Source organism: Ovis aries, chromosome 2, assembly GCF_016772045.2.
Source record: "Ovis aries strain OAR_USU_Benz2616 breed Rambouillet chromosome 2, ARS-UI_Ramb_v3.0, whole genome shotgun sequence".
Taxonomy (NCBI): Eukaryota; Metazoa; Chordata; class Mammalia; order Artiodactyla; family Bovidae; genus Ovis; species Ovis aries.
Genome location: NC_056055.1, coordinates 137,338,197 through 137,482,375, shown reverse-complemented (window position 1 = coordinate 137,482,375; position 144,179 = coordinate 137,338,197). Strand labels below are relative to the sequence as shown.

The 144,179-nt window shown below is 42.8% G+C and overlaps 1 protein-coding gene across 2 annotated transcripts; it reads left to right on the top strand.

The window, feature by feature from the left end:
- The first annotated feature begins 54,769 nt into the window (after positions 1 to 54,769).
- On the top strand, positions 54,770 to 142,098 carry ITGA6 (integrin subunit alpha 6). 2 transcript variants are annotated; one of them, XM_027964851.3, is made up of 25 exons: positions 54,770 to 55,153; positions 93,707 to 93,831; positions 95,237 to 95,316; positions 96,994 to 97,249; positions 98,876 to 99,007; positions 102,105 to 102,315; positions 103,019 to 103,212; positions 103,355 to 103,443; positions 104,148 to 104,266; positions 109,160 to 109,258; positions 109,520 to 109,581; positions 116,362 to 116,522; positions 116,696 to 116,839; positions 119,208 to 119,323; positions 119,440 to 119,629; positions 119,722 to 119,805; positions 119,893 to 119,972; positions 120,126 to 120,203; positions 120,291 to 120,393; positions 121,794 to 121,967; positions 123,772 to 123,870; positions 123,969 to 124,079; positions 124,179 to 124,277; positions 135,078 to 135,203; positions 139,936 to 142,098. In XM_027964851.3, the coding sequence occupies exons 1-25, from the start codon at positions 54,972 to 54,974 to the stop codon at positions 140,095 to 140,097; spliced, it is 3,276 nt and encodes a 1,091-aa protein (XP_027820652.1). In that variant the 5' UTR covers positions 54,770 to 54,971; the 3' UTR covers positions 140,098 to 142,098. The 2 variants fall into 2 exon arrangements, with proteins under 2 accessions (XP_027820652.1, XP_042099653.1); XM_042243719.2 differs by having other exon boundaries at positions 137,624 to 142,098.
- The last annotated feature ends 2,081 nt before the right edge of the window (positions 142,099 to 144,179 follow it).

Here is a 144,179-nt window from a genome sequence, read left to right as displayed (position 1 = left end):
ATTTCCATTTAGGATGATAGTTCCTTTAGTAATACAAAAGGGAATGAATAAAGGAGACATCAGAACCCAGAGAACAGAGAGAAGACTATGACCACAGTCTAGGCAGGAAATAAAGAGGAGTCAACTCAAGGTCATGGCAAATGATGGGAGGGAGATGAAAGCAGAATTAAGAGATATTTAGATGGGTACTCTTCTCTAGTCTCTGCACAAAATCACTATGGACAAGTCATTTCTTCTGCTCCTGGTTCCTTACATGCAAAACTTGTGTTAAGAAAGGATTTATGAAAAAATATCTGGAAAGGTTGAGTGTTTCAGATGAATATTTGTAATGATTTTTGGAGGGGTAAGGATTCATAAAGATTTAGTAGCAAATATATTGCCAAGAGGGCTTCCTCAGTGACTCAGCAGTAAAGAATCCACCTGCAATGCAGGAGCCACAAGAACTGCAGGTTTGACCCCTGAATTGGGAAGATTCCCCTGGAGGAGGGCATGGCAACCCACTCCAGTATTCTTGGGCTTGGAGAATCCCATGGACAGAGGAGCCTGGCGGACCACAGTCCATAGGGTCGAAAAGAGTTGAACACGACTGAAACAACTTAGAACGCAAGCAGCACATACTACTGAGAATCTGTTAGGCAGATCTTCCAACTACCTCCCACACATGAATATTTTATTTAAATTTGATTCTCCCTTGTTTATCTTTTTGTTGTTTTCCCCCCTCTTTCCTCTTTCCTTTCTTTCCTTTCTCCTTTTCTTCCTTCCTTCTATCCATCCTCAATCTCAGTAACTTTAAATAGAGCGTTTCTTGGCCTGTTCCAGTCTCTTTATTAGTTAGGATTCCTGGTTGCAAGTGACAGAAACCAACCAGCATAAGTAAGAAGGATGAGGAAGAGGGGGGAAAGAAATTGACTAGCTTGTGTAGCTGGGACTGAGAAGACCAGGGACTAAGCTAGTCTCAGCTAGATTCAGGTAGTCAAACACAGATGCCATGGACCAACTATTGTTTCCAAAGTGATGGAATACTCTAACTTGGCAGACCTGGGTCATAAACCCATGTCTGTGGTCAGGAGGACTGGATCAGTTACCAAAACAAGGGTGTGTGTGAAGGTTTTACAACAAAAGAAAAATATGTGACTGTAGTCTGCTACATGAAAGAACCAGCCAATGAGAATGAGAGCAGCCCTTGTTCTGTGCTCTTTGATACACAATAAAAGTTATGACCAACCTAGATAGTATATTCAAAAGCAGAGACATTACTTTGCCGACTAAGGTCTGTCTAGTCAAGGCTATGGTTTTTCCTGTGGTCATGTATGGATGTGAGAGTTGGACTATGAAGAAAGCTGAACACCGAAGAATTGATGCTTTTGAACTGTGGTGTTGGAGAAGACTCTTGAGAGTCCCTTGGAATGCAAGGAGATCCAACCAGTCCATTCTGAAGGAGATCAGCCCTGGGATTTCTTTGGAAGGAATGATGCTAAAGCTGAAACTCCAGTACTTTGGCCACCTCATGCGAAGAGTTGACTCACTGGAAAAGACTCTGATGCTGGGAGGGATTGTGGGCAGGAGGAGAAGGGGACGACAGAGGATGAGATGGCTGGATGGCATCACTGACTCGATGGACATGAGTCTGACTGAACTCCGGGAGTTGGTGATGGACAGGGAGGCCTGGCGTGCTGTGATGCATGGGGTCGCAAAGAGTCGGACACGACTGAGCGACTGAATTGAACTGAACTGAACTGAACTGAAGGGTATTTACAGAAATACATTTTCTTTGCTAAAAATCCAGATACTGTAAAGATAAACAGTGTTCTCTGAGTAATTAGTTGAAAAGATTGTACTAAAATCCTGTGCTGTGAGGTGACATCAGCCAAAGTGAACCCATATTTTCATTTTCGGCTTGCCATTAATGTCACCCAAACTCTTGGGGAGTCTATGATTCATACTCTGGCTAATAAATACTCAAAAGTCTGTCACTTCCTGATTATATGTGATATCTGTGTCAAGTGACAGTGAAGTTCTGGGGATCTACAGAGTGAGCCATCTCCACATGGAATTATCCAGACAAGAACACTAGAGTGGGTTGCCATTTCCTCTTCCAGGGAATCTTCCTGATCCAGAGATCGACCTCTCACCTCCAGACCCCCTGTTCTTGCCAGGAAAATCCCATGGACAGAGGAGGTTGGCGGGCTACAGTCCATAGGGCCACAAAGAGCTGGACATGACTGAGCACGCACACATGCACACACACACACACACACGATGTCTGAGTGCTGGGAATATTATATAATAGTGTGCTTCTGTGCACTTCCCAGCTGTGTTCAGTGAAGTCTTATTGGGAACTTGAAATCAGCTGTGGTGGGAGTATTTACATCATGGAAATAGGCAAATGCTACACACTAGGGCTTTTTATTTTTATTTCAGAGGGATGGTTGTTAAACCTTTACCAGCATACTAGTGTGTACATGTGTGCACACACATACATACACATGCACCCTCTCGCAGTGTGGAGTTTTCGTATGCTTTTTAGCACAGATAACATCTCCTATGTCTCAGCATCACGTGTCAAGGAAAACCTTGTCATGCATCAAGATATTGTGGTATATGCATCATTCACAATTGAAGTTTCTTATCAAGATACTTATCAGCTTACTGAGGCAAGTAGAGAAACTACTAGACATCACAGTGTTTAGATTTCTTCCTCAACTTCCTTTTAGGGATTCCACTGAAGGTTTGTTCTTAGTAGCTCAGTCATTTCTGACTCTTTGTGACCCCATGGACTATAGCCCGCCAGGCTTCTCTGTCCATGGAATCCTCCAGGCAAGAATACTGGAGTGGGTTGCCATGCTCTCCTTCAGGGATCTTCCTAACCCAGGGATCGAACCCAGGTCTTCCGCATTGCAGGCAGATTCTTAACCATCTGAGCCAATAAAGAAACCCTTCATTGAGAGAGGCCTCACCCAAATAAGATTCCTGCGTCTACTCTCTTAAGTGTAGCATTTCTTTTTTCTGTTATAAAACCACATTTAAGAACATTGTTGGCACAGAACCAGAAGTCTTGCCAATTTCCCAAGTCCTTGAAAGAGTAATCACTCAGTAGCCAAGGATAAATTTACATTGGATGACTTTTTTGGCCTTTCTTGCTGACAGAAATGTATTTATGAATTCAGTACCTTCACTGTCCTATTATTTCCTTGCTTTGTAAAATTAAGCCAAGCATCTGCTCAAAATAGAACCAAATCCTGAATAAGTACTGTCTTAAGGCTGATGTAATTTCTCGCTTTTTTTGCAAGCTGCAGTTGAACGTGCATATCTAACAGACCAGCTCTATACAGGAGGCTAGCCAATGCTTTAGACTTTTAATCTACTTAATGAGATAAAGGTTGAAGTGAAGTGAAGTCGCTCAGTCGTGTCCGACTCTTTGCGACCCCATGGACTGTAGCCTATCAGACTCCTCAGTCCATGGGATTTTCCAGGCAAGAGTGCTGGAGTGGATTGCCATTTCCTTCTCCAGGGGATCTTCCCAACCCAGGAATCGAACCCGGGTCTCCCACATTGCAGGCAGACGCTTTACCGTCTGAGCCACCAGGGAAGTGAGATAAAGCTTAGGCATAATTAAATATCTTTGCCATTGAATCTCTCAATGCAATAAGCAAATGACTGAATTAAATCCATCCAGGGGATAAAATAAAAGTATTTATCAAAGCAGTGATTTTGAGGGAATAGCTCTCCTTCCAGTCAAACTCAAAATGGCTTGGTGCTTTGGCCAAATACCTGAAAAATACATAACAATTTTAGCATATCCTTAGTAACAGCAGTCATAAAGAGTAAATGGAAAGATGAATTCCCTCATCTCAGTCTTCTGCGAGCCCCAGGATTTTCCTTTTTTAAAAAATTTTCATATTGTCCTATATGCTTTCTGGAAGAATGTTGGGAGGCCTGAAGCAGTACATATCTTGGAACAGCAAGGGTCAAGCATTCTAACTTTGACACACTGAAGATTTTCCTCCATCTGATAAACTAAAAGCACCGCTGAGGACAAAGATTATTGCTCCCAGAAGAAGAAAGTGCTCAGCTCCAGATGACAGGGATCCCCATGGTCAGTGAAAGAGTTCTGCTGCCTTAAATCCTAGCCAGAACCTCCGCTCCAATGTCCTGGCTCCAGTTCAACACGGGATTTTCAGTGTTGGTGACGGCTTACATCACCTGTTGCTCTTTACCTGGAAAGAAAGGTGGGAACAGCTGCCTGAGCAAACATACCTTTGCATCCGGGCTCACTGCTGTTCTCTTCTGCCTGTTGACCAGAAAATAATTCATCTACCTGCTATCCAGTACAATAAACCAGACTGACAGGATTCCATGCAGATAATTCCCTAAGATAGTCCGTACTATGTCTGAGATCAGGGACATGAAACCGAAAGGAAGGGAGTGAGTGAAGGCACAGGAGCGGAAAGGGGCTGGTAACCAGAGCCCTGTGTAAGTAAGGTGAATCACATGGTGTCATGTGATGGTAAAAGCAATTCCCATTAGCTGCTCTGATGCCCTCATTCTAATGTCCCAGAGATTTCCTCTAACCTAAAACTTTAGTCCTAAGGGCAAATTTGTTTGCTGCTTAGAAATAGAAAATGGAAGTGAGAATGGTGGTCAAGAGATCTTTCCTCATCTCCACCACTCTCTCTTTATACATGTAAATGTATGTATGTGTGTTCACATGTATGTGTGTGCCTATAAATGCACATGCATGTACACAAATACACATGTACACACAAACCTACACTTGTATGTCTATATGTGTAAGTCCTGATATCAGCATGTTTCTGACCATGTTTTGCTTTCAACAGACATTTTTCTGGATCTCTGCTTTCAGAACATGGTATTATGTGTTTGAATTGTGACCTATGTTCTGTGATCTTTCACCTCCATGTTTATTTTGAGGCATTAATCCTTGGCATTAAGTTTTAAATCTTCTACATGTTAAATTCCATCAGTATGTTCCATGTAACAGAACTTGTATGGGTCCAATATCCATAAAGACAGTGTTTGCTTAAGAATAGATTCTGTTTCCTTGTTGACTCACTTTGAGCCCTGGAGTGGAATGTCTTGCTCTCAGAGGCTTCGTGATAAGCATCAGAGTTGCCCTGTTTGACTAGAAGGATGGGGAGTGGACACAGGAAGACTATAGTACTTAAGCTGTGACAACCAAGTCAAGCCCTTTCCTTGGCTCAAACCAAGAGACAGTCCTCTGTGAGAAAATGCGAGCATAGAAATTTTCAGTAAGACCAAGAGGAAGCGGAGGCAAGTCCGTGAACCATAGATGCTAGGGAGGGCCAGGCAGAACTGCAGTTTGAAGGAGCTGGGCCTGAGACCACGGGCTCCTTGGGTGAGAGCCAGTGGAAATCTGTGTGGCTGACATGGGCCCGGAGGGTCTCCATGGCTATGAGCTCCTTTGTCTAGACCAGTGGACATCGCTGCCCCTCTCCTGAGTCCTGAGATGCTCATGAACTCCAGATGGATGGGCCTGTAAGAGACAGATCTGGGGGCTGAGCTGCTTAGGAGAATCCAGACACCACAATGAGCACAGACCTTGAGTCTGTTAAGAGCCTGTGAGGTAAAGGCTACTCATTCCCAGCTACAACTTTCCCATATCCACTGACCTTGAAAAAATAGCAGATGGAACACGAACAGCTGGGCTCTTTCATGCCACAGCCCCCAAAACCCGTGAAAGTCTTCCGTGCAGTTTTCCCCACTGGCGGGTTTTGTGCCTAGAGGTGATGCCCCTGAGCTTGCATCATCTGTGATTTCTATTTAAAGGCAAATCCCAGACAGAGAAATGTTTGTCGTAAATTATTACAGCAATGTGACACACGGCTTTTCTGCCACTGAGGTCACTCTGCCATAGGCCTCTAGCTTCCTCCTCAATTGCTGTTCATTCCAGGAGGCTTCCTCAATTTCAGCAATTCCTGTGCACAACTGCCCGCCCAGCCATTTATCACTGCTAACAGCCCAGAGAGCTGTGATCTTTTACATCTCCACACAATGGTCTGAGTCTTGGAAGCCTTCCTGAACACCCCGACCCCCTCTGCCTGGCCAGGGCCTCTCTTCCTTTCCGAGTGCCACACATCCCTCTGCTAGAGTCCTGAGGTTGACCATCCAACAGATTCATTAACATAGCAATCGCAGGAAAGAAAAGAAGACTGAGTTGTCCTGGTGAATGCTGAGCCTTGTTCTGAATCCTCACAGAGAATCTTTTTTTGTTGTCTGTTTTTACCATTGCAATTTATTTATTTACTTATTTTGAAATATAGTTGATTTACACTGTTGTGTTCATTTCAGGTGTACAGTGAACTATGTAAGTAAAATGTATATACTTCAGATTCTTTTCCCATATAGGTTATTATAACATTTTGAGAATAGTTCCCTATGCTATACTGTAGGTCCTTGTTGATTATCTATTTTGTTTATGATAATGTATATATGTTACTCTCAAATTCCTAATTTATCCCACTCCCCTTCCTTTCCCCTTTGGGAACCATAGGTTTGTTTTCCATGTTTGTGAGTCTGTTTCTGTTTTGTAAATAAGTTCATTTGTATTATTTTTTAAGATTCCACATGTAAGGGATATCATATCATATTGATCTTTCTCTGTCTGACTTATTCCACTTAGTATGATCATCTCACATAGAATCTTGATAGACCCACGAGCAAGAGATTGGAGACACTGTTTTGTAAAAGAATTTCAGAAAGTCAGAAGCACGGAAGGGAACCATCTGGACAGAAAGTCATGCGTTGCAAAGCCCTACTAGAATAAGCTCCGCTCTAGGGAGAGGTCTTAACTGAAAAAAATAGCACACAGCTGTCAGTCATTCCAGCCCCACTCCAGCTGGTGAAAGCATTTGAAGATTTTGAGTGGGACTTCCCTGGTGGTCCAGTAGCTAAGAATGTGCTCCCAATGCAAGGTGCTGGGGTTCAATCCCCAGTCAGGGAACTAGATCCCACGTGCCACAACTAAGACCTAGGGCATCCAAATAAATAAATAAAAGTAAATATTTAAAAAATAAATAAAAAATAAAAATTTTGAACGAAGGCAAGAATTTTTTCTTCCTGTCTGCGGTGCCCATTACTTATTCTCTCAGGACTCAAAGCTTTTCTTTAGATCTAACTTTCGGAGCCAGAGGATCCTCTTGCATCTTGTAGACATTTCCCTAGTTTTTGATGGACCCACCCTGGATTTGAGGGTGGGAAGCAGGGTGTGTTAGTTAAATACAAAGTCCCAGGGGATGCATTTCTTGAGGAAACAGGCTTGCATGTGCCTGCCTCTATCCCAGTTTTTTCCACGGATGTGTCCCGCCTGAGTGGCCCTCCAGGCCGACACACCGGCCAGCTTGTACAATGGCCTGTGAGGTGTTTCTGGCCAGATCCAGGACTCCACAGGAGTCCACAGCAAACAGAAAGGTCTGAGCATGTGGGATCTGGACAATGGACCGTCCTGAACTTAAAATTACGTGTTGGGAACAAAGACTATATTATATAGAGATTTAAGGAATTCAGTATTAAGATAAAAGACCAACAGTACTATGAGGGGAAAGCTGATTTTTGCCCCACCTACTTTTTTGGGCCACAAATTCCAGAAAACTTCTGGAATTGCTTATTCTAAAAATCTTAATCAGAAAAAAATCTAAAACACATTTCCCCTTCCCAACCACTTACAAGCACTAGATCTGGAACATAAATCCCAATAAGCCAGTCGCCTCTTCCTCCTTTGCTGCTGCTGCTAAATCACTTTGCTTGTGTCCGACTCTGTGCGACCCCATAGACGGCAGCCCACCAGGCTCCCCCGTCCCCAGGATTCTCCAGGCAAACACACTAATAAGGTGCATTTTTGCTTCACAAAATGCAGTCACAAGAGTTTCTTTCTCTTTACAATTTATTTTGGTAACGAGTTGCTGCAGAGAAGTTTAGTGATAGATGTGCTTGCTCTGCACTGATCCTCCTCCTTTAGCAGCCCAGTTTCTTCTGATCAGAGAGCAAACCAGGTGCCTACATAGGAGAGGAGCACCTGAGATCACAGGCTCCTTACTTAGAGGGAGGAAGAGTTGCCATTTCTTAGTGGTCAAAAGTCATGGTCAGCTCATGCTATTGGTCTGGGTCCCTCACATCACAGTAACAGGGGTTGTCATGGGAGCAGACTCATTGGAAAAGACCCTGATGCTGGTTAAGATTGAGGGCAGGAGGAGAAGGGGGCGACAGAGAATGAGATGGCTGGATGGCATCACCAACTCAATGGATATGAGTTCAAGCAAACTCCAGGAGATAGTGAAGACAGGAAAACTTGGCTGCTGCAGTCCATGAGGTCACAAAGAGTCTGACATGACTTAGTGACTGAAAGACAACCACAGCATGGGAGCAGGGAAAGGGGGACTGAGCCAGGTGACTTTGGGGTTTGAAAGTTGGAAGCACAATGAGATAGCACAGGTTAGAGGTACAGGGATGGGGAAGGGTGGGCTCAGGGTCTGCAGATGCTGAGGGAACCAGCTTTCCTACTTCTGGCCCCTAAGTGCTACCAGGCAGCTGACCTGTACAATTCGGGGGGCCCCATTCACCCTGGCTCCTGGGTCTGTGTCTTCCCAGCCCTGCTGCCTGAGGGGAAGAGGTGCTGAGGACTGGCCAGATCTATGACTCTGCCCCACCTCCACCTGCTGTTCCAGTGTGCTTCCATTCAGAGTTGTGTGGCAGATTGTGCCAGAGTCCATCTCTGAATGCCCCACGTGGGCGAGAGTCTCTTTCTGGTTTGGAGATGCTCTCAGGCTGCCCCAGGTAATGGGGGATGTTGTAAGGACACACCAGCGATGGGGGTCCTGCAGGAACCCAGGCTAGAGGACAGAGGGTCCTCATGGAAGAGGGGATAGAGTTCGGGAACTGGAAAGAGCTAAGATTTCTCTGGGGTCTGTTCTGCTGCTCCCTCAGGATGACAGTTTGAATCCACAAGGAATCACAGTGGTGGCACTCTTCCTGTCTTTCCTTGGATTTTCCCAGCGTCTACCTACCACCTGTATCATGTTGCACCCTCTACATCTTTTTTCTACCTTAGGGACTTCAGTTCAGTTCAGTTCAGTTCAGTTCAGTCGCTCAGTCGTGTCCAACTCTTTGTGACCCCATGAATCGCAGCATGCCAGGCCTCCCTGTCCATCACCAGCTCCCGGAGTCCACCCAAACCCATGTCCATCGAGTTGGTGATGCCATCCAGTCATCTCATCCTCTGTCGTTCCCTTCTCCTCCTGCCCCCAATCCCTCCCGGCATCAGAGTCTTTTCCAATGAGTCACCTCTTAGGGACTTCTACTAGTCTCAATTCAGGGGTACTCATGACTTCGCTTAACCCCTAACTTTGCTTAATTTGTGGACTCTCACTGCCCACTGCCAACCAGTGCTCTTATGTCTCATTGTCAAGATGCTCCAAGAGACAGACTCTAACTGGCCCCGGGTGTGTCACCAACAATCCTTTGGGCAGAGGCTTTCATTCCGGGCCATGCAATGAACCTTCTGTGACTTACCTGTTCCTTAGCAAGGAGGGGTGGGGGTGAGGAGGGGATGTCAGTGAGAGATTCCCAGTGAAAAACTGGCTTGCAGTAGTTGACAGTTCCCTCCAGAATGTAGGACAAAATGTGAAAAGCCTGAAAATGAGATTTTCTCTGATTCCAAAACAACCCGAAAGTACCCCTGATACTGAGGCATTGTGGGAGCCTGCTTTTAGCAGAGAGGTTCCGAGAACATCCCTGGCATTTCTGCCAACAGCAGAGCCTGTAGATTGCTGGCCTGAAAGCAGCTCGCCGTTTTCTAAAAGCAAAAGAAAAAAAAACCCAAAAGCCAAACAAAAACGCCCTCCCAAACCTTTGCTCAAGGCTATGAATACTAAAATTTGCCAAAGGAAGTGGTGGCAACTGCATTACTTAAATCCTTTCAAAATTGCCTGAATAAAGCACTTCACTCAGACATAAGGAGAATAGACTGGCACTAACCCTGCAGGGCATCCATAAGATGACCTCAGAGGGTTTTTCTTTTTCTTTTTTTCCTGCGTCTGGTTTCTGTGAAGGAGAAAGAGTAGAGCTGAACCAATGAAACAAAGAAGTAAGTTTATACCCCGTCCCGCCCCCAAGCCCTTTCATCTTCAGCTGGGTTCTGATTGCAGATTGTCTTCACCAAAGAAGTTTTAAAAGCGTCCACACATCATGTCATCCTAAAATACTGTAAGATCATCCTTTCCACTTTGCAGACAGAATTCATTTCCAAGAGCTGTTCGTGTTTCCATTGCTCCTTCCATAATTACTTCAAATGTCATGGTGAGTGGACTCTGAATAATGCTCCAGATTCCCTCTGGTGCCTCGACAGGCCCTCCACGTTATAGCCGCCAAATGGAGCAAAATGCGCCTTGCACGGTTTTACTGTGTCTGTTATGAAATAATGGTGGTTTGCTCTTTGAGATCCAAATTATCACAGGGCAGCATCTCAGGCAACAGCTAGAATTCTGAAAAGGAAAAGTAGAAGAAAATAGGCATCTTTTGCAGAAGATATGGCTTTGCTTTCCTTTCTTCTTCTTTCATTCATTCTTCAGTTAGAAAGCAGATAAGGAGGTATTATTTATTGAGAAGGAAGTGTATGTATTCGCTACCATGGTAACTTATGTTACTGTTGGCACTATCCAGGCCAATTAAGGGCCTTTCATAATGCTCATTTTCTTTCTAGGGGCTGGAAAGCCACTCAAGTCAAGATAGATAAGTATCTTACAAGCCCTGAACATCAGGTTTTGAATGTCCCTCTGGTGACTTTGCTGAAAATCTTACTGTGCACAACAGAGTCCAATTTACTCCCAGCCTGTGCCCTGGATGGCACCCAGCTCGGGCTGGGCGGGGAAACAGCATTTAGTAGGGTCAGTCTTACCATCATACCCTTCTGCAGCTGCTGCCCAGCACTCTGCAGTTAGATTTTAAGTCTCACTTTTTTGATTCTGTGAGATTTTCCTTTCCTGGCTCTTTGCCCTTGATCCCTGGGTCAGACCTCTTTGGTGCTAAAACTGCTGGTCTGATGATAACTGCGAGTTTATCCATCTGCTCATCTACACAGTCACCTACGCATCCATCTGTCCATTTATTGCCTTCCTACTACACACTGCATGCTATATTTGGTGCCACAGATATGGAGGTGAGTAGGGCATAGTTTCTTCCTTCAAGGGACTCATCGTTTCATGGACCAGGCAGACAAATGAAAAGGCCAGTGATTTTATATGTGGACATACAAAAGTCACATTATATGAAAGACTTACAGTGAAACATTTCATGCCCACTCCTGCAGTTCAGAGCCCCAGTTCCCTTCCTCACTAACTTCAACCAATTAGTTAGCATCCTTCCAGGGCTGCCGTGCACACCCAGGTGTCATGGTGAGGCGGGCATATGCCTTCTGGACATGGGGCCTCTGGCTGAAGCAGGTAGGGTACAGTCACACTAGCTGGGCCCACGGGGCTCCGTCCCACTCCTGGCACACTGGCAAACACACTCGTTCTTTCAACTCTCATTCTTACAGCTGTGGGTTATTCCTCCCAGGCTACCATATTGTGTATGATGTGCACCAGTCCCTAACTGTCTGCTCATCTGGATACTTCCTTGTTTCCACAACCACTTCTTTGGAGGTGACATGAGGCACCCCGAAACTTGCATTCCAGATCCTACGTGCATCATTCCCGTTGCCTCTTTGGAGGCCCGACCCCTTCATTTCACACTTCATTATCCATGAGGGGTGTTCACCATCATGCAAAATGATGGGTAGGAAGGAAGGTCACACAATCAGGTTAAAAAGTGATTGTTTAGCTCAGGGGAGCATAGCTGAGTGCTTGTGACTCATAGTCTGGAGAATATACACACTAATGGAGGATTTCTAGTGGAAGGATTTTGTAGGTGTTCAGCACTTACATTCATCTAGTATGCAGTGGGACAGCTACATGTTGGCTAATAGCTGGTATATTTCTGATTAGCTGGTGTCCATGCCATACAGAGTGGAACCATTTCAGTGATTAATAGTGTTAATATAAATAAGTACTTCACTGGATAGTTTTAAATGAATAATGCATGTATTTTATGTATAATCAATTGTCTAAATTAGTTCTGGGATTTGAAAAGCATTTTCTGAATCCCTTTAGCCTTCCCCTGGAAATTTCTCACGGGTGACCTCCTTGAGTAAGCAGTGGGGCCAGGCAGTCCGGCCTTGGGTCTCCCTCCTTCTCCTGCCTCCATTTCCTCAGACATCTGCTCTGAGGTTTTGCCTTAGGTTCTGAGTTAAGATTTCTTCTGAAGAAATTAGAAATAAGACTGAAACCCTTTGAAACATACAATCCCCATCCTCTGGTGGTATTTCTAAGAGGGCCATGGGGGTGCATGGGGAAGGACCCCTAATCCAGTCTTAGGGTATGACATGGATCAGGGAAGGCTTTCCATGAAAAGTGATTCCTGAGTGTGTGTAGGGTGTGGTCAGGTGATTATGTATCTTCTGGGCAGAGGTAGCAACACATGTGAAGTCCCAGAAGCAAGGCAAAGAAAGTTTAGCTTCTTCAGAAAAATTGCAAGGTGTTCAATGTGGCTGGAGCATTTGGTTTAAGATGAGAGTGAAGGGCTGCCTCCTGCCTACTCCTCCTTGACAGTTTCACATCCTCAACCAGTGCTCTGGCCATGGGCAGTACCTCCCAAACTCTGAACTTCAAGCCTGTGAGGGCACCAACTATCCCTGCCTGTCTTCTCAGTGCTGCTGAACTTTGACCCAACCACATTCACTGCTTCCAACCTGACTCAGTCTGAAAGACCAGACATTGAATCCAATTAGCTCACCTGTGCATTTGCTTGTTTTGGAAGTCTGTGTATACTCGTCAACTTTCCTGATTCCTGAGCCCTGGCGCCTGATTTGTTTAAATTGAGTGCTGAACATCCACTGGCCACGACCTAGTTTTCTGACTCTCATTTGGTTTCTTAGTTGAGTCTTTGGACAAGAATGTTGCAATGGACTAATGCAGCAATCTTCTAAATGCTCAGCACCTTACAGCAAGAAGGGGCAGCCCGCTTAGGAAGACAGATTTTGGTTTCAGTCTGAAGTGAAGTGAAGTGAAATGAAGTCGCTCAGTCATGTCTGACTCTTTCTGACCCCATGAACTGTAACCTGTCAGGTTCCTCTGTCCATGGGATTTTCCACGCAAGAAGACTGGAGTGGGTTGCCATTTCTTTCTCCAGGGGATCTTCCCAACCCAGGGATCGAACCTGGGTCCTCTGCATTGCAGGAAGACTTCTCACTGGCTGAGCCACAAGGAAAGTCTAGCCAACCCTTAACAATTATGGTGCTTGCTTCTGAAGAACCAACAATTCACAGAAGAAATAAAAAAAGGAATAAAAATATTCATAGAAACAAATGAAAATGAAAACACACCAAAACCTATGGGATTCAGTAAAAAGCAGTGCTAAGGGGAAGGTTCACAGCAATTCAAGCTTACCTCAAGAAACAAGAGAAAAATCAAATAAATGAACTAACCCTACACTTAAAGCAACTAGAAAAAGAAGAACCCCAGGGTTAATAAAAGGAAAGAAATCATAAAAATTAGGGAAGAAATAAATGGAAAAGAAACAAAGGAGACCATAGCAAAAATCAACAAAGCTAAAAGCTGGTTCTTTGAGAAGATAAATGAAATAGATAAACCATTAGCTAGACTCATCAAGAAAAAAAGGGAGAAGAATCAAATCAACAAAATTAGAAATGAAAATGGGGAGATCACAACAGACAACACAGAAATACAAAGGATCATAAGGGACTACTATCAGCAACTATATGCCAATAAAATGGACAGCTTGGGAGAAATGGACAAATTCTTAGAAAAATATAACTTTCCAAAACTGTACCGGAAGAAATAGAAAATCTTAACAGACCCATCGCAAGCACAGAAATCGAAACTGTAATCAGAAATCTTCCAGCAAACAAAAGCCCAGGTCCAGACGGCTTCACAGCTGAAATCTACCAAAAACTTAGAGAAGGGCTAACACCTATCCAACTCAAACTCTTCCAGAAAATTGCAGAGGAAGGTAAACTTCCAAACTCATTCTATGAGGCCACCATCACCCTAATACCAAAACCTGACAAAGATGCCACAAAAAAAGAAAACTACAGGCCAATATCACTGATGAACATAGATGCAAAAATCCTCAACAAAATTCTAGCAATCAGAATCCAACAACATATTAAAAAGATCATACACCATGACCAAGTGGGCTTTATCCCAGGGATGCAAGTATTCTTCAATATTCACAAATCAATCAATGTGATACACCACATTAACAAATTGAAAGATAAAAACCAAATGATTATCTCAATAGATGCAGAGTAAGCCTTTGACAAAATTCAACATCCATTTATGATAAAAAAAAAAAAAAAACCCAGAGTGCAGGCATAGAAGGAACATACCTCAACATAATAAAAGCCATATATGATAAACCCACAGCAAACATTATCCTCACTGGCAAAAAATTGAAAGCATTTCCCCTAAAGTCAGGAACAAGACAAGGGTGCCCACTCTCACCACTACTATTCAACATAGTTTTGGAAGTTTTAGCCACGGCAATCAGAGAAGAAAAAGAAATAAAAGGAATCCATACTGGAAAAGAAGAAGTAAAACTCTCACTGTTTGCAGATGACATGATCCTCTACAGAGAAAAGCCTACAGACTCCACCAGAAAATTACTAGAGCTAATTAATGACGATAGTAAAGTTGCAGGATATAAAATTTACACACAGAAATCCCTTTAATTCCTATACACTAACAATGAGAAAGAGAGAAGGCAATGGCACCCCACTCCAGTACTCTTGCCAGGAAAATCCCATGGATGGAGGAGCCTGGTGGGCTGCAGTCCATGGGGTTGCGACTGAACGACTTCACTTTCACTTTTCACTTTCATGCACTGGAGAGGGAAATGGCAACCCACTCCAGTGTTCTTGCCTGGAGAATCCCAGGGACAGCAGAGCCTGGTGGGCTGCCATATATGGGGTTGCACAGAGTCAGGCGCCGACTGAAGCGACTTAGCAGCAGCAGCAGCAGCAACAATAAGAAAACAGAAAGAGAAATTAAAAAAATAATTCCATTCACCATTGCAATGAAAAGAATAAAATACTTAGAAATAAATCTACCTAAAGAAACAAAAGACCTATATATAGAAAACTATAAAACACTGATGAAAGAAATCAAAGATGACACAAATAGATGGAGAAATATACCACGTTCATGGATCAGAAGAATCAATATGGTGAAAATGAGTATACTACCCAAAGCAATCTATAGATTCAATGCAATCCCTATCAAGCTACCAATGGTATTTTTCAGAGAACTAGAAGAAATCATTTCACAATTTGTATGGAAATACAAAAAACCTTGAATAGCCAAAGCAATCTTGAGAAAGAAGAATGGAACTGGAAGAATTAACCTGCCTGACTTCAGACTATACTACAAAGCCACAGTCATCCAGACAGTATGGTACTGGCACAAAGACAGAAACATAGATCAATGGAACAAACTAGAAAACCCAGAGATAAATCCATGCACCTATGGAAACTTTATCTTTTACATAGGAGGTAAGAATATACAGTGGAGAAAAGACAATCTCTTCAACAAGTGGTGCTGGGAAAACTGGTCAACCACTGGTAAAAGAATGAAACTAGAACACTTTCTAACACCATACACAAAAAAACTCAAAATGGATTAAAGATCTAAATGTAAGACCAGAAACTATAAAACTCCTAGAGGAAAACATAGGCAAAACACTCTCTGACATAAATCACAGCAGGATCCTCTATGACCCACCTCCCAGAGTAATGGAAATAAAAGCAAAAATAAGCAAATGGGACCTAATTAAAATTAAAAGCTTTTTCACAACGAAGGAAACTATAAGCAAGGTGAAAGACAGCCTTCAGAATGGGAGAAAATAATAGCAAATGAAGCAACTGACAAAGAATTAATCTCAAAAATATACAAGCAGCTCCTGCAACTCAATTCCCCAAAAATAAACAACCCAATCAAAAAATGGGCCAAAGAACTAAACAGACATTTCTCCAAAGAAGACATACAGATGGCTAACAAACACATGAAAAGATGCTCAACATTACTCATGATAAAAGAAATGCAAATCAAAACTACAATGAGGTACCATCTCACACCAGTCAGAATGGCTGCTATCAAAAAGTCTACAAACAATAAATGCTGGAGAGGGTGCAGAGAAAAAGGGAACCCTCTTACACTGTTGGTGGGAATGCAAACTAGTACAGCCACTATGGAGAACAGTGTGGAGATTCCTTAAAAAACTGGAAATATAACTGCCATGCGACCCAGCAATCCCACTGCTGGGCATACACACCGAGGAAACCAGACTTGAAAGAGACATGTGTACCCCAGTGTTCATCACAGCACTGTTTACAATAGCCAGGACATGGAAGCAACCTAGATGTCCATCGTCAGATGAATGGATAAGAAAGCTGTGGTACATATACACAATGCAATATTACTCAGCCATTAAAAAGAATGCATTTGAATCAGTTCAAATGAGGTGGATGAAACTGGAGCCTATTATACAGAGTGAAGTAAGTCAGAAAGAAAAACACCAATACAGTATACTAACGCATATATATGGAATTTAGAAAGATGGTAACAATGACCCTATATGCGAGACAGTAAAAGAGACACAGATGTAAATAACAGTTTTTTGGACTCTGTGGGGAGAAGGCTAGGGTGAGATGATTTGAGAGAATAGCATTGAAACATGTATATTATCATACGTAAAATAGATCACCAGTCCAGGTTCGATGCATGAGACAGGGTGTTCAGGGCTGGTGCACTGGGATGACCCTGAGGGATGGGATGGGGAGGGAGGTGGGAGGGGGGTTCAGGATGGGGAACACATGTACACCCATGGCTGATTCATGTCAATGTATGGCAAAACCCACTACAACATTGTAAAGTAATTAGCCTCCAATTAAAATAAATAAGTAAATTTAAAAAAAAAAGTTACGGTGCTCTCTCTCCAGTTTGCTAAGATGTCTTTGGTACCAAATTGTAGTCTAGCCTATGACATTTTAGGTTAAAGTCTAGTCTTTCATTTGTAGGAAATGTTCTATCCTCTTTTCTTCACATCGAACATAGTCAAAGGGGATCTCCAGGTTGTGAGAATTTGCAAATGCCAGCAATTTCTTCCCTTTGTGCAGTGTTGAGCATCATGGTGGGTGCCAGCAAGGGAACTTCGGGCTTGTCAAGATCAAAGAGCTCAGTCCAGAGTCTTTCAGGAGCACTTTCTAATGAAGAAACCATCAGGTCCTACACTGCTTATTATGGTCTCCAAATTGTTGATTGTGACAAAGCAAATTTTGTGTACAGGAAACAACCACTTCCCTTCTCCCTTAGGAGAACCTAAAAAAAATTTGATCTTAGATAAGAAGCCATAAATAATTAGATAAACAATTACTCAGCCTTTGCCTTTTTTCTTTTAATCCTATAATGGTACTTTAGCAAAAACATCAAATACCACTCTTCCTCTTCAGTTTTCAGAGTGGATAAAAATAGGAAGAGAATTCAAATATTATAAGTGCTTGGTCTTTAAGACTTTCATTAGTTGTGAAAAGACGCTATTATGGATGCATTTCTGTCTCCTGAATTGCTAACCCTGCATGACTGCACAACTGAATGCAGATTTTCCCTAAGCAGAGAATAAGACCATTTTTACAGTATGCCATTGGAAACATAAATTTCCAAATATATGAAGTGCTTAGATTAAAATGATGCTTTTAGATGTAAACCCTAGCTCTGATATTTAGTTTTAATTTTCTAAACTTTAACTTCTCCCAAGCCCTGAAGAAGTTAAAAGCCAGGTCACTCTCTAAACAGAGGTTGAGCTTTCTAATATACTGTAATCTTTAATGGGAAGAAAAGTATTGGCAAGGCTCCATACACGTTAAGCTGAATTATCCTATATAGCTTTCTAGGGGAAGTCAGGAATAAAAATATGACCTGTCAATGTGGACAATAAATATTTGCCATGTACTTAGTGATAGATTAGGCATTTACTATTTGGAAACATTCTTGAAAAGAAAGTAGAAGTCATTTGACCATGGAGAATATGACTATCCATTGACAAGTGAAAAGAATTTCCAGGATTTGAAGTTACTTGGAACAAGACTTAATATTTAACATTAGTATTGTATACATTTTAATATTTTATAGCCATGACAATACCTGCTTGTGATTTGAAGGTAAAATATTGGATAATGTGCTCTGCCTAGTAAACCCTATTTCATGAAAAGTATCAAGTCGGAAGCTCCGTTTAATGCTCTAAAGTAGTTGTGTAATTGTACCTTCTATTTTATTAAGCCTGTTGGTGGTAGTAGAGTTGATTGCATAAACACCCTCCTCTGTGCCTTCCTGTGGTGCTTTTGTCATTCATTTATTCACTCTATTTAAGTCATTCATTATTCATTCATTCTACTTAACACCTGTTGAGCACCTAGAGCTGCCAAGCTACTCAGTAAGGTACAAGGACACAAAGTGAGTAGGCCTGGGTCTTCACTCTCCAGGAATAAAAAACAATTGGAACCAGAGTGTTTGACCTGCTCTGACTCAAGTGTGAACAGACTGCAGAGGAACACTGGGTCTTGGGTCTTGATGGGGGCCTGGTCTACATAGTCCTACTTGATGCAGGATTTACCACAAAATGCAGACGAGAGGTTATCATGAAAGAGTCCTGCCCTGGGCATTGGGAAACTTAGGTCTACTGGCTCCATGTCCAGCTACTTAACTAGATTTGTGACCCTGAGCAATTCAACTCCTGGAGTTTTCTAACCTGCAAAGCAGAAACAATAATAGTGCTTTACTCATCACACAGAATGGTGGTTTAGAGGCTCAAATGAGCTAATGCATATGATTGTATTATGTAATATTATTTGCACTATAAATACATATATAATATTATTTACATTGCATAATTATATATACTTACCGAGCGCCGAAGAATTGATGCTTTTGAACTGTGGTGTTGGAGAAGACTCTTGAGAGTCCCTTGGACTGCAAGGAGACCCAACCAGTCCATCCTAAAGGAGATCAGTCCTGGGCGATCATTGGAAGGACTGATGTTGAAGCTGAAACTCCAATACTTTGGCCACCTGATGCAAAGAGCTGACTCGTTTGAAAAGACCCTGATGCTGGGAAAGATTGAGGGCAGGAGGAGAAGAGAACAACAGAGGATGAGATGGTTGGATGGCATCACCAACTCGATGGATGTGGGTTTGGGTAAACTCCGGGAGTTGTGATGGACAGGGAGGCCTGGCGTGCTGCTGTTCATGGGGTCTCAAATAGTCGGACACGACTGAGCAACTGAACTGAACTGAACTGAACTGAACACACACACACACACACACACACACACTCACACATATATATATACACATATCTTTCCTACATGGGGACTACATATTATTATAACCACTTCTCTTCCATAATAGAAAAGGGGGATAAAGAATTTGCAGAGGACCCAGAAGAGGTGGATAAGAAGGTAAAAAAAGAATAAAATGGGAAACTTGAGACAGTTGTGCAGTAAACACAGGAGGGGCTCCAGGTGTTTCCTATATTTACCAAGGCCAAATAAGAAGAAATGGATTTAAATTGCAGCGTGAGGGGTTTAGGTTGGGAATAAGGATGATTTGATTTTCTCTAAAGAGCTGTTAAAATACTAAAATGGCCAATGAAAGAAGGTTCTGCTGCTTCTCCTCCGGGAGTTTTTAAAAATAGAAAAAAAAAAAAGAAAAAAAAATTGAAAAAAAAAAAGAAGAAAGAGAGCCATCTTACATTGGGTCAGTGGTCAGTGTAGAGGATCCAAGCAGAGTTCAGGAACAAGGAATGTCCAGGTGATGCTTGGAACATGTACAACTTTATAGTATTCCTCTGAAGGAGAACCAGAATGTGGAGAAGTGCATCAGGGCCCCAGTTACCTTCTGGACGAAGTGGATGGAAAAGAGACACTTTCTCTTCTGCAGACCTGTTTCTGTTATTCTTTTTTCCTTACTTGGTATAATTTCAGATGTTTCACACCTATACAGCCTGAGGGCCATGAAAGATTTGCTTTAGGACCAACCAAACACACAACTGTTTTCTCTGAAGCACTTGAATGGATCCTCAGTTTTTGGTGGGATTCTCTATTTTCTTCCTAATACTATGTGGAGTGCTGCACAGGCCTAGCAGACACTGGGTTAACCTAAGTCACCAAATTATAGCTCTCACCTTACTGGAGTGTATTTCAGGGACTCCTGGTATGTGGCTGGCAGGAAACCAGGTACACTTGGACCTAAAGACCGTACTTAACTTGGCTATTTTCCAGGCTCTGTAAAGTGACTAAAATGAAACAGAACCTTTAAAACATCCAGGTACAGACCTAGACCAGGCACAAAGCAAAAGACAGTCCGTATAACCAGCCCCAATTTACTTCAGAGAAGCCAATTGTCCTATTGGAGATCTTCTGAAATGTTCTTGAACCCATATCATGATTAAACTTGGCTTTCATCCTCCAAAGAAATGAGAGCCTGCAAACGAGCTGTGGCCTATGCTAGGTTTGTCCCTCTGGCTGTGGGTTTGTCTTGCCACTCATTCCTTGGCTATGGGAGGAAGAGTTCAGCACCCGATGATGACCCAGTGGGTCCTCTATTCTCCAGGTATGTTATTTGTCATTCCTGAAATGGCACTGTTCTTTCTAAAACTTATTTTCGCTCAGATTATACCATAGCTTGGAGCTATAGTGATGCTTTTTTCTACCTCTCATGGCTAGAGTCTGCCTCTGTATTTGTGTAGCCAACAGGGAAAATGGCAGAAGTCGGAGGGAGTTTCTGTTGTAACTGTCTATTTTTAGTGGCTCATAAACTTCCCAATATTCCTTTGGCCTGAAGCTACACATGCTTGGTGTCAGCCCAAAGGGAAGTTATCTTGGAAAGTTTGAGCAATGTACTCTCCATTGCTGCTTAGACTGGGTAAGGGAGAGAGAGAGAAAAAAAAAAAAAAGAGCTTTTGCAACATCAGATCAGTAACTTTGGGGCTGGTGTGGAAATGGCCACTGGAATTCTGCGTGGTCCATCCTCCCCTAGCCCCCCATTAGAGGTGGAGCTGCTGGACTGAACACTTGGGGGCCCTTTCATAGGCTGCTTCTTGTCAGAGGAAAGTGGCCACACCATTGCCCCTGAGTTAAGGGCAAATACTAGGGCAGTCAATAGGCTGCACTGTGGAATTAAAGAAAAAACTAGATCAGAACTCAGGAGACTCCCAGTTTGCCTCTTACTATGAATAGCTGTGGGGTCTTGGACACATCCAGTTCCTCCCTGAAGTTCAGTTGCCTCCTCTACAAGATAAAGTAGTTAGGCCGGCTCTCAGTGCTAAGTGGGCTCTGGAGTAAGTGGATAGAAATGTATTTCTGCTCAGGATGAAAATACTCAAATAATTGTGGGGAAATTATCTTCATCCTTTAGGGGCATTGCTCATAAGAAAACATTGAGACCAAAGGTAGGCTTTTCCTGTAAGGAGAATAAAAATTTGAGGCTCTAGAATACAAATATATAGCAGATTTCTTGTTTTGGGGGGTGGAGATGTAGGAAAGATATTAACAAAAATGAAGTGATGATATTTTTATATGGTCATTCTATGTAGTTTCCCAGAAGTAAAGCTATTTATCCGTCAAAGCAGATGAAAGCCAAGGTCAACTCCCTTTGCTCAAAAAATATGAAAACGTTCATTTGTTTATTTATTCATCTATTTATTTCTTCAACTAATATTTACTGAATGCCCACTAATTTTTACCCTTTCCTCTTGGAGTGGGAAAGGAAATGGATAGGGGGAGGGAAAGGTAAGGGGAAAAATCTGGCTGACCTTCAAGTCACAGAAGGTGGGCTTGAGGCCTCTGGAGTGCCCTGAACGTGAGAATGGTATCCTCCAGCGGGGCTTAAAGCATCGCTGAGCAAACAGAGTGACCGAATGCCTAAACTGTGTGTTTGTGCTTCCTATGGGCTTCCGGGTTTCAGAGGCAAACCCCCTTGCTGACTGGCCGAGATGATACCAGGGCTTTGCACTCAGAAGCAATGGGCAGGATGCCATCACACCTCCATCAACCTTCTCGCTTCCTTGCTCTGTCATCCATGCCCATGGGAAGCTCTGAGTTCCCACATGTCCTTGGCCAGGAAGGTCAGCATGGACACATCTGTGTGTGTCGTGGGGTGGGACTGATAAGCGCCAGCTGCTGGATCCTATTTGGCCCAGAGTGCCACATCCTCTTCCATATCAGCTACTGCAACAAAACCACAGATCTCAGTCTGCTGATCAGAGCCGGCTTTTAAGAAGGAGAAAGAGACAGCGCCAGGAGCTTCATTGATTTTCTTACCAACCAGGTGAGACCAGGTGTTGGTACTGCTGCTGGCAGGAGCGGCAGAGGGGAAATGGTGACATCTTTTTTCTGAGGCTTTGACATAAAACCAAGAGAAAGGAATACCTATATTCTCACTAACCTGAGAAACTGATAGCAGAGCATAGAGTCGTCCTTCTCAAGCTTTAATGTGCATACAAGTCACCTGGGGATCTTGCTAGAAGGCAGGTTCCAAGTCAGCACAGCAGGTCTGAGATGGGGCCTGAGAATTTGCATGAGTAACAAGCTCATGGGTGAAAGCTACATGGCTGGTCCATGGACTACACTTTGAACAGCAAGGCTTTATTTTAGCCTCCCCAGGAATCCTCCTCAGAGGGAACCACATGAACATGAACCAAGCTAGACCAATGATAATATCTCAACACAGGTCAAGAGGTAGCACACGAGCCAATCAGAGTTTTGCCTTTTTTAAAAAATTGAAGTTTGGGGATTCAACATAGACCCAAGGAAAGGAAGCCCTATCCTGTCTATTTGCTAAAGCATGAGCGAGAGCTGCTACTGGCAGTGAGTCCCACCTCATAGAGGCAGTGCCCTGAGAAGACGCAGCAGACAGGTGGGAAAGTGAGCAGGCGAGAAGGTTGATGTAGGTATGATGGCATCCTGCCCATTGCTTCTGAGTGCAAAGCCCTGGTATCATCTCGGCCAGTCAGCAAGGGGGTTTGCCTCTGAAACCCGGAAGCCCATAGGAAGCACAAGTTCAGTGTCCTGGTTCCAGCTGTGTCTATGGGCAGCTCCTCCAGGCCTTTCCTGCGGTTTCCTCGGCGAGCCTGCAAATTACTGTCTGTCTCTTAAACCAGTGGTTCTCCAGCTGGCTGCACGTTGGAATCTGATGTTGGGCCCCTCACCTGGGATGGAACTTGGGCAAAGGTCATTTCTAAAGGTCCCCAAGTGATTCTGATGTGCTGCCAGGTTGGAGACCCAGTGTTCTTTTTTTTTTTTACTTTTTAAAGTGTAGTTGATTTATATTATTGTGTTAATTTCTGCTGTACAACAAAGTGATTCAGTGAGACATATACATTCTTCATGTATGTTTGTACACACGTCAGTTCAGTCGCTCAGTCGTGTCTGACTCTTTGTGACCCCATGAACTGTAGCACGCCAGGCCTCCCTGTCCATCAGCAACTCCCGGAGTTTACCCAAATTCATGTCCATTGAGTCGGTGATGCCATCCAACCATCTCATCCTCTGTACACACATACACACAATATATGTATATATTCTTTTCCATTATGGTTAATCACATATTGAGCATAGTTCTCTGTGTTGTGCAATAGGACCTCAGTGTTATCCACTCTGTATATAATAGTTTGCATCTGTTAGCCCCAAACTCCTACTCCATCCTTCTGCTTTTCCCACATCTCCCTTGACAGCCACAAATATGTTCTCTATGAAACCCACTCTCTTAATACTCATCCAGGTTGTGTACGTGTCAGTAGCACCTGGGAGAGTCCTAAACTGGGTTCTTAGGAGCCACTGAAGCCGAAGAGTCAGACTGAGCAAGAGGGTTGGGATAGACTCCCTGGGAGGACAGCATCTACAGAGGGCCTGGAGAAGGGGAGACTTAGGACCGCTCTCCACCCTCTGGTGATCTCTCTGCTTCCTAAGCTCTCTGAGTGCCATGGGACACCATCTCTGAATTACGTGTACTACTGAGTCTTATTTTGGTCTCTGAATCCATGGGGTTAGCCCTCATTCCAGATTGTATGCTCCTCTAGGGCAGGGGCTGCATCTCATGCCTCCTTTGTTTCTTTCAAAATACCAGTCACTGTACATGTACTTGCTAACATTCCCAAATACAAGGTGATAAATGGATATCCAAGCATGCGCCATAAATGACTGGCCACATCTTTCAAACCCAAGTCTCCCTGCCTTCTTCCTTGATTGTGAAGAATTCCTAAGGCAGTTCACCATGTTCTCAGCATGTGTTTTGGAGGCAGCCAGGGGAAGTGCTTATTTTATAGTCCAGACCCACATCTTAGCCCAGAGTGGCTGGAACGTGCCAGAAGTGGGAGATCAAGGGGATGGCAAACTCTCTTGCCACTTCAGGTTCAACAACTTGTTCTCTTGAAATAGAAAGAGCTGCTCGGTTTGTGGGTTGTTTTTTTTTGCCCCCTAAGTTCACATCCTTTTCTCAGAAATGCAGTTGCCTGTGGAAAACTGACACTCCCTAATGAGCCCTTAACAGCTGTTAGCCCCACAGCAATAGTAATTATTCTGCAGGCTTCTTGCTAAATTCCAGTGATGGCTTCTGCCAGAACTGGGGAGCACATGCGCACTGGAGGTGGCGGGAGATCCCTGAGCTCTTCGGGTGGGATCCTCTGCCTTCCCTAGGGAGGATTTGGCCTGGGCGGCTTCCAGGCAAACCTTCTGTAATGGAGGTGAGGAGACCAGGGAGTGTATGCAAGGTTCTCAGGCTGCGCCTTAAGCCTGCTCTCCCAGAGTCAAAGAACCTGAGGCACAGTCAGAGACTGGGCGGATGACCCCAGCCTTGCCAAGGGGAAAAAAAAAAAGGTACGTGAAACCTGTTAATATATAGAAAACCTTTCACAGATTAAACCCTAACATTCTTTCTCCTTCAGTATTTTGTAACTTTTGACCAAAGCCCTTGCAGAGGAGTCCAGCACTAGGCTGTGGTCTTCTAGGCCTTCTACCACCAACTTCCTGTGTGACAATTCAGCTGATTGGCCTGGGCCTCTTATTTGTTACATCTGGATATCCACCTGCTCTAGCAACAAGATTTTTACAATTAGGCACAATGTTCATTGGATAAGGCATGGACGGTCAACAGTCCTCAAATCATGTGTGGGAAAATAATTCCCTGGTGGCTCAGATGGTAAAGCGTCTGCCTGCAATGCGGGAGACCCGGATTCGATCCCTGGGTCAGGAAGATCCTCTGGAGAAGGAAATGGCAACCCACTCCAGTATTCTTGCCTGGAAAATCTCATGGATGGAGCCTGGTACGCTACAGTCCATGGGGTCACAAAGAGTCGGACACAACTGAGCGGCTTCACTTCACTTCATTGGCAAGAATAGGAAGGGGCTATTTCCAAGTGACTTGAATGGTTTGGGTGTTATTTATTTTGTGGAGCCAAGGCCAAAATAAAGGGCTAATTGGGGAGGACTTGTAGCTCCCTGGTTGTTGCCTTAATGTTTCAAATGGATCCCTGTGGCTTAGTAAACTAGAGAATTCATTTTTCTAACTCACTTGAGGGTTTCCTCTGGGCTCTGTTTCTCTCTCCTTTCTCCTTTCCCCAGTCTTTACCAGAACACCTGGGAAAGGCACAGGGGCGGGGATGTCCTAGATGGGTCAGCTGCTGCCCACAGCACATGCTGTAAGGGCTTTAAGCAAACAGTGCAGGATGCCTATCCAGGGGGCTGCCCCTCCCAGGCCATTCCATAGGGCTGGAGTCCAGCCAGCTCTTTCCAGCTGGCTCCGAAATCCAACGCTTCAGTGATTGATCTCACCATCTGACTCCAAAAGCCTTGCATGCTGGCGTGAGAGGGACATCTCTCAAGAGTGTGTTAATCCACACTTCCTGATGAGGTTTCCAAACACCAACCTCAGTTTTTTTCTCACTTGGTTGTAGATCTTTCTCTTGATCATCTGGAAACATCATTTGGTGTTACAAAATAAGTTTTGTACTCTTTTTCCCTAGAATGTAAAGAATTCAGAATCTGTAGTTTGGATCCTTCATGCCCATTCCTCTCTGTTGCCATATATCAGTTCAGTTCAGTCGTTCAGTCATGTCCGACTCTTTGCGACCCCATGTATTGCAGCACACCAGGCCTCCCTGTCCATCACCAACTCCCTGAGTTCACTCAGACTCCCGTCCATCGAGTCAGTGATACTATCCAGCCATCTCAACCTCTGTCGTCCCCTTCTTCTCATGCCCACAATCCCTCCCAGCATCAAAGTCTTTTCCACTGAGTCACATATCAGAAGGAGTTGTAATTGTTTGTGGTGTTGTTTAGTCGCTGAGATGTGTCCGGCTCTTTTGCCACCCGCCAGGCTCCTCTGTTCATGGGATTTCGCAGGCAAGAATACTGGAGTGGGTTGCCATTTCCTTCTCCAGGGGATCTTCCTGACTCAAGGATCCAACCTGCGTCTCCTGCATTGGCAGACGGATTCTTTACCACTGAGCCACCTGGGAAGCCCAATTGTTGTGTGTCTTCATTTGACAATGATCTCTTCATAGACAAAAGCTGGGCTATATTTATTCCCACTGATTCAGCAACTAGCAACACAAGGTTCTTAGAACACAGTAGGTGTTAACCAAATGTTTTTGAATGGCTGCTTTGCATGAACTACATGAGGGTATTATGATGATTTCCAGAAGAGTGGAGACCATCAAAAGTCAAAATGTAAAAAACTGCATGGGGTTTTAAGGTATTAGTAGGGGAAATAACATTTGACTCTTGAGTTCAGAGCCTGAGATAACTTTTGGCGTCAGTATAATCCAACTTTTGGTTAAACTGTTTTTTTCATAAATGACTCCAAAATCTTTTAAGATAACATAAAATCCCATGAGGCCTTAAACATGTAGATATAAAGAGACCGTATCTTCATTTATCCATTCATAAGTTTTTGTCAAATGAATGAATGAGTCTCTTAATAAACAGAAGATACATAAATTCCCTTTAATTATCTTTGAACTCCATTATTTTTTTAAAAAAGCCTACCTTTAAATGAGATAATATACACAAACCTACTATGATGTGTGGCACATAATGTCATGTATTTTGGTTATTTTATTGTGGATAATGAAGTGTCATGCTTCCCCATTCAGTACAAATCACAGCTAATGCCAAGAACTTCCCCACCCTTATGTTTTATTAAAAGCAAGTTAAAAATAACTTTTGGAAAATTCTGTAGCAAAATATACAGAATAATTTCTTATATCTGAAGCACTTTCTGTTTTGTAGCCCTTTTTTCTTTAGGAACAGTTTGATATAGCAAGGCAACAAATACTATCTTCAATTTGTAGATGAAAAAAAAAAAAAGGATGGTTTAGGAGAAGAATTTGGCTAGATCTCAGGTCCCAATCTCTCTCCAGGGACCTCTGAGTTGGTAGCTTATTGTTGTTATTCAGTCACTAAGTCGCGTCTGACTCTTTGTGACCCCATGAACTGTGTAGCACACCAGGCTTCACTATATTCTGAAGTTTACGCAAATTCACGTTCATTGAGTCAGTGATGCCATCCAACCATCTCATCCTCTGTTCTGCCTCATTCCCTTGGCTTTACATGGAACCTGGTGAGGACAATTCTGTTCATGGCGTTCTTGGCCCCAAAGGCTCCTAGAAAATGGGGCTGGAGTAAAGGACTGAGGAGAGAGGAGAAATGGAGGGAATTGGGGAATTTCATTACTTACTGGTGTCTTCAAAACTCCTGAGAGGTTTCGGCTAATCCCATCAGGGAACTATAGAGGGTCATCACCGCTCAAGAGGGTCTAGTGTTGTTTTTATTTTTACTTATTAAAAGAAGTATTTGTTTATTTGGCTGCATCAGGCCTTAGTTGCAGCATACCGGGTCTTTATTGGGTCATGCAGGAATCTTTCATTGTGGCGCCAGGGCTTACTTATCCCAAGGCATGTGAGAGTCCCTGCTGGCTCAGATGGTAAAGACTCTGCCTGCAATGCAGTAGACCTGGTTCAGTCCCTGGGTCAGAAAGATCCCCTGGAGAAAGAAATAGCAAACCAGTCTGGTACTCTTGCCTGGAGAATTCCATGGACAGAGGAGCTCAGCAGGCTACAGTCCACAGGGTCACAAAGAGTTGGACCTGACTGAGAGACTCACACACACACACACACACACACACACACACACACACACTTGGGATCCCAGTTTCCTGACCAGGTATGGAACCCATGTCCCCTGCATTGCAAGGCAGACTTCCCACCAGGGAAGTCCCTGGTGTCGTTTTTAATAATCCTGGTGAGGGAGATCTTCTCACAGGACACACAGTCTCCTCACCCTCCACCCAAGCCTTCTCTATATCTCATTAGTAAGACTGGGTTCCATCCTCTGTGCCAGCCCCCATGGGTGCAGGGGGAGCCTCCCTTCTTGCCTCCCTCTCTCCATAGGAGGCACAGGAGGCAATTTCTGACTTCACATGATCCTGTTGTCCCCAAATATGGGCACATGAGTCACACCCATTTTGAAGACCATTTTGCTATTTGGGACAGGAAGACAGACAGGAGATGACGAAGCTTACAAGATGCACAGAACCCCCATCTCCGGAGCAAGGCTGGAGTTAGAGGGAGGTGAGTGAGGCTGAGTCATTCAAGTGCAGGGTCTGATCTCATCTTTATTTAAATGTGGATATTTTGTTTATTCTGGATTTTTTTTGCATTAAAATTATAATTGCCTTGATTACTGGCTTCTTTGCCCCCCACCCTCCTTACATTTTGACTGAGTCAGTAGTATTTAAATCACCAGGACTGTCAGACTGGTTAGCTGTTTTTTCTTGAGGATCTCAGAGCATGTCAAGGCCCTGGTACTTCCATCATGTCACAGAGCACCTTGTCACCTGAGTTAACACAGAGGCGCAGGGTGGGAACTTGACAAGTACAGCTTCCCCTTCTTCCACTGAGGGTGGAAGCGTCTCAAAGCCTGAGCCATAACTAACACGCTTCAAGTGAATGTGGTGGTTGAGCATGTCTGGGATCTATTCTCCACTGAAACGGAAGGGTTGTCTTTACTTCGGAGGGAAGGAAGCTGTTTGCTTCTTCCTTTGAGCTCCCAAAGCACTTTGTTTTCCCTAAATGACAGCTCCGCCTGCTCGTGTTCACATGTCTGTCTCTCTAGACTGTGCTTCTCTCTACGTGTGGATGCTGTTTCCTCCCAGCACCCAGCACAGTGCTGGCCCTGGACTTGCTCAGTAAGTGTTTGCGGTGTGAAGGCATCAATTGGCTGTGTTTCTGTATTTGTATTATTGTTGTCCAGTTTGCAGGTCACCCACCCGATGGGTGTGGGATTTGATTTTATCATGATTGTGCCCCTCCTACTGTCTTTCTGCAGCTTCTTTGTCTTTGGACGTGTGGTAGCTCTCTTTGGTGGGTTCCAGTGTTCTGTTGACGGTTGTTCAACAGCTAGTTGCAGTTTTGGTGCTCTCGCAGGAGGAGATGCGCGCACATCCTTCCACTCTGCCATCCTGAACTGGAAAAAAAATTTGGCCATGTTTCTGACTCAGAAGTTTTTGAGTAAGTTTTGTATAAATTTTTGGTTCCAAAAATTCTATAACAAATCAGAACTGAGTGCTTTCTGTGAATGCTCTCTATGTCTCTCACTTTCAGTATTGCCATTTGGGAGAGTTCAGTTCTTAGGAATTGTCCAGAATGCCTGTCACTGAAGACCATTATTTTAGCAGCTGAAAATTTTTTTGAGTTAATTGGGAACTTTTCAGTTGCAAGCAACAGACTCCAGTTGAAATTACCTAAAACAGGAATTAGTACAAATAACAGGGGTGCAGAATCTAAAATGATGTAATTAAAACCCCATCCCTCATTGATGAAGATGGTTTTCAGCATCTCGAGGTTCACTTGCAACCTACTTTCAACTTCCCTTGAGCTCTACCAGGAAAGTGCTGGCAGAGACTCAGCCAGGCAGTCTCTGCCATGCTGAGATCACATGCTCAGGATCACATGCTCACCAGAGAACCCATCCCTGAGGCCCAAGGGATGGGCTACCTTGGACAGGCTTGGGTCATATTCCCACACCTGTGGCTAAGGGTGGGCCTGGCAATCAGGTCCACTTGAACTGCATGGCCTGGGAGGCAATGGGGGTGGCTCTGGGCTGGCAGAAGCAACAGATGCTTGCTACACTTGTTACACTGGGCATGCGCATTTTCCATTTATTTTTCCATGTTTGCATTCAGTCTTATTATCTTATCTTTATTTAAGTTGTGAATTCAATTATAATTGGATCCTTTTCATGGTTCAGTCTTTACCTTTTTTTTTTTCCTTTGGTAAATGTTTTCAGGCCTCTCCTGAGGTAGCCTGTTTTCTTGTTTCCCACTCTCTGTCCTTGGTCTGCTTCCCTTTATTTACCGATATCTCCCCCATTTGAGTCCTCAGTTCAGGGTTGGTCTTCATTATCCAGGGTGTATCTTGGGCCTCTGGTTATAAACAGCAGTACCGTGTGTGCGTGTTTTGTTTCCAGTCCTGATTATCTTCAGATGTCACTTCTGATGTCTTCTAGATGGTTTCTGTCTGATTTCACAGAGCCTGCTTCTGATAAGCCCCCCGGGACGCTAAGTTACGCCCCTTCGCCTGGATATGCAGCACGCTCTCACTCCACCAAGCATACGTGCTGTCATCTCTGTCTGAAATGACCTTGCCTGGCTAATTTCTCCTTGTCCTTCAAGTGTGTAAGCAGGCATCACCTCCTTCAGGGAGCCCCCTGTCCATCCAGACTGGGCTAGGGACAAAGTTCTCTCCTCATCAGCTGGGATAGCCATTTATGGAGCCAATAGTTTATGACTGGAGTCAGTTTGGATTGGTCAGTTATATATCTTGAACCCCCCATCATGTTGTGTATTTTGCTGTTCTGTATTCATCTGTTTATCTTGCTCTCCTGGTAGACAGTGAGCAACTTGAAAACCAGGACTGTCTTTTAACTCTATTCCTAGTGTTGGGAACAAACTAGGCCCTTTGATAAATTTCTGGAGAATGACCTAACCCCTCCACTAAGGATCTCTTAAGCTCTGCCTTAGGTCCCCACTGTCCTCAGGCCTCACACTTGTTATAGCATCACTGCTATTTGTTTATGCATCTCATTTCCGCTGAGACATTGTGAAGTTCCTGGGCTAACCAACTATGTCTTCATTCAAATTTGTTATCTGCCACTGAGTCTGCCACCGGCCATGTATATAACAGGTGCTAAAAAAGTGTTGTAAAAATATTTTAAACTCTAAAAAGTTTCAAAGTGGCAGTTTACTACATATCCTTTCATTTTTAGATCTACTGAAGTGCTTGGCTAGTTTCATATGAGGTGAACCATGTGATTTTTGTCAGCACTTGGTTTGGATGTTCCTTAGATGCTCTCAGATACCAGACGGCTGAGCAGCATGACTAGGCTTCGGATCCTCTTGATACTCTGATGACAACAACCTCTGAGAGACAGTGAGCACAGTCTGGACATTCTGTGCATCTCATAGCCTGAAATGTGTCTTTATTAGGCATCTTGCAGATGGGACTTAAGTCTTTGAACTGGATTCCAAGACCTCAGGTTGGTACTGGATGTAAACGGACTGGAATTTGTATCCAAAACTGAAGGTGGGGTGGGATCAAGTACACGTGGGTAGAAGGAGAACAAGAACTGGTTTGCAAGTAGAGGATTCAAAGGGAGCCGAAGCTAGAGAGACGCCGAAAGGAAGTACTGGAAAGACTGCAGAGGCAATGAAATGCAGCAAGGACCTTGTCTCTGCAAACCTACAGTTGGGTTTGTGGGTGGAGAGGGATTGTTTGGGGGCCATGGGTGAGCTCTGAAAGAGCCAGAAGAAGTTGACCTCTTGGCTTTATGCAGCAGCACGCTTGAGGGCCACCTCAAACATACCATGTATGTCAAAGGACATGGTATAGATGGAATGACGAGTTTCCCTGAATTGGTCTTAGCCTGGTGGCCTTTGGGGCACGATGTGGTGGAGGAAAGATGGGTTTGTTGTTCTCTTCTGTGTTCTGAGCAGCCCAGTCTCTGACAGCCAATAACTCTTCCTTGTCCCAGAATGAGGCTGAACTAGCTTATATAAATATGATAAATAATGTGTCAGAAGGGTCCAGATAAAGGAGCTCAGACCCAGCCCTGGTTACCCAGCCCGTGATTCACACTGGCTCAATAGCTGTGGGCTCACAGCCTGTGCTGGATAAATGAAGGGAGACTGGGATGAAACTCCAGGGGAGAGAAGATGGGAAACCTCGATTCTGCATTTTTATAATACCCATCACGGGGAGCAGGATTAGATATGGAGAAAACAGACTCGATCCACTTTCCTCTCGGGAAGGAGACACTTTATTTCCTAGCCAGCTTACGTCAGAGTAAAAGAAGAGAATTTGATAAAAACAATGTCTTTATTTCCTATGTATATTTCTTTGTTCCAAAAAGAGCTCTAACGTGTTTTCATGTTAGGTTCAAAGAAGGGACTGTCCTGGAAAATCTCAGCTCTTTTGGAAGGGCAACTGGGATGTGAAAGCCCTGCTTCTAAATCTTCACCCTGTTAAGCTGAGCTCTCTGGCTCAGGTGGTTTTTAATTAGAGCAATTTATATTCAAAGAATGTGCACGCATGCAGGCTCACACAAAATCAATGAAGTCAAGAGAGGAAAAACAACTGATGTAACCAAGAAGTACCTACAGAGAAGGGCAAAAGAAAATTTTTTTGGTTTAATTTCTGTTTAAAGTATTTGTACACATTGCTTTATTTCAGCCAAAATCCTAGCAGTGTTGCATACTGTTTACTATTCTCCCCCTCCCTCACTGTTCTCCCTTACAGTATAAGGCTGAGTTCATCCTAGATTCTCCACGGCTTCTTGCTTTTCTTACATTTAAGAAAGCACACAGTTTGGGTGCTTAGTAGAGCACATGGAATCATTTGCTGCCGCTCTCCTTCCACCAGCTCAGTGGGAGTGAGGTGTTAATGAGAGTGTCCCCTTAAACAAGCTGCACAGTTTTGTCATTTCCATGAGGTTTGCTGGCATATGAATATATCCCCACATTCTTTTATGAAATACATAAATGTAATCAAATAGTTGCTTTGGTTCTTTTCTGGAGGCAGAAGGAGAAAAATGTCAAACTCTCATTGTTCAGTGTTTCTAACAGACCCCTTTTGTATAACTGCTGACTTTCCAGCACAAAGTTCCAAACTGCAGATAATAGCTTAAAAGACTATCTGAACCCATTCTGTTATGTAGATGAAAGGAAGTCTTTACAATTAATCTATGGCATCTCTGAATAAAAAAGAAGGGCACTCATCCAAGTCATTTCCTTGGGCCAAGGCAGTGAGTGAACAAAACGAAAATGCCAAATTCTGCTGCTTGAAACCAGAGTTTGACATGGCACAAGGGCAGCCGATAGCAACCAGATTTTTGCTTTTGACCTGTCACTGTTTGGAAATCTGAAACAGTGTGTTATTATTCAGTGTTGTCAGTAAATTTAATATAAGGCATCTGACTAAAGAAAGTGTAGCATAAATATTTAGAACCTGTTACATTGCTGGTTTACAATAAAATATGAGACTTACATATTTAAAAGGAAATGAAATAATTCTAATTTAAAAATTAGAAGATTATCTTAGAAGTTCCCTGGTGGGCCAGTGGTTAGGACTCAGCACTTCACTTCTATGGCTCAGGTTCAGTCCCTGGTCAGGGAACTAAGATCCTGTAAGCTGCATGGCATGGCCAAAGTAAATAATTCAGACGACTGTCTAAAAAGCAAGGGAAGCAACTAGAAACCTGTGTTTGTCAAATTGGAATGAACATACTGGGAAATACGAAGGACATGTCATCCTAGAAAATAAATCTTATAATAAAATTGTGTCTCCAAATTGTATATTACAACAAATACAATATTAAGAAATCAAATGAAAGTTATGATAGAATAAAAGAGATTTTTAAAAATTTCAGTTAATAACATCAGTTAAAATGGTATCTGCCATTCAGGGCATTTGGGTCAAATGATTTAGGATTACTCAATTATCAGAACTAACAAGCATTTAGGGGGATCAGCTATAAATAATTATGCAGATCAATACTGTTCTGTATACAGGCAATTAATGGAAAATGTAATAAAAAAACAGATCCTGTTCACAGTAAGACAGACATACACAAAATATATAATACATGAGAATAGAAATATTCTAGACCTATATTTAGGAAAAAACCTATTTCCTTTTGACATACGGAAAGGAGGATTTGAATACATGGAGAAACATGTTCTAGATTTCTACCACTAAAGACACAATATTATTAATAAGTCAGCCTCCTCAGTTAAGCTTTAATTACTAACACATTCCTAATGAAAATTGCCAGTGAAATTTTAAGGAGAACTTGACAAAAATGTTCTTTTTAGTTTTTATGACTGGGATCCTATCCATTGATCCTTATACTGGTTGTCCAATCTGTTTAGTACATTGCCTTGTATACAATGTGTGTCCAGCGTTGTATATAGCTCTGTTTAGTGCTGGGTCTCTTGGAAGCACAAATGCAGATGTCGAACTCTAGACAGTATTCGGTCACAAGGTGGTCATCCCAATAGTGCAGAACATTCTTATATTATTTTTTTTAGATCATAATCTTAAGAAAAACTCCAAATCAAAAAATTCTTTCATAACTTGTGAATCTCAGTTTGAGAAATATTGCCCAAATGTATTTCAAGTTGTAACTGATTTTTTAAAAAAATTCAGGATAACAGAAGGCATTGGGCAATCTTTTGTGATTGCTGTAGTGAGATTCTGTGACCATTGATCCATATTTTCGACACCCATCTTGGGCTTGAACCAACTGTTCCTCCTTTGGAGATGGGCACTGAGAACCCTATTCTCCAGATGAAGAAAGTCAGGCAGCAAACAGCATTGCAAGGCTACAGAGACCATCGTGGGGAAATTTAGATTAGAGGTCAGAGTTGTGTCCAATTGAGAGGAAAAATGAAGGGTAATCACACAATTGCTCAGCCTTGCCAGGCGCTGACAATCACTTAAGCTGTACCCATCTCCTTGTGCCTAGAAAGGACTCATCGGTATCTTAAACCACAGTGCACAGAGCCTCATCTAGTGCTTGTGCTAAATACAGACTCCCTGGGTCTCGTGCCCTTGTGTCCTATTCAGTTACAAGGGACTGAATGAAAGCTAATTGCTTGTCTGAGACCTAGTTACAGGTCCCGAGTTTAACAGGAGCTGCTAGTCCTTCCCAAGTACAGGCGTTCCTTCTTGAGCAGCTGCCAGGAGCTCAGCGGCTTGGGAGCCCTTCAGATAAATAGCACCTGAGGTTATGTTGCCTCAATCACAGCATGTATGGGCACAACCCTCAGGTATTTGGGCTTGGACTTGCCTTATAGTCAGACTGGAGAGAATGTTTCTTCAAATTAGACCAAGTTATAACCACTTCTCCAGATATCAGGGTCACATCACCCTAGCCATGTGTGCTAAAATTTTGCCTTATCATTGCTTCTCTCTCTCTCCATCTCTCTCTCCATCTTTGTATACATATTTTTTTTTTTTCTGAATCATTTGAGGGTAAGTTGGTGATGATTCCCATAATGTTTATTGTTGTGTCCTTAGTCATTCAGTCATGTCCGACTCTTTGCAACCCCATGAACTGTAGCCTGCCAGGCTCCTCTGTCCATGGGATTCTCTAGGCAAGAATCCTGGAGGGGGTTGCCCTCCTCCAGGGGATCTTCCCGACCCAGGGACTGAGCCCACGTCTCTTATATCTCCTGCATTGGCAGGTGGGTTCTTCTTTACCATTCTCGCCACTTGGGAAGTCACCCTAGCCACAGATACTCTTTTAACCAAAAGAAATCAGCAGAGAACACAGAACATCAGAGAGACTGTGCCAAGTAGATTCTCAATGAGTGTTAAAGAAGATACCATTTAGTATAAAATAAAGCTTTCTTCTGTAGAAACCTATCTGCAATTCAGCAGAATAGTATTAGAAAATAATTTCAGTTCCACAGTTCTTATTCTTAATTCTAATAAGAGCTGGAGTCCTATTTTTAAATTACCAGATTTGACTAATTTTCATGTTTGGGGTATCCTTCTGAAGCTTGTCACAGCAAGGCAGGAAGGTTACCCTCTTCCATATTACGTTATTTTGTTTGTCTTTAGTATCCCCACAGTAGGCTTAATACATTAATTAGAGGGATTTGACCTACAGTCTTTAACAGGGAGCTTCTTAAGTTAGTCAAAGTTTGAAAGACAAATATTTATAAACATGTTCCTACATGTTTAAAAGGGAGGATGTAAACCAAACTGTTAACAATGATTGTCTCAGGGGAGTGGTATTGGACAGGGTGGAAAATGTCACTTTCTGTTTCTTACATTGCTATTGTCCAAGTGTCTTTGTTTAATAATGACTCATTTTAACTTTTTAAAAACATTGTTTTTATTTAGCATAACTTCTTCATTCAGTTGTGAAAAATTAAACTGGCTTCACACTCATGCCAGGAACAAGTATGATTCAAGGTGTATTGGAGTAAGTTGATTTGAACTGATTGACTTTAGGAGGAACTGATATACCCCAGGGTAGAGTCTCTGCTGTGAACAGGAGGCTTGTTTTCACCCAGTGTTTTTCTAATCTAAACCTCTGGATTAGAAGTAGTATGAAACCAGGAAGACTGCAAGCCCTTATGTGGACCCTGGGTGGCAGTGACTGGTGGTCACCATGTCCTGTTGAAAGTTAGACAGGACCCAGCCCCAGTGGAACATGATGTCAGGACATAGTCACAGAATCTCCTCAGCCTCTACCACTTTAGGATTTCTGGGCAAAGAGAACCTCCATGGTTGTGTTCTACTACACAACCCGCTGAATTGTAGTATGTTGGGTTGCTTTTGAGAAAAAGAACATGCACTGATCTGGTCTGCTGGGAAAAATACTGGGTGAGATTTGGGGGACTCCTGATCCCATCCATCCTCTGCTGCTCCTAATCCTTTACGGGCCTCAGTTTTCTCAGCTCTACACACATGAGAAGATTGAATTTTACATGCTGCCCAAGGTAAATTTTTGCATAAAAACTTTATGGCCTCCATAGTGGTCCATAAACCAAGAATTCTGAGTAGTGAGTACCACATAGTTCCTCTCTTATCCTTTTTTATTTTAAGCCCAACTTTTTTTTTTTTTTTTTTGCTGTGTTGGGTCTTTGTTGCTGTGCAGGCCTTTCTCTAGCTGTGGCAAGCAGGGGCTATGCTTCATTGTTGTGTAGATTCTCATTACGGTGGTTTCTGTTGTTGCAGAGTACAGGTTTTAGGCACGTGGGCTCAGTAGTTGCGGCCCGTGGGCTCTAGGGCATGAGGGCTCAGCAGCTGTAGTGCATCGGCTTAGTTGCTCCACAGCATGTGTGATCTTCTGGGATTAGAAGTTGACTCATGTCTCCTACACTGGCAGGCGCATTCCTAACCACTGGACCACCAGGGAAGCCCCTAAACCCAACTTCAACAAAACACAGCAACTCAGTCAGATATGTCTGTTACATGTCCTAGGTAGGATGTCATGTCAGAGGAAGGTCAGTCTAATCTGCTTTGTAGGAATGGCAGTGGGAGAACTGAGAGGGGTATTGAGTGCAAGCTTTCTCATGCAATACACACGGATTCGAAATTAGGATGTAGCCCTCCATACTCCAGCCTGGAGACAAGGCTGCCTTCAAGTCGGTCTTCAACAGCGCAGTTTCTTAGAAATAGGGACCACATCTCCCATTTTCCTTCAAGCTCCAAGAATAGGGATGTATGTAGCACAGTCAGGGCAAGGCGGCGCCATAATTGATATTCTTCTGGCCAGGCATTCCCACCCTGGTGGGGGCCACTCTCAGATGGGTTCCTGAAGTGAGTTGGTGAATCAGTCTTGGCCTGTCCCTTGTGGTATTTGAGCCGTCCCCAAGGAGCTCTTGTGGAGAGTTGGGGAGCGATACTGCATCCAGAGTGAGTGCATGAAACTTTGGCTATCTGTCATGCTCAACTTGGGTCACTTCTAAACAAGCATGGCATTTCATGACGACAACTCTATTACACTCTATATTGTACAAAGTAACAGAGGTCAGAGTGAGCTTCAGCAGCATCTGATGGGTGAATGCTAACGTGACCACTTCCTCAGATGTACATTCATGTTTATTTCTTCTTCTTCCTCTGTTTCTCTTCTGTACTCTTTCTATTTCTTCCTTCTTATCTGACTGACGGCTTCCCATGGTACTCATGGACAGGCATTGTGTGTCTCTGTTGGCAGCTCAGATTCAGAGATGCTACTGAGCTCTATTTGTCAACCATCTATGACTTCCAGGTATTGCCTAAATTTCTTGTTGAACATCTCTAGAACTAAACAGTCCTTGGCCTTCTTCTGTAACTGGCCAACAGACTCTTCCCTTGTGTTCATTAGAAAAGCTTTGACTGAAGGTCATTTCTGTTTCTCTGAGTACAAGACATAACCGACTGAAAACCTTCCATATTCCTTACAACAATAAAAAGTCATTCTTAGCTTTCTATTTTCAAAGCCAAATATCCCCAATTTCTTGTTACTTCTCTTGTAAGTCATACTTTAATAATTTTAGTTATTCTTGGAACCCTTGCTAGGATCTCTGTATCTCTTTCTTTTCTTAAAGGGTGCTAAAATGACCATGTATACGAAGAAAAATTTGATTAAAATAACCAAAAAGTTTTTTCTTAAACCTACCTCTTTAAAAAATCACAATTTATATAATACATTCCTTTTCATTTAGACCTAATCATTGGATTTTTAAACGATGGTTTCACAGAGGTAAATTATACTTAATTATACATAATTTTTCTTATCAATATTTCCATAATCTAGTTTAAAGTAGAAGGCTTTTGTCTAAAAGCAAACTACTTTTCACCCATATGCTTTTCAGATTAGGTTTTTCCGTTTGCAAGGAACAGACTGCCCTGAGTTCTGTAAGTCCATGGGGTATGTCCAGGTCCCTGCAGGCCACAGTGGAGCCTGACAGCACCAGCAAGCACAGCCACTATCTTGCCTGCTTTTCGTGTTCACCCGTGTATACATCCTCTCTCCCTTTTATTTCTGCCTCGTTCTCCCCTCTAAACTGCCTGCCTTGCCGTGCTCACTCAAAGAGTCTGCTTCCATGTGCAAGCAGCTGTGACTGTGCCCATGGCCACAGTGGTCCTTTCTTTCCCTACATCACAACTTTTCACCTTGACTTACTGTTGCCACTGGGTCATTCTGTATTCCAAAGCAAATTCCCAGGAGTGGGAATCCGATAAGCTCAGCTCATCTTTTCACTCCAGCCTGTGGACTCACTGTGACCCAAGGGTGACCCGACACCCTGGATCGGGTACTCACCCATGTCTAGTCATCTGTGCTGGGCGTGGGAGCTGGTAATTCAAGGAGCACAGTGGGGAGCAGATATCTGGCACTGCGATTGATAAACGCCTGGCACATCTAAACTGAATGATCCTTATAGAACTACTTCCCCCATTTTCTGAGTGTTAGTTTGAATTTCTATTGTTTTCCCTGATATTAATTTCACTAAAGTCATTATCATATAAAAATTGAGGGCATATATTCTGACTTTTTCCTACCAAATACTGATATCCAATGAAATAGATTCTAAGAATGAACCCCGTGAGATTTTCTCCACACCATCACAGGTGGACACTGTTCTGCTGAACACTACTACCTTCTGAGTTCAATCTGTAAGCCCCTACTCTAGCTCAGACCAAAATAAAATCAGAAGATAACACTTTTTCTTGATTGATAAATAGTCATGTTACTGGTCAAGCAGGTGGGTGCATGCTGGCTTTGGAGCCAGCCCACCTGGGATCAAAATCTGGCTCCAACACTTCTGATTTATGTAACCTGGGGGACTTATGTGACCCTGCTGCTCATGACTTTTCTCATGTATTAAACGGGATTACTGAGGATATTAATGACAGGTTTTTGCAAAGATTAAATGAATGAATCAGTGAAAATGTTTGCTGGAAATGGTACCTACTACAGGGCAAACATCCCATGAAGGTTAGTTATTATTGTCACAACTAGTTCCATAAACTTTGTTGAATACTAATTGTGTAGCTTAAGCTAGTTTCAGGTGGGAGATTGTGAATTTTACAACTCTGGTGGTCTTAAGAAAATGCACCTAGACTTCTTGTCACTTTCTGCTAGTTTATGAGCCTATAATTTTATTATAGAAAGAAATTAGACTGATTGGTTATGCAAAGCATTTTACGGAATCATCTGTCATCTTCATACATATTATGTCATGAACTTTCTGTTATGAATCTTTTCAAATGCCTGGGATCAAATTGAGAGCAACCGCATGATTTTTTGTTGCCTTCCAAAATAGTAGGTATGTAATTTATTCCAATTTAAATTTCCTTATTTTAATATGAAGTGTTTTACAAAACTAATTCTTTGAATCCTATAGAGACACTGCTGTTTGCATCATCTCCCCCCACCCCTCACCCCCGCCTCATATTACCTCTGGGTATAGTAATTTGAAGCTGAGAGTATATTGGTGTGAAAGTCTACACTGAAATAGACACAAGAGTCACTCTTGAATCCAAGTTCATGAACTGTGAGAAGCCTAATAAGCAAAGAACTGCTATATTGCTCGTGTTAATCTTGAGCTAAGCTGCACAAGTTCTGCTCCAAGGTTCTGTCACAGTAAATACACTCGTCTTGTTAAATTACACATCCCAGGTTCACTGCCTCTAAACAGGGAGCCTCTTCTAACCTCATGGTAAACATTTTGATTAGTGAGAAGTGTTTTCACATCTGCTTGTTTCAAGCATAAGTGTTTTTTCTCCTTTTCACAGAAAAACGGGGATAAGGCAATTTCCCCCCATTCATTTCCATTGCAGTTTCAGCTAGTATGTAAATACAAGGCTTGGAGGAGCAGAAAATGTCTTAAATTAACACAGTGCTTAAACTGCACTGCCCAGCGCTGGGGAGTGATGGGAAATTGGCATTCCTGATGGAGCTGTGGTGAATATTCATTTTTCCATCTGGAAGTGAAGCCCATGCCATTTAGCAGATTGAAAACTGGTGTGACTTCGGCCCTGTAACTACGTCAGCTTCACAATCGTGAGAATGTAATGCACATTACAGGACGAGTGTGTTGATGTAAACGTATACAGACGAGGAACAGAACTGAGTTGGTTGCTGACGCTAATTAAGTCCATTTTTCAGAGGTCACCACCACACCACTCTGATCATTATTCTAAGGAGCCAGAGGAACTTGGAAACCTTCTCTGCTCATTTCTCCACAGGATGCCAGTTTCTATACGAATTGCCAGGATCTTCTTAGAAACATAGAATATTGAGGAAATGGAAAGAAATTGAGTCAGTCAAAGACATACCTTATGCCATAAATAAAATCCTGTAGTTAGACCTTGGATTGAAATCCTCCTGGGGACTGACAGCTCGTTCCTCTGTTAGAACTGCTCTCTGGAAATTAATGGGCTTGGCTTTGTATCTCCAACTGTTCTGCACAAATGAACCAAACTGGGAATCAGTTGGAGTCACTGAAGCTTAACACAACTCCAGCTATTGTTTACATGGCTCCCATGAAACCCCCGATGCCAAACTGATTAGATTTACAGTTCATTCGATAAGCTTGTCTGCTCATGGCACATAAGGCAGTGAACCTTTTCACAAAATGAAACTAGAGCTGGAGAGAGAGAGAAAAAACAAAGCCTTTAATGAAGAGGGAGGTTGGGAGACTTTGGTGGGAGAGCTTTTAAGTTTCTAGGAGGGCTCCTTTGTGCTGAGATTGTTGTACTTGGTGTTGGAATGACACTCTGCAATTTGCCCTCCTGCTTAACAGAAAGTCTCTGCTGCCATTTGCAAATTCATTGTGATGATGGATACGTATAATGCTGAAGGGAACTGTCAAAGACTCTTTAAGAAGAAGTGGGTCAGGGAGCATCATGTGGATCCACGGAAGCCATCTCCAACCACACAATGGCAGACAGAGCTGCTTTTTGTTCTTCCCTTCTCCCCATACTGGAGGCTGTGAGAACCATAGAAAGCCCACTGTATTTGCAAATGCTTTGGACCTATTATTGAGTGATTGGGAATTAGTCATGGAGCGATGAAATCATCACTCCCAAATTCTTTCTAATCACCTTTTCAGCAAGTATAACTGATCTCATTTCTTTAAGCGCATGACTCAGTAGGTTAGTCAACCACATCCTGGCAGTGTGGACTTGCTTCCACTGAGAAAGACGGCAGAGGACAGGTCAGCTGAGTGGAAGTTAACTCCCACCTTCAGAGGAATCCCACACAGGAACTTTATACTACATCTGTTTAGATTATCTATTGCTTCATCACAAACCACCCTGAAACACAGTGGCCTGAAACAATCACCGCTTCATTAATATCTATGTGTCTGGAACTCAGGTAGGGCTTAGATGGGTGATTCTTCTGTTTCATATGGCCTCAGTAGGGATTACTTGGTTTCCAGCTGGTGGCTGGATAGGTTTGTAGGGCCAAAGATAGTTGTAGGGCCCACTCCCACACCTGGCACTTTGGCACAGATGGGTAAAACACTGAGCTCACCCAGCCACCCCTCCTCTGCCCTGCTCCGTGTTCTTCTGTGGCTGTTCCATCATGAAAGGTGGACTTCTTATATGGTAGCTCAGGGTCCAAGAATGCGTGTTTCAAGAGTCCCAGGAATGAACGAGCTCTATGGTTCATTATGCTTTAGCCTGGAAAGTCCCAGAATGTCGTATCTGCTTTCTTGACCAATGTTTATTGGCCAAAAAAGTAACAGAGGCCAATTCAGATTCAAAGGTAAGTGAAACAGACCCTACCTGTCAATGAGAGGAACGTCAAAAATTTCTATGGTCATCTCAAGTTTGCCTTAAACACTTTCTTGTGATGATATAGAAAGAATTCAGTATTATAAGTCATTTCTCAAATCCTTTACTCAATAAGGGGGAAAAAGTAAAGGAAAATTCTTAAGAAACTCTTACACACATACTGAGTACGCACTGAGTGCTTACTATTTAGTAAACCCTCATATTCATTGAGTGCTTAATAATATTCAGTAACAATTGAGAGATCTGTACAATGAAATATATGACTGAGAGTAACTGTACAGATTTCAGGTAGATAGCACTTGGCTGACAATTTTACTATCAACCTTGAATAAATCACAGAGAACTGATAAAACAATATAGTCTGTATGTATTAAACTGGGACTTACACATTGGATGGCATTTCCTCTTGTTTGCCTTGTAGGTCTTTTATCTTATTGCTATAACCGTATTCCCTCACACACTACCCATGTCTCCAGAATTCTACGTAAGCTATAATTGCACCTTGAAACCATATCATATCATCTCTACAGGTGCAAACAGAAATCCATTTCCTTCAGTGTTTTAATTTTCATTACAGTAAAAAATATCACATCTGTAGCATGGCTTCAAGTTCAGAAACCTCAGCTCTATCTGCTAGGATACTCCATGCATGCTTGTCTCAGAAACCTTGTCCTGAGAGGGCCTAGCTGGCATTAGGCATCCTCCCACGTAGGCATGTCCAGGTGTCATGGGAAGAGGGCAGGGGGCAGAGCTGGCCCAGTCATGTACTGTTGTGTACTACTGGGTGGGTCAGGTGGTGGAGGGGGAGGTTACAGAAAGCTACCACCGGAATCTTTCCTATTTCGGGCCACCATGTCTTTGCTTTGTTTGGTGACTAAAGGACAAGGTAGACTGAAGGTGATAACATTGTTAGCACTTTGGGACAGTAAACCAAAGAGTGAAGCAAACATAGTTTCCAATTGTGGGAACCTAGCCTGTTTAGAACCTGGCTGCTTTCTTTGTTCAACAGAGTTCTGGATTTGCAGCCATCATGCTCTCCTCTCTAATCCACCCTCCTCCTCTCCCCTCTCCCTCTAGTCCCCCCCACATCTTTTGATCAGAATGTCCACTCCAGATTAGGCAATCCACCTTCACTTTTTCTAGCTATCTTCGAATTGTTGGCAGGTTTATAGCATTAAAGAGCTTGAGTCTAAAATGGCACCTTGTTAAGTGGCTGACTTGATGCAGGGGTTTTCTATTTCCATGAGAATTACTGATCGGAGGAATCTGGGTGGAGAGGATATGCCCTTTGAATAATGTGCATTATTGGGTATGCTCCTTTTTAAAACGGTGCTTCCTTTAAAGAAAATATGACACACTTTCTTTAAAACCCCTTCAACTTCAAAGAAATCTTCTGGCATAAAAGTTACGATTGGTAAAAACCCTTAGGTACCCTGGTGGTTTAGTCGCCAAGTCATGTCTGATTCTTGTGACCCCATGGACTGTAGCCTGCCTGGCTCCTCTGTCCATGGGATTCTCCAGGCAAGAATACTGGAGTGGGTTGCCATTTCCTTCTCCAGGGGATCTTCCCAACCCAGGAATTGAACCCAGGTCTCCTGCATTGTAGGCATTCTTTACCAACTGAGTTATAAGTCAGTTGTTTTTTAGTAGCTTCCATGTTCCAGGCTTGTACTGAGGATACAAAGATGAATAAAGCATGGAACCTACTGTGAAGGAAATAACAGTTTAACAGATAGTTGTATAAGCAGATAAATCATAATATTACTCAATATGAAGTAGAAGAGAGGTATATGCCGAGTGTTGATAGAGTCTGAAAAGGGAGTGCCTGGGCAGATGGATAGGTTGTCCACTTAATGCTACTATTCTCTTTGAATATTTATCCTAAGTGGCTGATGACTGGAATATATACATATATATATGTAATTTTCAATTAATATTTGAAAATATTTCAACATTGGAATATATTTAAAAAATACACATAACCCTGAAACTATTTTTCCTGCGTTTGAATCATTAAAGAAATGCAGATTGAAAACTGTTTATAACCCCTAAAGACATTGCTAGATGACTGCGGTCAACACATAAAGAAAGTCTCAGAGAAATAGATGTACGAATTTTGGTTATTTACAGAGTGTAAATTAGGGAATTCTAATAGGCCTTCAAAATCAAAGAGCTGACTGTCTCCCATACTCTCTTACCTCCTTCTCAACCAATGTGGCGTTTACCTGAAGGTTTCTGTAACCAACAGCAACTAGGGTTGGGCTGGCTACTTGGGGAAAGCAAACTCTTTCTGGAGCAATGGGGTGGAGACTCTATTTCCTACTAGGATCCAAGGCTGAAAAATTCACCGTGGCTCATTGCACTTGGTAGAGCACGAATCCCCCTGGTTAGCCTTTCTATACTTCCATCCTCCTATGAGCAACAGGAATAAGAAGCCCATGTGTTCATGTATGGACACAACAGCCTATCTGATAAAGTGTGACTGCTAGTCTTTTCCTGCCAGAGAACAGCTTTGATTGAGATTATGTTTCATGAGCTGCTATAATTCCTTGTTTGGGAGGCAGGAAATTTGGTCTCAGTGGACTGTTCGTCAGCCAAGGCTGAAAAAAGGTATGAAGGTGTGGTCTCAGTTATGAAGTCAGAAGTCGGGATATCCTGAATTTGGTGGAGATCCTGACGTTCTCTCTAACGAAAAGTCCTTGCTTAGATGTCTCCAGACATGAAATAGAACAATGCCTTTTGTTTTGTGGAGATGCGCTGATCTTCTACAGGTTTTGAAAATGAAATGTGGTGTAAGTATCAGTGAGTCCACTCTTCTGCCTTTCACCAGGGAGTATCTGGAAATAACTTGTATAATGCAGGACTGGTTAGCCTCTTAGTTTGGATCATGTAATCTAGGACAGCAAAGTTATTGTTATAGACACATTCTTGGCTGTTAGGTGGTCCAAATTTCTGCATGCTTTTTCTCATTTCCTTGTTATTTGTTCTTTATAGTGGTTCTTTTTTTTGTATTTGTTCGTTATTCTTAGGGCAGAATGTATCACATTGCCTTCAAGTGTGCTGTCGAATGTAGTAAGTACTAAATTATTTGTATGCAAATGGCTTGCTTTCCAGATTCAAACATTTTGAAGAAATTTTGAAGTTCAGGATCTGATTTCCCTCTGAAGTGTCTGATGATTCATTTTAAGTGGTAGAAGCTGCTTTAATATAAGCAGCAAGATATGTTTGATAAGATAAAGCTAAAACAAAATAACAATGATTTTTACATTGGCTATGACTTTTGATAATCCTTAGCACTAACTTCCCCTGGTCAATCAGATTGTGGAAATAAGAAGATAAGGATATGTTTGGAAATGTCCAGCTTTCATCTCTTTCTACGACCGGGATTCCTGGCTGGCTAGAGAAAAAGTCCTGTGAACTTTTTCTCTTTCAAACTTACGATATTAAGTTTAGAACCCACTGTTGCTCCTGCAAAGACTGGTAGGAGATGGAAGTGGTCCAGAGTCAGGGTTAAGCACAAACTTGCTTCTACCCAAACCTCAGGCACTGAGAAACTATGATATGACAGAGATCATTTGCCAAACTATAATAAAAAGGAATGGCTTATCGTGACCACTTACATCAAGTGAATGTGGGGTACAGGTGACCTCATTCACGTGCCTCCTCTTCCTAAGTATCTCTGACCTGGAGCCCTCTCTTTTTTTATATTCTAGTATATTTCCTTCTTCATTTTCACAGCTACTATTCTATTCAGCCCATATTTAATAGCAGACATTGCGCTCTCACAATGTCTCACACAGGTAATCTCATTTAACTCTTACCACAATCTAGTGAAATAAGATTTCTGACCATTTTACAGATTAGACAATTGAGTCCTAGTGAAGTAAAGGGACCTGCTCCAGGCCCTCTCCTGGGAAGTGGGTGAGGCTAAGCTGCTTCTCTTGAGTGCTTGCGCTGACCTGAATTAATACACTCCAGAGAACACTGGGTTAAGTTCTAACTCAGAATCAGCTTGTCTTCCCCCTCCCCTCCCCACCCCTCGCCTAGTGAAGATATTTTTATAGAAAGCTAGAAAAAATTTTAAAAATGTCTCCTCTAAGTTCAGCCTGTCAAGACTGCATTTGTGTGGCATGAGATACACACAGCTTCATGTTTGTTTCTGAAGATGGTAGGGATGGAAAGCCAAATTTTCCAGTGGGGTTTTCACCTCAGCTTTGGGAGCTCAACTTTAAATTTAACTTGATTCATTTAAAGTCTGAGTTTATTTCTGGTTGGCTAGCAAAATGTGGCTTCTTGGCTTAGAAAAATTCCCTCAAAACAAATTTGAAAAAAGAATCCCACATAAAGTGGCAACGTGAAATACTGTATAACATTTAATGAGTTAATAATAAGGGAATGAGAAACATTCAACTTAAATGTACTTTAAAATAGATCTGGTGAACTTAAGGGTCTATTGATGGATGAATGTGTAAAGAAAATGTGATATATATTTCATATATATATATATATATATATATATATATATATATCACAATGGAATATTAACCAGTTATAAAAAAGAAAGAAATGCTGCTGTTTGAGACAACATGAATGGACTTTGAGGGCATTGTGCTAAGTGAAATAAATCAGACAAAGACAAATACTGTAGGATGTCACCTATATGTGGAACCTGAAAAAAAACCCAAAAACTCAGAGAAACAAAGAACAGATTGAAGATAGCCACAGGTGGGTGGTGAGGGAAATGGGTGAAAGTGGTCAACAGAAACAAACTTCCAGTTCATAAGATAAATATGTTGTGAGCTTGTAACGCACAGCATGGTGACAATAGTTAACTATACTGTATTGGATATCTGAAAGTTGCTAAGATAATAAATCTTTAAGCTCTCCTCACAAGGAAAGAAACTAACTCTGTAAGGTAATGCATGTTAACTAAACTTATTGTGATCATTTCATAATATATACATATACTAAATCATTATATTGTATACCTTAAATGTATACAATGTTCTATGCCAATTGATGCAAAGAAATAGAGGAAAACGATAGAATGGGAAAGACTAAAGATCTTGTCAAGAAAATTAGAGATACCAAGGGAACATTTCATGCAAAGATGGGCTCAATAAAGGACAGAAATGGTATGGACCTAACAGAAGCAGAAGATATTAAGAAGAGATGGCAAGAATACACAGAAGAACTGTACAAAAAGATCTTCACGACCCAGATAATCATGATGTGTGATCACTCACCTAGAGCCAGACATCCTGGAGTGTGAGGTCAAGTGGGCCTTAGAAAGCATCACTACGAACAAAGCTAGCGGAGGTGATGGGATTCCAGTCGAGCTATTTCAAATCCTGAAAGATGATGCTGTGAAAGTGCTGCACTCAAATTTGCCAGCAAATTTGGAAAACTCAGAAGGACTGGAAAAGGTCAGTTTTCATTCCAATCCCAAAGAAAGGCAATGCTAAAGAATGCTCAAACTACCGCACAATTGCACTCATCTCACATACTAGCAAAGTAATGCTCAAAATTCTCCAAGCCAGGCTTCAGCAATACGTGAATTGTGAACTGTCAGATGTTCAAACTGGTTTTAGAAAGGGCAGAGGAACCAGAGATCAAATTGCCAACATCCACTGGATCATTGAAAAAGCAAGAGAGTTCCGGAAAAACATCTATTTCTGCTTTATTGACTATGCCAAAGCCTTTGACTGTGTGGATTGCAACAAACTGTGGAAAATTCTGAAAGAGATGAGAATACCAGACCACCTGACCTGCCCCTTGAGAAACCTATATGCAGGTCAGAAAGCAACAGTTAGAACTGGACATGGAACAACGAGCTGGTTCCAAATAGGAAAAGGAGTACGTCAAGGCTGTATATTGTCACCCTGTTTATTTAACTTATATGCAGAGTACATCATGAGAAACGCTGGGCTGCAAGAAGCACAAGCTGGAATGAAGATTGCCGGGAGAAATATCAATAACCTCAGATATGCAGATAACACCACCCTTATGCCGGAAAGTGAAGAAGAATTAAAGAGCCTCTTGATGAAAGTGAAAGTGGAGAGTGAAAAAGTTGGCTTAAAGCTCAACATTCAGAAAATGAAGATAATGGTATCTGGTCCCATCACTTCATGGGAAATAGATGGGGAAACAGTGGAAACAGTGTCAGACTTTATTTTGGGGGGCTCCAAAATCACTGCAGATGGTGATTGCAGCCAGGAAATTAAAAGACGCTTACTCCTTGGAAGGAAAGTTATGACCAACCTAGACAGCATATTAAAAAGCAGAGATATTACTTTGCCAACAAAGGTCCATCTAGTCAAGGCTATGGTTTTTCCAGTAGTCATGTATGGATGTGAGAGTTGGACTGTGAAGAAAGCTGAACACCGAAGAATTGATGCTTTTGAACTGTGGTGTTGGAGAAGACTCTTGAGAGTCACTTGGACTGCAAGGAGGTCCAACCAGTCCATCCTAAAGGAGATCAGTCCTGGGTGTTCATTGGAAAGCCTGAGGCTAAAGCTGAAACTCCAATACTTTGGCCACCTCATGCGAAGAGTTGACTCACTGGAAAAGACCCTGATGCTGGGAGGGGTTGGGGGCAGGAGGAGAAGGGGACGACAGAGGATGAGACGGCTGGATGGCATCACTGACTCGATGGACGTGAGTTTGAGTAAACTCTGGGAGTTGGTGATAGACAGGGAGGCCTGACGTGCCACAATTCATGGGGTCGCAAAGAGTCAGACACGACTTTGCGACTGAACTGAACTGAAAACTGGAAAAATAAATAAAATGGATCTAGGTGTTAAAATAAAGTAGAGCTGGCAATTTGGATTCTCTTGATCCCAACCAAAGGCAGATTGGTTCTTATAAAATGTGCTGTGACTTAGACCAAAAAAAAGCCAAAACAAAAAGCATTAAGGTTCAGTGTAGAAGGAAAACCCCTGAATACATATATAGAGACAAAGCAACTGAGGAAAAACTTTTTTTTTTCTGAAACAAAAATCTACCACTGAACAGTTAAAATCCAAGTTTGGAACAGTTTGCAATATATATATATATTTATATTTATAAATATAATTTATATTTTAAATAAATATAAAGTATATATTTATATATAAACAAATAACATATAAATACATTTATTTTCATATATAATATACAAAATATATGAATATATTGTTTATAAGTATATACTAAATACACATTTATTATATTTATATATAACTAAATATAAATTATATATTAAATATAAACTAGTTTTCAAAACTAAAGGTATACCACGAGTCAGTGCCTAACTTGTAAAAGCCAAATTTTTAAAGCTCATACAAGGGTGAAAGTTCTGGTTTGGACACAACACTCTTTTCCTAATATTTATTTTTATCTATTTATTTGGCTGCACTGGATCTTGTGGCATGCTAACTTTATTCATCCCCAAGGCAAGGCATTACTTTACCAACAAAAGTCTGTCTAGTCAAAGCTATGGTTTTTTCAGTAGTCATGTATGGATGTGAGGGTTGGGCTATAAAGAAAGCTGAGTGCTGAAGAATTGATGCTTTTGAAGTGTAGTGTTGGAGAAGACTCTTGAGAGTCCTTTGGCCTGCAAGGAGATCTAACCAGTCAATCCTAAAGGAGACCAGTCCCTGAATATTCATTGGAAGGACTGATGTTGAAGCTGAAACTCCAGTACTTTGGCCACCTAATGCGAAGAACTGACTCATTAGAAAAGACCCTGATGCTGGGAAAGATTGAAGGCAGGAAGAAAAGGGGACGACAGAGGATGAGATGGTTGGATGGCATCACCAACGTGATAGACATGAGTTTGCGTAAACTCTGGGAGTTGGTGATGGACAGGGAGGCCTGATGTGCTGCAGTCCATGGGGTCACAAAGAGTCAGACACACCTGAGCAACTAAACTGAACTGAAGGTGAGGCGACTCTGTGTTGGGGGAGGGTTGCTATCATCACTACTTCGTAGCTGGGGAAGCTGAAGTGGAGAGAGACTGAATGATTTGTTTAAGGTCACCTGACTGGTGTGGAGCAGAGATGGAATTTGAAGGACTTGGGTTCCACAGGCCACGTGCTAATCACTCTGACAAATGGCCTTCATTAAAGGGCTGCAGGGAATATGTGAAGCTGTTGATACAGAACACAACCACAGAAGAATAAAGAGATACTTTAATAGTTTCCATGTTGCCTAAATGCAGCAAATATGATATCCTTGCTATTGGTGATGATGAAGTCAGTAGAACAGGGAACCTGAGAGCAAGACTGATTAAAGTAGGTCCCAGGAAATGGAAAATATATCAGGCATGATGTGAGTTTCTCAGAATCTACAAGGGTAACCCATAGTTTAAAATTATTGCAAGCTCTTCAACCAAAAGTGGGATATAGAACAACAAAATTTCTTTTGTAAAGTGTATTGGTAAAATACAAGAATTCGAAAGCTGTCAATTGAGCAAATGCCTCTGTTCATTGCTTTCACTGTTTTTTTTTTTTTTTTTTAAGTTTTCAGTTTGTAAAATTTCTTCTATGGTATCATCACAAAAGGCCTATGACACAATTTTGTCATAACCGGATTTGTGCCCTTTGGATTTCTTATCCATAAGTGTGTATAATGCCATCTGATGGTCAGCATACCTTTATTATCAAGCTATCTTTCTCCCTTTGGTCCCAGACAAGTTTCCTTTTTTTCCAGATTCTTTTTCCTTATAACTATGTACCTCCCTCCTCAGATCTTTCCTTCATAATTTCTAGATTTCTTGATTCTTTCATTCCTTTGGCCCTATAGGCTGACAGCATTCTCAGCAGATCCTGAAGGACTTCTAAGTTTCCCTTTTCTAAGACACTTCTTATTTCACTCTTACCTCTATTTACCACAGAATTGACAACTAATTCACAAAACACGATTGTTACAGTTAATCAAGAAGAGGGGACAATCTTCAAAGGGATTATTACTAAAACTCAACTTCAAGTATGTGTGGCATCACAGCCAGAGGTAGGTGGAAGGCAGGAGCAAAAGTCATACATGATGGGCATGTGGCACACTCCAGAACAAGACTCTCATCCTTGTTTTCCTTTATCCCTCACTTCTCCTACACAAGCATTGTTCATTAGTAGCACTATGTTTTTGGCTTCCCAGGTGGCTCAGTGGTAAAGAATCGCCTGCAGTGCAGGAGATACAGGAGATGTGGGTTCGATCTCTAGGTCGGGAAGATCCCCTGGAGAAGGGAATGGCAACCCACTCCAGTATTCTTGCCTGGAACACTCCATGGACAGAGGAGCCTGGAGGGCTGCAGTCCATGGATCACAGAATCAGACATGACTGAGCAACCGAGCACACAGCACTATATTTAAATTTAACATTATATAAAATTTCAGTTTGAGCTCAGTTGATATTTGAGATCAATTAGCTAACTCCGGCTATTCAAACATCATCCACTAAATGCATCTTGGGGAGGAAGCAAGATTACTCTTGAAAGCAGGGTGTGATATTCGGTACAGTTAACAGCTGTTATGACATGGGCACACCCAATTGGAAGATGCCCTTGTAGTGCCAGGCAGGGCTTGAGGGCTCAAACCTATTAGTTGCTGAATTGTGGGAAAGTTGGCAGGTCACAGGAAAGTGCCAGGGTGGGGCCGATTGAATTTGGGGAGCTCATGGCATGGCTTTTATCTACCAGTTCAGGAGTATTTCAGCAACCATTACAGCCCCATCAGTGCTCCTGCTGAGTACCAGCCTACACTGAGGTTGTGCTCTAGCTATAATAGCTGGGACCTGTCCCTCTGGAATAGTATGTGTTTAACATGAAAAAGAGGTTAATTTGCATGAAAAATCATATTGCAGGTGTTTCTTAGCTTGCTAGATTATAATCTACAATAGTTTCTCAATCTTATCACAGTTACCACGTACAGGTTAAAACAGTATGACCTTCAAGACTGTCTACTGAACTTGACTATATTTGACTGAAGGTATTGATTGGAAGAAGAATTGATGCTTTTGAATTGTGGTGCTGGAAAAGACTCTTGAGAGTCCCTTGGACTGCAAGGAGATCAAACCGGTTGATCCTAAAGGAAATCAACCATAAATATTCATTGGAAGGATTGTTGCTGAAGCTGAAGCTCCAATGATTTGGCCTTCTGATGCAAAGAGCTGACTCATTGGAAAAGACCCTAATGCTGGGAAAGATTGAGGGCAGGAGAAGTGGGCAGAAGAGGATGGGATGGTTAGACAGCATCACTGACTCAATGGACATGAATCTGAGCAAACTCTGGGAAATAGTGGAGGACAGAGGAGCCTGGTGTGCTATTGTCCATGGGGTCCCAAAGGGTTGGACACAACTTAACCAAATAACGATTGGGAGAGAAGTGGGACATACCCCACTTCTAGCAGCTGTTACCACCTGCGGACCCTTGTCATGTTCCGGTGGCTTTTCTGTGTGGTACAGGCTGCTCCCTTGGTACAAATACCCCTTGAGGCCACGTGACACGTGACACTGCCTCCCTTCTCCCCACATGCATATTCAGAGCTCCACCTCTTCCCTGGGACTCACTCAGCTTCTATTTCCAAAGTAGGGATGTAAGATCAAGGCAGGCTCCCCAAGGCATTCCAGGAATCTTTGAGCTAGCACTTCCCGAAGACTGCTGAAGGCCATGGACCCCTAGAACAATGTTTTTAAATGCATAAAATACATAGAAATATAAAGGAAACCAATGCTAAATATTAGGAAGGAAATACTAAATATTAAAGGATTAGTGAAAATAAAAATGTAAATTTTGTTGTCATCCAAATTCAGAGTAACCTGAATTCTCTCTCCTCCTGGGTTAAGAACCTCTGCAGGATAAAAACACCCCAGGGGTCAACACCTCGCTAGAGGCCCCACCCCTTGTGCTGGAGGCTGGAGGGTTTAGGCCACCCACGCTGATCTCGGAGAAGTCTCTAGGCAGGGAAATTCTCCTCCCAACTAGTTCTGGGAATTTGGGGCAGGAATGAAGGGCTCCTGAGCGCCTGGGTGCCACTTTAAATAACTTTTCCTTCACTGATGAGGACCTTCTCAGCCTGGGAATACCTGGAAATCAAGTTTTAAGTTGCCTACACTAGTGTGACTTTTCCCACAAACTCTCCTTTCCACCTGGACGCAGATCCCTGGAGACACTGGGGCAAGGCTGAGCTTCAGTTTTCTCATCTGCAAAAAGAAAATACCCACGTTATAGAATTGTTAGGAGCAAGAAATGAGATAATAGCTGTGCGTTTGCAATTGCGCAACCCTCTTAAAATCTGTGCTGTTATCGTTTTTGACGTTAGGTCTATGAGGACAGAGGACAATCTATACAGCTCCAGTCCCCAAGTACCGGGCCCGCGTTAAGCGCTCCATAAACACTTGTGGAATGAATGAACGCAGCCTTTGCACGTGGGTCGGCGAGCACCAGGGGCTCCCGGCCTGCCGGCGCATCACCACCACTTGTTTTTAGAACAGGTAGTAAACGCCTTTCCGGCTCTGTGCCGCACGGCAACCACAATTCAAGCGCTTTGCTCCAGGAGGACCCGCAGGCTGGGACTGCCCGGCCCGCAGCTCGCCTCCGGGTCTCCCCCGCGGCTTCCCGACCAGGTGTGGGGGTGGCGGGGGCGGCGCAGAGGGGCAGCGCAGGGTCGCACCGCAGCCGGGCGGGCCGCAAAGGTGCCGGCGGCGGGCGCGCGAGGAGGGGCCAGGGGATGGGGAGGGCCGGGGCGGGGCCGGCGTCCTCGTCACTTGATAAAACGCCTGCGAGTCTCCAGAGAACAACGGGCTCATTCAGTGGTCGGGAGCTGCCCGCGAGGGGGAGCGGCCGGGCGGAGAGCGCGACTCGTCCCGGGGGTGGGGCCGGGCGCGGCGGCGAGAGGAGACCGAGGTGGCCGCGGCGGCAGCGGCGCTGTAGCCCCGAATCCGGCCCGAAGCGCGGGGCGGCCGCGCAGTTTCCCGCTCCCCTCTCGGTGCGCCGGCCCATGGCGGCCGCGGGGCGGCTGTGGCTGCTTTACCTGTCAGTGGGGCTCCTGCCGCGGCTCGGCACCGCCTTCAACTTGGACACCCGCGAGGACAATGTGATCGAGAAAACCGGGGACTCCGGGAGCCTCTTCGGCTTCTCGCTGGCGATGCACTGGCAGCTGCAGCCTGAGGACAAGCGGCTGTGAGTTCCCGACTCTGTCCACCCCACCCGGGCCCCGGCCCACGCGCGAACCAGGTCGAAGGCTCTCCGCATTCCCGCCGGCCGGCCCTGCCCGGTCCGGCACTCAGCAGGCTCCGGGGGAGCGGGGCCCGGCGCCCCGCGCGCTCCCCTCCGGCCCCGCCTGGCGCGGCGCCTTCCCCAGTTCAGCCCCGGAAAGAGAACCCGGGGGCCGACTCTGCACACCGCGGCCCCGGTGCCAGGCGGGGCTGTCCTCGGACCCGGGAGAGTTTACTTTTTTTTTTTTTAAACAAAGTGCTTTCCGGCGATCCTTCCCTCCGGGCATGTTTGCTGGGAACCCGGCAGGTGGCACGCTTTGCTGAGCTTCACGTGTGTTGAGTGGGGGATGACTTGGGGTGTAGGGGGGTCGCTGTTTTCGCTGCGGTGAGATGACTGAGAGGGTCGTTAGGGAGATCCAGGCCTTTCGCAAACTCACAGAGAACACCCCGCCCCACCCCGCCCGCTCCCCAGCAGACTCGCGCGCCTCGCAGAACTTGGAAAGCCACCTTTCATCACGTCCTGCGAGGCTTTCCCCTAAGGGCAGGTTCCCCGGTAGGCGAGACTTTTACACGCCTCCCCGGCTTTTAAAAAGATGGACCCAACCAAGCACCTGTTCCGCAGAACTAGATCAGCTGAGAAAATAAGACCCGCTTAGTGGTTTGGCCGACCCCCCACCCCCACCCCGCACAAGCCACAAAGCGTCCGGCGCCACCCGAGACCCGGTGGGCCCCAGCCCTGGGAGGCCCTGCCGAGGGGTTAAAGCAAAATGTCCGATCTAGGTTGGGGGCTTTGCAAATGAGGTCTGGAAGTGACAACCCCCGACCCCCCCCCAACACCATGGCACAGCGGTGCTCCTCCAGGGAGAGAGTGGAGACCGGCACTCGTAGCTTCTCCTTTTCCTTCTTAGACAGTGTTTGGTTCCCACATGATCAAACTGTTTAGGCAGGAGAGGGTATTTGGGAGCTTAGTGGCTTTAATCGCTGTGGGGCCGCATTCTTGATCTGGGCTACCGAAAAATAAACTCACAAAAGGTCTCGCACCCCCCACCCCCAGCCCTTTGGTTGAGCTGAGGTCCTTCCAGGACCAACAGACCGAAGAATGCAAAGTACAGCCACACAGGAGAGGACTTTATGAGAGGGGGATGGGGTTTCAGGGCTGCAGAGAAAAATCTTGATTTCAGTAATTAAGAACTTCGGAATTGGTGAAGGTTGTAGGTGCCTGAATCTTAAAGTCAGATTTTTCTAGTAACACCTACCAGTGAAGCAAAGAAATCAGTACAGGGTGGGAAGGCCGGGGGAGTGGTCTGCAGGCCTGAGCAGCTGCTTATACTCTATTTTCTCTCAGCAGAAATAATTGTGATGCTGTAAATTTGAAATGAAAGGTGATTTCTGTTAACTCAGTTAATGGATGATGTTTGCTGTCTCTGAGTACTTGAATGTGTTGATGAGCATTCACCCATATGGAGAATGAACTTGTTAGTGCAGAAATGACCACGGGCCAGCAGAGGGAATATATTCTCCTTGGCATTCTCTGCACTAGTCCTCTACTGAAGCTGGTGGTTTCCTTGAAATACTGGTTCAAGCAAACATTGCGAAGGGGAAGTAGTGGGGCAGAAAGTTATCTGTGGGGGTGGAGATTTGCAAAAGGTAGTTTCAGCCAGGATCTCCGTTGTCACCAAGGTTAGTGGTGTGCTTGCTCAAACTTGTTCTTGCTGGTGGGCTTCTTTGCTGTTAGACCTGCTGGAGGTATGTAAGAAGCAGCCTGTGTTTAGGGACTGATGCCTTCTAGAAATGCTCTTAGGGACTGACGGAGAGGAGTGGCCCACTTTAAGGAAACTGTATCTTTCTCTGGACCTGGGAGTGTGGCAACAGCCCACTCTAGGGGGGCTGTGATTTATGTCAGGTGCCACGCCCCCACCTTCTTTTGGTAAAGTAATCTGGCAGCACTAGCCTCACCCAGGAGAACCAGTACACACAGGCCATACCCATATTAGTTGTCACCTTTGTCAGTAAAGGATGTGGGTGTAAAGTAACAGCCGGTAAGGTTGAGACCCCACAGCTTATGGGCCAGCCTCCTAAACTCTGCGCTTATTGGGAGTATTTCAGGGCACTGGTGAGAGAGACCTAAGCTCAAAATTCCTTCTTGGTATTTCGCAGCTGTTACTTTGAGCCTTAGTGTTTTTTATCTGTAAAATGGAGCTATTACTACTGCTCAATAGGCTTGTTGTAAGGATTAAGAGATAACATGCAAAGTGCCTAATTCCTGCCTGGCATGGGTATTTGCTGACTAAATGGTAGTTGTTAATGGTGATGCATTTAGAAACAGTAACTGAATTCCTCCTGTGTGCCTGTGACTCTGCAGGTGTTAAACATCATATGAGTCTCACTCTGCCAAAGAGTGAAATCGAAGGTTATTGGCATTGGGTAAGTTAAGCTTAATCACATTTATGAACCCCATTTTCAAAGCATTTTAACTTTAATCAATCTTAGATTTACAGCAAAAGTAAATGTCTCAAACAAGGGACTTCATTGAGGCGGAAGAAGTAAAATATCAAAGATGTGTGAGCATGACAGATGAATGCAGCGTTGTGGGAACAACCATAGATTTTTGTGGGTTAAACTTTCTATGATGCTGTTTAAATATTTCATATCTTAAACTCTAAGATTTTGTAACAGAATAATATTGTATCTGAGAGCCTTAAAACATGTTTGTTGTTGTTGTTTAGTTACTAAGTCGTATCTGACTCTCTTTCCTTAAGATTTTCCAGGTTAGAATACTGGAGTGGGTTGCCATTTCCTTCTCCAGGGGATCTTCCTGACCCAGGGATCGAACCCATGTCTCCTGCTTGGCAGGCAGATTCTTTACATCTGAGCCACTGGCTATTCCTAAAACTTTGGGAACTGTAAAACTGAAATAGAGATATAAAACTTCACTGGGCTTTTTAGGCTAGATATTAAAGAAGTTTGGCTGAGTTACTGAGGTCAGGATCTAAGGTTGAGTCACCCCAACTAGGTAGAAAGTATGGGATGGCATCTTGTGGGTATGTCCATCCTGTGAGTCAGCCCTTTTTACTCTTCTGGGAAGACCTGAGTCTGTGTGTGATTGCAGGACAGAATCCAGAAGGAATAGATCTTTAAGTTATATCTTCGATGCTGGGAGTGATGCTGGGTTTATCCCAAATGACATTTTCTTTTTGGGAACTTCCTGATCGCCACTGTCTTCCTAAGGCCCACCAGGCCCACTGTTGCTTCTGTTTTGACTCTATAATGTTTACTCTTGGTTTTTCTCGCACCTGTGATGCTCTTGCTCTTAAAATCAATTTTACTGAACTAGAGATCGTCTAGTCTAGCTAGATAAAGAAACTTTATAGGTGAAGAAACTAAAGCTGAAAGTTAAATATCTATAGTCTCATGAGTGCTTAAGCAGAATCTTAACAGAATCTGGATTTGAACTTGGCATTTCTGACTCATGCTCATTTCACCTCTAAAAGGAAAAGTCAGACGTGTCCTTCAGACCTGGAGAAATTGAGTTTTGGAAATGTGCTATGTTAGGTTGATTTATTAAACCACTCGCCACGTGGGTCAGGGCTGTCTAAATATCTGTGCCTGGTCTCTCTTCCTGTGGACACTTACTCCAGCTGGCCTTGGATCAGCTTCTGGGTCCTTCCTTCTTTGCCTGTCATTCCTTCCCCTTCTGAAAAAGCCCAGTGAGAAGCCAGCTGGGGATCAGAACTATGTCCAGGATGTGTACCTAAGCACTTGCTTCCTTGCATTCATTCAGAGTGCCATATGGCCCAGGGCCATCATCCAGGGACTGTCTCGGTCACCTTGAGTCCTGAGAGTGGAGAAAGAGCCAAAATGGGCAGGGAGACTTAGAGGAGATCTTAGGACTCTGCAAGAAGGCAGAAATAGACAAGTTTAATTTTAACACAGGCTGGTCTCGTGAGTCCATCAAGTCATGACTTAGGGTTTACAAAAAAAAGTATTTTTGTGATATGAATAATGTCAGGAAAGTCAGGTGAAATGCTCATGTAAAAAAGCTTTATATTAAAGAACAGTTACTATGTTCTTAGTTGTATAATTCCCTATTTTAGCATAGCAATATTGTTGTTCAGTGGCTCTAAGTCTTATCAACTCTGTGACTCTATGCACTACAGCACGCCAGGCTCCTCTGTTCTCACCTATTGGAATTTGCTCAAATTCGTGTCCATTGAGTTGATGGTGCTATCAGTAGTATCAGGATTTAAGCTTTGTCACCAAGTAATACTAGAACTGTGATGCATGGATTCCCTTAGACCTTGACTCAGCATAGGGACAGAGTGACAGGTGAATGCCCTGGCACTTTCAAGATAGATACTGGAGACGTAATAGAACATACTATCCTGTGCTCAGATAACAGGGTCAGTTTTCCCTGGAACGCTGGGTAGTTCCAAGTCGGTCCATCCTGAAGAACATCATCATGTTGTAAGAACCAGTTTGCCTTTCTCCATGAAAGCCTTTTGAGCCCAATCCATACTATATCACGTTCTCTTCCTTTGAATGTCTGTAGTCCTTCCTGTCATGTGCCTGACAGCTCTGATGGTTTTGTATAATTTAATTATGTAATATTTAACTGTTGTCTGCCATTTTCAGGGTATGGGCTAATCCCGCCCAGGTGGATAATAGGTTATGTGAGAGCAGGGGTCTTAATGTTCCTTTCTTTGCCTGATAGCACCTTGAATATGCCTAGCAAATAAAATGGAGTCATAGCATACGCTCAATTTAACTTGTGCAGTCAACTTCTCTGGCTCAGGGCAGAGAGGGAGAAATCCCTTTATTTAATGGTTTGCACTTCTTGAACTTACTGTAGATGTTGCTCTCTGCTGCCTCCAGGGAAAGGGGAGCTGGAGTGGTTAGGCAAAGAGACGTCAAAGAGGTTCAGTTCAGTTTAGTCGCTCAGTCGCATCCGACTGTTTGCTCAAAGAGGTTGACTCTTGGATTTTTGAGTTCTCAAGGGCCCAAAGCCCTGCTAAGGGATTTTTATGAGTGATTGCTAATTACACTTGACTTTTGCCTTAAAGGCACACTTTATAACTTAACCCCAGAAATACAGGCTGACCTATACTGCACTGGGTGCTGGGATCTGCTAGTTGTTAAATCAAGACTACATAGAGAGGGTGGCTGTAGACTAAGGTCCTGAAGCTACTTGACAAGGGTGTGGGGGTCAAATGGAAGTAAGCATGTGAGGGCATGTGTGAAGTGATGGCTAAGTGTTAGTTACTCATGGTCAGTAAGGGGGTTTTGGATACATGTAGCTCTTTAAGTGCGGTGGTGGGGTAGCTGCTAACCCCCTCCAGTGAGAGCTGTATGTAGAATGGTGATCCAGGTGGGCAATGGGTCAGAACCAGAGTTCTAATGGCCTTTTGAGAGAGTGGTCAAGGTTGAGCCCTCACAGTAATGGGTCCTGGGAGCAGGGCCAGCCCCCTCCTGTGTTTGGGTATAAGTTTAGAATCAAATGATTTTGTCTACAAGGAACTTTCTGGGTTCTCAAACCTGGCTGGTCATCAAGGTAACATGGAGAATCTCTTTGTAAAAATATAATTTGAGGCTCACTAAGTTGTGTCCAACTCTTGTGACCCCATGGACTGTAGCCTTTCAGGCTCCTCTGTCCCTGGGATTCTCCAGGCAAGAATACTAGAGTGGGTTGCCATTTCCTTCTCCAAATTTGAGCTCAGGCCAGATCTATTATACCAGTTTCTATAGGTGTGATCTGAGAATCTGTTCATAACATTTTCTAAGTTTGAGCCGGATGAGCTTTCTGTTTTTACCCAGAAGGAACATAATATAATGCATCAGAACAGATTCTAGAGCTGGAGTCTGGATCCCAGTGGATGGGATTGAGTCCTTCTCTACCATTTCCTGCTGTACATTGTGCAGAATACTTAGCATTCTGTTCCCCATGCCAGTGTGTAGGGGTTTTCCCCACACACCATCAAACCATCCTCAGATACCAGTCAGCTCAGTTCTGTCAGTCTCCCTGGAGATAGCAACAGATCTCACAGATTAAGGGGCTCAGTGCTACATGGCTGCCTCCCCCACTTCAGATGCCCAGGCCAAGTCCAAGGTGTCCCCTGGGCTTCTGACAGACTGGCTATAGATTGGAATTTCCCACGATCCCTGCCTTGGGTTTGATTAGTTTGCTGTAGTGGCTCACAGAACTTGGAGAAGCTTTTTTTTTTAAACTAGATTACTAGTGTATTATATAAAGATATAACTCAGGAACAGCCAGATGGAAGAGATGTGTAGGGCAAGGTATGGAGGAAGGGTTTAGAGTTTGCATGCTCTGTTCCAGCATGCCGCCACCACCCCCCTCCCCCACAAATCTCCATGTGGTTTCCAACCCCAAAGTTCCCCAAACTCCATCCTTTTGAGTTTTTATGGAGGCTTTGATACATTAGGCACAATTGATTAAAACATTAGCCATTGCCAAGTGAACTCAACCTCCAGCCCTTCCTCCTCCCTGGAGATCAGGAGGGTGGGGCTGAAAGTTCCAACCCCCTAATAAAGTGCCCCCCTCCTTAGGTGCAGGCGGAGCTACCTCATTAACATAACAAAAGACACCTTTGTCGCTCTCCTTACTTGGCAAATTCCTAGGGTTTTAGGAGCTCTGTGCCAGGAACAGTAGATGAAAACCAAACATATATTATTATAAATCACAACACCTCATCCCTCTAGGTCTCTTTCCTCAGCCGTAAAATGAGGGTAATTGTACCTTAGACTAGTCCTGACTCAGAGTAAGCACTTTGCGAATGTTAAATAAATGTGGAAACCAAGACAGTGAGCGGTGAAGTACCCATGACATGTTGGGCGAGTTGGTTCTCAGTACGCAGCCTCCACGCTGCCTGGTTTGTGTGGGTGCACTTTCTCTTTGGGGCATCGATTGCGATGATGTTCAAGTGTCCATCCTCTCTCTGCCTTCATTCTACAGTTACCATGTTGGGAAAGTACATATCAGGAGAACCGTACCTTGTGGTCTTTTCCTTGTGGTCTTTTGCTAGCCATGGCATTAGATGAACAGCAGCAGGGTTTCCACAAGCAGTGGAGATGAATGGGCAGACTGGTGCAGGAAGGATGGGCAGGGACTTTGGGCATAGAGTACCTACAGAGGGTGGCTTGTGCACATTCAGGCTGGCATTATTCATAAGGAATACCCAATGTCTGGTTTCCAGATCTTCTCAGACCTCTGTGACTTGGAAAGTCGCAGCCCTCCACTCCCATTCCTGGCAGGCTGGGTAGTGTACACTCCGCCCAGGGCTGGGCTGGTGATGATTTATTTTTCTTAGTCCTTTGTTTGGCATTAATGTATGCTAGGAAGGAGCCTGTGCAAAGCTGGATCTGATTTGTCAATGATGAAGCTGCCTAAAGTTGAGAGATGCATGGACAACGTGTGGAAGTCATGTTTTAGCAAATTCTTGTTAAACTGGTATTTAGAATTGCACACAGAATTCTTGGAACTAAATTAAGAGACTAATTGTTAACTAGTTGTGAACTTCACCAGTGTTGGTCCCTGTTAGTCTAGTAACAGGGTGGAATGATCACCATCTAAATGGATGCTGTCTGGCTTTCCTATTCCAATCAGCAGGGCGAGAGAATTCTGAATCAGCTCACCTGTTGCATGGTTGGTGTGTTGGCAGAATGACGCCTTCCTTAGGCCACAGTGTAGCCGCCGCTCTTCCCCACACTGCACCTCCACATCTACACGTGCTGGATTCTACTGTTGGGTACCGCTGTCACTTCATCTAATCCCAAATTGGCGAAAAGACTGGAGGAAACTTTTAAGTCTTGAAAACCAATTAAGTGGTAAGGACAACTGTTCTGAATTAGCGGGAATGGGGAAAGTACCATGAAAGAAAGTGCGGACGGCCAAAACAAGGGACATGAAGCCATGGTTGTCTCCTCGCATGTTTATTTGCCAACCAGCTGGATATGTTTTGCATGTCATACAATCCGAAGATTACTTTTTTTGAAAAGCCTTTCAGATATGAGAAAAACCTTTTAGAGAAATAGGCTTTATAAGCTTGGCAATATAGAAATAAAAATAAACCTTGGTGTAGTTTGCAAGGGGCATACTGGTGATATGTAGACTAAACAGAGCACAGGGTAATGCCTCTTTACCCTTGGTCTGTGCTTGCTCTGCTTGGTGATATCAGTGTTGCTGCAGTTTCTTCATTCTGAAAAGGACATTCATTTGTACTGAGGTTATTTTAATCATGTGTGTGTGTCTAAGAGAGAGAGCGAGAGATACACATGATGATAAATGTTTCAGACCCAGAGAGTAGAATGTCACTGAGCTGTACGTCTCCTGAACCAAATAACCTCTTCTGTTTGCAGAATCAGAGTCCTTGTCTTCAGGGTATACTGCTATCGATCAAGGGGTCAGTCCTCCGTGCTCCTGATAAAGCAACATGATATAAAGTGAACTGGAGGATCCCATCCGTGGGAGCTGTGGTGTATGTGTAGAGTGGTAGTTCCTTAGTGTGAATGGCCCACTGGGTAGCACAGGGAATTTGAAGTTTTGTATTCCCTCTCTGCTGAGGAAAGTGAAAAAAAATTTTTTTCCTGGGTTCCCTTCCCACTGATATGACCCCTCCTTTCCACCCCACTTCCCGACAATGTAGTTCCATCTGTCCCTTGAGTACAAGGGAAATGGAAATATTTAGAATTGTACAAGGCCCAGAGAGATTGGAGATGGATAGGAGAAGATATTTAAAATACCTGGAGGAAATGTGCCGTGTTGAAAACCTGTTGTTTGGGCTTCAGGAATCCAGAGGCCTTGTGGTGGCTAGTGAGAGTAGGCCCACAGACCAACTTAGAACAGTACTCAGGAAAGTTGAGAGCTGGCTTTCAGATCTGGTGATAGAGAGTCTTATGGAAACCCGCAAGTGCAAAAGGAGGTGGATCTGCACTCTGCTGGATCTTCTAGAGGCTAAAGGGTAGAGTCCTGGGGAGAACCGAAGGAGAAGCCCCAGAATTAGATGGTCCAAACCTCAAGGGAGGACTTCCAGGGGCCAGCTGGAGAAGTGTTTAACTACCCACCACATAGTAAAGTCTTTTCAGATTCCATATCAGATCAGCCAGTTCAGAAAGAAAAGTACTTTCTAAGCCTTGTTTTCAGAAAGGGCCCAAGGCTGCAATAGGGCCCAAGCTGAGAAAGAGTTTTAGGGAGTGTAGAAGGGCATCCACGGAAGCCTTGCTCACAGGATAACCCTAAGAGATGAGCCCTGAGACACGAGGGTCCCCTCAGCTTAGCTGGAGTAAGAAATGGTTGGCTGTCAGGCAGCCAGGAAGACTTCATGGAGCAGGCACAAGTCATGTCAGTATTGGGGGGATAGTATTTCTGGCAGTGAGAACAGCAGGTGCAAAGGTCCTGGGGCAGAAGCATGTTCAGGAGCAGCAAAGAAGCCTGTAGTCTCCTTGGAGCCAGATTGTGGAGGGCCTTATAGGTCATTGGAAGGCTGGTTTTCACTCTTGAATGAGATGGGAAGCCATTGGAGGATGCTGAGAAGAGTATGACATGTTCTGACTTAGATTTTGCATGGATTCTCTAGCTACTGTGCTAAGTCACTTCAGTTCTGTCTGACTCTTGGGATTTTCCAGGCAAGAATACTGGAGTGGATTGTCCTGCCCTTCTGTAGCTACTACATTATTGGGAACACACAAGTACAGATGTAGTGATCTTAATGATGAAAGTCCTTTTAAATAATAGGTAAGAGATGATAGTGGTTTGGTCCAAGGTGGTAGTGAGGATAGTGAGAAGTGGATGCATTCTGGCTATGTTTTGAAAATAGAGTGAATAGGATTTCCTGTGAACCAGTTAAAGAGAGAAAAGCTAGAAGGATAAAGTTATCATACAGTGGTTTAGAGTGAACTAAAAAAATAGATTTGAGGAGAAGAGCAGGAGCTTAATTTTGGAGATCATAGTTTTGAGATGTCCAGATATCAAGTGGAGTTGTTGAGTAGGCAGTTGAATGAGCGTGAAGTTTGGATGGAAAGGTTTGGACTGGAGATACAGATAGCGGAGCCATAGCTCTAGGTTGTATGCGGAGCTGTGGACCAATGAATGAGATCACCAAGGAGGAGAGGATAGAGACTAAGGACAGACCTGCAGGGTATTCTCTCATAGAGAGTGAAGATGTGGGACCCAGCACCAGTCATGAAGAGGAATGGGCACTAAAGTAGGGAACTAGGCAACGTGCTGTCCTGGAAGCCACACGATGAAGGTGGTTTAGAGAGGGAGTGATCAATCAGTTGTGTCAAATAGCACTGAGATTTGATCCCTGGCACAGCAATATGGAGGCCATGGCTGACCTTATCAGAGCTCTTGTGGAGTGGAGCAGGAGCCGTGCCTGGTGTGGGCTGGTGAGAGGCTCAGTTCAGTTTAGTTGCTCAGTCGTGTCCAACTCTGTGACCCCATGGACTGCAGCACACCAGGCCTCCCTGTCCATCCCCAACTCCCAGAGTTTACGCAAACTCATGTCCATTGAGTCAGTGATGCCATCCAACCATCTCATCCTCTCTCGTCCCCTTCTCCTCCTGCCCTCAATCTTTCCCACAATCAGGGTCTTTTCCAATGAGTCAGTTCTTCACATCAGGTGGCCAAAGTATTGGAGTTTCAGCTTCAGCATCAGTCCTTCCAGTGAATATTCAGGACTGATCTCCTTTAGGATGGACTGGTTGGATCTCCTTGCAATCTAAGGGACTCTCAAGAGTCTTCTCCAATACCAGGCGAGAGACTAGAAGATGAATCGGAGGTCCTGGAGAAGGGAGCAGAGCAAGAGCTGGAGGGGAAACTGGAGTCGAGAGGGAATTTTATTTTAAATGGGAGAAAGTGACAGTGAGGGGGTTTGTTGACAAGGAGAGTTCAACAGAAAGGGAGAAGTGAACATGGGTGGGGAGACTTGCTGGTGTGATGTCTGTGTGTGGGTGAGAGAGATGCATTGTGGGAAAGGTTACCTGGTTACTGGAGAACCAGTAACTCGTCAACCGCAGAGTAAAGGGGCGCACATGCAGGTCAGTGGGTAGTTATCATGGTGGGAGACTGTAAGTGGTTTTTTGGTTGCTTCTAATTTCTTAGTAAATAATAATATATCATTACGGTGGCTCAGTGATTAAGAATCCACCTGCAACACGGGAGACATGAATTCTATCCCTGGGTCGGGAAGATCCCCTGGAGGAGGGCACAGCAATCTACTCCAGTATTCTTGCCTAGAAAGTCCCATGGACAGAGGAGTCTGGCAGGCTACAGTCCATGGGGTTGCAGAAGAGTCGGAGATGACTTAGTGACTCAACAACAAACATAAGTTACTCAGCATCTGTAGAGACATTTGCCTTATAGGAGTAAGAACTTTGTTCTACAGGTAAAGGAATGTGGGGTTTGAATCTCAGCTGCTTCACACTCTGTTGATTTGATCTTGAGCAAGTTGCTTGCCCTCATCAGTGAAATTGAGGCACTAATGAAAACTGCCTCATAGAATTGTGAAGATGAAATGTAGTTAGTAGGAAGCCCTGAGCATCGTGCCCAATACTTCCAATAAACAGCAGCCTTTAATGTCGCAGGTGCCTTAAAGTAGAGTAGTAGTCGGGATCCCCTCACATGGGGGAGTTCCGTAGCTGTTTTTACAGTCTGGCAGACAGTGGAATTTACCCTTTGGGGGTCAGATCAGAGGTTAAGTTGCCCCCAGAGGTGGGGGGAAGTCCCCAGATGGATGGGAAATACCATATTGCCTTAAAGAGGGGCGCTTGGAAGAAGGAAGAGAACATGACAACAAAAGTAAACTCCGTAAGGATTTCCAGTTTCTTAGGCCATATTTGAGCTACAGAGAACCACAGCTGCTTATTGGGTTGGCCAAAAAGTTCATTTGGTTTTTTTGTCAGATGTTATAAGAAAACCTGAGTGAACTTTCTGGCCAACTGGATATTTTGTTAACCTCTTACAAAACTCACTGTATGTGCTGGATGGAGGTCTCTCATATGGGAGTGTCTGCAGCTCCCGCATCTAGTTCCATCTCAGACAGCGCAGCATCCGTGTGTCCTGTGTGCCGGGTGGACATGCAGGGCGCCAGAGCCCGGCTTCCGGTTCCCTGCTCCCTGCTTGTCGCTGGTCTTCCTGATCGTCCTCAACGAGCACAGTGTTTCACTGTGTGTGTTGAGCAAGGATGACGTATGGCCTTGCTGAGTTGTCAGGGATGGAGAAAACTGAATGGCACCGGGGATTCTAAAGCCCTGTCAATTTCCGGTCCTCTTCTTTCAAGATTAGTGGTATTGGCTAAAGAGGCGACAAGGTAATTCTGAATCTGAAAGGAAAGAAAGTATCTCTGGAGTTATGCAAGAGTGTGACTCACAGGACCTTCGAACCCTTGTCCTGGTGTGTGCCACAGATTCATTAGGGAACATCTTCTGGAGGTGGTGTGGCGGTGAGTTACTTAAAATAAAAAAGTTGTCTCAGTGTAGTGCAGGTTGAAATATGAGTAAGTTTTAAAATGTAAAGCATAAGACTTTTAAAGACAGTTCAAGCGTTTCCTGGCCACCTTGAGCTGTACTCCCAAACTTGGTCATCTCCTCCCTCATTCAGGACTTCCGTGGAAATGATTGACAGGCGGGCTGGCTCAACCCTTTATCTGCAGAAGTATGACTGATCCCCAGGAAAGTTGAGTGACAGCCCGGTAGTGGCAGTGTGAGTCCTGAAACCTACCTGCTCAGTGCCCAGTGCTATGCCATACATGTGAACATCTTGGTAGCCAATTCCTGGAATTAAATCTGTACCGCCTGATCTTGCTCTTAACGGAACAGTATCTTACAGTTTGAAATGTTTTTCTCCCACAGTGGCCTGGTATAGCGATAGCAAATACACAGCCGCTGATGCCCTTCCACCTGCTAACTGGGGACACACACAGCCGCTGATGGGGACTTGCTAACTTCCACCTGCTAACTGGGGACACAGCACTTCTTCAGCTGAGTCTCTGAATTCTCCAGGCCAGCGTTAGTTAACTGATGTAGCTGTGGGTGTTTGCACATAAGACAGCATAGCATCTTCGTTGCCCTCATGGCCTGGCCAAATCCTATACGTGTGGAAGATACTCTCTTCATGTCTGTTGGAGGGACATTATTCCTCCTGGTTTGTGAGCTTATGAGCAAGGCTGACGGCTTGTCCATTTCTGCTTCCAATCTGATAGAAACGGCACCCAAAAGGCATCTGTTAAACTCTTTGAAAGTACATGGAAGTACATGGAAGCCTTGTGGAAAATAGGAAGTAAGATGACAGGTTCTTTAGAATGATCCTTTATATCCTGGCACTAGTGCTAATACTACTGCTACTTAAAAAAACAACAAAAAAACCTGGTGAAATACACATGAAATTTATCATCTTAACCATACGTTAAATATATCCACATGGTTGCAAAATCTAGCACCCCATAGACTACTAGAGTGCTCAGCGATCAGGATGGCCCTGTTATGAGACCATCAAATATTGATAGACCAAACTTACTTAAACAGAGAATTGTGCTTAATTATATCATCTGATGTGATATTCTAAGATAGGTTAGTGGCAGTGGAATTAAAAGTTTAACAAATTTACGGTGTTAAAAATTCCATCTCCTAGCTTAGTATGTGTTTTCCAATCTGGTAAAGGAAGCCTCCTGGTTGATTTCAACCATTGTGCCCCTGAATCCATTTGTGGAGCCCTTGGGTTCCTCATGCATATTCCTTGAGAAGCCCAGGTAATTAAAGTCTTCTGAGTTATGAGAGAATTGCAGCAGATTATTAAAAAACCAAAGAAAACCCCAAACCTGGCTGTTCCTTTTGTCTTGCTACTTTTCCTAACTACCTCTTAGTAGCTTTAAAATGAAACCAGTTTTAGTGGCACGCTGAATTCAGATGGAGCGGAGGTTTGGTGTGTCAGTAGCGCATTCGTGGTTGATGCTCAGGAGGAAGTGTGTGTTCAGGATGTCAGAGCAGACTGGCAGCTGGCCCTGTTGGTCCGGCCAGCTTTGGCTTGTCGTGCACTTTCCTTGTTCATACCACCCTCCCACCCCCACCCACTTCCTCTAGAGCCCTGTTATCTAACACCTGGGAACAGCTTTATCTTTTTTCTCTTTGGTTTTCTAATGATTAATTTCTCTATTGCCTGTTGAATTTAATAGGCTTCCTTTGTTCTTAATGATATTTTCATTATGAAATTTCTGGTAAGCTCTTTGGGAGCTGTCAAAATACGAGTTTACTGACTGTTCTGAATTGTGGGCCCTCTGAAGGTGGCTTGGGTCTGATTTATCTGTTTGCTTAGAGCTTTAACGGGGAGCCTGACGTGTCATTCGTCAAAAATAAAACAAGAATGTGCTTTAGAAAGAAATCTGACCTCCACACGCAAACCCATAGGTATTTTCAGCTGTACAGAGAGTAGTCACATAACCCAGCAATGCTTTTGTGGATTTCTTTACCACTGAAATGACTTACCACTTGCAGAAGTTAGAAAGGAACCCAGGGAGTGATCTAGAAAGGTAGCGCATGTCTTTTTTTCTTACAGATCGAGAATTAGAGGCCTAGGATTTGTTGTCCGTCATGCAGTTAGCTCCTAACAGAGCTGCCCCTCCACCCCTCTTCCACCTTGTGTCCAGAGGTCTCTCCTGACGTGAACCCCTATCTTCTGCTTCCCCTGCCCAGCCCAGCAGGGATTGATCTAGCCAGTATGTCTGTTTTTATAAAAGTGTCACTGGAAAGAAGCTTCAGCTGTTCAAGTTCTACCAAATTTCTTTGAAAATCTGTACTTATCAAAAGGAGTTGCCATCCTGAGTTCCTGAGATAGCCATGTCTCTGTGAGAAACCCAGCCTGGGCTTGCGGCTGAACATGCAGAAGTGCTTGTGTGTTCTCCAAGTGGATCCCCACCCCCTGGCTTTAATGAAAGGTGAGGTGCTGACTCAGGCTGTGACTCACTCCCGCTCCTCCCTGAGACAGGTGACTGCTGCAGGTGGGGTGGGGCAATGTCCACAGCATCTAAGACAAAGCCTTTTACTGGACCCTGCGGCCATTTATAAAAGGTACTCGCTGCACTTGAGCCTTGTGTATCCAGACGCCCCTGAATGGGGCACATTCATTCCCTTCTAACGAGAGATGTGAGGGGTGAGCGTTTTGTATTGTCTCTCCCTAGCTGAGACATCTCCCTGAATGCGTCAGTTTCCTGGACTTTTACAGCCAAGGCGGGAGTTCCCCTCTCTGATGTCACTGCTTTTTATTCTGCACCTCACTTGACTGCGGTGGAAAGCTTGTCCACCCTCTCGGCTGGTTGGATTTCCTCTCTTCGGTATAGTTCTTTTTCTTCTCTTTTTGGAGGAGTAGAAAGGGGTAGCTTTATTATTACTTTGCTCAGCAGAAAGGGAGAACTGTGGGCTCTTGCCTCAAAAAACTGTGTCCCTCCTCAGTATATTTCCACCTCTGTCCATTACAACAAATTTGCACTGTATTGAAATGCCCAGATGGCCAGCACGGTGCCTGGTACACAGTAGGTCTGGGTCTATATGCTTCTTTATTGATGTGTTGTCATGCCTCTGGAATGGGCTGTGAAAGTCAGTGTCTGACTCTTGCTTGCCTGCAGCTGCCTACAGAAAGATAGCACGTGTGAGCTTGTCTTCTGCAATTATGAGGTTTGCCTTTTTTGTGATTTCTGGGCACTGATTTTTGACTTCCATGATCATCTATCTCTGTCATTTTCTCTGCAAGACTTTTAATGACTCAGTGTCCATAAACCAACATCATTTTAAAAATTACATTAAAATTGATCTTTGACTAGTAATACAGTCACGTGGTACAAAGATATGAAAACTAAAAACAATCACCCTTGCACTTTTGGTTTCTTCTCGGAGGCAACTGTTGTTTTGCCAGCTTATTGTATATGTTTGTATTTGTTTATAAATTTGCAGACAGCTGTGAAAGGATTTATATTTTTTTACATGTGATAGTGTGCCACATGTATTCTTCTGAATCTTTTTTTTTCTTGGTGTGTTTTAGAGCTTGTTTGATGTAAGTAAAGAATTTCTTCAGTATTTTCTAAATACAGAATTTCTTCAGTATTCAGTGGAATCATGGTTTCCAAGCCATGATTCACTGAACCAATCTGGATATTCCGGTATATTCTAATCTTTTGCTCTTAAAAGCAGTGCTGCTGTTAAGAATTTTATACCTTCCTCTTTTCTCCTAGGTAGAGGATCAGTCCCTACTGCAGTGGCTTGCCCAGCATTGTTTCAGTGATCATGGCTAATTCTGGAGGCGTGACTGACTGCTCTTCATGACTTTCTATCACAAACTATGTCCTATCATCTGATATTATAGGCTTCTCAGCCGGTCGGTTTGCTGGAATCTTTTCAACAGCTAGAGCTGACCATCGTAAGCCCAAGCTGTTGGATTCCTGGTGGCTTCAGCATTTGTGCCCCACCTGGACCTATGCTTGTTAAAAAGTGCTTGTTAAAATTAGAATGGCTTGTTGGAATGTGTGTTGACCGGATGCTGATAAGAGCACATGCAGTGCTTCATCGCTGCATTCGAGTTTAAAAGGTTATGTGACGTTTCATTTGATCCTTGCAACACCCTGTGAGAAATCTTAAGAGCATTTCACAGATAACCCGTACGGATGACACCCAGCTAATAGGCGATACAGCCAGGACCTGAACCCCCTAGGTCTTCTTGGAACTCCCTCAGTTTTCCGATTATAGTTTTGACTTACCAGTCTGTTACCGGGCAGGCAAGGCCTGGGCTAGCTGGAGGTATCTGCTACAAGCATGTACTATGTTTTCCTGATAATGACAGGCCAAGCCGGACAGATGTTCAGCTCGTGGATGTGGTGCTGGTGGTTTAGTTGCTAAGTTGTGTCTGATTCTTGCAACCCCATGGACTGTAGCCCACTAGGCTCCTCTGTCCATGGGATTCTCCAGGCAGGGATACTGGAGTGGGTTGCCATTTCCTTCTCCAGGGGATCTTCTCGACCCAGGGATCAAACCCAACTCTGCTGCATTGCAGGTGGATTCTTTACCGACTAAGCTGTCATGAAGTAGGGCTAGTTGTTAAACTATCAAAACATTCCTGGTTGGTTAAAAAAAATGGTTAAGAAAAAAGCTTCCCCCCATCCCCTGAGTGTCCCTTGGCACTGCCTTGGCCAGTCTTCCCATAGGACACCCTCCTCCCATGTTTCACCACAATCCAGCAACTAGTGGGGAAATGTCCTAATATGATGGGGCAATCTGGGATGTTGTTCCAGGGCTACAGTACCATCTGTGCTGATAATTGGTTTCCAAGCCATACTGATTGCTAAATATTTTTATTTTTATTTTTTGCTAAATATTTTTAAATGCTATGTTTAAATGCAGGAGTAGGGTGGCAAACAATGTAAATGTTTAGCAATGTAACTTGACGTCTATAAATATATATGTACACTTTTTTTTTTGCCTTTTAAAACTTTATTTCAGCATAACTGTGCTCACAGAAATACACTCATATGGGTTAATAGAATGCAATTTAACTCATCTTAACACAGTTTGTACCAAAAACCTGGTGCATGGTTTGCTTAAAAAGAAAAAAAGGATTTGCAATCTGGTTTTCCATCTATTGAAAGTGTATGTAAAAGATCATCCATAAAATGCTGCTAAAACGAACAGCAAGAACCTTGAGAAAGAAACCTTTTTTTTTAATCTCGGAAAACAGTGTGTATTGCACTGTAAAAGTTTGTAAAACTGGCACAACAGAACATTGTTGTAATGTTTCAATGCCATTTTACCAAGTTTAGTAACTAATGGATGTTGACAAGGATGGAGAAAGCCTATGTATACATGTGAAAATATAAAAGCTATCTGATCTAGTTAATATTATATGTAGATCCCAAATCTACTCAAACCAAGATTCAGATAATTTCTTAAATCTGAATTAACACTTATCAGTACAGTTCATCTGCTGAAGTCAACAAGGAAAAACTCTGCACAATAGCTTGTTTTTTGTGCAAAAAAGAAAATGGAGTTTCTTCCCCAGCTTTTTAGTCTAGAACTACAGCGCAAAGTATTTCTTCCATTATCATGGGGTGAGAAGCAATGAGGTTGCTCAACTCTGAATTAGCACTCAGACACCAGAGTCCCCAGGGTTAAAGACCCTGTGAATTTAGAAGTGACTCTGAAAAATAAAATGGCCCTTTTTGGAGGACTAGAGCAAAACATCCGGCAATAGTTAAAAGCAGTCTTACCCAAAAAAAAAAAAAAAAAAGCCCTTTATGAATTACACCTCAGTTTTTTTTAAAAGCCTCAAAGAAGCAGCTCTGAAAAGAGAAAAAAAAACATAACTTAAAATATCTTGAAAAGCAATGTGAACATAGGTTCAGAAGATAGAGATGTATTTTACAAAGTTGCCTAGGATTAGGCTTATAATGTATTCTAAGTATTTCAACTTTCACTCTAATACTAAACATCAGTTTACAAACAACACATTTACTTTTTATTCCTTTATGAAAAGGGGAAAGTCTAGCTTCAGTCCTATCCAGTGGAAGGGAAACTGAGGAGGGCAGAAAAAAGATTACAATAGTCCCATGCAAATAGCACATTTTTTAAATGGAAGAACTCCAGAAGTTCATATCACTAATGCACTTTTCAATGAAATGATTTTTTAATAAGAACAAATACATAGCATTAAGGTTCAGAACCTAATATAAGCCTGACAGTCAAGTCCTGGTTTTGTGGAGGAAAGGCCTCAAGTTCTTTCAATGTCCAGTAACAATGTTTTCATAGATCACTTTAATAAGAAGGAGTTTTATTTTCTTTCGAATTTTTTTTTTTGGCATTCTAGTCTAAAAATCTAGATAAGAAAATTAGTCCAATTCTCCTGAAGTCAGTTTTTTTTTCTTTTGAAGTATAAAAGAATCTTAATTGATTCCCTGTCTCCAGTTTGTACTTAATATGAATATTTTCATATGTAATATGGAAAGGGTAGTACTCTTGCCTGGCAAATCCCATGAGAGGAGGACCCTGGTAGGCTGCAGTCCATGGGGTCGCTAAGAGTCGGGCATGACTGAGCGACTTCACTTTTACTTTTCACTTTCATGCATTGGAGAAGGAAATGGCAACCCACTCCAGTGTTCTTGCCTGGAGAATCCCAGGGACGGGGAGCCTGGTGGGCTGCCATCTATGGGGTCACACAGAGTCGGACACGACTGAAGCGACTTAGCAGAGCAGAGAGTGTTTTAATATAAGGTGTCTTCATGAACATTAAATCTAGTTGTTAGAAAGGTTTAACTAGCTTTATAATTTAATTTTAAAACATAAAATATTTACAACTTGATATCTTTGTCAGATTGTCAGAACTGAGGATTCACCTAGAATTCAACGTCATTTACAAATACCTGCTATGTATAAAAAATGCACTACAATAATATACAACTTATTCATGTCTTGAGAAAAATCTGCTTTTTTTTAAATCTTCTGCTTGAAATCTTTGGCCTCCTAGTCAATTCCAAGTTCAATATCTTTTACCTTAAATTTCACTCTTCAGATTAACTAGCTTTCCACCCTCACTTTAATACTTTTTCCTAATCTTTCATGTTGCATTGCCAAACCCTGAAACCTGCCTCAAAGATCACCAGAAAAAAAACAAATAAAAGAAATATAAAGCGATTACTTCAGAATAGAACATGGGGGATAAGAATCAAGATTCCCTATTGGAATCATACTTTATTGTACTGTAATGAATAACTTAACAGCGTATATGTACACTTTAAGTGGTGCTTTTGTTGTGGTTCCTGGCATCTTGTTTCTAAATCCTTTTGTCACCTGAAAAATTGGTTTTGGTTTTGGTTTTGTGTAGTTTTTGTTGTTGCTCCTGGATATGGAAGTCTGGGTGGCTGGTCTGAGGTGTCAGGGACCCCAGGACTCATTCTCCTTGCCCCCCCCACCCCGCCCCCAGGCCTCAAGCTCATAGTCCACGATGGTAGCATCTGCACTCTGAGCAGGATGGACAGAGGGACAAAGAAGAGAGCTGGGGCCCATATGTTTGCACTTTCAGAGACAGTTCCTGGAAGCAGCGGTGTGACACTTGGTCAGAGTCCTGGTCAGCAGCACCGAGTTACAGGGCACGGCCAGCAGGGAAGGGAGGCTGGGCCGAGTAGTCTTTCTTCAGGGTGGCCTTATGCCCAGCTACAAATTCTTTTACTATGGATAAAAGGGGAAAACTGGCCCTGGGTACCAGCCAACGGTCTCTGGCATAGCAACTAAGCCTGTTGCTTTAGTTATCTCATTTAAAAAATAAACTATGTGATCATATTCATTTCCTTTTCAAAACATTGAAAAATCTGGATTTCCTAAGCTATTGAAATATTCAAATGGATATGCTGACCTACCAGGTGTTTACTTTTTAAATGTACCTTTTCTTGGTTTTTATTAAAAGTATTTGACTGAAACTTGGTGAAAATGGAAATGTCGCTTTTTCTTTCGCAAATGAGCTGTTTGATAACAGCCTTTAAGAAATGAATCTTTTTTTTTTTTTTTTGAGTTAGCACTGACGATACACTTAGTCTACTGGCATAGAAAAACTGTATAGTAACAACATACTTGCATTTAAAATCATGAAATGCAATGATAATTATAAAATTTCATTTATCAGAAATTAAATTCCTATGTACTGAGTACTGTGTGAAGGTCAAGGATAGAAGGGTGCGCTCACAGTCCAGTTCAGATAGGTCCTTGGACTTGGTTTCTCGAAAGGACAGTTCACTAGAAGGACAAATGTGATTTGGTTTGGCAACTGGAAAGTCAGGTATCTGATGATTCAGAAACACAGAAAGTGAGCCAGTGGTACACTGGACAAGCAGCTGCTTTGTAAAGCTGAAAGAACAGGATTGCTTGGAGATTTTCATTCTTCCTGTTCTTACTACAGTAGATAAAAGCATTTTTATCATAACTCCTTGAGTGATGTCTTACTGGTAATGAGTTGCTTGGTCAGCTAAAAAACTGCTTTGCATCTGATGATTCAATTTTTTAAAATAAGCTGGTTATATGTTTATACTTTATCATTTTCTGTTGAAGTGGAAATCTTGGCCAGTCTCCATATAGGCTAGTATCTATTATGATTTTGTCTTACTGGGTGCTAATTATATTCTTTTTCCTTGAGATTATTTAAATCTTTGTTGTTGGGAGATTAGAAACAAGTGTTGAACCAAGGTTATTCCAAAAATTGATGCCAGGGCTGGAACCGAAATTCCTTCCCCATCCCCTTCTCCATGTTGCTATCTGACTGCTCTTGTTGGCATTCCAGTTAAATAGTTGAAATTGGTGCCGGGATTTCACATTTTTCACCCCTGGTTGATAGTGGAGGTTTCTGAGCCAGAAGAGGAGTTGCATGTTGTGGGTGATAAAAACATGTTCTGCTTCGGGTGTTTCTCCATTGCATGAGCGCTCTTGTTCTTGGTCAGCGACACACCTGTTTGAAACCTACCGAGTTAGGTAAGAACTGGAACCCTCAGGCTCAGGCGTTGCAGGAGATTCATAGTCGCTGAAGACTGAATTTAGTTCCAGCATGTTTCTCCAAGGAGACAAGAAAAACGTCTCAAGAAATGTTGGGAAGGCCAAGAAAGGATGACTGGTTTCAAGATACACATGATGGCTGCAGTATCCTTTGGGCCCCTGTGGCGTAGATCTCAAAACGCTTTCTAGACTTTAATTATAACTCTTGTAAAATGCTTAAAAAAAAAAAAAGATGGATCGATCAAAGTGCTTTTGTGATGTTATCCAAAGAAGCAGAAAGGAGATTTTCGGTATAGTGGTGTAGAGCAAATTCAGGGAGTGCTGGACACAACCCCAGTTTGATTGTGTACCAGTTGTGTGGCACTGGACAAGTTACTTGTCCTCTCTGAACCTGCATCTGCATTTGTAAAATAGGTGGTAGTCACAGTGTCTACTTAAAGAACTCAGAGTGCCTAATGCATTGTAAACAGCATGAGAGATGATGGCGCCAGTGTGTAATTGTGTGTGTGCATGCTCAGTCATGCCAGAGTCTTTGTGGCCCTATGGACTGTAGCCCACCAGGCTGCTCTGTCCATGGGATTTCCCAGGCAAGGATACTGGAGTGAATTGTCATTCTCTTCTCCAGGGGATCTTCCTGACCTAGGGATCAAACCCACGCCATCTGCATTGGCAGGTGGATTCTTTAACCACTGAGCCACCAGAGAAGCCCCCAGTGTACTCTTAATAATCGCTTATTTGCCCTGATTTGTAGTAGGGTGTGTATTTCTCATGAGATTTCTTAGCAGGTTGTTAGAAATCTAAGTCTTTTGAAAGTGAGATTGTAGATCATAGAGAAAAAGGAGCCTTGCCCTTTAAATCACCTTTCTGTGTAAATGTGAAAACCCAAGACTAGGAGGTGAACAGATTTGTTCTACTGTGAATTTTTGCTCATGCTTGCTCTACTGGATCAGCCAGCTAATATAGTTAAATAGGGTTTTGGTGTTTCTTGGCCAAATATCCCTCGAGGTTATGATTTTGATTATTTTTTTAATGGCACCAGATTCTTGCCCTCAAGGAATAGTCGACTTAAATGACATTGGGAGAAATCCTTGTCCAGGCAAGTTTACTTTGGAGAGGTGAAACTTGAGGCAGAGACTTGATGCTTAAAGCCTAGAGCTGGAATTGGAAATAGTTGTTGAGGAGGATTTGGTGAATTGGGGACAGGATGGTGTGAGCCAAGGCACCAAGGCCTTTGTGTGCTGGGCAAGTGAGGGGCACAGGGGCAGCTGGGACAGGCGGCTAGGGTGGGGCCAGACGGCAGGGGCTGGCTGCGATTGCAGTGAGAAGGTAATTGGGCTTGAAGCCCCACCCACATCAGGTTGTATCTGAGCCTCAGTTTTTTCACCTCTGGGATGCAGATACCTACCTCCCAATTGCTGAGACATAGCTGAATCAAGGGAACTTCCTTGGTGGTCCAGGGGTTAACACTCTGCGCTCCCAGTATAGGGGGCACGGATTTGAGCCCTGGTCGGAGAATTAAGATCCCACATGCCACACGGTGTGACCTAAAATAAATAAATAAAACCATAGATATTTCATTTATAAAAAAGCTCATGTTAAGGACTTTGTAATGAGAAAGTGCCGTGCAAAGGTGAGTAGTTTGCTCCCTACTCAGACGTGCTGTCTATTTGCTAAGACAAATCTTGGGATGTGTGAGCGGAATCGACCTGCCAGGTACTGCTCTAGGTGCAAGTTCAGGGAGTGAGAGAAGAGCCCCTGCATCCTTTGAGCCAATAGCATTCCAGTGCGAGGAAGACAAGCAGTTGACACAAAGCGCCGAACATCTTTTTCGGTACTGCTGAGGGTTGTGACAGTCTTTACACAGGGTGAATGTGTAGAGAGTGACTTAGGGGAGAGCTCTTGCTAGTAAGGAGGGTGAGTTGAGAAAGTGACTTTTCAGTTGAGCCCTAAGGGATATAAAGGGTGCAAGCCACAAAGGTCTGTGGCAAGGGTGTTCTCAGTTGGAGGAAGCAGCCGCAGAGACCCTGAGATGGAGACCAGTGGGTGTGTTCAAATGACAGGAGCCAGGCCAGTGTGGCAGGAGTGTTCACCTGGCTGAAGCCGCAGGGAAAGGGCAGTTCCTGTAGGGCCTTGTGGAGCATGGCGGGTGGTTGAATTCCATGCCAGTGGCCCTGTAACCAAGAGAGGGCTAAGAAGAGGGGTGATGTGCTGTGACTTGAGACGTGGAAAGAGCAGAGATTGCTTTGTGGACATGGGCTTGGGTAGGACAAGAGTGGGAGCAGGTGGACCAGTCAGAAGGGTCCTACTGCTCTTGTCCAGGTGCGACCAGATGGAGGCTCATGTCCTGATGGCAGAGTAGCTGCTGAGAAGTGGGTGAGGGTAGAAGAGCGTCAGAAGGGAGTGCATGCTCTGATGCCTTGGATGTGAGAGCTGAGGGAAAGTGAGGAGTCAAGGGTGACACCTGGGTTTCTGGCCAGAGCCGAAATTTGGGTGGACAGTATTTATTTATCAAGAGAGGAAAGGCTTGTGGGGAGCAATGGGCGGAAGGAAGCTGAGTTCAGTGTTAAACACAGTAATTGTGAGACGGTAGGTGTAGACATCCAGTACGCAGCCGGGTGTTGGGGTGTGGTTCTTAGTGGAGAGGCCTGGACAGAAAAGGCACGTTCTGAGAGTCACCTGTTAATTGAAGGTGTTTCTAGCCCCAGGACAAGAGTATAGCCAGAGACGTTGAAAGACTCCCAAGATCTGTTGGAAGGAGAGCTGCTGGCAAGGCAGGAAGATAAACCTGGCAAGTATCAGCAGGCTCACACAGGCCTCCTGCCCTTTCCTCCGGCTGTCCTGTCTTGTTCCTAGTTAGACAAGACTAGAGGGTCAACATGAAGCTAGGCATGGGGTCCCTGAGACTTCTGGGTCCCTCTCCTTCTCCATAAGGGAAGTGAGCCCACAGTTCAAAGCTCTGCATGTGGTGCCCCCCCGCTAGAATTATCACGTAAAATCTAACAGTGAAGCTCCAATACTTTGGCCACCTGATGCGAAGAGCAGCCTTGTTAGAAAAGACCCTTTTGCTCAGAAAGATTGAAGGCAGGAGGAGAACGGGATGACAGAGGGTGAGATGGTTGGATGGCATCACCGACTCGGTGGCATGAGTTTGAGCAAGCTAAGGGAGACGATGAAGGACAGGGAAGCCTGGCATGCTGCAGTCTATGGGGTCACAAAGAGTCGGACATGACTGAGCAACTGAACAACAACAAAGTCTTAACAGAGAAGGGGAGCCCCTAGCGCTCGATCTTAGATTGAGGTAAGATTGTGGAGGAATTTGATATTCTGGGGATTCCTCTCAGTGAATGAAATACGGTTTCAGAATTTGATTAAGAAAGAGGTGGAATGTAGTCCGTTTCCTTGTCCAGTTTCCCTTGATCTTCTAGTTCCTCTTTCCAGGTGATTACTTGTCTTGACTATTAAGGTCTGAAATGTAGGCTGCATAATTGACCAGGGGGCCTGGATAGGTCCTCTTGACCCATGATTCCTGTTCCCCTAAAATTAGGAGCTCAGATGAGATCAAGCTGGGATCTGTGAGTTCCTCCAGGAACCCGGGGCCTGGCGGGGGCTGGTAGACAGGGGATCTGCCCAAAGAGATACCAGGGCTTAGCTGTGGTCCACGTGTGGCCACCAGCACCTGAGGAGGCAGAGAGGGCTGGACGTCGCCGATGGAGATGATGCTGGAGTCGAGCGGAGGTGTTGGGAGGAGCTGGGGACAGGGCAGATGTTCTGCAGGGAGTGGACAGCGTGTGCACAGTGTGGAAGCATGAGCCGAGAGCCTGGGGAAAGGATGCTTTCCGATGGTCAGTCTGGTGGGGGTCTCGCTGGGGCGTGGAGCGGAAGTGACGTGGGACACTAGCAGGGTCACAGGACTGGACGTGGTGACTCCCTGTATAGGAACAGGGCACTTCTGTATTTTCTCATCTGTAAGTAGCCCTGCTGAGAATCCAAAGTGGGTCACGTAGAGGCATTCACGGACGTTAGGGACATAGATTCTATGTGTTTAAAACCAGGAGCAAAACTCAAGCTTCATTTGATAAGTGGTGTTTCTAAGGCTTTCTCTCATAACCCACCGAATGGGCTCATTTTGGTGTGTTGCAGCTGAGTCATGGGTAAGAGCATGGATATGAAGCTACCTTTGAAACCCCTCAGCCCCTCTTTTGGTTCCCAGATGCAGTGTGGCCCGTGGAGGCCAAGTGCTGCCTATGTCAGGTGTTGCTGAATATTCCATGAGGGGAGACTAGTTTCCTTTGAGTCTCCTGGGAATGTGTTCATCGGTAGGAATCCTGGGAGTTGGAACCACTGATGCCTCCCAATAGGTAACTGCGGTAGGGAGGCATGTAGGCAGAGTGGTCCTGAAGTGGGAGTGTGGAGATACTTCCTGAACATGAACAGGTGGGTGATTGAAAGGTCGTGTGCTCAGACTGGCTGCCTGCATTTCACCATCATTTATTCAGATTTGTTGGCAAAACTGTTTTAAAACAATGGTACATTATGCATTATAATTCTAGCTGTGACAGTTTAGACATCACCGTGCGAAACAAAATACAGACTTTTTTTGAAAACCAACTTGAGCCCTCTAGGAATGTCTGACTTGCTGGAATTCGGCCAGGGGGTGGGGGTGTGGTGATGTCAGGCAGTGCCGTTTCCCCGTTTTCCCCTCCTTTGGTTCTCAGTTTAGTTTAAATCTGCTGTGTTGAAATGATTGAAAGTGAACTTTGCTTTTGCCTGTATTACTGTGATAAACTTGGTTCGTTAGAAATACTTGTTGAGTGCCCTTTAAGTGCTGTGCCCTAAGCTAGACACTGGGGGCCCAGTAGTGAGCTGAGCAGACGTGCCACTGGCCCCATGCGGCTGACCTTCTGGTGGGGCAGGTGGTTGGTACGCCTCTCACGTTAGGATCACTGACGTGGTCGCACTGTGGAGGGCAAGTAAAGGAGGACTTCCAAGAGGTGGAACCTGACCTAGGCTGGAAGGTGCAGTAAGGTTTTTAAGCAGAGACCTGAAGAGGCGAGTAGGAGGATTCCAGGGGGTGGTAGAGGAGCGTGCTGAGCCAGGAGAGCATAGTAGTTGAGGGGTTTGAAAGAAGCCTAGTGTAAAAGGGTCAAAAGTGAGGGAGAAGGTAACCCCCGAGTGTGCTCTTCACATAGACTTAGCCTCAGCAAAAGCATTTTAGGATGCTGTTCCAAATTCAAGTTCTTGGTGTGTGTGTACAATTCAGTATGAAAGAGACTGTTTAGATTTCCTGCTCTGATAGGCAGAATAATGCCTACAGAGTCTGTGTCCTCAACAACCCGCACCCCACCCCAACCTGTGAGTGTGTTGTTAAGTGGCAAAGGGGAATTCAAGTTGCAGATGGATTAAAGTTGCTAATCAGCTGATTTAAGATCAGCGAGATTGTTCTGGATTATCCAGGCGGGCCCAGTGTGATCACAGGGATCCTTACAGACGTAGAAGAGGGAGGCAGGAAAGGGATCTGAAGGTGCTTGGCTGCTAACCTCTCAGATGGAAGAAGCTGCGAGCCAAGGAGTACAGGCAACCTTAGAAGCTGGCAGGGCAAGGAAACCTAATTTTCAGAAAGGAGTTGTCAACACCTTGATTTTTTTTTTTTTTCCCCGAGTCCAGTGAGACCCATTCTAGACTCCTGAACTACGGGAACTGTAAGATAAGAAATCTGTTTCAAGCCACTTAAGTTGGTGGTAACTTGTTCTAGCAGCCACAGAAAAATAATACCTCCACTCAAGGTCTTGTTATAGACGGCTGTTGCCACTAGGTCGCTTAGTAGTAATGACCTCTGATACTTTCCCTGCCGTTCAGGGCAGTGGAGAGTGGCTCTTATACATCCCACCTGGAGAGGGTTGGGCTGTGGTCATTTTTCAGTGAATACTTGTGCATCCCCATTGCCAGCAGCTGCTCCAGGAGCTTGGGATAGGTCTCTGGGTCAAAAACAGCAAGATTTGTGCCCTCATGGAGCTGCATTCTAGGTGCCTCATGCCCCTGACCTATGTGAGGGCAGAGACTTTGTGTCCAGACACTCAGCCAGGCAGAGGGTCACTAGTACATGGTTGTGAATAGCAGTGACTTCCCTGGAAAAAGACCGGTTTGTTTCCTATTTGACTACTTGGAAGGCTAGAGTTTTAGCCAACATACTTATACTTAGTTTTCAGGTTGTTTGGAAATGATTCTTTAGGACTAATAGTACATGTTTAATACAATAATATTTGCTAGTGCACAGCTAACTGCTGCTGGATGTCAATTCTTGTGAGTGCAGAATTCTCACATATATTTTTAGATCTCCAAATAACCAGTCATCAAAAAAAGAATAGTTTGTTTTATGACTTTAATAACATATGATATACACTTTGGAAAGCCTAACAAGGGGGTTAGTCTGATTGACTGATTCTCTAGTTGAGACTGATTGACTGATTCCAAAAGAGAGAGAAGCGGGCCCTCTTTCCTCTGGAGGAATTTGTTTCAGAGGCAGAGTTTAGATTAAAGCGTGAGTAAGACTCAGTGCTTCCTGTTCTCTTCACCTGGTGGAGAAGGAAGGAGGGGAGGAGCGAACGGATGAAACTCAAGCAGTCTGGGCAGGTTACCAGGTTTGCTGATGGTGGCCAGGGGTGATGAGTGGGGTGTGGACATTCCCTGTTTACCACTGGTCCTTGGCAGAGGAGGGACGGTGCTTCTGTTGGTGGACACCTGGAGACTGAGCCTGGCCAGAAGAGGGGCTCTCAGAAGGCCAGTGGAGCTTCGGTGACCAGACAAGTTGTTCTTGGGCAGCCTGGTCATGTGGACATTGACTGTAGGGCCTCCCAGGCCAAATTAAACTCCCCGGTAGCTGTGTGACTGTGGCCAAACCCAGCCACACAATTAGACTGTCAGGGATAGCATTATTAAATTCAGGCTTTTGCATCAGTCAGGTTACATTGCTCTTCTTGTATCTGAGGCTGGGAGGACTGTATAATTGTCTACCAAACTGGGACATTTTTGGGAATAAAAGGGGGCCCAGGTGTGAGTCAGGCGTGTACTGGGGAAACCTGCACCTTGGTCAGCCCAGCGAAGGGCAGGAAGCTGTAACCACTCTGTGGACACACTGGCCAAAAATGACTCACTACAGCGTGGCCGTTGTGTGGAAGGGCCTAGACCTTTCAGAGGAGGAGAAGGTATGATCTGGAGCCTTTTGTAAGATGCCTGTCCACCACAGAGAGCTCTCCAACTAGGGGGTTTTAGAGCTGTTTTCTGTAAGGCAAAATCTATTTTTTTATCCCCAAATTATGCCACCTTATATTTGAGCCCTTATAAAATAAGTTCTCTTTTGAGAGCTGCCCTCTTGATTACTTTACTTGAGCAACAAAGTTTTGTTTGCTGTAAACACAGTAGCCTAAAGGGACCTCAATCAGTTATAATTGTGGATGCTGATAGAGGTTAAATTTTTTTTAAATATTTAAGTAAAATATGTTGATTTCAAAAGGCAAATAAATTTAGCTCACATTTAGTGATAATTCTCAGGATTTGACACCATAATTGCAAGTCTTGGATGTGGTTATAAACTTTAAAATGTCCTAGAAATGCTTTGAAAAAACTGGGTTAGACACTGCCTTCAGAAAGTAATGTCAAAGCAGCTTTTGGAGTTTGAATACAATTAATTGCTTCATGAAATAAAACTATTAGATGAATATTAAATAAAATGTTATTCAAAACCTTTGTATAAATGATCGCATGTCAATGGACTGTTTCATCTACATTCATAAAGGCATAAATATACAGATTGATTAAAAAAGGATATTTTCCCCCCATGCATGGAGTCTTATGAGGCGCCCTTGGTATTCGAGGGGTGGCGGTTATAATAGAGATGGTGTGGTAACAGCTGGGAGAAGGACATTATCATCTTCTAACTGCAAGGACTCTGGGCGGGGTGAAAAATCTGATTTCTTCAGATTTCCTTCAAAAATGACTGGATTTTGATTTATGGTTTCAGATGGCTGACTAGGTGTACAGGTTCCCCCGCAGGCTCCTCAAGGCTCCGTGATGGCTGAGAGATTATTACTAAAGGCAGAAAGCAGATTGGGATCTGATTTATGACTTCACAAGGAAGGGAGCCACACTCAGGAGTGTATCCTGCCGGGACCACCCTGTGTCCACCCTGAGACCCCTCAGGTGCGGCAGGGACTGGGAGTGAGGGGTGGATCTGGAGGTGAAGGTCTGAAGGCGACCACAGGTGCCAGGTAACACCTTCATTCCCATCTGGAATGCTGGCGGTTAACACTCTGGCAAAACAAAATGAAACAAGACATAGTACTTTTTTCAAAGGGGAAAGGGGATGGAAATGTTGACAGGTGCATGTTTTACAAAGCTTAAATGATTACATCTCAGAGATAAGAATGGATTCTTGCAGACATAAGTGACGCAGTTATGGTATTTGAGAAATAGCTAGGGAAACCTAGGTTTCCTTAGTGTGAATGCTGGCACCCCAGGAACTCAGCCATCTTCCTCTGGCATTGGGGCCTCCCAGGCGGCACTAGTGGTGAAGAACTTGCCTGCCAGTGCAGGAGACACGTGCTCCATCCCTGGGTTGGGAAGACCCCGTGGAGAAGGGCATGGCAACCCACTCCAGTACTCCTGCCTGGAGAATCCCATGAACAGAGGAGCCTAGCAGGCTACAGTCCATAGGGCTGCAAAGAGTCGGACACGACTTAAGTGACTTAGCGCACCTCTATCGTTGAAGACGGGTTTGCAGTCATGACAGCAGCTCCCTACTCACTCAGCCTAAAGTGACGCCTCTGTTAGCAGGCCCCACCCAGAACTCCCTTTCAGAATTCCTGGTCGAGGTGAGACGGAGCAAAAAAACTGACCTTTTTTAGACAAGAGCAGAGCAAGGGAAACAAGGATTATCAGACATGTGATGAGAGCTGGCAGCATAAAAGGGAATGCCTGAAGTAAACCAGGAGGAAACTTGGAAAAAAACCCAGAAGCAGAAAGAACAGAGGGGGAAAACCCTTCTAGGTAAAATGTTTAGAATTTTGAGGATATGTTAATTCACAAAATAAGAATAGGGTGCATTGTTATGTGAAAGGCACAATCCATCAAAGAGCTTTTGGACACTACAAATTTAGTTGCTGAAACTTAAAAATTAGAAATACTAGAAAATTAAGTCAACTCTCAGAGCTCTCAAGAGGGAAGGAAAAGGTAAAGATTAATCCAGGAGGTCCAACACCTGACTAGCTAACAGAGGTTCCAGAAAGAATAGAAAATGGAATGAGTGACCTGATGGAGGCACCATGAGAATTCTCTGGAACTTGATGTCCTAGCTCTCTAGATTAAAAGAAGCCACACAGCACACAGTGAGTAGTAATGGTTCACACATAGGTACTGTTGTGCTGTTTGGAATCCCTTGGATGAAATGCAGAGCCTAAAAGTCACTTTTAAGAAATGAAAGTAGGACTTAACGTCAGAATTTTCATTGACAACACTGGATTCTAGAATAAATTAGAGCAGTTAATGTCAATGTTCTGAAGAATGTGTTGTCCAACCTAGATCCTACACCCAAGCTCTCAGTCGAGAGCAGAGCAAAATAACATTTTGGTGTTATTTTGAACAATAGAACAAAGAACAATATCACTGTTCTTTAGGATGACATTTAAGAAAATCAAATAAGAGGAAAACATGAGATCCTAGGTCAAAGGAGACCAACTTGAGAGGGCAATGAAAGGAAGGGCTAGGATGACCCCATATAACAGCCAGAGATGACTCTGACCTTGCTTCTAGAACACTCAGGAGCCCCAAGGGCCCTGAGGAGGACATCTGAGCAAAGACAAGCTCCTGACTTCCACCCAAGGTATGATTGGGAGCTTAGAAACCATAGAGGTTGGAATGAAAGCAAACAACAGAAGAGGGGAATAGAGGTAATGAGAACGCCAAGAAAAGCAAAAGTTGTGGTCCAAATGTCAGGCACACCAAACAATTGATAGAATGTAAGGAAAGCAAGTCTGCTTGACCTTGATGCTAGGAACAATGCCCTTGGGGGCCAAGAGCTTTTCTCACATTTTATTTATATTTTATTTTGGCTGCACAGGCACTGTGTCGCAGCGGCACAGGCGTCTCTGGGTGTGTGTGTTCTAGGGCATAGGTTCAAGAGTTGCGGAGTCTTATCCACTGGACCACCAGGGACATCCCCAAGAGCTGCTAATAGTGGTGCCTGATAAAGAGTAATTTCAGTGCTGTTTGGTTCAGCACTGAATATCGTTTACCTGGTCATATAAAAGAACAGGTGACCAAACTGGTTACAACACAAAATGTAAACGGTAATGGTTCTGATAATAGTGTAAAAATAGGATTTAGAGAAACCAAGAGGAAAGTTGGGCAAACAGTGCCGATAGCATCATACTCCTAACTGGGGAATGGAAAAATTTTTGTCAAAAGTTGATGAAGGGAAAGCATAAGTTAAAATATATTACTTAAAACGTAAAGGGTAGCAAATAGAAGAAATAATGTAGTTATTAAACATAGGAGGGAAAGTAGCTGGTAGTTTAAGCTCTTTTTTTTTTTTTTCCTATTGTGGCATCAACAGTTAATTGCCTAAAGCTGGTAAGCTGAGAAATAAATGTATCAGCAAAATATCTAGAGTTACAGAGTAGTAAATTCAGAATTTTTAAAAAAGGACTTTGCCCAGAGAGTAGGGTCTTGAGATGAATGTGGAATCTGTTGCTCTCTCCTGTAAATTCTTTCATTTTTATTTCTTGCCATTTGTCTTTATTACTGTTAAAAATTAAGGAATGAACTCGAAGATGGGCTAAATGTCGAGGTGACAGTTGAATTATTAATGTCATCTTCTAATTTAAGGCTTAATTTGGACAAACTAAGAAGGCTGTGTTTTAAGTTAAGCAATAATAGTGTCCTTGTTCTAGTGAAGCAGTATTTCACATTTCCTGGGACAAAGTTGCATAGCTAGAGACAGAATCTTTAATCCTTGAGGAAATGAATTAGTGCCAAAAACAATGAAGCAAAGCTGCTATTGTCCTTAAGAGTTTTAAAAGTACCCCAGTGTTGAGAACTTTTGGTTGCTGTATTAATAGTTATGCAAAAGTATACTGACTCTGTTTGGGAGAGAACTTGACTATAGGAAACAGGAGTAAGGCTTACTTGAAGTTTGAAATAACTTTGTGATTAAATAGCATGATAGGGTCCTGAATCTTTGTGCCAAGAATTTTGATCTAGACTGCAAAGACCTGAATTTATGTTACCGCCACAGTTGTGTAGTTTGACATCGTATTTCACTATTTCAAATTTTGTTTCTCATCTTTAAAGATGATGTGGTTTTGCACATTTTGAGTTTTGTATCTTACAGGTAGGTTTCCAATATGTTAGAATCCCAAGGCAGTTTTTATGTCAGTACAGCTTGAAAACAGTGGAGGTGATCGTCCACTGGCCCTGTGAAAAGCAATTTGGGAAGTAATTTTTCTTGTTCATTTTGGTGTCTAAAACAATCTAAGTTCAAACTCAGACTCTTGCCCTTCCTTGATTACGGTTTTTCTTTTGACCTGATAAGGGAATAGGTTTCTTGGACCTTGTTCTGTTAATTTCCATCATTTCCCTTTGAAGGCCATAACTTTTAGGTCCCTTGATCCCTGTCACTCTGAATGTGGGTTGCTACCGTACTTCTGAATTCTTCTCATCCTGCGTGGGTCAGTAAGAAGAGCAGCCGCTGCTGCCGCTGCTTAAAGGAAAATGAACTGCCTGGCAGCTGCTGCCTGGGTCCTAGGAGTTGCTGTGGGTATCCAGGCAGTGCCCAGACTGCCTGCTGCTCACTAAAACCAGCTTCACAGGGGGCAAAAAAGTAGGATTTGAGCAGAAAGTGGATTTGTATGTGGCCCGAGTCTCCCCGCCAGATTCAAGCTGCCCTTCCTAGAGCTGCACTCGCTGTGCTGTCCCAGGAGCTGGCTGGTTCCGATTGGCTTAGGCCGGTGCCCAGGTCCTAAAAGACTTAATTAGGAAGTAGAGGGGTTGCACCAGGCCAGTGTCATTGACTGGATACATACAGCTCTGTTTTCATTTCTTTGTCCTTGCTAGGCATAGCCTTAGCGAATGGGTTGTGATCTTTTGTGATGAAGGCTGGTTCTAAACAGAAATCAAAATTTGCTTAGTTCCTGAACAAGCGAGGGCAACTTTACCTTGAGGATTAAGACACCTATCAGTTGTTGACTTTGATGTGAGGGAGGGGGGAGGTACCGGGTTCTTCCATCAAAGTGCTTCCTTGCCTTTTCTATGACCCTGATATTATCTGACTGAGCTCCACCTGCCCTCCCCATTGCTTTCCTGATTTTCCTGTAAGTGTGGGTTTCATGGAATGGGGTGCAGTTAGAGCAGGGACCTGGGAGAAGGGACAGGGCTGGGGACACAGGGGGCAAAGAGACAACTAACACTGTTTTCCAGAGGTATGTTTCTCTCCTTTTGTCCAGTTTTCTTTTCCTTTCGTGTCGTCCCCTCACCCCAAAATCTATAGGAGCTTGGCATTTATAGCACAGGGGGAATTTTTGCTGCCACAGCTCCTTTAACCAGCCAGCAAACTGGAGTTGAAGGGCCAGTCTGTCTTGCTTGTGTGGAAATCTGCTGGCTCCCTAGAGGCAGAAGTCCTCCCAGGTAGCTGGGGGCGGGGGTGGGGCTGGGGTCGTGGCCGGAAGGACCTGGAGGGAGCAGCTTGACCTGAAGGATTGTCTATGTAAATGGAACAATCTCCGCAGCATTGTCGACAACAGGAAACCCGGAAGCACCGGTTGGGCTAAAGGGTTGGCGGAAGCCAGCCTGCTTGGCAGGTGCGCCTCTGTGGCCCTTGGCACCAGAACCTGGAGCTCCGCAGACCAGGTTGCCCATCCCCAAACCCCGTCTTGTTGCATCGCCGATTCTTATGCCTCCATTTACTCTGGCTCCTTCCCTGTCAGCCTTTGCACGTGCTCTGCCCCTCACCGGGCCACCTCCAGCTCCTGACATCTCTAGGTGACACTTCTTGGGGCAGATTTAGTGCCCTCTGGACCAGGCACAGCACTCTGCCCCACCCTGGCATGGCTGCTGCTGCTAAGTCTCTGCAGGGTCATGGCTTCTGCCTCCCTGCAATTTAAAGATAATGGATCTGGCTTCCTCAGGGCCAGGGTTGGGCAGGGAGAGGGGGCAATTCTTACTCATCCTAGGAGGCTCTTAAATGCTTGTGAAATGAATAAATGAACCAACGAGCAAGGGTCAACGGGAAATAACAAGCCCAATGCCTGCCTTTGGGGTAGCTTGCCAGGCTCCTTGGGAGGGGATGAGGACAGGAAGTGGTCAGAGAAGATACACTGTAATAACCTTGGAACTCCTGGCCTGCTCTTTCCAGCCTTTCCCTTGGAGTCATCATTACCTTTATAGGAAATCTCCTCCCGACCTTCACCCCATCCAGCTGCAAAAATGCTCCGCCTTCCCTCACCCTTTCTGAATTGGTCTTAAATCTGCCAGGAAAGGAAACCGGTCTTGTTTCAATATTTCACTTGTGTAGGTTTTGCCCTTCCAGCTAGACTGTAAACAACTGAAAAATCCTGGATTTTATTTCCTAGGAAGCAATTTAAAGGAATGGAGAGAACATGGCTCCAAAGTAGTTTTTTTCCTGACTCTCAGCTACCTATGAGACCTTACGGGCAGAGTACTTGCCCTCCTCCCAAAAGCCTCTGTTGGCTCATCTGTAGAGTTAGAGGCTGAACACATTTTCCAGTGCTTCCGGTGCCCACATCCTGTGCTTCTGACCCCAGCAGTTTGCTTATCCCTCCCAGTACCTGGACAGGGTTCCATCTTCACCCTTGCTGAATCATTGAACTTGTCCACTCACAGGGTCTAGGCTAGTTCACCTTGCAGCTCTTGGTCTGAACCCCTGGGATCAGGCAAGGATGATGTTAACAAAATAGGTGTGGGATAGGAGCCCTTGGCCTTGCTCTGCCCAGAAGTCCTGCCCAGTGTCTGTTCCAGTTCTGTACCTTGGAGAGTGCTCCTTCGTCCTGTAAATGCTGGGCGGATTGGAGGTAGCGGCTGATGGTGCTGCCATCCGAGGGGCTGGGGGGAAGGATGGTGCTAGGGCCCCATGTTCACGTGTGAGTGAGTCTGCCAGTGTTTTGTAAGGCCCGCTTCACTGGCTCTCCCTGGCAGAGTCTGGCACCCCTCTCTGTTTTCTCTGCATTTTTATTCCGTTGCATCCACTGCACTGCATTGGTTTTAAAAGAAAATGTGTTAAATCCTTTATTGGGATCATAGCAAAGACAAAGCTGTAAGGCCTGTTGTTGAGCCCGGAGAGGGTGGTGTTATTATTTGTCTTAGTTTTTGTTATTTGCATCTGAGAGTTACGAGTTTCCTGAAGGCCAGGATTGGCTTTTCTGTTTTGGGAGTTGGCTGTTGGTTTACATTTGCGTTCCCAGCCGTTTTTCCCAGCTCTAGCCTGGTTGCTCTTTCAGCTCTGTTTCTCTCTGTCCAGGTCCGGTGTACGTCCTTTTCTCTTTGTTTCTTTTCCTTGTTGTCAGTTAGTTAGCCAGACCCCAAAGACTGTAAAACTGATGGTAATTAAAAGGCATTAGAAGGCAATGGCACTCCACTCCAGTACTCTTGCCTGGAAAATCCCATGGATGGAGGAGCCTGGTGGGCTGCAGTCCATGGGGCCGTGAAGAGTCATACACGACTGAGCGACTTCACTTAAACTTTTCACTTTCACGCATTGGAGAAGGAAATGGCAACCCACTCCAGTGTTCTTGCCTGGAGAATCCCAGGGACGGGGGAGCCTGGTGGGCTGCCGTCTCTGGGGTCGCACAGAGTCGGACATGACTGAAGCGACTTAGCAGCAGCAGCAGCAGCAGCAGCAGCAGCAGCAGCAGCAACCCAAAGCCTAAACAGACGTTTCTACAAACAAGACATACAGATGGCCAAAAAACACATGAAAAGATGCGCAACATCAGTCATTACTAGAGAAATGCAACTCAAAAGCACAAGGAGATATCACCTCACACTTGTCAGAATGGCCTTCATCAAAAAGTCTATAAACAATAAATGCTGGAGAGGGTGTGGAGAAAAGGAAACCGCTCTTGCACTGTTGGTGGGAATGTAAATTGATATAATCATTATGGAAGACGGTATGGAGATTCCTTAAAAAACTAGGAATAAAACCACCATATGACCCAGCAATCCCACTCCTAGGCATAAACCTTGAGGAAACCGGGGCTGAAAAAGACACTTGTATCCCATTGTTCATTGTAGCCCTATTTACAATAGCTAGAACATGGAAGCAACCTAGATGCCCATCAACAGATGAGTGGATAAAGAAGTTATGGTACATATACATAATGGAATAATACTACGCCAAAAAAAGGAACGCATTTGAGTCAGTTCTGATGAGGTGAATGAACCTAGAACCTATCATACAGAGTGAAGTGAGTTAGAAAGAGAAAGATAAATATTGTATTCTAATGCACATATACGAAATCTAGAAAGATGGTACTGAAGAATTTACTTACAGGGCAGCAGTGGAGAAACAGAAAGAATAGACTGGACACAGAGGGGAGGAGAGGGTGAGATGTATGGAAAGAGTAATATGGAAACTTACATTACCATATGCAAAATAGATAGCCAACAGGAATTTGCTGTATGGCTCAGGAAACTCAAAAGGGGCTCTGTATCAATCTAGAGGAGTGGGATGTGGAGGGAGATAGGAGAGAGGTTCAACAGGGAGGGGATATATGTATACCTATGGCTGATTCATGTTGAGGTTTGACAGAAAACAGCAAAATTCTGTAAAACAATTATCCTTCAATGAAATAAAAAAGACATTAGCAAAAGAACACAGCAGAAAGATAGTGTGTCTTTAACGATCCCATTGGCTGAGAAGCAGTCAGCTTTTAAGGATTGTGGGTTTAGTTTAGGAGCCTCTCTTGCTGGAGATGGCAGGAACCTTGAGGTGGGAGGGGAGAGGGAACATTGTGGTGCCTGCTGCATGGAAGGTACTCTCAGACCATCCCTGAATCCTTGGTGGAGACTGATTGGATGAAAGAAGAGGAGCTTGTCAAGAGGACCAAGTGCCAGAAAGTGAGAATTGATGCAGAAAGAGGCTACAAAACAGTAATTCGGTCGAGGTGTATCTCGGGGAAAGATTTGGTTCCAAATCTATATTGTTAAAAGGTAAACTGAGGCATATTAAAAACTTGACAAGTTTATTTGAGTAGAAATCAGTGCAAACCTGGCAGTGTCGAACCAGCAGGAGCAGGAAAAGACACAGAAAGTAAGGACAGGAAGGAAGCAAAGCGAGGAAATGATTCGATTGGCTTACCGTCTGGGTGCCTATTTGCGACCAGTTGCCCCTGGGTTTGGTTTTGTAACCTTGAGACGTTTGCAGGCTGGGATTTCAGTTTGCTTCTATAGGCTGCCATAGTCTTAGACCCGCCTCAGTCCAGTGGCCACCGGGTTTAATCAACTAAACAGTATATAAACTGGAAACCTGGGGGATATTCAAAAGTTACCTTTGAACCCTGCGCCCCCACCCTAAGAAGACACAGTGTTAGAAACAGATGTATTATCATTTCAGTTTAATGTGACCATTTTTCTCCCCCAGCGAGGGAGTGTTTGTTTTGTCTGAGTTCCTTGTGATGTCCTTGGCTTAGGTGTAGGGGGCAAGCTCTGTGGAAAGTGCCTTCTAAAACACCAGACTCGTGCCCAGCAGAGAGCTGCTGATACTGTGAGAGATGGGCGTGTCTTTCACCTGTTTCAACAACCCCTCTTCTTGTGCTTTACTTGCATCTTTGTTTGTGTGTCACAGGGCTCTGCTTTTGTTCTCCCTCACCACCTAAACTGGCAGAGAATTAGGCGGCTTTTTGACAAGGGAATAATTCCTGTATCTCTTGGCTCTGACTCTAAGTGTTAAATGCATATTCAGCTCAAATCTCCAAATTCTCTGTTTCGTCAACAGATTGCTCGTGGGGGCTCCCCGCGCCGTGGCCCTTCCGCTGCAGAAGGCCAACAGAACAGGAGGCTTGTACAGCTGCGACATCACCTCCCGGGGGCCGTGCACTCGAATTGAATTTGATAACGATGGTGTGTTCTTTTGAACTTGCTCGGTGTTCCCTTGGCCAACTCAACCTGTATCCCACTTGCCCTTTCCAAGAGGAAGGAAAGAGGGGGACAAGCATTTATTCTTGGAGAGAAGGCCTCTCTTAATTGCCTGGGCCTTGACTGTTTCTTGCCTGCCCTGTGAACATGTACTTTTTTAAGTCACTTTGGCTGCCCTGTTTTTGGTGTCTCCCCAACCCTGGTTTCCAAACTGGTATGGTGTATTGATGTTGCCACCTAGTGATGTGTTGAGGTTCTACAGGAGACTTGAAAAATTGTTCAGAAAATAGAATGTGTATCCTGTACTCAGCAGCCAAAAGTTCTCATTTGCTGTTAAAATATTAGGGAGAAAGGCTGTTAAATATAAGATCTCTCTAAAATGAGAGCTGGACAATATGGATAAAATTTCCCTATTATCTCAGATAGAGGCTTGTTTTGTATAGACTGTGTGGTGGGCAGAGCAATTAGTGTCCTGAGAAGCTGCAGCCAAACCTAATTTGGCGTTCTCGGTCTACACAGATTTGCAGCTTCATGTTTATGTTCATCTCTTGGTTTTTTTTTTTTTTTTAAATCTTTTTAGCAACAAATTTTTTTTTAACTGATTGGAAAATAATATATGTTAATTGTGAAAAATCTGTAAATGACATTGAACTATAAAGAAAAACCCAAACCCACCAATAATGTAGAGATAATCCCTAGTTACTTACCATTTTGGCATTTTTCCTTCTGCCTGCCTAAAGTTGTTTAATTTTGATGTTTTCGTAATGATTCAAAATTGAAAATCATGCCTGCCTTCTCATTAAGGAAGGCAAAATTTTGGATGTAGGGTTATACAGTAGGCTCAAATTGATACTGAAGAGCACACGGTGAGATTTTTGGTTTCCCTCTCTCCTTTTTGGAAGGAGGAGGTAAAAATAAAGATACCATTTTCCTTTCTTTCATCAATAGAAAGATAGAAAGTGGATCTGAGGCCTTGTTTTCCCATCTCCAGTAAAGAAAAGCAAAGTTCAAGCTATCATGTAACAAATTTGAGGGTATGTAGAGAAGTAACTCCCTTTTTGTTAGTTTGGATGGTCATTTCTGTTCTTGGGACTCTGGGTGTCAGAGAAGGTGAAGGGCCACCAGGTAGAATTATATACTTTATGTAAAGAATTTAGTGAAACATTCATACCAACAACCACTCACCTGTTTTCTTAAGATGGAAAGTAATTTTTATGGATTGAGTAACTGCACTTAACTAAGTAGTTAGACTTGGAGTCAAGGCAGTTTAGAAGCTGTTTCTTACATTTTGCTCATTAATTGGTTCATGGAGTGTTGCAGTAGCTTTGAAGTCGTAGCTCTGTGTGTGTGTGTGTGTGTGTGTGTGTGACCTATGCTGCTTTCTCCGCAGCTGACCCTTCATCGGAAAGCAAGGAAGATCAGTGGATGGGAGTCACTGTCCAAAGCCAGGGTCCCGGCGGCAAAGTTGTGGTAAGTATACAGAGATGTGTCCGTTCTGCGCTGAGTGCCCGTTGTGTGCTGCTGCTGCTAAGTCGCTTCAGTTGCGTCCGACTCTGTGCGACCCCATAGACGGCAGCCCACCAGGCTCCCCCATCCCTGGGATTCTCCAGGCAAGAACACTGGAGTGGGTTGCCATTTCCTTCTCCAATGCATGAAAGTGAAAAGTAAAAGTGAAGTCGCTCAGTCATGTCCGACAGCTCTACAAGCTGCTTTTCCTTAGAATGTTTAGATCCAAAAAACTTACTTAAAAGCATTTACTGAATGTCCCTACAACTTTAGGTGGTCTTGAAAAACCAAAGCAAAACCTTACATGGTTTTTGTCCTAGGAACTATGCAGCTATTATAGATGAGTTACGAAAATATGGGAATGCTCATGCAAAGTAAGGATCAGATCTTTTTAAACTCTTTAGTTTCTGGGCTACTTCAGATAGAAGTGGTAGCCAAGAAAAAAGGGTTGTTCGGTGGAATGTGTTAGGTGGCCTTGGAGGTGCCAGACTGGATCATGACGGTCTTTCTGTCTCTTTCAAAATCTGGTTGCTGTAACAATTTTATGTAGAATTTTGAGAAAAATGAGAATTTTACCAAGTATTGAATTTTTACATCTAAGGAGATACATTATAGGATATTGACTTGGACATTGTGTTTTCCACCTGTGTTATATAGAGGGTGGCCATGAATACCCATATGTGAAAATTAGAGTTTATTTAGTCTCTCCCGGCAGTGTGATTTTTTTTTTCTGCCTTTTAAAATAAACTTAATCTCAGAGTTTAAAGGATAAGTTAAGATAGGATTGATTGTGAGGAAATAGTATGGATAATAGGAAAATGCCTTTGTTTTAGCCCAATTCTTGGGAAAATATGTCCATGATTTCTCTCCTCTAGAACATGTTCCTTCTTTTCGAGAACATACTGATACGAAGGTTTGTGTAGCCACTAAAAGCCAATTAAATTGAGAAGATTAAATAAGGTGTTTCCCGTTGTTTATGTGACAGGTAAATTTACAAATAAACTGCCTGTGAATTGCAGATTGTTGTTGCTTAAACACTGAGTCATATGTGTGTGCATGTGTGCTAAGCTGCTTCAGTCGGGTGCCACCCTATGGACTGTAGCCCACCAGGCTCCTCTGTCCATGGGATTCTCCAGGCAAGAATACTAGAGTGGGTTGCCATGCCCTCCAGGGAATCCTCCTGACCTAGGGATCAAACCTGTATCTCTTATGTTTCCTGCATCAGCAGGCAGGTTCTTCACCACTGGCGCCACCTGGGAAGTCCCACTAAGTCATATCTGACTCTTTTGCGCCCGCACGGACTGTAGCCTGCTAGGCTCCTCTGTCCATGGCATTTCCCAGGCAAGAATACTGGAGTGGGTTACCATTTCCTTCTCCAGGGGATTACAAATTGGCCTTCAATATTTAGATTGCAGCATTATTCTCTGGGTGACGATAAGACAGAAGTCCTGTGCTGGATAATGGTCTGTTTCTTGCAACTTTGGGGAACATTTGCTGGTTTTCTGGTGTAGTCTCAGGATGAGGACACATTTAACATCCCCTTTAGAATTAACCTCTTGATTGTTGACAATTCCATTGGTTTGTAATGAAAAACTTCAGGTTTGCCAACACATGTGGGCTACTTTATTCATCTGCTTGCAGACGTGTGCTCATCGATATGAAAAAAGACAACATGTTAATACAAAGCAGGAATCCCGAGACATCTTTGGAAGGTGCTACGTCCTAAGTCAGAATCTTAGGATTGAAGATGATATGGATGGAGGAGACTGGAGTTTCTGTGATGGCCGATTGAGAGGTCATGAAAAATTTGGTTCTTGCCAGCAAGGTGTAGCAGCTACTTTTACTAAAGACTTCCATTACATTGCGTTTGGAGCCCCAGGCACTTATAACTGGAAAGGTATGCCATATATTTATAGAAATGGAGATTAGAATGACTGTATAATTTCTGCCTATGCACCATGATTTAGTACATTTTAAGTTAAAACAGAATGTGTCATAAGGCATGTTTATATTATAGAAGTAGAGTAGGATTATTAAAATATCTTAATTCTGACTTTTAAAAACAATAGTCAAAATCTATGTTCTAAGATTTTTTTCCCTCTGCCAGCAATTTACATTCATATAACTAATTAACTTCCTTTTGTAAAAATATAGTTAGCATTAGTTTTTGCTGTTTTGTATTTGCTTTTCTGATGAAATTGAAAGTTTTAATTTTAACATAGGGATCTGAAAACTGAGAAGAATTGAGTGGTGTTGTATACAAATAATATTATATTGATACAGACATTTCTTTAGTCATATATTACTCGGGCTATGTTTTGCTAATAAAGCAGGGTAGTTAGAAAGATAAGAAATTAGGAAGTTTTGAGATGATCGCAGATAACTTGTGGAAAGGTTGTTGAATGATATTGTTTAAATAATTTCAAGATGTAGGTGAAGGGCACGACATCATATTTTTTGCCTGGAGGAACACGATCCGTGTCCCTGTAATAAAAGTTCAACTTCTGAAAAAATTAAGCAGATGTAGAAAACCGCTCTATTATAAAGGACAATTTACCTGATTCTAATTCATAGCAAAGAGTAATATATCTGATTCAGAAATAAGATTTTTGGGGAAGAAATTTATTGGAATAAATCCTATGTTCTTACATTTTGTATAGTCAGAAAAACATTGGGAAAATTTTTCATTGTTCATTCAGAAATTTCCAAGTTTTGATTTCTGTTAGGAATGGTCCTTGAGCACCTTCCTGGGTATGCCATTCATAGCAACCTTTGGGAATAATTTCCTCAGGCTACCCACCCTGAGCTGAATCTTCCACATAGCAGCATTTGTTGGGTTATCTTGACCTAATAACACACGGAATTTAGAAATAGTTTTATTTTAGCAAGAGACGGCATACATGGTAAAACAAAATAAAAACACCCACCAATTATGTATGTTTTAATTTCTGGGAAATACATCTTGCCTGCTTTGTAAATGCTGACTTAAAATGTTACCACTTAAAAAAAAAATCATATAGTAGACTTATTATGTGAGATATTCTCTTTTCAATGATTAGGTCTGAAAATTTTTTGAAGATTTAAAATCTCTGGTTAAAAATGATTGGAAGAAAATATCAAAATACTAATCTTGCTTTCACACCATAGTAGAGAAGGTAAATTGATTTAGGATTATAGAAAATATAAAATATATCAGGTTCATATAATTAAAGAGTTTTCTGTAGGTTTAGTTAATTAAGCATTCCATTTTCCATCTATAATTCCATTTTCATGGCATTAAAAAGATAATTCATGAAAACACGTGTGCATTTTTTTTATTACTAGAACAGTTTTGTTTGATGTAAAAATCTACACAAACAGGATTTTTTAACTTTAATAACCTCAGAAGTCACCTTCTGCCTTTTGTCCCTCCAAATTTTTCTTTCTGAACTTAATGATAACATCAGGAATGTTTATTAGAACCATCTATTTTATTTTGTTTCATCTTCATTTTTTTTTCTTTTTTACCATTTCATTCTTTTAGGGATTGTTCGCGTAGAGCAAAAGAATAACACTTTTTTTGACATGAACATCTTTGAAGATGGGCCTTATGAAGTTGGTGGAGAGACTGATCATGATGAAAGTCTAGTTCCTGTTCCTGCTAACAGTTACTTAGGTAGGCATGAGAGTAGATGACATGCCTGCCTCCTCAGATGCCTCTGTGTGACACTGCTGTCACAGGACCCTGGACTGCGAGGCTGAGAAAGGGCCAGACTGGGGCTGGGGGCCTGTGGCTGCATTTAGTGGAATTTAGAGCTTGGTGATCCCTGAGGTATTCTGACTGATACTTGGGGTATCTGACCCGAGCTGCCTCAAAGCAGGAGGAAACCTACTGTCTCCTAAAACCTTCTGACCTGCCTGGAGGTCTGTTTCCTGAGCCACCGTCCACTTCTGTAACCCGCACCAGGCGGTCCATGCAGCCGTGACACAATGCATGCTTGTAAGCAGGAGGCCGAGTTGTCTTCCTCTCCCTTCAGAGTCTCTTTTCGGAGAGATACTCTTGAAGAGCTGCATTTATGAAGTTATTCTTAAGTGGCAGGTCAGGACCTCCAGGTCCATCCTCTGTGACTGCCCCTCTCCAAGGGTTGGCCTTGCTTCTGGATTGTCACAAGGCCCCTGGTGGGTGGCACGGGGGGCTTTCCAGCCGAGCCAGAGCCGCACTGCTAAAGCAGCTCCGAGGACACCCAGATTGTGGTCTAAGTGCCAATTCCTTAACTCCTGACGCTTGTTTGCGTTACTAATGGGTGTCCTAAATTATTCATGTGCATTATGGTAATTACACAAAGGCTTTTAAAAGCTTTAATTCTTGGTATGAGTTGACATAAAGAATAATTACTGTGTAATTCTTGGAAAAAATGTAAAAAATCTACTAAATCTAAATAGTATCCTATTCTTTTTAAAAAATAGAGAAGTACCATATGCTGGAGATCTTACTAGAACAATGGAAGGTTACAGAGGGGAAATAAATGGGTGTAGATCTAAAAATAATTCTAAACAAGATATTAGTAAACATATTCTTTAAAAATTGTTATAATTATATAGATATGTATGAACAATACTGTTAATTAAAAAAAACTTTTCAGAAACTCCCCCACCCCTAAACTAAAAACTTGATGTGAAGACATAGAATGGAGAAAACTTATACTTACCATTTGTTAAGCACCTACTGTATGCTATAAATCACACACTGTTACTTACTACTTTATAGGTTTTATTTGTTCTTTCCAACTATATTATAAAATAAGTATTATTTTCCTTTTGCTGATGGGCGAAAAAATCCCTGTGACTGAGGGAAATTTCCTAGTCCGAGGTCACACAATTAATAATCCCCCAGCCAAGGGAAGAAATGCTCATGAAAATGATTGGGACAGGGTGGGAAGCAGCTGGGTATGTGAATGCTGTCAGTGGCTTTGCAGGACAGGAGGGGAACACAGGGCTGAGTGGTTTGCAGTCTCAATTATTAAATAGGATTTTCCAGGGTAAAATTATTTTCAAGGTAAATATTAATACTATCAATAAGCCAATATTTTATTTGAATACATTTTAACAGAAAACCTCTTCAAATGAGTTACTAAGGGATTAGTTTATGCCATTTCAGTTTAATGGCTCTGGTCAAGAAGCCAACACTTTTGTTCGTAAGATAGATGCCCATGGATTTTATCTTAGTGTCTATTGGAACACGTGAAACTATTAAACTTTTTTTATTAAACACATTTGCCACTTTCAGAATGGGTTTCCTCAAAAGCGGGTACTGGGTCGGGGTGGAGAGAATAGTGCCACATTCCTACTGCTACATTTTGGCTGTCTGTGCATCTGTCATTTCAAAAAAATCAGCAGGTTTTAGGAGGGAAATGATCTGTGTGAGGTTTGGAAGCTGGCAAAGAGGGTGGCTTTCGGATGCAGCGGTGGCCTCATCATTGCGAGCACGGCAGTAGCCAGTGTGCCTCTTACCAAGCATAATTGCTTTTTCTTCAATCTCTTCTGTCCCGTGCATGTGTACAGGCCTGCTGTTTTTGACCAGCGTTTCCTATACAGATCCCGATCAGTTTGTTTATAAAACACAGCCTCCCAGGGAGCAGCCCGACACATCCCCTGATGTGATGATGAATAGCTACCTAGGTTTGTGACCTCTGAGATGACAAATAAATAGTCTTGGTCATGGTCATTTAAGAATTTTTTTTTTTGATCCATACAGAGCATAAATCTTTTTATTTTCTATTTCATTTCAAGTGAAGCACACACAAAAAGCATGCCGCTGTTGAGGCTCTGCAGCCAGAATGGCTTCCAGAGCTGGATTCAATTGTGTCTCCTTTCTAAACTTGTAGCTCTTCCTGTTTTTCAACTCACTTCACAATTTGAGAACTGCAGCAGTAGTGGTGATGCTTTTCGTAAACAAAACCCAATTAAAAGGGTGAGCTTATAATATTCTGCATCTGCCTCATCTTCACATAGGAAGGTTTGCTTTATTTGGACAATTTTGATGTGTGGACATTTGTGTCTGTTTGCCATTTAACCTCAGTTGGTAATCTGACATCCTACCTGATGCTTTATGATGAGGTTTCTAATGTTTTTCTGCCCTCCGAACAAGTGTGTAATTGATATGGATGACAGCTTGCTCACCTCTATTGTTTACGCTAGGTTCTCAAATCTCATCAGTCATGATTTTGTTTGCATGTTTCTGTCTGAGAACTAAGTTGGCCCTAAGGAGTAAAATGCTGGCTGTGGCATATTAATGTTGTTAGCATTCTTTTATTGCCTGATGACCAGAGAGATTGATGAATATAGAAGTTAACTAATCACTGCATTATAGCAAGACCCATAGGCACTCAATTATGCTATGTCAGGTTGCATCTTGGTGTACAGGATGTAACTTTCCCTTGATAATTTAGTATCTAGCTTGATCTCCTTTTACAGCAGTTTCAGTATTGGAATGGAGTTTGAACTGATTCTTAAGCAGCATGTATGCTTCATGATTGAAGTTACACAAATGCTAACTAGCACAGGTGCTTTTCTTTAAATACCTTAACAGGGAAACACCTACTATTTTGTGCTTGAGTCAAATCTCTTGGTGCTGTAATTCTTATCATAGATATGATAGCTTGGGGGGAGGGTCAGAAGGAGAGTGGTGGGAAACGAAAGGTAGTGATGAAGTAACCACTGTTACATACCTCCTGAAAAACAGAGTTGATAAGTACCATGTTTTGTTTTTCTAGGCTTTTCTTTGGACTCAGGGAAAGGTATTGTTTCCAAAGATGAGATCACTTTTGTATCTGGTGCTCCTAGAGCCAATCATAGTGGAGCTGTGGTTTTGCTTAAAAGAGACCTGAAGTCTGCACACCTTCTCCCTGAGCACATATTTGATGGGGAAGGGCTGGCGTCTTCATTTGGCTATGACGTGGCAGTGGTGGACCTCAACAAAGACGGGTAAGAGCCTCTGAGGTTAGTTTACATTTGCAAAGAACTCATTGCTGCTCTGGCTTCTATAGGTGTTGAGAGGAAATACCTTTCCAGGTTAGTTGATGCAAAGAATATTTCTGCTGCCAAATTTTTACCATCCCATCAGTCTTCCTCACTTATATTTTGGTAGCAGACATTCATTACCCTCCCTAGGATGTAGGATTACATTTTCAGGCTTCAGTTTTTACTATGTCCTAGGATCATGGGTCTGTGAGAATTAAAATTTAACTTAAAAAAAAAAAATGACAGCTATGTGGTTCTGTTCTGTGGTTTCTTAAGGGGATTTTGGAGCAGCCAGAATGTCCTCTTGAAAGTAGGGATTGGTGACAAAGTTGATACAAAGGTCTCTGGTTGATAGTGCCAATCTGGGTCTTTGGTAGAGGGTCAAAGGTGGAAGGGAGTGGAATCTTTACTGGGAGGCTCTCTGCACTATAGATGTAACTTGGAAACTGGCTTCAAGTTCTTACAGTTCATGTTTTCCTTTGGGTGTTATTAGAGGCTACCTAGTTTTTTTAAAAAATACTTCAATTGATGAGATATAAATTCCAGATTTGAGGTCCTTTTTATCATATCTCTTTGTGTCCTTAGTACCCGTTCATGTGCAATTCTCCCTAAGCTTGCTGATATTTTGGCCAGTGGTTTACAGTTCTTCCCCTCATTATGTTTTCAGGTGGCAAGATATAGTTATTGGAGCCCCACAGTATTTTGATAGAAGTGGAGAAGTTGGAGGTGCAGCATATGTCTACATTAACCAGCAAGGCAGATGGAATAACGTCAAGCCGATTCGTCTTAATGGAACCAAAGATTCTATGTTTGGCATTGCAGTCAAAAATATTGGTGATATTAATCAAGATGGCTACCCAGGTAGACAAATAGATTGTGAAATGGTCATGATTTATAGATTATGTGATTGTCTAAAATAGTGAGTCCTCATGATCTATTTTAAAACATTGTATTGGAATGCTTTTAAAATGTGACATTTGTTAAAACGTGGTGTTGTTAACAGATATTGCAGTTGGAGCACCCTATGATGGTAAGGGGAAGGTTTTTATCTATCATGGATCTGCGAATGGAATAAATACCAAACCAACACAGGTAACCAGATAACTTGGATTTCTACAGTTAAGCTCTCAGTAGTTTTCTTTCCAATGGATTGTTTAGGTTTATGTGAATTTTCACACTAATCATGTGTTACTTACAAGTCTAAAATAGTATGAACTTTGGTTTTATAAAAAATGTATTAGAAGATAGCTTGTAAATAGATTTAAATGCAATGAGCTGCTTGTTTTAAATTGTAAAATTTCTTTGGTAAACTAAGGATCAAACTAAGCCAAAGGAAAAGACTCTTCTACCCTGACAGCATAAAGAGATAGAATGTGATATATTTTCTTTAGTAGCATATTAAGAAGGGATGAAACTGGACAGACATAAGAGATGATTGTAATTGCATAGAGAATCAGATATCAAAATCTAGAAATTGCTTTAGAGGAAAATAAGACATTTGGAGGGCAGGAAGAGAAGTTTGGTTTGAAATACACTGATTGACTTAATATGGTACATAAAGTTATCAAAAATTCTCTTCTGTCTTTTGAGATACACCATAAATCAGGTAACTTTTGTGAAAATAAAATGCATGGAATGTTTGATCATGTGTGTACTTATTTATAATTCAGTTGTGATTTAATATAATTTGTAAGTAAACTCTTTAACTTCAGTTCAAAAGAGACTTATCTTCATAGCATAAATGAAAGACTTATCTTAGTAGCCAGGTGTCTGTTCTGATGTCCTGTTCCTTTCAGGTTCTTGAGGGTAAAGCACCTTTTTTTGGATATTCAATTGCTGGGAACATGGACCTTGATAGAAATTCCTACCCTGATGTTGCTGTTGGCTCCCTCTCAGATTCAGTGACTATATTCAGGTATGTAATCTCTGGCTTTAAGCTTGTTTGGTAAATCTACTTACACTAGAGTTGGGTGTTTTTTTTTTGACCTTTTGAATTGGAATTTGTAACAACTGTACTTCAAAGGCAAAGTCTAGGTTTTTTCCTGTGAATATACATGTTTAACAAAATTGAGATTGTAATGTACATATCGTTTTGTAACCTGCTTTTGCTGGTTTGTAATGAATAGTGGCCTTTTTCTGTGAGTGAGTATAATGCATAGTGGGTTATTTCCCTGTCGTTGAGTACTTTTCTGAAATGAAGTTAACGGTTGCCTGAGACATTACATGGGTCATGTGTTTATTTAACAACTTTTGGGTTGTTTATTTTGGGTCATAGTTTATTTAACAACTGCCATACTGTCATACTGTCATTGGACAGTTAGGTTGCTTTCCAGGTTTGGTGGTTTACTTCCTTAATACACAAAGCTGGTGAGCATCCTTACTTTTCTTCATGTCCTAGATTATTTCCTTATGATAACTTCCTAAAAGTGAGTTGCGAAGTTGAAGGGCATGTGTGTTTTAGGACTTGTGATTCCTTCAACCAAAATGATCTCCAGAAAGGCTGCAGCGGTTTGCCCATCAGCTGTGTCTCAGTGGCCTTATCCCAACAATTCCATCACTGCTGGAAATTGCCAGGAAAAATTGTGCAAAACATTTTTTTTTTAATTTAAAAAGTAGCATATTCTTTTTCTTTTTTTAAAAAAAGGTTAATACAGAATTGCAGTTAAGTGCAAGTTTTCCAGTATTCTTTCCCTCCATCAAACAACTTTTAATAGTTTTGAGTCTCTCTCCACTTCTAGGGTATCCTCAAACAGCCATACTATAACTGCTGTCTTCTATTCTGGTTTGTAAAAATTAACCTCTTCCATTTTCTCTCCTTGTTAATGCAGATATATCAATCTTATTCTTTTTAAAAGCTCAATGTTATTCCATAATATGCATTTAATGAGTCCTTGGTTGATGGAATTTTTAGATAGTCTGACTTTTAGCTATTATAAACAGTGTGTTAGATGGTGTATTATATATATATCTCCATGTAATGGAATTTTTTAAAGAAAAATTCCTAGAAATAGAATTGCTGGGATCAAGGTTAGCACATTTTTGTATTCATCATGTGTGTGTGTGCATACTCAGCCAGTCTCCAACTCCAGCCACATGGGCTGCACCCTGCCAGGCTCCTCTGTCCATGGGATTTCCAAGGCAAGAATACTGGAGTGAGTAGCCATTTCCTCCTCCAGTGGATTTTCCTGACCCAGAGATTGAACTCTCATCGCCTGCATTGGCAGCTAGATGGATTCTTTACCACTGAGCCACCTGGGAAACCCTTACATATACCCGCAGAAAAGTTGTAGCAATTTATGCTCACAGCAGCAACCTACCAGAGGGCCCATTTTCTCACACCTTTACCATCCCAACAGGATGAATCTATTTAATTTTTGCCTCTGTGGTGTGATCTCATCTTTTGATTGAATTTGCAATTCTTTGATCGTTGGTGAAAATGAACCATTTGAGTTTTGTTTTTTAAAAAAACGATTTGGCTTTATAGTCATTTTTATCTAAAGAATCTCTTCAAAGAAATGGGCAACGATGTACAGCAAAACCCTAAATGAAAAATAATCTGTATGTCATGTGTACACTTGGTACCGCCGTTGCTCTGTATTCTTCTGGAAGGATGCCAAGCATAGATGTTGCCTCTATATCTAAAAGAGTATCCTAACCAAAACCCCTGGGGATAATAAACTGACACCAGGATACTTTTGAAGATAATACTACTTTAAAAAAAGACAGAATATACTGTGTATTTATATAATGTGGTATAAAATACTATAGAAAAATAGTCTCCTAGTTAAATGGTAAGATCTATGAAAGTCATTTTATGAGAAAGCTAAGAACCAGAAGAGACATTACAGATGGCAAAAGTGGGAGATGTGAAAGTAAGTGGAGAAAAATGTATCTGGAATATTAGGCCAAAGGAAGAAGTTAAAAAAAAGTTTGAATGAATGTCTGTTACTGCCTTTATATGCCTGTTTCTCTCTGTTCATGTGTTAGGTATTAACCTTAAAATAGTCAACATTTTTAAAAGGTAGAAGAGTATAGTATAACATTCAATTACTTTAGCAGCTTCCATCAAAAAGCAACTTGAGCTTCTAGTTTGAGATACATACCTCTGGTGTCAAGAAGACTTGAATTCCTGTAACAAAATTTGGTTACCAAGACTTCCCCAGGAGATAACCTGTCTTTAGCTAGTTAAATATTTGTATCTGTATGTAATTGATATTTTAATACCCTTACTTTCCTGTCCCCATAAGTGGGTTGACTCTGAATCCTGGATACATGTTCCTTCTTTCCTCATAGATCGTATGAAAATGAATTTCAAAAGCCTTTGCTAGTAAGATAACTTTCCTATTTTACAAATAAGAAAAACAGAGGCCCAAGACTTGCCTGTGCCTTTGAGCCTGGATCCTGTGAGAGCAGGGCATGGTACCTAAATCTTCCCAATGTCAGTCTCCACTAAATCATGCTAGTACTTAATACTAATACTTCATAATTAAGTATTAATACTTAATAAGTAAATGCCCATTAAACACAAGACAGCTGGGCAATAAGATTTGCTTTAAGTGTTAAGAGGCATTTTTACGATTCCATATATAATGTGTTCTGAAAATTGTGTATATTGTATGTTTAAAAACAGGATTTAGGCAGAAGTGTGTGTTAAAATATTTTGAAATGTATGCAGCACCAAAGCCTTAATACTATTATATGTAAAACACTCTAGCATCTGTAGCAACTGGTATTAAAACATTTATGAACTTTTTGCCTTCTAAATATGTGCTCAAAACTTTAGAAACATACCTACAGGCATACCTCATTTTATTGCACTTTGTTTTACTGTACTTCACAGATACTATGGGAGTTTTTCGTTTTTTTGTTTTTTTTTTTTAATTGAAGGCTTGTGGCAAGGTGTCATTTTCCCAACATGTGTTTACTTCATGACTCTCTCTCACATTTTGGTAATTCTTGTAACATTTTTCATTTACTATTACTTTAATTATGGTGATCTTGGATATTACTGCTATGAATTCCTGAAGGCCCAGATACTGATTAGCATTTTTTTTTAGCAATGAAGTATTTTTTAATTAAGGCAGGTACATTGTTTAGACATAATTCCCTTGCAACTTAATGGACTACAGTATACTGAAAACGTAAGTTACAAGAAACCAGAAAATTCAAGTGACTCCTTTCTTGCAGTCTTTGCTTTATTGCTGTGGTCTGCAACCTAACCTGCAGTATCTCCAATGTAAAATAACAATAGAAAGATAAACAGTTAAGATAAAGGGGAATGAAGAAAATGTGCTCGTCATTTGCCGTTTTATTGGCTCCTGCCTTCCCCATGAAGGTGCTCACTCTGTCTGGCCTACAGACTGATTCCAGAAGTTTAGACTAGCTCTTAGGAATGTGGAGTACATTTGGCTGTGGAACACTATTCTCCAGGATGGCTGGGTTTACCACAAACCCACCGAAGGCGGCGTGACTGAATCCCTGTGCTGATGGAACCATGGCAGCCACTCTGAGTTGATATGTGGGGAGTGACAGAGGTGAGAGGTGTACCGTCTGCCCAGCCCTTTCGCAGCCCCAACCACCGCACCCTTGCATTCCTGCGGCAGTGGTGCAGGGATCAAGCCATAGGCCCTTGGTGACCCCTTTGGCTGTGGCAGGTAGGGAAGAATATATAAGGGAGAAAGATGATGTTTTCACATGGTGAGAAGGGCTAAAGGTGTAGGACTCTGCTGCTTGTGTGTCCGTGAGGTTGGGTTAAGGCAGAGATAGGAAAGGATAAAGGATTCTAGGCTTTGCTTATAGAGATATTGTGGGGGTAGGAAAGTTGTGGTCAGTACTGGCAAGCACGTGAGGTTGGAGATAGCAGAGTCCCAGGGAGGATAGGAAGCTCAGACATTGTAAGATGGGGACCTGTGAGATCAGGACTTGCCTACATTACTAAAATTCACATATGTGTAGAAATCCTGGTAGTGAGCACCCCAGGTGTTAGAAGTATGTTGGTATAACCTTTTTGGAGCTTTTTTTTGGGGGGGGGGGGTGGCAAGATTACCCAGAATTAAAAATGCATATATTGTTTGACTCAGAAATTCTGCTTAAGAATTTATCCTACAGATAAACAGATGTATGAACTTAGGACACATACATGTACATAGATGTGTATGTAAGGATGTTTGTCAGCTGAAAGCCTTACAAAATTATAAATGTCCACTGATTAAGGGACTGGTTGAATAAATGATGTTCCATTGGTAGATGCAACACCACCAGCTGTGAGAAACAACTAGATTTGTGTGTAGAGATACGCGAAGACCTCTGAAATGTGAATGAGAAAAAGCAACATGCAGACCAATAAGCATGAAGAACTCCCGCTTAAAAAGAAATGCTTGTTTTATATTTAATTTTAAATAGTATTTTTAATTGAACCAGACTGATATGTCTGGAAGGACATGCAAAGCTCCTTGAGAGTTTGGGTGGGGATGAGACATACCCACCTGAAAACTCTGCAACTTCTTACATATTGTCCGTATTATCCTTTCAGTTTAGAAACTCCATTAATATTAAAATTATTAATATAAAACAATTTATAATTTTGAATGTGTCAAGTTTAAACAGTTTTATAAATATCACATCATCATGTTTTAAGTTATGTCTGTTAACAGCTATTTTCTTTAGCAGCGGGGGAACAGGAGTAACATCGGGAAACAGAGTTTTTCCTGTGGTTTTTAAGATGCAGCATCTGAGGATGCCTGTGTCCGTGAGCTCATCTTACATCCAGATAGCAAAAGGCTGAGCTGGTCTTCTCCTTTGTCTTCAGATCCCGGCCTGTGATTAATATTCAGCAAACCGTCACAGTGACACCTAACAGAATTGATCTCCGTCAGAAGACGCTCTGTGGGGCGCCTAGTGGGATATGGTGAGCATTTGCGCCGTGTCCACTCTTCCCCCACAGTTTGATATCTCTGCTTTATGGTGACCCGGTTGTCCCGAGGAGCCACAGGGAAGATTAAGAGAAATGGGGAGGGAAAGGGAAGAGGAATCTTGTCAAGTGGATATATAACATTTTACTCATCGGTCGTCACTGGGGGGATATGAGGATGAGGAACGTGTTGAGATATTTTTTTTTTTCCAGGGCAGTAAGGCATTTCTTAATGACTATGTGTTTGATTTCATACAGTCTCAAGGTTAAGGCCTGTTTTGAATATACGGCTAAACCCACCGGTTACAATCCTTCAATAAGTAAGTACCTAGTACTTTTTGTTTGCTTGCTTATCTGAACATCTTTGTTTTGCTTAGTTTCCTTTAATTGGAGTATAATTGCTTTACAATGTTGGGTTAGTTTCTGCTGCACAACAACGGGAATCAACTGAAAGCAGATCTTTTCTGTCTGCCAGGTTGAAAAGTTCTGAATAAATAACTAGAAGAACAGAACTGTCGTGGCCAACATGGGTCCATAAATTCTGATTTAAAGAACTAAGTCTGTCATCTCCTTTTTACTCAGAAGAGTGAAGCACAGGAGGGAAAAAATGCATTTGGTCCCCATTTGAGTTTTCCAGAGCGGATGGTTTAGGGCACAATGACTGCCTTGGATAAGTACTCATTTGCTGCCACAACCGTTTCCTCCATGTCTGCCTTTGAAAAGCAGGGTGGAAAATTGGTTTTGTGGTTGTGAGGTGGCGGGTGGTAGTTGTAGAAGAGTGACCGCGGGAGCCTGAGTCCTACTTGAATAAATTATCAGTTTCTAGTCTCTTCACTGCTGGGTCCCCTCCCAGAGGCCTCTGTGGTCCAGAACTCCCATGCTGTGTCCCTGAGTGTGGGCCTGGGGGGACCTGAAGACTGGGCTTGAACTCAAGAGACCTGGGCTCTGCTCCTGGATCTGGTGCTTCAACACAGAGCTAATCCCATAATGTTTTGAGTTTTTATTTTCCTATCAGTTAGAAATAAATGCCCCTGATGGGAATTAACTACGTAGGATTGTGGCAGAGTTCAGATGAGATATGGTGGAGAAAGGGCTTCCCTGGTGGCTGAGACAGTAAAGAATCTGCCTGCAATGCAGGAGACCCCAGGTTTGATCCCTGGGTTGGGAAGATCCCCCGGAGAAGGGAATCACTCACCACCCACTGCAGTATTCTTACCTGGAGAATGCCATGGACATAGGGGCCTGGCAGGCTACAGTCCATGGGGTCTCAAAGAGTTGGACATGACTGAGTTTCACTTTTTCAAGGTGGTGAAAGCAGGTTGTCATTCATAAGGTCTTATTCTACTTCACTTTTTTTTTTTTTTAAATAAGAAAGACAGGAGTTTTGCCACAGGGTTTGACAAATTTTTAATGATACTCTCACAATAGTGATGATCACCAAGGCCTTCTCTGGTGTGTTTTAGTAGCAGCTGTACCTCTTCAGGAGTAAACCAGAGTAAAGTTGGGGGCCTAGGAATCTAAAGACATCTTTTCCCCAAACAGGAAGTGCAGAGCGAAGGTGATTTCCTTCCTGGGTCAGCCGTGGTCTGCCGGGGTCCAGCCCCGGTGGATCCAGGGAATTCGAAGTGGGGACGGCGTTGGCGAGGAAAAAACTTATTTATTTATTAATATAAGATTAGATTAGGAAGAAATAGTGTAGTAGGAAAATTAAGTGGAGAAAGAAGGCTGACGGGGAAGCCAATTGGCTTACGGGGAAGGCCAATAAAGTTCCAGACAAGGAGCTTGCACCATCTACGTTGGGCCACCGGCGCCCACTTGACTATCTAAGGGTGCCCCTCCTTAGGCTCCCTTTCACGTGGGTCTTAAAAGCCAGGGCAAGTAAGTAGACTCAGTGAGCCGCCCCGCTCCAGATGGGAATTCAGTCTGAAATTAGAGTAAAGTGGAGACATGGGGGAAACCAGTCCAGCAACTGGCCCCGTCCTCTATTGTTCAGAAGGCCTTTTATACTTTTGATAAAACATGGAGATCAATGGGTAACACAAAGTTATGCAGCGTTAGCAGCCCAGACTCTTATCAAAACCAGGCTTTTCTCTCTGCATACCTAGTTGTATACACAAATCTTAGGTAATTTATGTCATCTTCCAGCCAAAAGGGCCAATTAACATTTTACAGCCTTTTTTCTGATAAGGGTTTGTCAACCAGAAGACTTATTTGTGTTGATCTTCCCAAGGTCTGGTGCCACTCTCAGAAAGCACTGAATAAAGTTACATTTTTACATAGCAAGGATACAAGAGGAGTGCAGCGATATATAACAAAGAGAAAAGTAATTAACTCAAAAGTCTAATGTTGCTAACATCAAAACTACTATATAACCTTTTCCATATCCCGTTTACATTGATTAACATCCTCCCAGGTGCCTAAAAGATAAAGAATATGGAGGCCTGGCAGCAGTCATTGAGTCAACAGTGAAAACCCTCTACCAATATGATTTTTAACTGTTTAGAAAAGGCTCTGTATCTTTAAGATGCTTTTAAGCTTTGTGCCTCTCGCAGTTGGGGGGCTGTAAGCAATTCACAAGCTGTAAGAGGTCCGGGGGAACCTGTTAGGCAAGCTAGAGAGTTATCAGAGGGGGTTTAACTGAAACATCCCTTTCAAATGCAGAAGACTAAAGCCCTGAGTTGACTTTTTCCAGAGAATATTAGAAGAGTGGAAAAGCAGGCAGGTTCTTATTTTTTGGGAGTGGATGCTCAGGAAATTCCAGGGGGAAAACCTGAGGTCTGATTAGCCTTGCCATCAGAGCTCTGCCGCATGACCTGCATGACCTTGTCATGGGTGGAATTCCTCACACTGGCTCCCGGCAGTGGTCCCAGCGGCTAGGTGTACCAGTGCAGCAGAGCTGCCAAGGAAACCTTTCTGGAAGGACAGGGTGGTTCTCAAGGTTTTCAGTTTTTACTCCTCTTTGAGATGGAATGAGTTTTCTTAAGGCTTCTCCATGTTACCTTGAGTATTTCTTCTCTTTATGAAAAAAAGATGTCCCTTTATGATATCCCAGAACTTCACAAATAAATAAGTCTGCCTTTACCCAATCCATGCTGTCATAAACCCACCTGGCCTTCATCTTCCCAGATTTTAAACTGTCCTCGGGAGATTTCTTCATCTCCTTCACCTTTTTAGGCCCCTTCTTCTGGGCCCCCTCCCGCTCTATTGTCCCTCCATGAGCTCTGCAGACCTTGCAGTGTGGTGTACATGTATCAGGACTTCCCACCCCCAGGGGAGCTGTGGCCTTTTACTTTGCTCTTGAAGTAGCCGATATTTTACTGAGTATAGAAAATACTGTTCTTTGTGTGGCTTTCAGTAATAGAACATATTTTATGATTTCTCACAATCTCTCACCCTCTCAGATTTTGTGTTGTTTTTACCCAGCTGTGGTCTCTTCCGCTTGCCAGCTTGGATCGTGGGGCCTTTTACCATTGTGTCTGGAAGCAGCCTAGAGGGACCAGAAAGGGAGAGACTAGGCAGGGAGAGGGAAAGGAAACATGCTTTTATTCTATTGGTCATCTTCTCAAACCACACTGTTTGTCAAAGATGTGAAATCTCATCAGAACATTTCTTGTCTTCCCTCAGATCAATCATTTTTACAAAATAAATTACAAACTTCCTTCTAGCCTACATGCTGCCCTTGATGCCATGTATATTAATTCTCTATAACTACCCCTACATTAACCAAGTATTTATGGATAGCCCACTATAGATTGGGCTTCCCTTGTGGCTCAACTGTTAAAGAATCTGCCCGCAATGCGGGAGACCTGGGTTCGATCCCTGGGTTGGGAAGATCCCCTGGAGAAGGGAAAGGCTGCCCACTCCTGTATTCTGGCCTGGAAAATTCCATGGACTGTTTAGTCCTTGGGGTTGCAAAGAGTCAGACACAACTGAGCGACTTTCACTTCACTATAGAAAGTACATTTTTCCTCTGAAGGATTTGAAAGCAAGCCTGTTTTTATTGCCATTGCTTCCATGGTATTGGGAAATTCTAAGTCAAATAAAGCAGAACTTGCACAAAGCTGCAAGAGTTAATACATCTAAAATCTGTTCGCCATGTCTGAGTGTGTGAGCTTATTGTTCGGCTAGGCTGTTTTAATTCAGCAGTCCTTGGATATAGTGTTCCATCCTTACAGATATTTATAATTGAGCCTTAATGACTGTTCTACTTGGTTTGCCCCTGCAAAGGTCAGCAAAGGTGGCCAGCAAGGATTTTAAGATGATGTGAACTGTCTGGAGGGTCAGAAAAGGTTGGAGAGGGTTTGGTAGATAAATGGTTTTAATGCCCCCACGCACTCCCCTGCTTTTGGCATGAGGGGCACTCAGCATGTGAGCCTTCGCCTGGTTCATTGTGAAGTTAGCAGGTCACTGATAAATGGATGATGTCAATGCTCACAGAGGGCCTAAAATGGAGGCGCATTCCATTTGGCAGCCATGACATTTAAGAATTCTTCAGATGGACACAGAAATTACTATTGAAACTGTTGTTTCTAAATTTTGGTTTTATGTATGGGAACAGCCATTGTTTCAGCACAAGGATGGTGACAGTGTATGTGTGTGCATGTAAGTGTGCATTGGGTGTGTGTTGATGTGTTTGTTCATCTATTCTACTAACCCTGTTTATGTCAAGTGTTGTGCTGTTGCTGGGGAATACAGTGGTGAACAGCTGGAGGTGGTCTCTGAAGCGGCTTTTCCTGGGAAAGTGATTGGGCATTCACAGTGCAGCAGACTTAAGTGTAGTGATGCTGCTGCTAAGTCACTGCAGTCGTGTCCGACTCTCTGCGACCCCATAGATGGCAGCCCACCAGGCTCCTCCGTCCCTGGGATTCTCCAGGCAAGAATAGTGGAGTGGGCTGCCATTTCCTTTTCCAGTGTGTGAGAGTGAAGTCGCTCAGTCATGCCCGATTATTCATGACCCCATGGACTGTAGCCCACCAGGCTCCTCCGTCCATGGGATTCTCCAGGCAAGAGTACTGGAGTGGGGTGCCATTGCCTTCTCCAGTGTAGTGATGAGAGAAATACCAGGAGGGGCTGGGAGAGCTTCCTGGATTTTGAAATCTGTAGGAGGAGTAGAGTTAGCCTGGCAATGAAGCAGAGGTAAAATGAAAAAGAGCGGGGTGGTCCAGCTGGCAGAAGCCTAGGGGAAGTGGGAACCTGCACATCTGAGAGGCTTTATAAGGCAGTTATCTTTTGTGTTTGTTACACAAAAGGAGCTGACTCTTTCTTGCTGTAGGACTCTGGGCCGGTCATCTAGTTCTGTGGGTCTCCAGTTCTTCATGTGTAAGTAGAGGGTATTAAAATAGGTGCTTGCAAAAAGGTCCCTTCCAAACTCTAATGTGACTATTAGAACATGGATTCATTTTCTGGAGCAGATTTTTTCTCCTGAGGCTGGCTTCTCTGACCCTGTACACACTGGTTTGCTTCCCCTTCTGATGGCTTTGTTGCTTAGTTGCTACGTCATAACCTTCTCTTTGGTGACCCCATGGGCTGTAGCCCGCCAGGCCAGGCTCCTTTTGTCCATGGGATTTTCCAGGCAAGAATACTAGAGTGGATTGCCATTTCCTTTTCCAGGGGATCTTCCCAACACATGGATCGAACCTGTGTCACCTGCATTGCAGGTGGGTTCTTTACCACTGAGCCACCAGGGAAGCCCCTTCTGATGGTTTTTTGTTGTTTTTCAGTTACTAAGTTAAGTCCAAATCTTTGCAACCCCGTGGACTATAGCATTCCCAGATCCTCTGTCCTCCACTGTCTCCAGCGTTTGCTCAAATTCATGTCCACTGATTCAGTGTTGCCATTTAACTGTCTCATTATCTGTCTCCCCTTCTCCTACTGCCCTCAGTCTTTCCCAGCATCAGGGTCTTTTGCAGTGAGTTGGCTCTTGGCATCAGGTGGCCAAAGTATTGGAGCTTCAGCATCAGTCCTTCAAGTGGATATTCAGTGTTGATTTCCTTTAGTGTTGGCTGGTTTGATATCCTTGTAGTTCAAGGATGGTTGAAAGTGAAAGTGAAGTCGCTCAGTCGTGTCCGACTCTTTGTGACCCCATGGACTGTAGTCTATCAGGCTCCCCCGTCCTTGGGATTTTCCAGGCAAGAGTGCTGGAGTGGATTGCCATTTCCTTCTCCAGGGGACCTTCCCAACCCAGGAATCGAACCTGGGTCTCCCGCATTGCAGGCAGATGCTTTACCATCTGAGCCACCAGGGATGGTTAGTGAGTGATTAATAAATAAGTATTAAAACATAGCAGCTATATCCAGTGAATTGGCAAAGAATGCATTCTGAAGTTAAGAAATGAGATTTTGATCATCCAAATCGTAGCTTATCTCCGAGCTCTGTTAGTGTAGGTTATCACAAGTAGGATGTGCCCTCTGGGGCTTTGGAAGTGGAAACCTTGATCCTGGGAGTTTTCTTAACGGACAAAGGGGCCCTCTAACCACTGAAAGAAAGTATGTTTTACCTTTAAATTCTTCATCAAGACATCTCCATCTCTAATATGTTTTTCCATTTTTAGACAATTATTCTTTATGAGCGCTTTAATGTGTATAAGAACCACCTGATGATCTTATTAAAATGCAGCCTCAAGGTTCAGTAGTCTGGCTGGGCCTGAGGATCTGCATTCCTGATACCACACAGGAGAAGCTGCTGTTGATCTAGAGGCCTTTTTGGAATTTAAGCACCGGACTGTTAAAGAGGGAGTCAGTTTAGGTCCTTCCGCCCGGTTGGCTGCCCTCCTGTTTGTCGTACTCTCGTGAGTTCTTGAAATGCAGTGAAACTGATTCTTAATGAGTTTCTGAAGTTTTGACTTATTCTTGAGCTCCCCCACGTGGCCCAAAGGAAATGTAGCTTTAAAAATTGTTCATAGTAGTAGGCAGGAAAGGACAGCTTGATTTGAAACTTCATAAGTCTGAATGTACATCGCCAGGAAATATGAAGGAAAACCCTGGCAATGAGAAAAAATGTTCTAAGAGGAATTAAAATATATCAAAAACAAACAGTATACTTATAGCTGTGTTGTGTATGAGTACGTTTTAAGTTCCTGTGATTTTGTTGATTTCATCTAGCCATTGTGGGCACTCTGGAAGCTGAAAAGGAAAGAAGAAAATCTGGGCTGTCGTCAAGAGTTCAGTTTCGAAACCAAGGTTCTGAGCCCAAGTATTCGCAAGAGCTCACTCTGAACAGACAGAAACAGAAGGCGTGCATGGAGGAAACCCTCTGGCTCCAGGTGAGGGCCATAGACAGATCAGTTCTGTCATGCAGATGGATGGTCACAAGTGTAGATCTGACATTTTATATAAATACCAGCAACACATTATCCAGGACAAAGGAAAGCATTGTTTTGGAGTTCCCTGGTAGTGTTGATAGCATGCTTCAATTGCATCTCTGCATTCTTTTCAGGAAAACATCAGAGATAAACTGCGTCCCATTCCCATAACTGCTTCAGTGGAGATCCAGGAGCCAAGCACTCGGAGGCGAGTGAATTCGCTTCCAGAAGTTCTCCCAATTCTGAATTCAAATGAACCCAAATCTGTTCATACAGATGTAAGTATTTCTGATTTTCGTTTTACTAATTGTTTGCCATTTTATTATGCTAAATCAAACATCTCTGAAGGCAATAGACTAGTGATTGATTTGCCCTAAAGGCCATGCCTTTGTATATTAAATAAGCTTTTTAATATATGTATAGTTTGGAGAAAATTTGCTTCCCAGGTAAACAATGGATATAGAAACCTACAGAATACAATTTGGAGATGAGAGTTGTTTTTCTTAATAATTTCTGGTCATTGAGCCTTATTGAGACTATAATTGATAAAACTTATTCTTCTCATGAGCTTCCCTGGTGGCTGAGATGGTAAAGAATCCGCCTGCAATGCGGGAGACCTAGGTTTGATCTCCAGGTTGGGAAGATCCCTTGGAGGAGGGCATGGCAGCCCACTCCAGTATTCTGGTCTGGAGAATCCCCATGGACAAAGGAGCCTGGTGGGCTGTGTAGTCCACGGGGTTGCAAAGAGTCAGACACAACCGAAATATATGAGCAATGAAGTAGTCAAAATTTAGTGTCTAATGTAGCCTATGTAATCTTAGGAAGTAAAATTTATATGGTGTGGCTTGCTGTATACCTCTTAATGAAGCAGTGGGTGTTTGTTTGCTGGGGTTTAGGATGCCTGCATCTGCAGGGTTAGGCTGGGGACCGGTGACATCTTGACTTAATGTTTGTACTTGTCAAAACATAGCTGGTAGTGGAGTGTCCGCTCTGAGGCCCTGGTTCTGGTGCCCAGGACGAAGCTTTCCATGAGTGAGTTAGGCCTAGGGGCCCATGCCTACACCTGCACGTTGCGGTATTTATTGCCGTCACGTGTAGTTGCTTGTGTGCTTTTCAGGACACTTAAAATGTCACTTGTGCAGTCACTAAGTCATGTCCATGGGCTGCAGCCCGTCAGGCTCCTGTCTGCCGCTGCCTCCCAGAGTTTGCTCAGATTCATGTCCATTGAGTTAGTGATGCTATCTAGCCATCTATTCCTCTGCTGCCCCCTTCTTCTGTTGCCTTCAGTCTTTCCCAGCATCAGGGTTTTTTCTAACGAGTCAGCTCTTCGCATCTTTGCATCAGGTGGCCAAAGTATTGGAGCTTCAGCGTCAGTCCTTCCAGTGAATATTCAGGGTTGATTTCCTTTAGGATTGGCTGGTTTGATCTCCTTGCTGTCCAGGGGACTCTCAAGAGTCTTCTCCAGCACCACAGTTACTCAGTACTCAGTTATTTAGTACTCAGCTTTCTTTATGATCCAACTGTCACATCAGTACATGACTACTGGAGAAAACCATAGCTGTGATTATGTGTACCTTTGTTGGTGGAGTGATGTCTCTGCTTTTTAATACACTGACTAGGTCTGTCATAGCTTTTCTTCCAAGAAGCCAGTATCTTTTAATTTCATGGCTGCAGTCTCCATCCGCAGTGATTTTGGAACCCAAGAAAATAAAATCCGTCAGTGCTTCCACTTTACCCCCTTCTATTTGCCATAAAGTGATGGGACCAGATGCCAGGATCTTAGACTTTTTTAAACTTGAGTTTCAAGCCAACTTTTTCACTCTCTTCTTTCACCCTCATCAAGAGGCCCTTTAGTTCCTCTTCACTTGCTATTATTAGAGCAGTGTCATCTGCATATCTGAGATTGTTGATATTTCTCCTGACAGTCTTGATTCTAGCTTGTAATTCATCCAGCCCAGCACTTCCCATGATGCATTCTGCATATAAGTTAAATAAGCAAGGTCACAATATACAGCCTTGTTGTACTTGTCAGTGTCACTTATTGTTACATTAATATTTCTTCTGCATATTGCCATATACACAAGCTCCATAGTCATGTTAAACATGAAAAACAAGAAGACCATTTTCCTAATTATTGATGAGTGTGATTATCAAGCATCCCTTAGCATAGTGCAAGATACTCTGCCCTTTGCTTTCCTAACCTTGAACTCTGTTTCCCCATCTGTGCAGTGGGTCTCTGAACAGTATATGTGTCATAGTCCCTTGTGAGGATTGCATGAGTTTAAATACGTAGTCATGTGTTAGGTAGTACTGTCATTATTATCGTTAATTCTTACAGTAACCCTGTATAGCAGGGCGGTTGTATCCCCACGTCACCTGTGTTGAAACCTAGACTACGAAAGATTAAGTGACCGGCCCAGAGCCACACAGCTGAGCCAGGCCTACTGTTTACTGCCCTACAGCATCTCAGTGCCTTGGTCAAAGTGTTCTGAAAACAGTTTCATTAAAGGACAGAGTGGGCGTTCGATGCAACGTTTGCAGTTTGAATTCTGCTATGGTAATTGTCACGATGGGAATGAACCGCATGGAAACAGTCTCCTATTTAGAGTCCTAAGTGGTGTAAATTACCATTTTGTTTTCCTACAGGTGCACTTCTTAAAAGAGGGATGTGGAGACGACAACATATGTAACAGCAACCTTAAGCTAGAGTATAAATTTTGTACCCGAGAAGGAAATCAGGACAAATTTTCTTATTTACCAATGTAAGAACTGCACTGTAGTACTAGCAAAAATGGTTCTGGCTTTGCAGTGACTTTCTGTGAAAGGTTATTGCAAATCTATTGAGAACTTTGTTGTTTTCCTTTTTTTTTTGTAATAGTCAAAAAGGTGTACCAGAACTAGTTCTAAAAGATCAGAAGGACATTGCTTTAGAAATAACAGTGACGAACAACCCTTCTAACCCAAAGAATCCCACCAAAGATGGTGACGATGCTCACGAAGCTAAACTCATTGCCACTTTTCCAGATACTCTGACTTATTCTGCATATAGAGAACTGAGGGCTTTCCCTGTAAGTATTTTAAGAGACCAGCTTGGAGGGTAGGGGGGAAACATTGTGTGGTAAGTGAATGTTTTGTGATCTGGCCTGTTTTTCTGTTACAGGAGAAGCAGTTGAGTTGTGTTGCCAACCAGAACGGCTCACAGGCAGACTGTGAGCTTGGGAATCCTTTTAAAAGAAATTCCAGTGTAGGTGATGCCTGTATTTTAATTTTGAAAACACCATTGCAGTGTCAATATGTTCAGCCTACGGTAACAGCTATTTCTGTTTCTTAGGTTACTTTTTATTTGATTTTAAGTACAACTGAGGTCACCTTTGACACCACAGATCTGGATATTAATCTGAAGTTGGAAACGTAAGAGATTCTTTCAACCTTCCATTCAGAATTATTTCATGAAAACACAGCCAGTCAATGAATTGGCCTTTATCTAACTCATAAAAGAAGTGTAATTTAATGAGAAAACTGACTGTTACAATAAAACCTATTGTTTCCCTTTCATTTTTTCAGAACAAGCAATCAAGATAATTTGGCTTCAATTACAGCTACAGCAAAAGTGGTTATTGAACTGCTTTTATCGGTCTCTGGGTAAGTGTTTGTGTTTAGCATAACAAATCAGTGTCTGAAAGAACCATTTACAATTCTCACTAAAACTGGTGTTTTTTAATTTAACAGAGTTGCTAAACCTTCCCAGGTGTATTTTGGAGGTACAGTAGTTGGTGAGCAAGCGATGAAATCTGAAGAGGACGTGGGAAGTTTAATTGAGTACGAGTTCAGGGTAAGTGGTTGCACTTGGCCCTTCCAGTCTGTGTATGAGAAGCTAACCTATGCTGTATATGATCTTGAATATGTAGTCTTAATAAGTAACAATAAACAAGCGTGATAAAGGGAGCTTGCCAGGTTTTAAACAGCATAGTGGCTTAGTGTAAAAGTTGTCTTTCAGAATGGAGAACCACAGCTTCATTCAGCATAGGACGTTGTTCAGAATCAAATTCAGTTTGGTCTTTTTCTTCTTAGGGAGTTTTAATGTATTAATAACAAATGTGGTGTTGAGACAAAGAAATACTCGATTTTTTTCTCCCTAGAGTCTGTCTATGAAACAAAAATCTCAAAATGTTATTTGGCTTTAGAATGTATGAATGAAGAAATAAATTTTCTTCCTCTCTTATAAGGTCATCTCTCTTATTGCTTATGGTTAATGTTCACTGACCTTTCCCAAGCAGTTTTATGATGGTGAATGTGGGTTTGACGAATACCTGTTAAGGAAGGCTAACGATTGCTCTGACCCATTCCAAAGTAGGTAGTCACAGTGGCTCTTAAGTCCAGTCAAATGAACATAAGTGCATGGTACAGAGGTGACTCATAACTGATACGCAGGTTCAGGTCTGTGTGGCTCAAATCATATTCCTGAAAGCATAGTGACCGTTGTTGAGGTGAAAGTCTGAAAAAGAAAAATGGGCCCACTCTTGACTCTAGCAGGATGAAGAGGGGGAATTCTCCTCTGAAAGCATCTCTTAGCTTTACAGACAGAACTGTGACGGCTAGTGGGTGGTGGTGATTATGACACCTATGCGGATGTGGCTGCAGAGAGGTCTGTGGGTTCTGGAGCAGTCTTTCACACAAACTCTTTAGACTTCTGTTGCACGGAGTTGCTCCCTGCCCTGTCCCCAGCTTGGACTCGTGGGTTCACGGCTGCCAGAATGGCCCTACTCTGGGTCTCTCATTTGTTATCCCAAGCCCCCGCCCTGTGGTCAGGACAGGGGCAGCTTCATTTTTTGCAGTAGGTGGGGCTTCCCAGAAGCAGGTTATAGCTGCACTGTCTCCACACTGGCTGTGTCGCCTGCAAGGCAGAGTGGTCACAGAGCGATACGGGAACCACGTGACTTTCTCTGGGCATTTTGAGAGCCTGGCAGATTCTGCTGCACACAGAAGTTGCTCCTGGGTTGAAGGAACAATTATTTCTCTTTGAACTCCCCCCCTCCCCATTTTTATTGACAAGAATCTTTAAACACAAATCTCTATTTTGAATGCCCTAGCCAAAGTCCACTTTCGGAGCCTGCGCTTTTATTGTTGGATTATGCCAGATATTTTGGCTTTTTTTTCTTGGCAATAGGAACTGCTTACTTAATTTTATGTTGAGAGAATTACACTGAGATAATACATATTATTTTCTAACAGGTAATTAACTTGGGCAAACCTCTTAAAAACCTCGGCACAGCAACCTTGAATATCCAGTGGCCAAAAGAAATTAGCAACGGCAAATGGTTGCTTTATTTGGTAAAAGTAGAATCAAAAGGATTGGAAAAAATAACTTGTGAGCCACAGGGTGAAATAAACTTCCTGAAACTAACGGTATGTTGACGCATCTGTCTCACGTCTCCATAGATGTTAATATGAGAGAAGGGGGAAATCATTGCTCGCCTTGGGAAACTGACATTCTGGCATGTTGGATTTTTTTTTCCTTTGGGTCATAGTTTCTGTTTTGTTGTGAGTAACCAAGTCAGGCTGAGGATTTCTGCTGATTAGGGACCACTGTGGCATATAAGTCAGGGTCATTTTGTGCATGTTGAAGCAAATGACATTTTCTGAAGTTTGAAGGCCCAGTGTGACATATAAGGGCATGCCCTGGGGATGGGCCAGCCAGTGTTAACTCCCAGTAGAATCAAGCATTACAGAACATACTGGCACCTTAGCAAGCGACCTTGAAGACTTTTCATTCTTTTTAAAATAGAAAATATTTATTGAGTATTTGTTATGTCTCAAGCACCATGCTTAGCATTTGGTTTGCATTTTCTCATTTTATTCTCTTGCTTGTCTGATGAGGTATTTGTCTCATCCCCACCATTTCATAGATGAGCACATTGAAAATCAGAGAGATTAACTTTCTCAGAGTCACTCAGCAGTTATGAGGGCAGTGCATTCATGCACAGCCCTGCTTGTTTTCACAGCCTGCACTGTTAACCTCTCTCTGTACTGCTACACACTTAACTAACTATCTGGTCTATCATTTATGCTCCATTTTGATAAAGACTTGCTTCGTTATTGCAAGTCTGTTTCTTTTAAATTCTAAGGTTACTGGGTGTGACCAGTGTTCATAGTTGGTGGTTTATATTCATCAGCTTGGAGACACAAGATGGTCTATTATTCCTAGTCTTTAAGAAAAATGCAGTTTATTTACCTATTTTGGTTTTGCTAGGTCTTTGTTGCTGCTCTTGGCTTTCTTCTCATTGTGGTGAGCGGGGGCTGCTCTTCCTTGCGGTGCATGGGCTTCTCTTTGCAGTGGCTTCTCTTACTGTGGAGCACAGGCGCATGGGTTCCCTGGTTGCGGCTGGCAGGCTCTAGGGCCTGGGCTCAGTGGTTGTGGCACATGCGCTTTAGTTGCTCTGAGGCATATGAGAGCTTCCTGGACCAGGGATTGAACCTGTGTCCCCTGTGTTGGCAGGTGCATTCTTATCCACTGCACCACTGGGGAAGTCCGAAAAATGAAATCTTAAAGCATCTTCCTTGGCTTAGTTTTCAGTATTCTCCTTTGAATAAATCACGCTCGATCTTTTGCTACTTTCCCTTTTCCTCATTCCGTGTCGCTCATTCAGGATGTGCTGGCTTTTTACAGTTATGTTAGGTACTAATCTAAGTGCCTAGGGGTAGAGGAATGAGATTGGTTCCTGGTCTCAGGATGCTCACAGTTTGGTGAGGAGACAGCAGAACAAAGAAAGCCTTTGTCTCACTCTGAGTTTTAAGGTTGGAATGAAAGAAAATTACCTTGAAAAATAAAGTTGAAGTGAGGTTGGTAATTAACACTTCGTGATCTTACACTTACATTATTTATGCACCTTGGTGCTGGCAGAAAGGTGAAGATTATCAGTCGTGAATTTGGCATAATCTGGGAGATTTGTACTGCTGCTGCTGCTGCTAAGTCGCTTCAGTCGTGTCCGACTCTGTGCGACCGCATAGATGGCAGCCCACCAGGCTCCCCCGTCCCTGGGATTCTCCAGGCAAGAATACTGGAGTGGGTTGCCATTTCCTTCTCCAATGCATGTATGCATGCTAAGTCGCTTTAGTCGTGTCTGCTTCTGTGACTCTATGGACAGGAGATTTGTACAGTAATGCCAAAAATTATACTTGGTGGAAGTGTTTCAGATGTAATTATTTTCAGGAGGCTCACAACTCAAGAAGGAAACGAGAAATTGCCGAAAGACAGACAGATGATGGCAGAAAATTTTCTTTATTTTCTGAAAGAAAATATCAGACCCTTGTGAGTATTTTTCAAGAGCTGTGAGTTTTCCAGGAGGTGGTGGGAAGGCCTTCCCCAGACCATTGTGCTGTTGCTCCTGTTCTTCTTTTTCTCCCCAGAACTGCAGCGTGAACGTGAACTGTGTGAACATCAAGTGCCCGCTGCGGGGGCTGGACAGCAAGGCCTCCGTGGTTCTGCGCTCGAGGTTATGGAACAGCACGTTTCTGGAGGTGTGACCCCCACCGCAGGCTGTGTCCCCCAAGCCGTCTGCCACCTGCTAGAACGTTTCTCTTTTCACTCATGCTTTCACTGACTTTGTCTCCAAACAGGAATACTCCAAGATGAACTACTTGGACATTCTCGTGCGGGCCTCCATTGATGTCACTGCCGCCACCGAGAACATCAAGCTGCCCAACGCAGGCACTCAGGTTAGGGTTCCGTGGGCTTCACTTAGCTGATCTCTCTCCTCCACCCCACGCCCATGGCCTAAGGACACGCTGTTCTGGACTCATCGTGTCTTAAGGTGGTACCCACCCCAAGTTGTATTTCAGTAGAATCATGGAAGAAAGACGTGACTCAAGTCATCTCGTTCTGCTGCGGATGGGACAGATTTGAGAGCTGTTGGCTCAAGGAGAGGTGGGGTGCACCTCTTAAGTCTAAAGGTCCCACATCTTGTACCACCCCTCCTGCCAATGCCAGTGTTGGCGTACTCCCACTGATGGTAACCTCACTGCGCTATGGGGGAGCTCTTGGCATGTATGGCCAGTGGCAGTTGTTAGAAACCATCTCTATATAGGCATTGAGACTTGAATCTTCTAAGATCAGTTCCTGATTATGCCCCCGGAACAAGTCCCAACATAAGTCCTCCTTCTCAGCCATGTGGCAGCCTTTGAAATAATTGAAGGAAACTGTCATGCTTTCTCCGACATACCTCTCTTACTCTCTTCAAAGCTGACCACCCAGCTCATCTGTCCTGCCCGATGCAGCTGCAGAGGTTCCAGATCTCTTTTCTTCCTGGGCCAGCTCCAGGAAGGAGAGCGGACGTGTGGTCTGCCTAGTTCAGCTTAACTTTCCCTTTAACAGCCTCCCAGCTTCTGTTAGTTCAGCCTGAACTGTGGTCTTTAAATGGTTGCTGAAGATGGTTTGCATTTCTGGCAGCTACTATTTTTCTGTTTGTGTTCTACTGAAACTTGCAGGTGTTTTCATCTGAATGTGCTGTCAAACTGTATTTCCCACGTCGCACCCTTGAGCAGTTTTTAAAAATGTAAATACACGCCTTTAAGTGGATCCTGACATCTTGCGTGGTTTACTTTTGGTCTGTTGTTTGGGCTTACAATGTAATTTTGAGTCTTGATCATTTGCTCTCTGGTAACTTTCTTTCCTTACAAGCTTTATCTTTTTAAAACCAAGAAGCCTATCTTGGGTATTTTCATCCAGATAATTAAGAAAACTGTTGACCAGGACCAGCAGCAGAAGCTTGTGTATAGTGAAGGGTCCCTAGTTGGGGGTACGGGGTCTGGCCCCACAGGGACTTGTATCAGGCTCTCAGAGTAAATGACTAGAGGTCACAGGTGGGAGTGTTTTGCAAAAGAGGGTGAATGGAGAACTACTGTCCTAAAGCTGACCTATTGATGTACTTAAGGCAATGTCTAGGCTTCAGTCCTTTGACCAGCTGAAATCCAGTGTGTCTCCCTGATGACCTTGGTTTCTGGAATATAGTGACCCTTATTTAAAATTTACCATCTCAACTAGAATACAAACATCTGTCTGGGCAAGTGCTAAATTGGGCAGGATGCTGGGGCATGTGGTGTAAACTGGGACTGTCCCAGACTTAACCGGGATGTACCCTCACCATGACCTTATGTTGTCTTTGCAGGTTACTCCTACCTTTCTACATCTTTTTAAAAATGTTAAATTAAATTTAATTTTTTGGGTGCACTGAGTCTTCATCGTGCGCAGGCTTGCTGTGACATGTGGGCTCAGTTGCCCCTTGGCATGCGGGATCTTAGTTCCCCAACCAGGGATTGAACCCACATCCTGTGCTTTGGAAAGCAAATTCTTAACCACTGGACCACCAGGGAAGTTCCTCTACCTTTACTAATAAGGCATCATCAGTTCAGTTCAGTTCAGTCGCTCAGTCGTGTCTAACTCTTTGCGACCCCATGAATCGCAGCACACCAGGCCTCCCTGTCCATCACCAACTCCTAGAGTTCACTCAGATTCATGCCCATCGAGTCTGTGATGCCATCCAGCCATCTCATCCTCTGTCGTCCCCTTCTCTTCCTGCCCCCAATCCCTCCCAGCATCAAAGTCTTTTCCAGTGAGTTAACTCTTCGTATGAGGTGGCCAAAGTACTGGAGTTTCAGCTTTAGCATCATTGCTTCCAAAGAAATCCCAGGGCTGATCTCCTTTAGAATGGACTGGTTGGATCTCCTTGCAGTCCAAGGGACTCTCAAGAGTCTTCTCCAACACCACAGTTCAAAAGCATCAATTCTTCGGTGCTCAGCCTTCTTCACAGTCCAACTCTCACATCCGTACATGACCATAGGAAAAACCATAGCCTTGACTAGATGGACCTTAAGGACCGTCAAACCACACCCTTTCTCTCCCTTTCTGATTAAAGGCAGTTGCTATAACTTTCTGTAGCTTTAATCAGCAATCCTGAGAATCACTGAGCTTCAAAGAGAAGAAAAGTTCAGAGGGAAGAAACTAATATTAATAAAGCACTAATTAAATGCCTACCATCTACTAGATGCTTTACCCATATACTATCATCTAAGCTGCAGGAGAATGCCAAGGTAGACATTGTACCCACTTTACAGAAAAGGAAGCAGGCAAAGACAGGGGATGTCATTTGGGGTCCTGGATTGAAATCTATACCATTCTGGCTTCTGGGCCCCTATTCTTTGACTTTAAAATACTTGCTCCCCATGAAGTCCCCAGATCTCAAGTTCAGATGAGAAAACTGAGTCCAAGGAAGGTTGTCTGTCCCTCAGGGTCACAGGACCAGCATGTGGGGTGGAGGTAAGACCAGACCTTGGGCTCATGACTTCTCATCAAGTGCTCTTGCTTTCTTGAAGATGATGGAACTGAAGGCCATGGTGTCTAGACTGGTGGCTGGGTCACAAATGCAAATGAGGTTTTCTTGGGCATTTCATGTTCTCAGGGCTTTGAGAGCCCGTGCCTACTAATGGGAATTGGAATCTTTGTTATAATGCCACGTGATTTATTTAATAACTGGTTGATTTGAAAATGGATTAGTCTCATATCTAGAACCCATTTCTTTTGAAAACAGAGACTTTTTATTTTATTTTATTTTAATTTAAATTTTAAAATCTTTAATTCTTACATGCGTTCCCAAACATGAACCCCCCTCCTTCCTCCCTCCCCATAACATCTCTCTGGGTCATCCCCATGCACCAGCCCCAAGCATGCTGCATCCTGCGTCAGACATAGACTGGCAATTCAATTCTTACATGATAGTATACATGTTAGAATGTCATTCTCCCAAATCATCCCACCCTCTCCCTCTCCTTCTGAGTCCAAAAGTCCGTTATACACATCTGTGTCTCTTTCCCTGTCTTGCATACAGGGTCGTCATTGCCATCTTCCTAAATTCCATATATATGTGTTAGTATACTGTATTGGTGTTTTTCTTTCTGGCTTACTTCACTCTGTATAATCGGCTCCAGTTTCATCCATCTCATCAGAACTGATTCAAATGAATTCTTTTTTACGGCTGAGTAATACTCCATTGTGTATATGTACCACAGCTTTCTTATCCATTCATCTGCTGATGGACATCTAGGTTGTTTCCATGTCCTGGCTATTATAAACAGTGCTGCGATGAACATTGGGGTACATGTGTCTCTTTTAATTCTGGTTTCCTCGGTGTGTATGCCCAGCAGTGGGATTGCTGGGTCATAAGGTAGTTCTATTTGCAATTTTTTAAGGAATCTCCACACTGTTCTCCATAGTGGCTGTACTAGTTTGCATTCCCACCAACAGTGTAGGAGGGTTCCCTTTTCTCCACACCCTCTCCAGCATTTATTGCTTGCAGATTTTTGGATCGCAGCCATTCTGACTGGTGTGAAGTGGTACCTCACTGTGGTTTTGATTTGCATTTCTCTAATAATGAGTGATATTGAGCATCTTTTCATGTGTTTGTTAGCCATCCGTATGTCTTCTTTGGAGAAATGTCTATTTAGTTCTTTGGCCCATTTTTTGATTGGGTCGTTTATTTTTCTGGAATTGAGCTGCATAAGTTGCTTGTATATTTTTGAGATTAGTTGTTTGTCAGTTGCTTCATTTGCTATTATTTTCTCCCAAGAAGGCTGTCTTTTCACCTTGCTTATATTTTCCTTTGTTGTGCAGAAGCTTTTAATTTTAATTAGATCCCATTTGTTTATTTTTGCTTTTATTTCCAGAATTCTGGGAGGTGGATCATAGAGGATCCTGCTGTGATTTATGTCTGAGAGTGTTTTGCCTATGTTCTCCTCTAGGAGTTTTATAGTTTCTGATCTTACATTTAGATCTTTAATCCATTTTGAGTTTATTTTTGTGTGCGGTGTTAGAAAGTGATCTAGTTTCATTCTTTTACAAGTGGTTGACCAGTTTTCCCAGCACCACTTGTTAAAGAGATTGTCTTTACTCCATTGTATATTCTTGCCTCCTTTGTCAAAGATAAGGTGTCCATATGTGTGTGGATTTATCTCTGGGCTTTCTATTTTGTTCCATTGATCTATATGTCTGTCTTTGAAAACAGAGACTTTTTAATCTCTAGTGTTCTGTTACCTTTTCTATTAACTGATTTCTGAGATATAATAGCTCATCTGTCATATCTACATGTTTTAGTATTTTAAGGTACAGTTTGGGGGGTGGGGGTCTAAAGATTCAAGCTTATTTAAAGTGTCAAAATGCCTTCATTTTTTATTCCCTCACTTACTGAGGATTTCAATTTCATTTTTATCTTGATTCTCTTTTCCACTGTCTAGATCATTTTTCTTTGGACATGAAGCAAAGGAGGTTGAATAATTCAGCCTTGTCTTTTGGTCTCAATGTTGATATGTTTTCCCATTGCTTTTACTCTAATCCTGGCTTTAAAAAGATTTAAAAAAAAATTTGTTTCCTTATAACCCAACCAATTTTAAGAGTTTTGTGTTCAATTCTTTTTTAAAATATTTATTTTTTTAATTGAAGGATAATTGCTTTACAGAATTGTGTTTGTTTCTGCCAAACATTAACATGAATCAGTCATAGGTATACATATGTTCTCTCCCTCTTGAACCTCCCTCCCACCTGTGTTCATTTCTTAATAAAACACATTTAAGATATTGTTATAAGAAAAGTCAGGGAGAGCTGGTCACCCAACTGAACCAGATAAGATGGTTACTAAAATTTTAGCATCAGTTAAATTGATCCAGTTAACAAGCCAATTAGCCATGGATGCACTGCAGAAGTGCTAGAGAAGCCTTCCTCACAAAAGTGCTAGAGAAGCAAAATTGAATAAGATCGTGTCAATTGTTACGAATTTCATGGTCTAGGAGACAGTGAGTGGGGCTTGCCACATGGTGCAGTGGTAAAGTGGAGAAGGCAATGGCACCCCACTCCAATACTCTTGCCTGGAAAATCCCATGGATGGAGGAGCCTGGTAGGCTGCAGTCCATGGGGTTGCTAAGAGTCGGACACGACTGAGCAACTTCACTTTCACTTTTCACTTTCATGCATTGGAGAAGGAAGTGGCAACCCACTCCAGTGTTCTTGCCTGGAGAATCCCAGGGATGGGGGAGCCTGGTGGGCTGCCGTCTATGGGGTCGCACAGAGTCGAACACGACTGAAGCGACTTAGCAGCAGCAGCAGTGGTAAAGAATCCACCTCCCAGTGTAGGAGACACAAGAGATTTAGGTTCAACCCCTGGGACAGGAAGATCCCCTGGAGTAGGAAATGGCAACCCACTCCAGTATTCTTGCCTGGAAAATTCCATGGACAGAGGAGCCTGTGGGCCACAGTCCATGGGGTCCCAAAGAGTCAGACACGACTGAATGAACACAGGAGAGAGTGAACCGGGAGAGATTTGTTGAATTCAGCCAAGGAAGGAGGAAGTTTCTTATTGGTTGTACTTACATATCCCCACTTCATTCCTTCTCAAAGAAAGACAATGCCAAAGAATGATCAAACTACTACACAATTGCACTCATCTCACACACTTGTAATGCTCAAAATTTTTCAAGCCAGGCTTCAGCAATATGTGAACTGTGAACTTCCAGATGTTCAAGCTGGTTTTAGAAAAGGCAGAGGAACCAGAGGTCAAATTGCCAACATCCGCTGGATCATTGAAAACGCAAGAGTTCCAGAAAAACATCTCTTTCTGCTTTATTGACTGTGCCAAAGACTTTGACTTTGTGAAAGTGAAGTCGCTCAGTCGTGTCTGACTCTTTGCGATCCCATGGACTGTAGTCTACTAGGCTTCTCTGTCTATGGGATTTTCCAGGCAAGAGTACTGGAGTGGGTTGCCATTTCCTTCTCCAGGGGATCTTCCTGACCCAGGGATTGAACCCAGGTCTCCTGCATTGCAGGCAGATGCTTTACCCTCTGAGCCACTGACTTTGTGGATCACAATAAACTGTGGAAAATTCTGAAAGAGATGGGAATACCAGACCACCTGACCTGCCTCTTGAGAAACCTGTATGCAGGTCAGGAAGCAACCGTTAGAACTGGACATGGAACAACAGACTGGTTCCAAATAGGGAAAGAAGTACGTCAAGGCTGTATATTGTCACCCTGCTTATTTAACTTCTATGCAGAGTACATCATGAGAAACGCTGGGCTGGAAGAATCACAAGCTGGAATCAAGATTGCCGGGAGAAATATTAATAACTTCAGATATGCAGATGATACCACCCTTATGGCAGAAAGTGAAGAACTAAAGAGCCTCTTGATGAAAGTGAAGGAGAGTGAAAAAGTTGGCTTAAAGCTCAGCATTCAGAAAACGAAGATCATGGCATCCAGTCCTATCACTTAATAGCAAATAGATGGGGAAACAGTGGGAACAGTGGCTGACTTTATTTTGGGGGGCTCCAAAATCATTGCAGATGGTGATTGCAGCCATGAAATGAAGACTCCTTGGAAGGAAAGTTATGACCAACCTAGACAGCATATTAGAAAAGAGAGACGTTACTTTGCCAACAAAGGTCTGTCTGTCAAGGCTATGGTTTTTTCCAGTAGTCATGTATGGATGTGAGAGTTGGACTATGAAGAAAGCTGAGCGTTGAGGAACTGATGCTTTTGAACTGTGGTGTTGGAGAAGACTCTTGGACTGCAAAGAGATGCAACCAGTCCATCCTAAAGGAGACCAGTCCTGGGTGTTTATTGGAAGAACTGATGTTGAAGCTGAAACTCCAATACTTTGGCCACCTGACCTGAAGAGCTGACTCATTTGAAAAGACCCTGAAGCTGGGAAAGATTGAGGGCAGGAGGAGAAGGGGACGACAGAAGATGAGATGGTTAGATGGCATCACCGACTCAATGGACATGGGTTTGGGTAGACTCCGGGAGTTGGTGATGGACAGGGAGGCCTGGCATGTGGTGGTTCATGGGGTTGCAAAGAGTCGGACACGACTGAGCAACTGAACTGAACTTCATTCCTAAGGAATAGGAAGAGTAGGTAAACTTCCTACCTGCCAAAGATGAGAATGAGTGTGATAAGTGGAAGTAGGCATGTTATTCTTCAGGGTGGAGATTTTCATTTTTTGGTTCTAAATTCAGAGAAGGACTTGAGATGTGGATTCTTCTATCAGATGAATTTCTAATATGAAGAATGCTCACTAAGGGGATGGTTTCCTTAATAGTTTCGTAAAAGATAACGAAAATCCCTTCACTGGGTGAATATCTTATACTAAAGTTCAATGAAAGTGGAGTATATTACATTGAAGAGTGATTTAGGGAAACAGTTTTGGCTGGGGGCAAGCTCATGTGATCTCAGCACTGCTCACTGGTGATGGAATTTAATGCATCAGCAGAATTAAACTCTTTTCCTCTGATGGACGCATGATGGATGAGGTTCACGTGCACAGGTCATCCCTGTGGAAATGCCTAGATTTTAATGCAAGCAAAACAGTTTTTTTGTTTGTTTTTGAAGTTGGAGTAGTTTCTACTCGCCTGAACCTGTCACTGTTCATCAGTAACAGTTGCTGTGACGAGATGAGACAAGGTGTCCAGAGCTCTGGGAATCTCAGCTCATAGTTGGTCTCCCCCCACCCGATTCTTAGGCCGGCTCCGCTCCCCTCCTCCTATTCTCAGTCCCAGCTGGAGAATGACCACCATATACGCACACACAGACACCCCACACAGAGCTGACAGTTTAAGGAAACAAACAATAAAATCTTGCTGACCGGCCTCTCTTGCCTTCCTGCGGCGTGGCCTTGCACACAGACACACACTGGGTTTGCAGAGCACATCTGAACCTTAAATGTGTGGCCCAGAGCCTAGCATTTGTCCTCAGTCTGAGGCACAGTGACTTGTTTGAGTTTCTAAAAGGCTCCAAGGTCTGATTAGAATGGTAGCTAGACCTGGGGCTTAGAGCTCTCAGCTGAGTTCCTGCTAACACTGCACCCGACCCCCAACCCCACAAAATAAAAACTACCTTGTTCAGCCCTTATGGGTGTCGGATTGCAGCCATTTGGGGGCGTGGTTTCCCTCTAGGAGAATCCATTTGAAATACTGGTACCCCGGCTGATTCCTGTGTCTGTGGACCAGTGTCTGCTCTCCACTTCAAAAGGCTTCATCAGGACTTATTGTTAAAAATGAGAATGGCCCTTCCAAGTCATCACCTTGCTCCAGGGATACTGTGCGGCTTGCCTATGCTACATACTAGGGAAGCAGAGTTAAATGAGATAAAGCATGTGTGTGTGCTGCATGCTGCTAAGTGGTGCCCGACTATGTGCGACCCCATGGACTGTAGCCCGCCGGGCTCCTCTGTCCTTGGAATTCTCCAGGCAAGAAGTTCCCTTCTCCAGGAGATCTTCTGGACCCAAGGATTGAACCTGCATCCCTTGTGTTTCCTGTACTGGCAGGCAGATTCTTTACCACTGTGTACCTGGGAAGCCAAGATAAACCGTAGGCTAGTTGAAGTAATCTTTTTAGTTTAGGATTGTCTGATTTAGCACTCACATCAACTATATTATTTCTTTACTGGTCTCTCACCATTCTCTCTTCCCTACTTCTTCGGTACCTCTCTGCTTCAACCAGTAATCTCAAGAAAGAGTTGTTTTAGCTTAAAGCTAGGACACCTGTTGGGGAAAGGGAGGCAAGAGGAAGTGAGTCAGGAGGCCCTGCCCTGGGCTGAAAGCTTAAGTGAAACTTCATTGAGACCATAACAGGAAACATAGTAGCTGATAAAGGTGTTTATGTGGTTAGAGTTTAGAAAACTCTTAATGTGAATTCTGTCCTATTAAAGATGTTTAAAGGAAAGCAGTTCCTGCTTTTAAGTATATTCTGTAAGAGCAGGTTGAAAACTTGTTTTCTAGTATAGGTAGAAGTACTTTAAGAGTTTTTTTTTTTTTTTTTTTTTTTTTTTTAAGTGTTCTAGTATGGTAGTATTGAATCACAGTGTAGACATGGAAGCATTTTCGGCAACATCCAGAATTCAATACTAACGTATAATACTTAACTAGAAACACTTCTCAGGAGTTAAATTGTTCCCTCTTAAGTTTTCTTTACCCTTCATTTTATATTCTTTAAATTCAAAAACAGCAGAAACTTCAAACTGATAGATGAGTAATCAGTATAGTTTACAAAGTCATATTTGTAGCTTTCACCAGGTCTTTTATAAGCTTTGAAGATTAGTTTCCTGGAAAAAACCTTCTGGCATCACAGAAATCCACTTGAATTCTAAGCTCACATAACCAAGTTGTTGCAAATTACCATAAGCAACTTTTTAGATTTCTGAATAAACACTTCTATTCAATTGCTACTTGCCAGCTATCAAGTGTTTAGAGCTTAAACACATCAGTCAGTCAATTCAGTTGCTCAGTCGTGTCCGACTCTCTGTGACCCCGTGAATTGCAGCACGCCAGGCCTCCCTGTCCATCACCAACTCCTGGAGTTCACTCAGATTCACGTCCATCGAGTCCGTGATGCCATCCAGCTATCTCATCCTCTGTCGTCCCCTTCTCCTCCTGCCCCCAATCCCTCTCAGCATCAGAGTCTTTTCCATCAGCTGCTGCTTAAAGCTGTAAGCTGCCTCTGAATGAATTCAGAGTCTCGTTTGTCTGTACATATTGTTGTTGTAAATGACAGCAAGCCATTTCAGGAAATTTTATTCTTTTCGAGGGTCTTTAGTTTGCTATCCTGTTGCTGAACTCAGGTTTGGCTTCCCGTAACCCAAGAATCCAATACTGAGAGAGAAGTGTTAGGTAAAAGAAAAGAGAGATTTATTGAGGACGCTAGCAATCCTGGGAAGAAGGTGCACTCATGTCCCAAAGAACCAACTCCCCCAGTTTTGTTCTGAGATTACTTAGGGAAGAGAAGAAGGGGCTATGTGCTGGGGAAGAGGTAATCTTCTGTTTTCAAAGATGACCATCACAATCCTGTGGTTCCAAGTAACTGTCAGGTTTGAACCATAAAGCTTTGGTCTGCTGAGAGGGCCCCACTGGGTCCTGCTTGCTTTCAACCTTAAGGGAAAATTAGAATGGTGTCAGTAGTGTAGCTCCATTCCTCTTTTATATTTTGTAACATCTTTAAAATATGAGTGAGGAATGTAGGCTAATTGTGCATAGATGGACCCTTTTGTTGCCATTGTTGAATGCTTAATTAAGAGAGGGTGATTGTTCTCAAAAAAATACCAGGTTATATTAATGTAGATATAACAAGATTGGTTGTATCCCTCTCGGTAACTGTTGAAACTTGCTGATGAATAAATGATGGCTCATTATACAATTTCCTCTACTTTTGTTAATTATAAAAATTTATAAAAGAGAAGTTAGCACAGAAGCAATTATTTCATCAAAACATAATTCAGCATTTTCCAGGTTCTGGGAAAAGAGCTCCAAGAAATGCCTCTTGAAGCAATATTCCATTACTAAAGGAAAGGAACTCACACCAAAAAGACACATCATCCATCTGTAGGCTACATTGACCAAGTGTATCTAGAAGCAGAATTAGTGATACAAACTGAGGGTTTAATTCTCACCCAAGTTTGTAATGGCATTGCTTTTCTTTACGCCCCATAGGTTCGTGTGACTGTGTTTCCCTCAAAGACTGTAGCTCAACATTCAGCAGTACCTTGGTGGATCATCCTAGTGGCCATTCTTGCTGGGATTTTGATGCTTGGTCTATTAGTATTTTTACTGTGGAAGGTAAGTCATATCTGGCACTTGAGTTTTGTGATATAAACTTTATTTCAGGTTTTCTTGTTAAAGTAAATTAACACTGATAGTACATACATTTTTCATTGCTGCTTTTTCCCAACATTTTTTTCTATGAAATTTTTCCAAAATACAGCAAACTCAAGAATTATATAATGAAGATCTGAATACCTATCTAATATTTTATAAAGGAATAGTATTTATATAAGGAGTTTCTTAAGTGTGTAAATTTCAGTGTTTTCACATATACTATAGTCTGTTTGGCAGATAATAATTTAAAAAATTTTTACCACTATGACTGTTTCTTTATTGATGATCAAGTGCTGAATCTAAGCCAAGTTGGTTATCACCCTAATCAGAATCTGTATCCCTATTAATTTCAACTTTTGTTGAAAAGAAATGTTCATGGCACCATGGGGGCTTGTTACAGTTGCAGCTAGATTAGGAAATAGGAAAGCATGAAATCAATGACTCTCAAAGTGGTCACCATAGCCTATATCAAGCATAAGGAAGATCTGTGTTTAATATGATGCACTTCATCAGAGTCTGGTCCTGTAAATATGATGTAGTATCTTCCCTCTGCTTTCCACCAGTAAATAGTCGACATTACAAAAAATGTATGAGATGTCACATACTTTTCTTGGCAAAAATTATCACCTATAGATTTTGGGTTATTCTCAGTTAGTAATGGAGATTCACAGACTTATCAACAATCCCCAAAAACTCAAAACAAAGTCTGCAATGACTTATTTGGCAACTCAACTTGACATGATGTGAAGAGAGGATATTTATAGTCTCTATCCTTTACTCAGTTCTAAAACATTAGGAATACTAATGTTTTAATTACTGTGACATTATGTATGCAGTGTATTACTTTTCTGAAAGGCTGGAAATTTGGGGATTCCAAACATGTCTGGTCTAGACGCAAAGGATGGTGAGATTCAACTACTAGTTCCTAGGATCAAACTATCCTTATTGTTTCTTTGGATCCAAGTATAATGGACAAGGACTTAAGACAGTCTCACTTTCAAATATTGGGCATCTCTTTATTTTTCCAAGTAACTTCCTTTTGCCAAGATAATTTTGAGATAGTTTTTGGGCGTCCTCCAGTCGTGTGACTGAAGTTTGGTATCTGCTTATGCCAAGACCCATCCTCCCATGGGAAGTCAGCCAGCCCTACCTGATGTTTATTTCAGATAGTAGGTTTGTCTGAGTACAGCCAGCTAATACAGGAGATGCTCTGGAAATTATTTTGATATCCAAAGCTGAATATGAAGTTTGATATTTGAGGATGGCCTTCTATTGCTCTCCAGAAGAGGTCCTACAAGGACAGTCTTTTTCCTATACCTCTGTACTCATTTAGAGTGACCTAATCTGAGGAGCACAGATTACTATCACTTAAATGTTACATGGTGGCTCAGAATTTGGGGAAGTGATAGCAATCATTATTTCATGATGGTATGTTCAAATTTATATTGTAATTTACCCCACAGAGGCCTAAGTAGATGGCACTTATCCCATCAAATTCACTGAAAAGGACAGAAAAATATTCAGTGTCTCTTTTATTTGGATTTGTGCTAAGTCTTAGAGAATTTATTCTTTACACTTTGAATCAGTAAACTGCAGATGTCAATCTTTTGCATATTTCTAGACTCCATATCCCCTGCAAGAAGAAACTGTGTGCTGAGTTGTGTCCAACTTTTTGCAGCCCGATGGACTACAGCCCATCAGGCTCCTCTGTGAAATTTCCCAGGCAAGAAAGATTACCATTTTCTCCTCCAGGGGATATTCCTGACCCAGGGATCGAACCCGTGTTTCCTGCATTGGCAGGCAGATTCTTTACCACTGAGCTACCTAGGAAGCCCCGCAAGAAGAAACTACCCAAAACTATGATCAGATGTGTAAATATTTTCCCATTTAGAATGATTTGGGCCCTTAGGATTTGTTACAAATAGAAAAATCAATTTGCTAGTGTCATCCGTATAAATATTTGACCAGAGACCTCTGGTAATAGAGTTGGGTTAATTGACGTCACTGAGGCTTCCCAGGTGGCGCCATGGTAAAGAATCTGCCTGCCAAGCAGATCCCTGGGTCAGGAAGAGTCCCTGGAGAAGGAAATGGCAATCCAGTCCAGTGTTCTCGCCTGGAAAATTCCATGGACCGAGGAGCCTGGTGGGCTGTAGTCCATGCAGTCTTTATAAAGGGTCAGGCAGGACTTAGCAACTGAGTATACAGCACGCTTGACGTCACGGTGTCATACGGTGTGGGGTCTGTTCCCTTTTGGTTGATCCATAGTGGTCTCTTTGTAAGCAAGCTGTAAGGAGGAAACAGGTTAAACTCTGAGATTTTTCTTTTGTTTAGCTTTTATACACAGAACTGTAACACTGACTAAATACCTTGCTTCCTTGTAGTGTGGTTTCTTCAAGAGAAATAAGAAAGATCACTATGATGCCACATATCACAAGGCTGAGATCCATGCTCAGCCGTCTGATAAAGAGAGGCTTACTTCTGATGCATAGTATTGATCTACTTCTGTAATTGGTAATTGATCAATGTTTTTTAATTGCTAGCTGTGGAACCTGCTATGGTTGTGGTGGCTAACTTTAAAAGCAACAGCTTGCTGTGTGTGTCCCATTAACAGACGTTTTCCAAATGTCCACACTGGCTTGCCTTGCTTGAATTTATTTTATTTCATTTATTTCACTTGAAAGCTTACTTTTTTAAAAAAAAGTGCACAAAGAATCTTTCGTTGCAGGTGAGTTACTTTTTGTTGTTGTTAATAGACATCACCCACAGCAATGAAGAAAACTGCAATCTACGTACACATAGGAGGTGTTAGACCTCTACAGTTAACCAGTTTGCCACGTGTTGTTAATCTAGTATGTAGCATACCACTTGGAATTTCAAAGATGCATAAGAAATCATGCCAGATTTCTTGTCCATTTTGGAATTTCCCACAGATAGAAGCTTGTGTTGACTGCCTAATTAACCTGTTGCATGTTGGAAACATTGTGTTTCTCTTGAAGAGAAGGCTTTCTCACTGTCATCTTTTTGATTTTTGTGCTATAAAATGATGGGGCAAGGCTTGGAATGCTTTTATTATTGCTCAGAAATTGTTTTATGCTGGCTAAGCATGCAACTTCCTTTCCCTGCATATCTACTACAAGTCAAAGACCATTACAACAAACTCTTCACTACTGGTGTGATAGACATTACGGTCAACTTCAGAAGATGATTCTTTGCCAACATGGCCTTCAGTTTACAAAAGTTTAATATTAAAATGCTGTGGACAGTTTATTCAAAACGTTGTAATGGAGTTTGATCTTGTTCCATGTTCCTAGAAATTTTTTTCAGCCCTGGGTCTCAGCTGATTTTAAGTTCATGTTTGGCTTCTCTTACTTGTAACTCTATGGAAACAGGAATTGGCAACGATTCCTTTTTCCATTTCTGTGGGCACCAGAGGGTAGGATTACCCCTGTAATCCCTTTCCATGGCCCTGTCATGATGAATCCCAGCATTTCCATTTCAGTTTATGTATCACCCCGATTTCGTCTTTGTTTAAATGGGGCAATAGTCACACTATGTGACAGATAGGTGTTTTGGCTTTTTTTGCAGAAAATAGAAAAGGCCTTAGAACAGAAAGTCTTGTCCCATTTTCCTCACCGATTTAGTGATAAACTTGTACATAATTTTATTTTGCCCCATGCCATTTTTATAGCTTAACATCATTCAAAACAAATGTTCTGTACCTATTGATATCAAATAGTAAACACATTAATCAACATATTCTAAGTATCTTCCTCATCCATCTTTTATCTGCATTTAAAAATTAAAGACATCTTTTTTAAAAATACATATATATTTTATTCATTAAAAAAAATCAATCTGACTTAAGAATTTCCAGGTATGTTCCCAATAAAAACCTACTTTGGATCAGATTGAATATGTTTTAAAGATTAATAAAATATATATTCATTAATAATCTAAGTGTAAATGCTGTATTTTTGCCAAAAAGAAAAGAAATTAGAGGATGCTCTGAAATTCAATCTAGTGATAGTTTCTCAAATTCTTTGTGATGAATGATTTTATTGCAGGACACAGTCACTGCATGATTTATTAATGAAACAGCTTAGTTTGGAGGCTTCATTTGGAAATCCAGGCAGTATAAATTACATCTTAGCTATTAAGAAAGATGTACTGGAGCCTTGAAGGAGAGGAGATTAAATCACCCATTTCAAGTAGTAATTTGTAAAATATTTGTGACCTGATTTCCATTTTGTTAGTGGAAGAGGGGCATGGAATAATCTTTGGTTTATGACCTTGAAAAAAGTTGTCCTTGAAATTAACATGATGTTCTAGTAATCTGAAAGTTAGATCTTTCACATATAGTATGGTGATTGTAAAAAAAAATGGAAGCACTATTTCATAAACTCTTCAACTCTTAGAAGTAACTAACATTGCTATAATAAGATGGAAAGATAAGATGGGAAAAGGGACTTTTCTTCCAGTTTTACAGCGGTTCTCTGCTGTTTATTCTCTCTGGCTATTACTATTTCTTTTTGACCTATTAGTTCCTTCTTAAAAGAAAACCATGTCTTTTATTCTTTGTCCCAGTCCAAATTTAGGCATAGCTGAACAGAAAGCTTAGATATTACCATCTAGTGGACTTGCCCTTCTTGGAATTACTTAATTTGTGTCTGTTTCTTTTTCCTCCTGTCTCCAGTGTGGATTCTTTAAACGCTCTAGGTACGATGATAGCGTTCCCCGATACCATGCTGTAAGGATCCGGAAAGAAGAGCGAGAGATCCAAGATGAAAAATATAATGATAACCCTGAAAAAAAACAGTGGATCACAAAGTGGAATGAAAATGAAAGCTACTCCTAGGGAGGCCAGAAAAGCTTCACAGTACCCAAACTGCTTTATTTTTTCCCCAACCCAGACACTCAGATGGATTGAAAAACCTGTTCAATATCTGAATACTGATTTCAGACAGACTGCACAACAGTACGGGCCTACAGTTTTAACTGTGGACATTGTTACGTAGCCTGAGGCTCCTGTTTTGCACAGCCAAATTGAAGGCTGTTGGAATGGATTTTTCTTTAACTGCCTTAATTTAACGTTCCGGGTTGCCTTTGTTTTTGACTTACTTGTGCTGGGGAAGGGCCTGCCCGGTTACTCTTACGCGACATCCTTCCAAAGGTGTAGCTGGAAGAAGGCACCATGACCCCTGCGCCAACAGAGTGACCGTCCCAACCTCGGCACCACCTCTGCCAGTGTTCTTCTCATAGGACGGGAGAACATGCCAGTTAACTGTCCTGCATCACAACCCTATGCCATCAGGGTAACCGTGTTCAAACTAAAGTGCTCCCATAAATTAAATGTGCAATAGAAGGTGATGTTGCCATCCTGCCATCTTTTTCCATTTCCTAGATGTGTGAATACCTGCTCACGCCAAATACACACAGGTTTCATTTCCCTTTCACTAAAATACACAGGCATAACAGATTTGAATGCTAGTTATACTTATTTGTATATGGTATTTATTTTTCTTTTTTACAAACCATTTTGTTATTGACTAACAGGCCAAAGATTTTCCAGTTTGCCCTTCAGGTTGGATTAAGCAATCAGAATCAGAACATGAGAGGTCACTGGTTGGACCTCAATTACTGACTGCCTAAAGAACATAGTAAGTCTTTATAAATATAGCAGAGAGTTGTTATACTTTACAGATAAGTTTAAGTTATTAACTCCCTTCATGACAGCACTCATCCCCTCCCTCCAAACCCAAAACATTTAAGAAACAGAATTTAACTGTGAGATGTTTAATTCTTAAAGACAGAAGATATTTTTTAGTTGAGAGCCCTGTGTGATATTCATGATTTTCTTGCTATAACTATCAGGAACTCTTGGAAATAATGGGATTGTTGTTGGACTTTAGTGCAGTTTAGTCACTGCTGAAAATATTGTGTATTCAGGACTTGAAAGAAACGGTGAGTGCCGATGGTGGACCCAAACCGATCCAGTGTAAGACTACTGAATACCTGATACCAAAAGTCTAAACATCATGGCTTTGAAGTTTTAAAATATTATTGGAAACATTTAATCAATGAGTCTATGTTCTGTTTTTTGCTTTGTTTCCTTCCCTGTCTGTATCCCCCAAAATACTTTAACTACTCTGAAAAGAAGTGTAAATTGTTTAATTTTAAAGATGAAGGGGAGGGAGGAGGAAGTTATTATTATATACATTCAATAGAGATTGAATAGCTGGAAAGCTAAATTTAAAAAAATTACTGTACTTCAAAATGTTAAGTTACGGGGGTACAGCAACGAACAGGTGCTAATTTGTTTGGCTGTAGTATAAGTAGCATCTCAAAATCTTTTAAAAGAACAAAATATAGCTATATGTGACATTGATGCTTTTGCGTTTTTTTTTTTCCCCAGAAATCTTATGCCCTTAAGATATCAGTTGTGCTTTGGAATTTTCAAAACAAAAATAGTTTTACAGATGATATTTTGTTTACAGAAATTTCTCTAAAACAGGTCATAACAATGTTTAAAATCTCAGTTTCTTGCTTAGATAACTTGGAACCCAGTGCACTGGCTTATAGGTTGCTGAGAAGCTGATATTTTGAAAGTGTTTATAGACCTTTGTTATAAAAATGAATGTCCTAGAAAGGGGGGCGGGGTGCAAGGGTGGTTCACCAACAAAAGAAACACGAATGTAGTGGTGTTTATAGTTGTTAAAAATGTCATCTCAAGTCAAGTCACTGGTCTGTTTGCATTTGATACATTTTTATACTAACTAGCATTGTAAAATTGTTTCATGATTAGAAAATACCTGTGGATATTTGTATAAAAGTGTGAAATAAAAATTTTTTTATGAAAGTGTTTGTGGCTTAGAAACATAGCATTGTACATGTGAAATTATAAATAACCTGACTTGCCTTTCTTTTTATTGCATCAAGCTGAACTATAAAGGTTTTGGTGTTTTTATTTATGGGACACTAAGAATAATCTCAGATCAGCCAAAGATATTAATGCTCCACAAAATGCAATGTAAATGTGATTTTTTTCCCTCTCTTGGCTTTACTGTTTGTTGAGAATATTTTCAAAAGAAAATGATCTTAAAGGTGGTTTGTTCAAGATACCTGCAAATTGGGGGTTGTGTGTAAGCATTGATTTGTCTGCTTCAAAGGCTTATTATGCCTCTGAAGGATAGGGTGTCAGCTAGCAATGACACATGGCACAAAGAAGAAAGTTCTTATGGCTGAGTTGCTTTCTTCTTAGAACACACTTTCACTGTGACAGCAGTCCAGCTGTGACCTGCCTCATTATACTGATCACCAAGCACTGACTAGGCAGAATTGACAGGTCAGAAAATATTTTCTTCATCAATGGATTTCATTTAAATTTAAGCAGCTTTTTGAAACTTCTCTAGCCAGATTGTCACAATTTAATAAATGGAAGGCATGTATATAGTGTGCAGACAGTGTAGCATGCCCTGGCCTGAATAAATTTTCCAGTATAAAATGTCCAGTCTGTTAGGGAATAGTTTTCCATTGTACTTGGTATTACACGTTATGTCTTAGCCTTGTTAGTTCTTTGAAGGTCAGACAGGTGATAACCATCTAAAGAAGTGAGTGATAGGTACTTTTTAGATAGGCCAGTGGCTGGGACTCTTAACCACAGTCCCATGGGTATACCCAGTGTAAGTCACTGCAATGATGTGTAGTCAGTGGTTACGAGCATAAGAAACTGGTTTGGCTAGGGCTGTGGCATAAATGCCCTTGGCAGAGGTCATGGTAGTGCTTTATGGGACTCCTGGGGCTCTGCTTCCTTCTGTTCCTCACAAAAAACCAGAGATGCCTCAGTGTGATAGCAGTATTCATACAGGGGACCCTTACACCTGTCTGTGAAGACTGACATGTAATTGTTGGTTGCAGGTTACTTGCTACAACCTCGCAGCATATCATGCAGAGTTATGGCTTATGTCATGCCCCTGTGGTTGAGAATATTCTAGAATGTGGGGCAGATGTTGGTGGGAAATGCCTTACATTGTCCAGACCAGGAAAATAAGGATAAGCTCGAGCCTTTTACCCTGGATGAAAACATCTTAGTAAGAAACTTAGCCCTAGTACAATGAGGACATTGTGGGGAAACAGGCTGGGACTGATGGGCTGTTTTGTTTTAAAGGAGAAAAATGGTGAAATGGTGTAGGTGACTAGCTTCCACAGGGCTAAGAAAGCAGGAACGTGGAAGGGTTATTTGATGAGCTTGAAGCCGAAGTAAATGATTAAAGGCAGTTCCTCGAGCTCAAAGGATGAGTGGTCCGTCCTTTGGACTTCCGTGGTCCAACCTCTTACATTGAGCCTTAAAGAAAGAAAATGAACTTCAGGATGATTTCAAGAGTGGCTACTGCAATGAAGCCAGGGGGCATCTATTCCACCACTCGTTCTGATTGTGGTCAAGTGGCAACTTTTCTTTCTCTTAAAAATAGGTTTTGCCTTCTCTGGCCCAGCTCTCTTGAGTCTGAGAGTGCTGTGAGCCAGTGGCTGAGGCCAGGTCTGCAGAGGTGTTACCAACAGACCCATTTAGGAGGGAAATGTTACAGAGGGATTCCTGGTTAAATCCTGGACAGGTAAGTGAACTGTAAAACAAGTCAGGGTGAGAAAATGGATCTAACACAGTTCAAAGTGGACCACAAAGGGAAAAGCTAACTGGGTGATGGTTGATGACTACACTGGAGTGAAGGAAAAGTGTGACTTTCATAGTAGTCAGTAAAGCTTAAATGCCCTGACCGTGGAGCATCTCTTTGTCAGGCTGCTTGTGCTGGGGTCATGGAAATGGGCAGAGACACATCCATGTTAGCAGGGGTCAGATAAAATTTATGCTATTGACACACTGTCCTTCTAGAACATCCCCAAGAAATCTCAAACTCTAGGAAGAGAGTATGCTTCTTTCCCTGT

Bases quoted from the DNA above. Each gene is read 5' to 3' on its own strand.
- ITGA6 (XM_027964851.3), top strand. From the start codon at position 54,972: ATGGCGGCCGCGGGGCGGCTGTGGCTGCTTTACCTGTCAGTGGGGCTC. The intron at 93,832-95,236 runs GTGTGTTCTTTT...CTTTCTCCGCAG, and splicing joins AATTGAATTTGATAACGATG to CTGACCCTTCATCGGAAAGC. The intron at 116,523-116,695 runs GTGAGGGCCATA...CATTCTTTTCAG, and splicing joins AGGAAACCCTCTGGCTCCAG to GAAAACATCAGAGATAAACT.